General features: G+C 43.7%; 21 protein-coding genes and 1 long non-coding RNA gene across 30 annotated transcripts; 11 read left to right on the top strand and 11 right to left on the bottom strand.

The window, feature by feature from the left end:
* The first annotated feature begins 801 nt into the window (after nucleotides 1-801).
* On the top strand, nucleotides 802-1,750 carry LOC117141620. The gene is made up of 2 exons (XR_004459491.1): nucleotides 802-1,339; nucleotides 1,398-1,750. It is a non-coding gene; the product is annotated as an uncharacterized LOC117141620 (long non-coding RNA).
* A 12,974-nt stretch (nucleotides 1,751-14,724) lies between these two features.
* LOC117141583 lies at nucleotides 14,725-15,687 on the bottom strand. Its single transcript, XM_033305096.1, has 2 exons — nucleotides 15,148-15,687; nucleotides 14,725-15,076 (listed from the first exon to the last, which is right to left on the bottom strand). The coding sequence occupies exons 1-2, from the start codon at nucleotides 15,669-15,671 to the stop codon at nucleotides 14,911-14,913; spliced, it is 690 nt and encodes a 229-aa protein (XP_033160987.1). The 5' UTR covers nucleotides 15,672-15,687; the 3' UTR covers nucleotides 14,725-14,910.
* Nucleotides 15,688-16,805: 1,118 nt separating this feature from the next.
* LOC117139236 lies at nucleotides 16,806-17,697 on the bottom strand. The gene is made up of 2 exons (XM_033301442.1): nucleotides 17,025-17,697; nucleotides 16,806-16,962 (listed from the first exon to the last, which is right to left on the bottom strand). Exons 1-2 carry the CDS (start codon nucleotides 17,567-17,569, stop codon nucleotides 16,806-16,808), a joined length of 702 nt encoding a protein of 233 aa, XP_033157333.1. The 5' UTR covers nucleotides 17,570-17,697.
* A 15-nt stretch (nucleotides 17,698-17,712) lies between these two features.
* LOC117141582 lies at nucleotides 17,713-18,464 on the bottom strand. Its single transcript, XM_033305095.1, has 2 exons — nucleotides 17,962-18,464; nucleotides 17,713-17,897 (listed from the first exon to the last, which is right to left on the bottom strand). Exons 1-2 carry the CDS (start codon nucleotides 18,462-18,464, stop codon nucleotides 17,771-17,773), a joined length of 630 nt encoding a protein of 209 aa, XP_033160986.1. The 3' UTR covers nucleotides 17,713-17,770.
* Nucleotides 18,465-18,877: 413 nt separating this feature from the next.
* On the top strand, nucleotides 18,878-20,307 carry LOC117141888 (mucin-5AC). Its single transcript, XM_033305584.1, has 2 exons — nucleotides 18,878-19,315; nucleotides 19,720-20,307. Exons 1-2 carry the CDS (start codon nucleotides 18,887-18,889, stop codon nucleotides 20,305-20,307), a joined length of 1,017 nt encoding a protein of 338 aa, XP_033161475.1. The 5' UTR covers nucleotides 18,878-18,886.
* A 55-nt stretch (nucleotides 20,308-20,362) lies between these two features.
* LOC117141524 lies at nucleotides 20,363-21,374 on the bottom strand. Its single transcript, XM_033305015.1, has 4 exons — nucleotides 21,298-21,374; nucleotides 21,137-21,242; nucleotides 20,556-21,078; nucleotides 20,363-20,489 (listed from the first exon to the last, which is right to left on the bottom strand). The coding sequence occupies exons 1-4, from the start codon at nucleotides 21,337-21,339 to the stop codon at nucleotides 20,363-20,365; spliced, it is 798 nt and encodes a 265-aa protein (XP_033160906.1). The 5' UTR covers nucleotides 21,340-21,374.
* A 560-nt stretch (nucleotides 21,375-21,934) lies between these two features.
* On the top strand, nucleotides 21,935-22,543 carry LOC117140047. Its single transcript, XM_033302784.1, is given in 2 exon segments — nucleotides 21,935-21,979; nucleotides 21,982-22,543. Coding segments are annotated over 2 exon segments (498 nt in total). The 3' UTR covers nucleotides 22,435-22,543.
* On the bottom strand, nucleotides 22,508-23,591 carry LOC117140046 (cell wall integrity and stress response component 4). The gene is made up of 3 exons (XM_033302783.1): nucleotides 23,470-23,591; nucleotides 22,787-23,417; nucleotides 22,508-22,723 (listed from the first exon to the last, which is right to left on the bottom strand). Exons 1-3 carry the CDS (start codon nucleotides 23,585-23,587, stop codon nucleotides 22,582-22,584), a joined length of 891 nt encoding a protein of 296 aa, XP_033158674.1. The 5' UTR covers nucleotides 23,588-23,591; the 3' UTR covers nucleotides 22,508-22,581.
* Nucleotides 23,592-23,916: 325 nt separating this feature from the next.
* On the top strand, nucleotides 23,917-24,505 carry LOC117140888. The gene is made up of 2 exons (XM_033304040.1): nucleotides 23,917-23,960; nucleotides 24,022-24,505. Exons 1-2 carry the CDS (start codon nucleotides 23,931-23,933, stop codon nucleotides 24,451-24,453), a joined length of 462 nt encoding a protein of 153 aa, XP_033159931.1. The 5' UTR covers nucleotides 23,917-23,930; the 3' UTR covers nucleotides 24,454-24,505.
* A 1,041-nt stretch (nucleotides 24,506-25,546) lies between these two features.
* Nucleotides 25,547-27,604, top strand: LOC117138995. Its single transcript, XM_033301071.1, has 5 exons — nucleotides 25,547-25,745; nucleotides 25,829-25,981; nucleotides 26,035-26,298; nucleotides 26,503-27,024; nucleotides 27,107-27,604. The coding sequence occupies exons 1-5, from the start codon at nucleotides 25,598-25,600 to the stop codon at nucleotides 27,223-27,225; spliced, it is 1,206 nt and encodes a 401-aa protein (XP_033156962.1). The 5' UTR covers nucleotides 25,547-25,597; the 3' UTR covers nucleotides 27,226-27,604.
* A 74-nt stretch (nucleotides 27,605-27,678) lies between these two features.
* LOC117138994 (FH1/FH2 domain-containing protein 3) lies at nucleotides 27,679-66,079 on the bottom strand. Of its 8 annotated transcripts, XR_004459345.1 has the most exons (20): nucleotides 64,290-64,599; nucleotides 61,236-61,286; nucleotides 57,736-61,175; nucleotides 57,524-57,599; nucleotides 38,010-38,119; nucleotides 35,671-35,729; nucleotides 35,423-35,607; nucleotides 35,129-35,352; nucleotides 34,831-35,052; nucleotides 34,515-34,774; nucleotides 34,311-34,448; nucleotides 33,404-34,126; nucleotides 33,028-33,229; nucleotides 31,445-31,811; nucleotides 31,233-31,379; nucleotides 30,245-30,583; nucleotides 29,454-30,169; nucleotides 28,877-29,103; nucleotides 28,283-28,414; nucleotides 27,679-27,960 (listed from the first exon to the last, which is right to left on the bottom strand). XR_004459345.1 is itself a non-coding variant. In XM_033301066.1 (19 exons), the coding sequence occupies exons 1-19, from the start codon at nucleotides 66,062-66,064 to the stop codon at nucleotides 27,887-27,889; spliced, it is 7,581 nt and encodes a 2,526-aa protein (XP_033156957.1). In that variant the 5' UTR covers nucleotides 66,065-66,079; the 3' UTR covers nucleotides 27,679-27,886. The 8 variants fall into 8 exon arrangements, 6 of the variants coding, with proteins under 6 accessions (XP_033156957.1, XP_033156955.1, XP_033156959.1 ...); XM_033301066.1 differs by lacking the exons at nucleotides 28,283-28,414; nucleotides 64,290-64,599 and adding an exon at nucleotides 66,044-66,079; XM_033301064.1 differs by lacking the exon at nucleotides 28,283-28,414 and having other exon boundaries at nucleotides 64,290-64,598.
* On the top strand, nucleotides 32,195-32,612 carry LOC117138997 (acyl-CoA-binding protein). The gene is made up of 2 exons (XM_033301073.1): nucleotides 32,195-32,252; nucleotides 32,314-32,612. Exons 1-2 carry the CDS (start codon nucleotides 32,244-32,246, stop codon nucleotides 32,551-32,553), a joined length of 249 nt encoding a protein of 82 aa, XP_033156964.1. The 5' UTR covers nucleotides 32,195-32,243; the 3' UTR covers nucleotides 32,554-32,612.
* Nucleotides 66,080-70,766: 4,687 nt separating the features above from the next.
* On the top strand, nucleotides 70,767-71,515 carry LOC117138996. Its single transcript, XM_033301072.1, has 2 exons — nucleotides 70,767-70,893; nucleotides 70,951-71,515. The coding sequence occupies exon 2, from the start codon at nucleotides 70,970-70,972 to the stop codon at nucleotides 71,252-71,254; it is 285 nt and encodes a 94-aa protein (XP_033156963.1). The 5' UTR covers nucleotides 70,767-70,893; nucleotides 70,951-70,969; the 3' UTR covers nucleotides 71,255-71,515.
* A 3,691-nt stretch (nucleotides 71,516-75,206) lies between these two features.
* Nucleotides 75,207-87,464, top strand: LOC117140276 (paramyosin, short form). Of its 2 annotated transcripts, XM_033303104.1 has the most exons (9): nucleotides 75,207-75,560; nucleotides 76,197-76,253; nucleotides 78,123-78,209; nucleotides 78,274-78,440; nucleotides 80,103-80,974; nucleotides 81,052-81,179; nucleotides 81,250-81,362; nucleotides 85,596-86,211; nucleotides 86,291-87,464. In XM_033303104.1, the coding sequence occupies exons 1-9, from the start codon at nucleotides 75,438-75,440 to the stop codon at nucleotides 86,765-86,767; spliced, it is 2,640 nt and encodes an 879-aa protein (XP_033158995.1). In that variant the 5' UTR covers nucleotides 75,207-75,437; the 3' UTR covers nucleotides 86,768-87,464. The 2 variants fall into 2 exon arrangements, with proteins under 2 accessions (XP_033158995.1, XP_033158996.1); XM_033303105.1 differs by lacking the exons at nucleotides 75,207-75,560; nucleotides 76,197-76,253; nucleotides 78,123-78,209; ... (2 more) ...; nucleotides 81,052-81,179; nucleotides 81,250-81,362 and adding exons at nucleotides 81,644-81,715; nucleotides 81,785-81,892; nucleotides 82,383-83,445.
* A 291-nt stretch (nucleotides 87,465-87,755) lies between these two features.
* LOC117140277 (chorion protein S16) lies at nucleotides 87,756-88,419 on the bottom strand. Its single transcript, XM_033303106.1, has 2 exons — nucleotides 88,036-88,419; nucleotides 87,756-87,902 (listed from the first exon to the last, which is right to left on the bottom strand). The coding sequence occupies exons 1-2, from the start codon at nucleotides 88,364-88,366 to the stop codon at nucleotides 87,817-87,819; spliced, it is 417 nt and encodes a 138-aa protein (XP_033158997.1). The 5' UTR covers nucleotides 88,367-88,419; the 3' UTR covers nucleotides 87,756-87,816.
* Nucleotides 88,420-89,788: 1,369 nt separating this feature from the next.
* LOC117140325 (chorion protein S19) lies at nucleotides 89,789-90,582 on the bottom strand. The gene is made up of 2 exons (XM_033303175.1): nucleotides 90,476-90,582; nucleotides 89,789-90,386 (listed from the first exon to the last, which is right to left on the bottom strand). The coding sequence occupies exons 1-2, from the start codon at nucleotides 90,488-90,490 to the stop codon at nucleotides 89,880-89,882; spliced, it is 522 nt and encodes a 173-aa protein (XP_033159066.1). The 5' UTR covers nucleotides 90,491-90,582; the 3' UTR covers nucleotides 89,789-89,879.
* A 669-nt stretch (nucleotides 90,583-91,251) lies between these two features.
* On the bottom strand, nucleotides 91,252-91,878 carry LOC117140214 (chorion protein S15). The gene is made up of 2 exons (XM_033303003.1): nucleotides 91,773-91,878; nucleotides 91,252-91,701 (listed from the first exon to the last, which is right to left on the bottom strand). Exons 1-2 carry the CDS (start codon nucleotides 91,782-91,784, stop codon nucleotides 91,366-91,368), a joined length of 348 nt encoding a protein of 115 aa, XP_033158894.1. The 5' UTR covers nucleotides 91,785-91,878; the 3' UTR covers nucleotides 91,252-91,365.
* An 825-nt stretch (nucleotides 91,879-92,703) lies between these two features.
* On the bottom strand, nucleotides 92,704-93,575 carry LOC117139473 (chorion protein S18). The gene is made up of 2 exons (XM_033301791.1): nucleotides 93,473-93,575; nucleotides 92,704-93,296 (listed from the first exon to the last, which is right to left on the bottom strand). Exons 1-2 carry the CDS (start codon nucleotides 93,485-93,487, stop codon nucleotides 92,793-92,795), a joined length of 519 nt encoding a protein of 172 aa, XP_033157682.1. The 5' UTR covers nucleotides 93,488-93,575; the 3' UTR covers nucleotides 92,704-92,792.
* Nucleotides 93,576-94,188: 613 nt separating this feature from the next.
* On the bottom strand, nucleotides 94,189-98,741 carry LOC117139470 (erythroid differentiation-related factor 1). Its single transcript, XM_033301787.1, has 6 exons — nucleotides 98,721-98,741; nucleotides 96,197-98,669; nucleotides 95,891-96,140; nucleotides 95,519-95,830; nucleotides 95,264-95,457; nucleotides 94,189-95,200 (listed from the first exon to the last, which is right to left on the bottom strand). Exons 1-6 carry the CDS (start codon nucleotides 98,739-98,741, stop codon nucleotides 94,815-94,817), a joined length of 3,636 nt encoding a protein of 1,211 aa, XP_033157678.1. The 3' UTR covers nucleotides 94,189-94,814.
* Nucleotides 94,503-94,781, top strand: LOC117139474. The gene is made up of 2 exons (XM_033301792.1): nucleotides 94,503-94,583; nucleotides 94,646-94,781. The coding sequence occupies exons 1-2, from the start codon at nucleotides 94,563-94,565 to the stop codon at nucleotides 94,739-94,741; spliced, it is 117 nt and encodes a 38-aa protein (XP_033157683.1). The 5' UTR covers nucleotides 94,503-94,562; the 3' UTR covers nucleotides 94,742-94,781.
* Nucleotides 98,742-99,228: 487 nt separating the features above from the next.
* LOC117139472 (tail-anchored protein insertion receptor WRB) lies at nucleotides 99,229-100,073 on the top strand. Its single transcript, XM_033301790.1, has 2 exons — nucleotides 99,229-99,391; nucleotides 99,447-100,073. Exons 1-2 carry the CDS (start codon nucleotides 99,320-99,322, stop codon nucleotides 99,909-99,911), a joined length of 537 nt encoding a protein of 178 aa, XP_033157681.1. The 5' UTR covers nucleotides 99,229-99,319; the 3' UTR covers nucleotides 99,912-100,073.
* A 57-nt stretch (nucleotides 100,074-100,130) lies between these two features.
* Nucleotides 100,131-101,406, top strand: LOC117139471 (signal recognition particle receptor subunit beta). The gene is made up of 3 exons (XM_033301788.1): nucleotides 100,131-100,314; nucleotides 100,400-100,706; nucleotides 100,764-101,406. The coding sequence occupies exons 1-3, from the start codon at nucleotides 100,209-100,211 to the stop codon at nucleotides 101,083-101,085; spliced, it is 735 nt and encodes a 244-aa protein (XP_033157679.1). The 5' UTR covers nucleotides 100,131-100,208; the 3' UTR covers nucleotides 101,086-101,406.
* Nucleotides 101,407-111,456: the final 10,050 nt, after the last annotated feature.

Genomic DNA, 111,456 nt, shown 5'->3' with positions numbered 1-111,456 from the left:
CTGGAAAAGGTGAGGTCGAAAATTAAACACCACCACATCGTTTAGATAAAGTTATAAATTATAATGTACACTACGGAACGATCGATGAGAGCGAAGGTCCCAAAGAAACCGAAACCGAAACCAAAACCAAAACCCTTTTACTTCTCGCTCTCTCGCCTTATTTTCAGTTTTTTTCTCCTTATTTTTGTATCGCACAGGTAAACCGTAGGCATATATATTATATAGGTGTGTGGGTAAAGGTAGGACTGGAATTAAACGAATTTAGTCAAACGGCATCTATAAATTATGGTGCTTCTTTTTGGCGATCGGGAAAATATGAGCGCTTTGAGCTCGGCTCGTTGGCTTGTTGGCCCAACTCGAATTTCGTTTAAACGCTTGATTTAGTGCAGCAAAATATGGCCAAATGTTGGGCTATCTATGCAGTTGTATCCGCTTCTCTGTGTGTGTGTGTGTGCGCGCATTCCACAAGCGACAGCGTTTTACACTTGAAATCCTCCGGAGCGGGGCGAAAAGAGATGGATATATACCCATGGAGCGACCCGGCTTGCCTTTTATCCTGGCACAAACACGTTGGTGGCATTCGGTTGCTGGTGTGCGTGCCTGTGTGTGTGACTGGTCCAACAGGTTCCACGGAGATTCTTCTCCAGTACCGCTCCCTCTTGCCCGAAGACTGGCATGCAGCATTTCTCGTTCTCGGTCTCGTTTTGCACATTTTTGAATTTTATTTTAATTTCTTTTTATTATATTTTAGCTGCCAGGCTGCCCCTTTTCAGTGGGGGCCCCCTTTTCTGGTACTTCGCTTCGGGTTTCTTCTGCTTCGAGTTTGGAGTTTGTGTGCAACTTTGGGCTCGCTGGCTTTTCATTCACCAAAAACTGGTTCGACGTTTAAGTTCTTCACTTGGCTTAGACGGGGGTTTTCAAGGAAATTCTTCGATCCCACACCCCTCTCGTTCGCTGTGGAATGTGTGAAGTCATCGAGCTGGGGGCAGAGATTTGAATGCCAGCCTCGTCTTCTTACACTTTAAAAGACCTGGGCGGCACTTGCAGTAACAGGGTCTTGAAAATTCCATGCCCCCGCACACAGTCGCACATGCTGCGCGCACAGATACTCTCACTTACACAGAGACGCACGCACACACCTGCCGCCCCTCGAGGGCTGCTCGTTTTTCCATCGAATCTGAGAATCAGTCAAACGAAACAGACATCGATAGCACTTCATCATGTAACAATCATTGCAGGGGCCCTACACTGCGAGAAAAGTCACGCATGACCTTCGACACAGTCAACCTCAATCGCATTCCGATTTGTGGCAATTATTTTGGGAAATCAAAAATTATAAGTAACTCTGGTCGGGCCAAATCGAATTGTGTGCACCGTGTAATTGTATTTCATTGCAGGATATTGGATTTTTGTGCCTGATTTGCCACATTGTGATGCGTGAGCCAACCCCCTGCCGCCACCCACCACCAACCATCCCTCACATCCATCCCCTTGACCCTGGGCAAGGGTGCCAGCCCAGTTACTTGTGTCAAAAAGTTCTCCTGATGCTCGTTCGTCGGTTCAGCTCGCTCGTGTTTCCCCCTTGACCCTTCTGCCTGACAGCTACTTGTCAATGGCCGTGATGAGTGTGTGCCCCCTCGCCACCCACTATACCCCCCTTACACCGCCACCTGCAACCTTAAGCGTACACTGGAGAAACAGGATCCTAATGGTTAAAGATGCTTTTTAATAATATGTTAAACTATTTATATTTCTCATTAAGATATTGCGAGATCAGATAAATTATAAAGGTTTATAACATTTTCTTTACCACCACTAAGAGATGTAGAATGTTAAAAGGAAATGCCGATTTATTATGGGAGTTCCAATTAGAAGTATTTTTCTCAGTGCATAATCCTCTATGCAGGTGCTAGTAGCTCGGATGGAACAGCTTTGGGCCAGAGTCTGTCAGTGGCAGGGATATTTCCAGAGCAACTGGAACGGGCGCAGTGGATCTGCCTTTGGGGGGACCGGTGGATCCCCCTTTTTGGGGTGGGGTTGAAGCAGGCGAAGGTGCAAGGGGTGGCCGGCGAGCATCGAGAACGTGTCATTGACAGATTTCAACGAAATTGCGTATGAATGAAATCGATTTTTTTGTTGCCTTTGTTCTTGCTCTTGATGATTGGGTCTAGGTTGCGGATACCTCCAGTCCACGAGGATGATGATGATGATTGTTGTGATGATAGTAATGACAATGGCTTTGAGTGAAAGCACGGGTGTCAGTAATATAAGTCGGTCGTTGATGTCAGCATGGGTTAATAAGTGGAGTTTTTAACGAAAAAAAAGTGTTATTTTCACCCACTCAGACTTATAAATAGAACATTTACAGCCATTACATTTTAAGCACCCACACCCACTGGCGTCACGAAATGGAGAACATGCCGAGAACCTCAGACACTTTCCCACCGTTGGCCCACTCACTTTTTATGGTCCCCATCATATTTGTATTATCACTTTCGCATCTCGACCGGCGGCTGTGGAGTGGAGTGCAGTTCCCACTGCACTCAACGGACTCAGACTCCTTCTGACCGGGCCCATAAACTAGCCCTGGGCGGCCGATATCGCATCGGATGGACGGAACGACGATGACTGGCGGACGGACTGCACTTGGCAACAGTGCAACAGGGAGAACTCTGCCATATAAATAAATACAAGTATGTACAGATGCGGCACATATAAATGCGGGCACAGTGGTATTTATATTTGCCCTACCCATGGCGACTCAGTCAGTCGATGCATCGGTTGGTTGGCCAAAGCCGAACCCAATACCCATTCCAATCCTTGGGCCTTGGCCAAGGTAGAAATTAAGCGTCCCACCGCGAGTTTACACATCATCATCATTATAGTTGCCATTGCCTTTGAGATCGGGTCGCCTTGCTGCTGTTGCAGTTGCAGTCGTGCCTTACAGTAAGGCATCCCGAAGTGAGGCTCGCAACGTGTGCGAATGTGTTGCACAATAAATAAAAATATTTATACATGAAACCTTAAATAAAGCATGAGCGACAAAGATGCGAACCAAGTCATCGCTTTGCGGCCGTGCCTGTTGTATTATGTGGCACGGTGGATGGTTGATGGTGGATATTGGATGGTGGAGCGGCTCCCATCGGCCAAGTGGCAAAAATAATGTCGTGGCATCTGCATTTGTGCAGCCAACAACAACTGCAGGCAGCAGCCAGCAGCCAGCAGCTTTTGCCTACAAGAATCTTCAAATTGTTCTTGCCTTGCCCCAATACTACTGGGGTCCCCCCTTCTCTTCGCCGCTTCTTAAACTGTGCGGGAATTTTGGAGCAGTGAGAGAAAATATTTTTAAAAGCATAAAGCTATCAATAAAAATTTTTAATTCTTTTTTGACAAGTCATTTCTATATTGGTTTCAATACTATATTATATTTTTTATTCAATAATTACTTTTTCATTTATTTTTTATTTTCTTAGTCGAGCTTAGTAAATGGATAGGGTATCTCTGAATTCTCGCAATCAGCAAGGATTCCCCTTTTTGCATTTTTTACGTTGCCCTCCTGGACTTCTTTTTGTCTGGCCCGTTGTACTTCTGTGTTTTTTGTATTGACTGAGGCTGGCAGATGTAGATGACGATGATGTTGGGGGAGGGGGCTGTGGCAAGGGGATCGGGGGCTGTGCCTCGTCATCGTTGTCAGGCGTCGCAGCCCAGCATCAAGATCAAAGCGAAGCCAAGCAGGCCCACTAACTCCATCGGTCGAGGAGAGCCAACTGAGCGGTGGAGCTGACACTGAAGCTCGAAGTGCACAGAAAGAAAGTCTGGGATACTTCTTGTAGATAGTACTATGGGATAGTGACTTATGGCTAACAATATGACATGAATTTAAGGTTATTTTTAAGATCAAAAAGATGGTTTCTTCTTCATTTTCCTAACATAGCATTACTAGCTTTAGGCATCTAGTTCACATTGTTTCTCCCGGTGTATTGTTGAACGCTGAGCTCAATTCGAGGCTCAGAAGCTACTGCCGTGACTGCCTCCGTTGTGGTTTCTGCTGCTGCTGCTGCATAGTCAAAGTAAAATAAGAAATAAATCAGTAAATTGGATTGCTTTCTGCTTTTTGCCCGGCTCGCAGTTTGCAGTTCGCCATTCGCCGATTTCGCAATGCCAACTCGCAACTGCAGTTGAGCTTCCTTTGGTCGGGCTTGTTTTGTTTTTCTTTTCATTTTAACTTTTTCTCCTGGCTTTTTGTTGGTCCGACTGTGTGTGCGGGTATGCTGGAATTTCTATGCTTATCATCGGCTCGATCTCACCTGTTCAATTCATTATTTTCTATAAATAAACGACAGGCGTCCGGGCAATTTACATTGCTCCCCAGTTCGGCCGTAATTAAGTTGAGCAGACTGCGCTCGCATTCGCCTTACTTGTTTAATAACTCGGCGAAGGAAGGAAGCGCAGATCCTGGGCTTGGCTTTTTCGGGGGAAAGGTCAGCCGGCAATGGCAATCCATGAAATTCAATATGTATCCCGAGATCCGTGGCTCCCGTGGATGCTACTTCTGCTGCTGCGGTGGCCAATTTCGCGAATTCGTGCAACTTTTCTGCCTGCGCGTCTGCGCATGAAGAGCTCCCCCGAACCAACACACTGGCAAATGTACTGCGAGCATTTGTATCTGTATCTGTAAATGTATCTGTGTACATGTATCTGAGAGCCTGGGCGGCGGCCTCTTTGGCCTGGAATTTCTGTGGCTCGTTTTCTTTCATTTCGGTACCTAAACAGTTTTTTATTCCCCGTTCTTTTTTAAATACGAGTTTTGCGTTCTTCTTATGCGGCACCAGCGCTTCCTCAGCTCCTCCCCTTCCCTTCGCATCCTGCACAAATATGGGCCTATGATAACATTGTCTTCGGCGGAACGCGTGAAAGTTGCTGTGGCCCCAAAGGGTTTCAGCCAAAAAGTCCTCACTTTCCACTCAGCGAGTGTGTGTGTAGTAGCTCAAACATTATCCATGAGACACAAATCTTCAGCGGTTTTTATTTATGCCGTTTCGGGATCGTCTTTGCCATTGTCGTGTGTCGCAAGGATCTTATCGCGGATCCCATCGCCTTTGACTTTGCAGGAGTTTGGCCCGCTCAAAATTTGTTGAACCACATTATGTTGATGGAATATTTGTATACGCGATCGAAATCTTATCCTTCCAATGTGTTGCTGCTTAAGGTAATGGCTGGAATGTCATACAAATTTTAAAATTGCCTTATATCAGATTAAATAAATCTGCGCCTCACATTGTTTACCCCATGACAAAAGCATTGAAATGCTTAAAATATTTCCAAATTATTGCTAGTCATAAATTATTGGCACAAAGTGATCATCACATAATTCATATTATTTTTGCACAGATTTTTTTTTAAGCTGAATGTTTTTAATATCCTTAGTAAGAAAGCAAGTAATTGTCCTACTACCCTGAAAACTATGCATAACTTCAGATTAACTTTCGCTTAGAAAAACCGAAAATCCTTGAGAATTTGCAGTAAGTCCGTCGAAGCTGCCGAAAAAAGATACGAATAACTTTCAGCTGTAACTTTTCTGTAAAAAGTTTACGATCCCTTCGAAGAGACAGCCATAAATTCTCCGTCTGGAAAAAGCAGGAAACAAGTTTAATAGTTGCCATCGGTGGCAGCAAAAGGGGGCCTTAGAGCTTAACAAGATTTTTGCGTACTGAGGCTCCAGCTGGGGGAAGAGTTTCGAGCTCTGATGGCTAGATGGCTATTGAAGTTTGTCATGAAAAGATTGGCATGCGTGGCTGCGAAATGCGAAAAGTTTTCGGGGCCAGCCAACTGGCTAACGACCCTAGCCTGATTACGTATACGCCCCGTTGTTCTAGCCTTTTCATACTGCGGCGTGGGAATCCAACAGATTCGCGACACCAAGAAGCCAAAGTAAAATAAAGCGAGGCGAAACAAAGACGGCCAAATCGGACGCTGCTGAGTCTGGTGGATGGTGCATGAATCACCGCGCCTGCATCGCAGGAATCGTTGGATGAGGCTGGCAAACTGGTTCTGCTGGAATGCAGATAACTTCTTGCCCAGCTCCAGACTCCAACCAGAACAGCCCGGGCTGCTTCAAGTGCGGCAATTTCATGCCCGTCCGCATCGAAGCTCTGCATATTAAATATTTAAGGCAACGGCAACAGGCAGAGCCCAGAAACCAGAACCAAAACCCAAAGGCGAACACAGCCAAACCAAACCTAACCGAACTGAGCTGAACTGAAGAGTCCGCACTAATTTAGTGAAATTCGCACACTCAGCCAACGGCATGCATGCGGCAACCACAAATTTTAATTAACCGAAACAATGGCGGTGTTGTTACATCAAAGGCAACAACATAATCAGAACGCAAATGCCAAGCGGGGGATGCAACCGCAATCCTCTGGCGGTCCATCGAACACCAACTAAATGACCACGAAATTACAGATGCAGATGCAGATGCGGATGACGCTGTTCATCATCAGTGAAGGAATCAGATTTGGTGGGAGACTCAATTTCACATACGAAACGATATGACGTTAATATTTTAAGATCTTACCTTATAAGGAACTTGAACGAACTTAAGAACTACCCCCTATGATACTGTGTAATATTTCATGCTCTTTGATTTCGTCACTGAATGATTCATCCAAATAGATGACCTTGATCTGCTTTCGCTTCAGGACAACAAACGACGTACCTAGTAGAAAATGCATTACGCAGCTTCAATCGATATTTGGCACTGTCGCCCATTTTGCTGCTGCTGCCGCTGCCGCTGCGGGGCAAGGTCGTCTAAGCGGGCGCTAGATTTTGGGGTGGCGCAGCAGCCCGAAATCGGCGACCAAATGGCTGGCACACAACCTTGGTACTTTTTTCTGGCGCCAATTGCACTGCAAATGCAGCTGCGTCATTGTAAACGAGGAATCCCAAATGCTGGACATGACGTCAGTTGCCGGATTGAGTCAGCAACGGCGACAATCAACTGCCACAATCCCAATGGGAGACGCAGCAATCCGAGTGATAAATGATTGAGGCCAAGTGGAAAACATCGCACATACTTGGATACTTAATTTATGACATCGCAGATGAGTCGAGATACAAATTGCATTTAATTACCTCAGGTTATGCAAATCAAATGTTATTCATGGCTACCAACAATGATGTGCCAGACAGGTGATATTCTATTGCAAATTAATAAAGCCTATACATCTAATGTTTAGCAACGTAGCTTGGATTTTTACTTTTACAAATAAGGAAGCTCTTACAAAATTGTACAACTAACAAATATTGATAGAAGTACAGAAACTGTACAGAGGTGTGTCAACAAATACAATTAGTTTTTAGAGAACCAAATAAACAAATGAACTAAATTAATGTAGAAAGAGATTAACAAAATATGGATCCAAAAATCTATTGATTCAATCAAATTTGATTGCATAAAAAGCGACTATATTAATTACTGTTGAAGAACTGTTTGCTCGCTCTGGTCAGTGCAAATATTAACCTGCACCAGTATATTTATTACGTATGCCACCCCATAGCAATAATAGTCATTAAACGAGGCGCCACCGCCATCAGAAAAGGCGACTGTCGGTCGGTCGATTGCATGGAAAAGGGGGCGGCGATGGCAGATGCCATTTACATTGATTAAATATTTTGTCAGGCCAATAGGTATTTGACCGTTTTCTGATTGAGAGCTCGGCAAACAATTGCCGATCAAAAATTGGTGGGAAGCGAAACAAATTATATGTATTTGCGGTGCGGCGGCGTTTTAATTCAATTCGCGCTCATTGCATTGCAATTTTCACAGCAAATTGCAATTAGCGGCAATTTAAGCGCATTTCCTACGCACGCAGCATAAAATTAAATAGGAGTCCGCCGGATGGAGAGGTTACCGACTGGGTGACCGAGTAACTGACTGACCCACTGGCGTTTGGGGCGGAACTCCGAGGAGGCCAATTGCCCGCCCTCGAGAGCGTCTGAGTGTCCGGCTATTTGACTAATGAAAGTATCGCAGTGAACGGCGAAAGTAGCCCACTCTCTCAGGCCACTTAATGGCTCCATTTTCCCGAGGCAAGTGACCCACTCCACCGCCACTCACTCCGGCCACCGCCCACCACCCACTTGGCCAGCAGCCTCCTCCCAGGGCGGTTGTGCAATGCGATTGTGGGTCGACGGTTGCGGGACGGCGGTCAACTGCAATGCTGCAAGTTATTGCAATGTGGACACCAGTGAGCGCTGCCCACTCTCGGCTATTGCCACATGATTTATCAACTGAGTTCCACACGCGAATAGAACCTATATGTATATATACTGCTGAAAGTACACAGGGTAGTGTTATAAAAAACAGATATATTTCATATTATATTCATCTTGAACATAAAATACAGAAATTGAAAAATGGGTAATCTTAAAATGTAGCCATACAAAATATAACAGAACCGGTGAATTGATACTTAGATATTAGTAATATGTTTGCTTATGATATTTGATTTACACAGTCTTAAGGACTTATTTCTTTACTGGGCGTTTCGTTCCTATTATTTGTAATAAAATATTTTCAAGTAAATATATTACAAATTTAGCCTTTTGCTGGATGTGTTATTCTAACTACAGATTTTCTCTCTCTGCACGGCGATTTAGAAGTGACAAAAATGGTTATAAATGTGCCCACACGTTGCTGCCACAGATTTGGCGTTGTGTGGGCTCAGTCGAGAAAAAATCCAATAGATAAGACACATATATGTGTATCGGATAAGTGCCCGTTTCGATAGCAGCCGTCACAATGTTTGACTTTTATAAAATAATTTACTTACAATTTGCACATGTCAATCGGCAATTGGCTGCGACAATTGTCGTTTTGCCAGCGACAATTAGCGATGGCTGAGCATCCATCCATTTACTCACTTTGTTCCCACACCGCCCGGCTGATTTATGGATGGTCAGATGGATGGTCAGCCATCTGGGTTCCGCATTCTTCAAACGGGCTATCGTGCGTTATTAATGCCCAACTGGCAGTGGGCTTTGACTGGTTAGAAGGCCGCCAAGGAGGCGAATCTTCCAGATGGAGCACACAACTCCATCCACTGGATAAATTACAGTCATTTGCATGGGACATTGCAATCTATTTTAATTGACGATAGGAATTGATGTTTTGTGGGGAAAAAGGGGCATGTATTTACATATTAAAATTATCACAATTAAACTATTCACTTAATTTATTTAAAATCTGTTTTTCTAATTAACTGCTGCTCACCTGCGGTTTCATTTAAAATTTGCATATTCGATCTGATCCTAACTTAATTAATTGTTGCAGAAAAAATGTGAAAACAATTTGCCACTGCGAGTTGCAACGCGCCATAAATTTAAGTAGTTCTAAGTAACGGCGAGCTTTAAAAAGCGAACAAATCTGTGTATAAAAAGCAAAACAAATTGCCACCAAATGAATTTGCATCAAACAGCGCATTAAAGGCATAAAAAACTAATGGACTTGAATAATTAAGAGCTGACCTGCATTTGTCCGCTAATCACAGTCCGTTGCAAATGGCTGGGTGTCGAATAGTTGGACAGCACTCTTAATTTGGTCATTTGCTGACAATCAGCTGAAAAAAAAACAACGATATAGTTAATGGCTACACATTAGCACACGCACTTTAATGACATTATACAAGTGAGTTTGCAAATTAAGTTATTTTCTGCAAAACGCCTCAGTAGCTTTGATAGTGCAAGCTATCACACTTGCAGATAGATATTATATGTGCATAGATATTTATTTCAAATTTAAGCTACTTTTATTTAATTTAGCCAGTAGCAATAGCTTAAACTGTGCAAATAGTTCAATTAAATCGCTGACAATAACTTCCGCACTTTTAAAGCAGATTATGGCGTTGGAAAACCCCTTAATCGGAATAATATTTAACTGCATTATTTGCCTTTCCCTGACATCCTGCGCGGTTGCAGGATTTAAAATGGCGTGCATTTCCATTTCATTTCCAATATGAAAATCCATCTGTTAAACTCATTTCAATGAAGCGCACTTTTCGGGGGATTTACTTAAGTTTGCATTAACTATTTATGAATGTGTTTGCCAGTTCATAGTCGAAAGCCCACATGGTGGCAGCACTGACAGGTCAAAAAGATACGACTCTGTGGCAGTCTGTCATCCTGGCTGCTGACAGTTCCCCTTGCCACATAGCACATAGTTCACAGCTCACGGCATGTGACGCATTTGCCACTGCGCTTCATTATGCAGGTCTTCCTGCTCCTCCCAGCCCGGAATCCCTGGCTTGCCGTACACATATGCATCAGATCCTTCCTTCCTGCATGCCACCACATGCCTGCCATTCCGGCAGTCGTCCTTTGGAGCCAGTGATGGGCAGCTAGCATGCGGATATCGAAGGTAAATATCTCAAGATCTGGTTAGATGCATTTAATATACTGCAGTTTATAAAGTTTTCAAAAGGAAAACATACAAATGCGAAAAAAATATTAAAAGAATTCAAAACACATAATCAATATGTTAACACAGCACTACCAACTCAACTAGAAAAGGTTGGTATTAAATTATACATTTTTTCACATTTTACTACCAATTCATCATAATTCCAATTCATTTTCATATTTACCATTAACTGAAAGGGTGCTGTGCTGCTACCCTGTATTTTGAGTAAGCGTGGTACCTTTGCCACCTCTGTTTGCCACCTGGCAGCGCCCTTTCCTCCAGACCCCCCCAACATTGTTGTGGGTGGCAACAAACGCGGTGGGGCAGCTGCATTGACGCATTATATAATAATGCATGGGCGTTTGGGCCGTGGCCTCGTTGACCTCACCGCATGGCTGTGTCAAAATTGTTCGACAAGCTCGTGTACTTGAACTGTCAACCTATTTGTGTGTGTGCGTGAGTGGGGCTTTGGGGTCCCGACATGTTGTTGTTTTCGTGTTTACGTGTTCTGTTGCTCTTGTTTTCGGCGGGACAGGATTAACTATCGAGCGGTTTGGCGCACTTTTGCATATTTATAATTGCGAGTCACGTTTAGGGTCCAAGTTTGCTACGGTTTAAATGGTTCTATGAAGTTGAAACGAAATTTAAATGCTTTGCGTCCCTAACTGCGTGAGTGTGATGGAAAAAGGTATTTAATACTTTAAGACTTTGTTGCTTTTCATTATACCATCAACTACATGCCACGAATGTCTAAAATGTTTCACATTTTAAAGTAAATATTTAAGATTTCATTACTATGGCTTAGATATTCAAATGCTTAGCCAATATATATTTATAATCCAATAATCGTTCAAGGTTATTACTAAATATTCTTTTTTTAGCAACATCGAAAACTAATGCTGCTGTGTGCTTTCCGAAAACCAATTCCATTTCCATAGCTTCATCGCTATCAAAAGCTAAATAAACAAAACTATAGTTCGATGTATTTGGCAGTATGGCCAATTAACCCGAAATTAATGGATAAACAAACTAATGGGCAACCTGCCCATTGAAACCGAGAAACGAAATAAATTAATTGCAGTCGCCAGGGGCATCGCCGCAGGTGGGCGGTACTATCTGTCAATGGGGTGGTGCTTTCGGTGGTGCTTTGGGTGGTGCTGGCCTGGTGGTTCCGTGGTTCGGTGGTTGGAGTGATGCTGGGGCGCAGGCCCAACAGGCGCCATGCCGCAATTTCGGCCGACGATTCGAAACAACAGATGGAAATAGAACTTTAATTAAAAGCCGAGAGCCAGCTAGAAATAGCGCTGCAAGGGGAATATAAAATAAGCCAACATTCTAATAAGGAAAATAGTTACTCACACACACACACACTCACAGGCGTCCACAAGATGAACTGCATACTGAGAGAAAATAGTGGGACATTTATCACTATAGAAACAAAACTAGTACAAAATCATAAGAAACCCTTGTTACTAACTGGTGCAACAAATGTCTCATAAAACATTGAAGATGTTCTTCAAAAATGCATTTATATTCCTTTCAGCTAGCAATTTCTTGCAGTGCCTTCGCAGACACATGCACCAACAGGGTAAACAGCGGGTGCTCTCTGCTGTTTAAAGCCCATTTGCAGTTGGCCTTATTTCAGTGGGGATCTGGGCCCAAAGAGGCCATATCTGGCGCTTGAAGGCGTTCGGGGCAACCGCATTCAGATGCGATGATATGTCAGTCGGCGACTAAGCACGCTCCAGATGCCTCGAAGGCGGTTCGACGAGGCCTGTTTTCGCAGCTGGCTCGCTTCGCCGACTTGGCTGCATTAAAGCCGGCTTCACAACATGGTTAAAACTAATCGCGAGGAGCTCTGAAACGGGCTGCTTGACAAACACAAAGCCGGCGACAGGTGAAAGGACGCCTCGAGTGGCTGCCATTCAAGACTTTTGCACAAGCAGGGCCTTAAAGTTCGGCCCGGGTATTCATCAGTAGTTTCAGGGCCTCTGTCCCATACAATTTAATTAGTCTAGTAAGACTTCCTCGTTTTCTCATTCTATTAGGGGAAATAATTAATGAATTCATCTGGCCTAAGTGCAGTGCCATTATACTTATATTTATATACACCGTGGATAACTATGACGCGATGAGGATGATGACGACGTTGTCGGGTCTGTTGATTCTTGACGTTGATGAGTCGCAAGAACAACAGAAAGTTATCGCGCGGTTGAAAATTAGGGGGCTTGTTGGTGTGGCACATATGCCAACTGAACGTGAGTGCCATGATTACATAGCTGATGAAATATGCATTATCTGCTGGTTTTGGGACAAAAGTTTTCCGTGAAAATAAAAGTTGACAGCGAACTAAAAGCCCCCAGCACTCTGTATTTGCTCTGCTGAAAGAGGGAAAGTTTTAAGAAAATTCAGTCGCGGATGCAGTAAGGATTGTTAAATTCATTAATTAATTGAAGCAAATAATATCGTTTTGGTAGAAAACTAACATGGATTCTTAGAAAACAAACATGAATTAATAGCTATGTTAGTACAAAATAAGATTCTATATACTCAGAAACCAAATTTAAATTTTCTTTTGCATAGAACGATATAATACCTCACCCGTTTCAGGTCTAAAAATTCCACAGAAAAATATGGTTTCCCAAAGCTATTCATAATCTGTAGTCATCGCGGATTTTGCTTAAGTGATTCTATAATTTGCCTGGCTTCTTAACGTATCTATATTTCCCCTAGCGTCATAAATCTAAATAAAAACGTTTAGGAAGCAAAGAAAAATCCAACGCCTACAGCTAGATTATCACCCTGGCCAAAAATATAAAGCATTGTTGGAATATACCATAGATATGCGACTGGGCCTAAAAACAAGATATACCGATTATAAATATACAGATTTCACCAAGTATGCTGTTTGCTTTTCGATTTAATTGAACTCGGGGATTACCTTAGTGGACCGCAGAAATTTGCGGCCACCGTGTCCATGAAAGTGTGTGCAAGTCACCTCACCTCCGCATTTGGACCCGGAATTCCTGCACATCCCAACCCCCTTCAATCAATTGCACATTGTGCACGTAGCCGCAGGAGAAACTATGTGCGTGTTTTGGTTGAATTTTCGGCAGGGGGGAAATGGCGAGGTCGTAGCTGGGGCTTTGGGGCGTGTGAAATCGAAACCATTGAAACCGAAAACACTGAATGAAAACTTTGTGGCACAGCCTTGGGATCGAATTGAATTTTCGGTGGCATGCCACCAGGCCACAAACTTTTGCGACCCTTGTGGCCATGTAGCTGACCCACATCAACTCATAGGAGGAGTCGGGGAAAGAGAACCGAATGGAAAAAATCTGCGAGTGTCTGGCAAAGATTTTTTTATGGCATGTGCTTGGGAAAAAAGGGGAAAACTCGGGGATTACCTTAGTGGACCGCAGAAATTTGCGGCCACCGTGTCCATGAAAGTGTGTGCAAGTCACCTCACCTCCGCATTTGGACCCGGAATTCCTGCACATCCCAACCCCCTTCAATCAATTGCACATTGTGCACGTAGCCGCAGGAGAAACTATGTGCGTGTTTTGGTTGAATTTTCGGCAGGGGGGAAATGGCGAGGTCGTAGCTGGGGCTTTGGGGCGTGTGAAATCGAAACCATTGAAACCGAAAACACTGAATGAAAACTTTGTGGCACAGCCTTGGGATCGAATTGAATTTTCGGTGGCATGCCACCAGGCCACAAACTTTTGCGACCCTTGTGGCCATGTAGCTGACCCACATCAACTCATAGGAGGAGTCGGGGAAAGAGAACCGAATGGAAAAAATCTGCGAGTGTCTGGCAAAGATTTTTTTATGGCATGTGCTTGGGAAAAAAGGGGAAAAGCTCGGAAAACTTGTGAACGTTAAAGCTACTGGGCACACTTCATAATTGTATGCGAGTTCTCTCCAAACTTCTGCCTGCGAGGCCGGCAAAAGTTCCAAGGTGCAAGTGCCAACGTGGCGTATACGTCATAAAGGGCATAGACCACAATTTGGCCTGCCTGTGCCAGTGGCAGTGGATTGAATGTGAAGCATCTGTTGGGAGAAATACTCGCGCAAATTGAATGGCAGGGAAAATCGATTTAAGTTGCATTTTGTTCATTAAGCCACGTTCTGTTGATGAACTGCAAATTTAATGGGAATTTCGGAGGAATTTGTCGGCGTTTCTGAATTTCGATTTCATTAAATCACCAGTTTTGGCTTGGTGAACAATACTACTTCCCTTTCTTTCTTACAGTGTATATATATATTTATACATACAAGACAGGAAGATACATTTCTACCTTTAAAGTTTAAAGCCAGCAAGCTTATTAATTAAGGTCTGTTGGCAGCACAACATTTGCTTTTCTAATGCACTACCTTTATTTGATTAAGATACCCTTGCCTTGATAATTACCACAACAAAGATACCTCAGACCCTTAGAATCTTAACTCTACGGCAATAATCGGGCGTTGAGAGTCAAACAAGACACAGTATCCGAGCATCTGGCCTGCGTTTGGGTGGTGCAAAGTTTGGAGGTACTGTCGAAGTAGGTGAGTCCTGGACAGGTGTACACATTTCCATAGAAAATACCAGCAGCGGTGTAACAGTTCACATATCTGGAGGAATGGCAATCGATTAGTATTGGAAATTAAACTAGCCAATTTGGACTTTCATTAAGTGTACTCACTGCCTGCAGGTGGTTGAAGTAATTCTGCCATAAGGATATTTTCCGGCTGTTTGAATGGTTTGACAATACTCGGTGGCATTTTTGATGGCCGTGGTATCGCAGTCTGGCGTACCTGATCTAGAACAGGTTACTGCGTATGTGGCAGGACTGCCACAGATATTGGGGTTACCCACGTTGCATACACTATTAGTGCCACAGCTTCCGCCAATCGATGAACTGGGTGTAGAAGTACCTAGGCACAGCGCAAAGGTGTTCCGACTGGTGCAAGCAAAACGATTATCCGAGCTGCACTTATTGCATCCTGTACAACCAGCCGAAGATGCCACGGAGCTGCAAATGGGCGTGCTCTCCGTGCAGTAGTATCCGGTGGGGCAGGTGTAGAGGGTACCGATGGGTTCGCTGGCGGATGAGCAGAACTGGAACTCAGTTTCCGATATGCAGGACACGCCATTAGCGTTGCAGGTATTGCAGGCTGCTCGGCAGCCAAGGATGCAAAATCCCAGAACGATCAGTAGGCGCAGCATCTTTGAATGAAACTGAGGAAGTGGAAGCCCTGCAAACCAATTTATCTAGTGGGACTTATCTTATCCCAGTGCAGTTTGCTAATCTTCGTTTATAGATCTGTTTTAAGTGTGGTGCCTTCATTTTATTCACGTGATTTAAAAACAAATTATTTAAATAAAATACAAGTTAACATATAACAATATCGAAATGTTTCGAGAAATATTCTTATATATTTTGCTATGTCAGTTTTAAATATGTTTTCAGTTTCTAACAGGAGGTCACGTTTTTCTAAGTTTATTTGATTATATTATCAGTTAATGGTGCTCATTATCTTCGTAATAAAACTCTAACCTTTGCATTGAAACTTATTTACCTTAACGTGCCTGAACATCCGTTTGGATGGTGCACATTTCGGTGGTGCTGTTAAAGATTGTGGATCCTGGACAGGAGTACACATTTCCATAAAAACTGACACCGGAAAAATAGCAGAAGACGTATCTGAAATAGCTAAAATATCAAGCAAAATGTGTATTAATATTAGTTCTACTTACTGCTTGATGGATACAGAAGAATCCTGAACGTGGGGAAATCGTCCAGACCGTCTTAAGGTACGACAATATTCCGTAATACTTGCCCTTGTGGCTAATTGATAATCGGAAGTGCATTCATTGCAGCCATTGCATGCAGCCAGAGATGCATTTTTACTACAGACAATGGATTCGCCGGTGCAGTGAATTTATGATATTTATGGTAGGGCAGGAGTACACTTTTCCGCGGGACACGGATGCAGAGGAGCAGAACTGAAACTCTGTTTGTGAGAGACAGGACACTCTAGACTTCGTGGAACACGACGAATTGCAGAGAGCCTGACAACCGAGGACTCCTATGCCCAGAAAGACCAGTAAGCGCAGCATTTTTGAATGACACTGAGTTAACAGCGTTTAAGCAAACGAACTTGTTGAATTGCAATCTAATCTTGTCTAAGGGCTGTATCTATATTTATGTTTGTTTTGTAAACAAAATAAGAGAACACGCCTTAGTTGGGTGTTGCGACTATAAGAAATTATTTATTTATTGTTAGAAGCAATTGTTATCAACACTCCCCCAAATTGTTTAGACTATATAGTTACTATGATTGTGTATTTTAAGAACTTTTATAAGTTGGTAAGTGTCAAGCTGGTAATTCCACTAGTGCACCTGGCTGGCACTTCGGTGCCACAATACCTCGATGTGCTATTGAAGTACGTTTGTCCAGGACAATAGTAGAGGCCTCCTGCCCAGTTAGTTGCATTGAGAAAACAATATATGTACCTTATTATGAAATAAGCGGCTTAATTTTATATATACGAGATAATCGAACCCCTAATACTTACTGTCTGCAGGTTGTGTTGAGATCAATGCCATAGGGAAATCTTCCGTGCTGCTGGACGATGGAACAATAGGTGGTGGGTGTTGTTGCCGAGACATCCAGAGCAGTGCCACTACCATCACCTGGACAAGTGGCCTGTGATCCTGCCGCTGGACTACCACAAATATACGGATTATTGAAATCACAGACATAACTTAAGCCACAACTTCCGACGATCTGGGAAGGAGTCGATGTTCCCAGGCACAGGGCAAATGTCCTTGCGGTGAGGCAGGCAAAAGTGTTGCCACTATCGCAGGTGCCACAACCTATACAGGATCTTTGGGCCACGTCTGTATTGCACGTTACGTCATTTGCGGTGCAATAATAACCCGTGGGGCACGTGTAAACGGGACCAGCAGGTAATGCGCTGGCGGAGCAGAATTGAAAAGAGGTGTTCGATATACAAGCCACATTGCTCACGGAGGCACACACATTGCAATCGCCACGGATACCGAGAATACGGATCCCCACGAAAACTCCGAGTGCCAGCAAGATTAAACAGCGCAGCATCTTTACAATAAACTAGCGATATTGGTGTCAGCCAGTTGGCTTTATGCTCTTGCAGTTATCTTATCACTCGGAAAAACTAGAACTCCCAACAAAGAGTTATTATGGCCAGATTGTTAACGAATTAATAAAGTCAATTTAACCAATGATAAAAAGCAGTTTACAAATATATATTTATTACACGATTTCTTTTATAACAATGAACTAGGCACATGTTGCCGGTTTAGTCGCTACACAAGTAGAAGTGCTGGCACTGAAGAAGGGTTTACTTGAAGGACACTGCCAGGAATTTCCGGACCAGGTGGAGCCCTTGCGGAAACAGTGCACATATCTAAAAACGAAATTTATTAAAAATGAAGATGCACGCATATTAATATAGGTTATAAGCAACTCACTTAAGGCAACTTAAATCATTGGGATAAGGAAAGCGACCCGTGGAGCTCTTTTGGATACACAAATCATCTATTAAGGCGTAGTAGGAACACGAGGCACTTGTGCCGTTTGGTGAGGCCACACAAGGATTGCCAATTTGGGATAGACACACCTCTCCAGTCGAACAGGGATATTCGGTGCTTGCAATTTCATTCACAGCATTGCAAAGTGCAAAAGTTGTTGGACTAGTACAGGCGAATGGTATAATTCCATCACACTTTCTGCACTCATTGCAGGATGCAACAGCCTCGTTGGAAGTGCATTTCTCTGGCAATCCCGTACAAAATGTATTATTCGGACATGTATACACGGTACCTGTAGGAATAGCGTTTGCCGAGCAGTTTTGGTACTTATTTTTGGACACGCAGGCTACATTGCTCTCAGAGGAACAGATATTGCACTCGGCCTGGCTAAATTTCACTAGAGTGGCCAACAAAAATCCCAAAAAGAGCAGCTGCCGTTGCATTTTCAAGAGTAACTGCATGTATATCTAAACTGTACAAATTATATAGGTAACTTTCTTATCCAGAAAGCTATTTAAGATAAGAGTATTTGAGTAGTAAAAAAGCTAGTGATATCTATTTATCCTTGTCGCCTAACAGGTTTCATACATTTTCGGTTTTATAAATCGCAAATTACAATGTAAACATATAGCAAAAAAAGCACAATAAAATTTTGCCGATGCCAAAAAGTATGCTACCCTTTTTAGTCCGTCAAAGCAGCAAGAGTTTATCTAAATTGGAGCAGTAGCCAAGGTCCCGCCTGCCGAGGTCTTTGTGGATTAAGAGCAATCTGCATGCTCCAAAACATCTGCCAAAAAAGCGCTCTATTTAAGCCATATGCCTGCCAGCCACAGACATCAGTCGGAAAAAACAATTGCAACCCGAAATGTCGCCTAACCGTGTTTGCTTGCCGCTGCTGGTTTTCCTGCTCGGCTGCCTTGTGTCCTCGACTCGTGGCACCTGCAACGTCTGCAACGTCGTCAACAATCTGACCTGCTACTCCTCGACCCAGATGCAGCCCTGCCAGGTGGACGTCCTGTCCACGGCCACGCCCACCGATTGCCCCAGCGGCTATGTCTGCGTCAGCGGCTCGAGCGGTGTGCTCTGCCAGCCGGAGGACTCGGCATCCGACAGTCAGGCGGACTGCCAGGAGTGCAACAGGTGCGATGAGACCCAGACGTTCGCCTGCACCGGAACCCAGAGCTTCGCCCTCTGCCTGGGCACAGATACCGTCCAGGATTCGGTGGGCACCTGTGCCTCCGGTTATGTGTGCAACATCAACGACACCCAGATATGCGGTCTGCCAGCGGATGGGGTAAGTTTGCCTTTCTTCTTCTGGGTGGAAATGGGATGTTTGCCAAAGAAGAGGTGCTCCTCCAGGATGCTGAGATGACTCTAAAAGGAAATTAAGCTTTCAAGAAGCACTATTCATTAGGATGTGATACCAAGTGACTGGAGAAAATAAGCTCTTTGTATGCAATTTGTAGTGTTTCGTTAAAGCTTGAATTATTATAATTGATTTTGAGGAAACCAAGCGGTTTTGGGGAACGAATTAAGCTTATTTCTGAGAAAATTTACCAGTTGTGTCTTTCCTATTATGACTCTCGTTTAAATAACTTTTTCAAAATGTGCATTCAAGCAAAACGCTTTTAATTCCGTGACAGAATATTTTAATTTTTCCTGCCCCACAATAAATAATAAGTTTGCATAACTCTGCAGGTGATGCCAACCTGTTCGTATACCGATGACTCAACCACAACCACAGTGAGCAGCACCACCAGCTCCACCACAGCGGCACCACCGTCCACCAGCTCGGCATCCGCTTACTGTGCGGCGGTTCAGTCGCAGGGAAAATACGCGGTCGGATATAACGCGTATACGACCTGTCGCCAGTATATCTACTGCACTCTGGTTGGCGGAAGTTGGATTGGCCAGACCTACACTTGTCCGGGATCCATGTATTTCGACAGTGCCTCCGAGATGTGTGTATCCACCATGCCATCCACCTGTTCCACCACTGCAACCACGACTTCCACGACGACTGCGGCACCCACGACCAGTAATCCGGAGGCATATTGCCAGGCGATGCAGTCGGCGGGCTACTACCCGGTGGGTACGGATGCCAGCACCACGTGTCATCAGTACATCGACTGTTTTCTGAACGGAGGCACTTGGGGTGGCAATATGTACACATGTCCCGGTAGCCTCTACTACAATAGTGCCAGCAGAACCTGTGTCTCCACCTTACCGTCTACATGCTCCACCACAGTGGCCAGTTTGACCCTCAATGGAGTGGTTTTAGATTAAAAGAGGAATCTCTATGCAAAGAGTATTTGACGGTTTATTTATAATCAGCGGAACATTAAAGACAGTAGCCGGGATTTACGTAGACGCAACTCTGAGTTTGAGCAACAAACCAGGAATCCGTGGGACAGTTGTATTCCGCAGATTTGATAAGAACGCTCTTTTGAAAGTAGCAACTAATGTAGCTGTAAAGATAAGTGGTTAAATAAAATGAGTGATGTGGAAAGTTTTACGCATAATTGTGTACGCACCGCTGGCAATAGGGATCCGCAGGAATGACGGGAAAAAGACCAGTGGCATTTCTTTGGGCGCACATTTGGGCAGGAGTTAGAGGCGTCACTGTAGTGGGCGTCTCGGTGGTTACAGTCGAATCGGTGCTGCTTTCAGTAGTGCTCTCAGTGGTACCGCCAGTAGTTTCGGTGGTCACGGGCGCTGCAGTGGTGGTGTCCACCAGTTCGTCATTTATGTCACAGGTCAGCGTTTGACCCGCGACCTCAGGCACACAAATCGCAGTGCTGCTGGCATCACAAACCGTACCCGTGGGGCAGTAACCAAATTTCCCAGTGGGTCTAGTGGCTCCATAGCACATCTGAAAGATTCCACGACTCTGGCAGGCGAATAGATAATTCCGATTGGCATTGCATTGGCCACATTGAGAGGTATCCCCGCAACTTGGAGGCCGCTGGCTGCTCTTCTGAACACAAATCGCTGTGAGATTGGTGCAGTCGAATCCTTCTAGGCAATGGTATAGCTGATCCCGATGTGGAGTTCCATCTGAAAAATCACGATAGGTCAATAAAAACTTTTAAAATTTTTTTCTGCAATTTATTACCTCCAAAACACAAGTAAAAGGACGTGGAGTTTATGCAGGCCACTTGATTTGATTGACAGACATTGCAGTCGGATAGCGTTTGTGCCACCATAAAAGCCAAAACCACCTGTGAAATATTTTTATTCACTTTTCCTCTTGGTACACCACTAAAGCGTTATTACCATCACTAGTCCTTTCACTACATTTTCAATCCTTTGGGACATTTTTGGACTTCCGAAATGCTACTGCTCACTGTCAAGGTTCTGTTGGTACTAACAGTTGGCTTATGATAGCTACATGTCTAGTCTACTATGTTTATCTACTCTTTACTTTTCTCTGCTAATTGTTTTATTTGACTTGGCTTTCCACATGATTGCTGTTTCGTGGTGTATCATCCTATGATGGGAATGTTTCCAGAGATTCTGATTGATATGTGGGTGCGGACATGGAGCATAAGTCGAGAACATCTTTAATTACCAGACATCAGATAGGTGGAACGGATTGCGCGAAGAAAGTTTTTAGTAAGTGATGCCAATCCTCAGGTTAATGACTGCTCATAGTATTTAATTGATAATTAAATATTAAGAACGAAAGGTTTCTGAACTCTAGTATACTGTTGTCGAATCAGTTGCAACATTTGTTTGTTTTGCTGATATGTGATGTCATTGAGTGCATTTTCCTGGTACTTTATAATTAGCGTCGTATATTAGGACGTAAGACCCCACTAAGCAGATGCAATTGTTTGCACATTGCTCTTATTTAAAAACGCGCATGATAGCCATTGCAGTTAGTCTTTATAAAATATTCAAAGCCTGCAAAATGCAGTACACTCAACTCCTGAGAGTTTTGGTAACTTGGCTCTATAGTGCTCCATCGTGATCATATCCTATATGGCAGTCCTTGTTCTCGGGGACACGAAATGCAATGTGTGTCAGCCAAATAATGTCAAGTGCCTGAACGAGACCCACTTTAGTTTTTGCGCGGACGCCGTTCCGTCGGATCAGGTTATCCAGTGTCCCGACGGCCAGGTTTGCACCAGCCTCCTGAAGATCTGCTTTCCCAAGGGATCGACTGAAGCTTCCTGCACCCCAGATGCCGAAATATCGTGTCCTCCCTGCAGTGGATCAGGTCTATTCGTTTGTACCAGCCGCACCACCTTCCAAATGTGTGATGAAGGCAAGCTCATCGGCCAAGCAACGAAGTGCAAGGATAACACTTTCTGCTCCATGAAGTCGAATAAATTTTGTGTGGATCGGTGTGAAATAACAAAATCTGAAAGTGGATTTGAGTGCGACAGAGAGTCCCCCTTGGATGTATAAATATAAATCACCAAAATACTAAAATGTAGAAGGAAACTATTAACTATTGGCAGAGAAGAAATATTTCTATTCATTAAAGTTCCGTTTTTAATTTCGTTTACTAAATAAAATGGCGTACTATTTATTAAGGTAACATATTATATCGATTTAGACTAAATTAGTGCATCCGGCATAAGATGGTTTAACAGTACCACAGCTGAAGATATCAGCATCGAAATAGGGTTTCTGCACGGTGCAATTATAAAACAATCCTGTCCAGCTTCCACTCCTGAGAATACAGTAGATGTAGCTAGAAAAATCCAGGAAAATGATTATTGTCTTCAGAATAAATAAAAAAGGATGTGGCAATTACCTAGTGCACACTGTATCATTGGGTATGGGATAGCGACCCGTTGAGTTGATCTCTTGGCAATAGGTGTCTTCATTGAAGGCTGGAGTTGTTGCAGTACTTTGGGTAGTGCTTCCTGAATCAGTAACAGTCACGGTGCTGTCCGTTGGTGTGTCCGACGAAGTTACGGAAGAAGATCCAGTGGAGGTATCCCCAGTTGATCCTGTCGATGAATCAGTGGTGACTGTGGATGGGTCTGTGCTAGTCTCAGTGGGTGTGACAGGGGTTGTGACAGTGGGAGTCACTGATGTAGTGGTGGTTTCCACGTCGGGTTCCAAAACTCGATCACAAATATCTGAGTCGGAAGAGTCGCACCGGGAAACACAAGGACTTCCACTGACTGCATTTTTAACACTACATACAAAATCCTCTGCACAGTCGAAACTATTGGCGGAAACAACATCACCGTTGCAAACAGCAAATGTGGTCCTTGAAGTACAGGCAAAAGTTGCGGATTCTGAGCAAACACCGCAATTGGAGACATCACCACAGCCGCGTTCTATATTCGTGGCGTTGGGCATACAAATAATCCCGTAGGTTGTGCAAATGGGTTTCGATGCGGGGCAGGTGTAGTTGATAGTCTGGTCCCGGACACCTAAAAGCACGATCTATGAGGTGGAGGATCATTGAAAGTTCTTAAAACATACCATCGTAGCACAACTGGAACTCCGATTCACCGATGCAACTGTGCGCATCCACACACTGGCCACATGCGGCACTGACAATCGCCGGTGCCACAAGAGCACTCAGTAGCACGGTCAACATGAACGCTTTCATTTCAAAATTACGATTAAATCTGTAAGGAGCAACTGGCTAGCTTTATAAACCCCGGGCTGGGGCCATATCTCTGTGATGATCTCGGGGCCATAACATTTATCTTTCAATGCCGTGGAATGCCATAAAACTGCTCTTCCCAGTAGCGCAATCTTCGAGTAGCACGGGAGCGCTACGGGGCAAACAGTATCATATATTCTAAGATCTTTAGCATACCTAATCCATGGCATAAAACGCTGAAGCTATCTGCTGTTTTCTAGAGTCAGTTCATATAAAAGCCCAATAGCTGTCGGATATCACAGTTAGTCCGTTAGTCACAGTCAAAGTCAGCATAATGCAGCAATCCCAAATCCTAAGAAATCTAGTAAGAGAATGTGCAATTTATTTTGGGAAAAGGTTTCAACAATGTAACAATTAATTTTCAGTGCCTCATTGTGGTTGTAAGCTCGATGGCAGTTATGGTCCAAGGAGTGTGCAACAGTTGCCAAGCCAACAATGTGAAATGCCTGAATGAAACGCACTATAGCTTCTGCTCCGATAATGTGGCGCCCAATCAAGTCCTTCAGTGTCCAGATAACAAGGTCTGCACCGACCTGGCCATCATCTGCATGGACAGCAGTATAGTGGACAGCTCCTGCTCAGGCGATGCCGATGGATCCTGCCCGACCTGCGATGGAAACAGCATGTTTGTCTGCACCAGTCGCACCACCTTCCAGATGTGCGATGGCACCAACCTAACTGGCCAGGTCACCAAGTGCAAGGACAACAAGATATGCTCGATTAAATCGGGCAAATACTGCGTGGACCTCTGCGAAGTGGGTGATTCCGTCGAATGCGACAGAGACAGTCCGCTATAGAACTTCTGAATAAATTTTTAATGCCTTCACTACCTCATCTCCAAACTGTTAAATAAACTACGATTTTTGTAACTTAAGTTAAATGTTTGTTTCAATGATAAAAGAAGAAATTTGTAGATTACATAGAATTCCACGATTTGGTAAATGGTAAATAACAAATAGTAAGCTTGCCTTATTTGTAACAAAACTACGTATATCTGTACGAATCTGTTATTATTATTTTTGTTCCACTGAAATCAGGCGCAAAGCTTTACCTTTAATTCCGCTCTTTCATTATTTTCTAACTGCCATTTTTGTTATATAACTAATCAAATTTACTGTTAGTAGGAAAGTCATCAGTCGAAAAAGAAATTCTTCAGAATTCCAGCAATAAAACACTTTTTATCACTGTTAAGCTAAAAGCTTATCGTTGTTTTGGTCATCTCATGTTGTCAGGGCCAAAAGCATCGCAAATTCTATTGCGAAGGTCAGTTCTTTCGCCATAAAAAAGTGAAAACAAATTTTGAGGTATCTCTGTTTACTTTAAGTATATTTTAATTAAATTAAGCAATTTAATTGACATTGACCCAATTGCAAGAGTGCTGCGTAATCAAATTAGACATATGAGGCAATGACGTCAAAATGGTGCTAAGCTGTTACGTACCAAAACATTTTTTTTGATGACTGTGGTGATGCCGTAAACAAATTGTTCGGCACTTTCATGCTCCGATATTTGGCCTACGGGTGGTGTTGCTCCACATTTAATGGGCGCCCAAGGGTGTGGAAAACAAATTCGCAACAGGAAACAAACAGTGAAAAGCGAGAGCACAGAGATGGGACCACCTCCCATCGAAGCCATTCAAACCATCCAAAAGCAGCCAAAACATCCGAAAGGCCCCCCGGCACTTCGTTGATTGTGGCGCATCTAATTGTTGTGACGGTTGCGTTTTGTTATTGTAATTAATATTTAGCTAAACTCAGCTGCGTTTGGGCTTACTAAAACTAAAAAGCGAAAAGCGTTGAACAAATTGCGGTCATTAAACTTTTTGCCGCGCCGAGTGAAATAAATTGTCGCCCCCGCGGTGGCTGCCTTTCATAACAAAGTCACAAATCAACGCGAGCGGATCTGCCCAACAGCTACCGATCTCCCAGTGGATTATTCACCATGTTGCATCTGCAACTGACTCTGCTCTCCTGCCTCCTGGTCCTGGCCAACTGTAAAATGCAGAAACAAACTCCGACAAACAGTTGGCGCGATATGCTTTTCGGCAGCAAGTGGCTAACTCCTGCACCACGTTGGCGCGAATCCAAATGTGGGTCTTAAAGCTGGCTAAGCCTAGCAGTTAGTGTTAACAAAAGAGAAAAATTGAATTGAATTCTGTGTAACATCCACTAGTTTTGCCCATTTTCGCCCTGGTGCCCATCGGTCCTGGCAGCTGTTCAGCGCCTTCGGGCGAACAGGGAAATTGCATCCCCAGCAAGGATTGTGTGCTGCGGAACGGCATCCCGGCCGGTCCTTGTGGCGGCGGCTATGGCGTCTGCTGCATCTGTGAGTTTCCCACCCATGTGCCAGCAATCGCCTATTCTAATCCCTTCGTTCAGTTCTTCAGACGTGCGGCGGTGTCATACGCGAGAATTCCACTTACTTTGTGAATCCCAATCACCCGGATGTCTACGACGGCACCGGAAGTTGTCAGGTAACCGTGCAAAAACTGCATCCGGACATCTGTCAGCTGCGCTTGGATCTGGATATGTTCTCGATAGCTCCGCCAGAGGCAGCCAATCATCTGTGCAACCAGGATCAGTTGCTCATATCGGGCGGCAGTCCCACGCCCACCATTTGTGGCAGTTCAACGGGAGATCACAGTGAGTGTTTGTCATGTTTTTACAACAACATAAATCCCAGAGATTAACCACCGCAAACTTTCATCATTTACCGCTTAAATATGCTGAATTAGATGGTAAACCATCAAAACGAGTGTGTAAATATTTATTCTAATGCGCACACACTAAGATTAGCCCTGTAAACAAAACCATCTTCTCAATGCCAGCCACCTTCTGTTTTCGCAGTGTACATTGACGCGGGCCTTGGCCAGAGCAACCCGATTGTTTTGTCGGTGATCACCAGCGGAAGTTTTCCGCGTCTATGGCGCATCCGCGTCACCCAAATCCACTGTGGAAGCATCAGTCGAGCGGACCAAGGCTGTCTGCAGTACTACACGGCAATTAGTGGGCGTGTGCGCAGCTTTAATTACAACACGGTGGGTGGAAGACAACTCTCCAATCAGGACTACAGCATCTGCATCCGGAACGAGCGCAACTTTTGCGGTATTCAGTACAACGCATGTCCGGATCTGGAGAACAACAGATCCAGATCGTTCACACTCACCGGCAACTCCAACAATCCGGTGCCCACAATGGTGGGTGGTGGTGGTGGCATGCCACCAAACCTAAACGGTTGCACAAGCGATTGGCTACTGATTGGCTGCATTCGATCGGCGGACAGGATTCCTCCTCTGCCAGGATGCGAGGATCGCGTCTGTGGAGGCACTTTTAGTGCGGAAGCCGGAATGCTGGCCAAAACAGTGCAATGTACGTACAGACTTAGATCATTAAATCTAATCGTATCTTTAATATATTTTTTATAATATATATTTTCAATATATCCCCACAGCAAGCGTTCGTCCTTTCCGGCTTTATTTCCACACGGACGGAGTAGAAGCGCCCAATGATATAGACAACCGAGGATTTTGCCTTGATTATGTGCAGCAACCATGCACAAATGGTTTTTAGACAGCAGCCCACAAGTATGCAATACTCTTAACACGAAATCCACATGACGAATTCCACGCGAGTAAAATCGCTGGGAAATTATGCTTGGCGCTGCAAAAGTCGCAGGAAAAACGCACACATATTTCGTATGTAATAAATATGTTTTATTTATTGATTTTCGTAATTAAGTTAGACGTAACATTAAAATTTAAGTTAATTTAGAAAGCACAAATCGTGTCGTGTTTTGGTACAAATTTAGTGATGTCGTAGAGGATATCGAAATTTCATGTGATCCAAATTCTAACATTAAAATCGTTTTCAACTACTAATACAGGTTTATTGAATTACGTTTAATTAATAATACTTAGCAGAAGCAAAACAAAAATTATATAACAGAAAAACACGATGATAAACGCTTTTGTTTAAGGACATTTTCGTTGCAGCGTTGTTGCTCTTGTTGTTGCTGGTACTCATTGCTGCCGTGGCAAATAGAAAATAATAAAAACCAGTACTAACTATGCGCACGTTGTCGTATAAAAGGGTAATTTCTGGGTTCGCTTGCTCGCCTGAGATCGCCAATTTCAGTCTGTGCGCGTAGTGCCCGACTTGTGACGTCACTGGGGGATGGGATTATCTCGGATGTGATGCGGGTATCTACGATATACATATGTCTGTCCTAATCCTAATAGGTTTGTATCAAGGCAGCCACGTGCTGTTTCTCCTCCTCGGTAAGACCGTTTTTCAGCGTGCGACGTACTGCAAAATATATTAAATATTATAACAGAGACTTCGAAAGTGAAGTATATATGTATTTAGTTAGGCATAGGCAGTCATGCAATGTTATGTCTGAAGGGCATGCAGTTTAGTTGCCCGAATTTTAAAATATCCTTTTAATTGCATGCAAATTGAATATATATATATATAACTTTCAAGGCTTTTTAGAGTGATTTTTCCCATGCATAAAATCCGCATCTTTAACAAATGCCAAAGGTTCCAAAATAAAGCCAAAGGTAATGGTTTTTAACAAACATATCACAAGGAAAAATGTGTAAAACTAAACACAATTCAATTCACTAACCAAAAAAGGTAAAACCTAAAAAACAGTTGGCTGTTCTTTTGGCAACGGTTACGGATTCGGTTAACAGTAACGGTTTCTACGGCGATGGTGCTCTTTCAACTGTGAATCCTTCGCGCGTGCGGCTGCGCTTCACTTCGATAGTCAATATATCAGATTTGTTGTTGGGTTTGGATTTATTTTATTTGATTTTTTATTGGTTTGTTGGATTGGTGCGTTAATGGTAAAAGAACGAAATGGAAATAAATTAAAACCCAATATAGGCAACAGATTCGTAAGCTAGGCAAAACTAGGGAGACAAAAGCTGCGTAATCGGGAAAATATTGTAAATAAGTGGGGTAAACTGCAGGTACTTGTGTAAATTTGGAATTTTGTGTGGGAAATAAGTATTTGTATAACTATATATAGTAGTTTCTCTGTGGAATTCTTGATGGTGTAGTGTGTTTCTGGTTGAAAGTATCCAGCTAGAGGTTATAGACATAGCGCGCTGTGTGCGATTCGAAAAGATATAGACCAACACCTTTTCATTAAAACGTATTCTCTCTATCGGAGTTTTGGACGTGGATCTCAATCGTATTACTTGTGCGGTCAACTTACATGATTTGCGATCCGCGTGGCGCGTCCGTTTCCGTTCCCTCGGCGTTGTCCGTGTTCCTGGAGCCTTGGTGGCGGTCTTAACCAGAGATTCCAGTATCTCATCGTCGCCATCGGTGAACTGCTCCTCGCTTTGGCGGGTAATTGGTGAGCGGAGCTGTTCCGCTCGCCGCCTCCGCCAGGTGAGTGTGCCATCGGCCTGGTCGGCACTCGATGTGTCCAGAAGTTTTCTGGAATATTCAATAAATTAGTATAATTTATTTATAATGAACGAGTAACGAATATACTGTAGTACTACTTTACTATAATATAATATAGATACTCGAAATGAAATACGTTTACGATTCAGGTTAAAGAACTATACCCCCTTTCACGCGATAAGGAAACTACAATCTCCTAGCTGTAAATCAAGTGTTCATCAGAAAATTCAGGTCATACTAGCAGAGATAAGATTTCCCCGTGGTTTGATTTATCATATCAAATATGTTTGAAACAACAAAGTATATACTAAGTGTCATGTTAATATTATTAAACGTCTTCCGATAAGAATTGGTTAATTAATTGAGACTTATGAACTCACTTCAACTCGTCATCGGCCACGTCATCTTTGGTCTTGAACTTGGCCATATCGATGATCAGTTTGCCACGGGTCTTATTCCGCTCCCGGTGGTTGGCCTTCTTCTCCAGCTGCTGCTGCACCCGCTCCCGGGTGGTGCGGTATTCCAGGGCGAACTCGGAGAGTGTCCGGCAGAATTCGTTGGGACGCGATTCCGCCACACTGTGCTGCGGCATTCCCAGCCATAAAAGGAACTTCCGGTAGCGATTCATCACCCGTCGATGGACGATTTGCAGGATGATGATGCGCTCCGCACAATCGGCCAGGAAATCCACCAGCTTCTGCTTTAACGGTGGCGGACAGTCGTGTTTGGCAATTAGTTTCAGACGATCCCAGCATGCCTTGCACTCCGCCTCCAACTGATTGAGATTGTGAGCCAAGTCCGTGAAGTCCGCCTTGGAGGCTCGCGTAATGGGTCCGATCTCGGAGTACAGATCACTGGTATCACTGCTCGACTCCATGACCATGTGGCAGAGGTGGTGCAGCAGCGAGTGCTTGTGCACCGTGTCCTTCACTTCCGGAACCTTTGCCAGATACTCGATCTGGAATCCCTTGACAGGAGCTCCATTCAAAAAGATGCCCACAGACAGCAGAGTAGATAGGATGCTGCGGAAGGTGCGATTCTGACGCAGGATCTCAATGCCTTGCTTGAGGTCCATCAGCGGTTCCGCAATCTCTTTCTGTAGTTTAAAAAGATAATGGCCATGTTAGAATAGACATTATTATATTTTCTAATCTATAGCGTTATAACTTACCTCACTGTTGTCAAAGTCCAGACGGAAAGCCCACAATTTCAGGCGAGCTTCCAGCTCCGAAATGGAGGCCAGGGTCAACAGGAACTGCTCGGCGCTGCCCAGGGGCAACTCTGGGTTGGATAATTGGGCCTCCTGGATCTTGCCACGCTCCTCATCGGTGGGCAGCATATTGAGTAGCTTGTCGATTCCCTCCCGAGTGACCACAGTGGCATCCATCTTGAGGATGGCCGTCTTAATGGCCCTCGGAGGAGGCAGCTTGGTGATCGCAATGTTGATGGCATTGGAGCGCTTGTGATCAAGCACGATGATCTCTTTGCTCTTGTTCAGCTCTTGTTGTTTCTGCAAGGTCAGCGGGATATGGTTAATACCTTTCGATCAGGCTGCGATCGGTCAGAGATAAGAACACAGTGGTGCAAAGAGAAAACGAGAGTGTAGGGTGCAAAGTGCGGAATTGGAGTTGAGTTTCTGTGCTGTTCTGTACTGTTAGCAACTAGATCGTTTCTTTAAGTGTACGTGGGTGTGATAGTGTGTATAAGAAAAGTAATATTAACCAACACCAAAACACAAAACATAATGGGCAACAGATCGTGAGTTATGGTGCGACATATGTTTGTAGAGAGATAGAGAGACAAAAAGACAAACAAATTTAATAACGTTTTGATTGGCACTCACCTCCTAGAGACATTGGAAAACATTTGAATATTTGAGAAATATTTGCATTTTGGTTTGAGTTTAGCACAACATTTATGTAGATTTATCCGCAAACAGACCGTTCGACATTTAGGTATTAAGAATTATACAATATATCCATAAATAGAAGGGGAAAGAAGAATACAAAAATCATTCGCATTTTGTTAACGCAACACACACTTAAAGAAGAGCCTATGACTAATTTAATCACAATTATCGTAGATCCATTGAATTTCGAGAACCTTTGACCAATTGGGTGTTATGTGAGGAGAGGTGTTTTTGGTTAGAGCATACGAACCTTGGTCATCAAGTCTTTGGCCCGGGACTCAAAGAGATGTTCGAGCTTCTGGGTGTCCACGTTGGCATCGGGCAGCTCATCCCAAATGGTCTTGCCCACCACCTGCGGTATCATGTCCTCGCGCACTTCCTTCCAGAAGAGCTTGACCTTAGGGTTTATCAAAGGCAACAAGTAAGTTACCATTCTTTCTATCAAACAATGATGAAACTCACCGTTTTCTTATTCTTTTTGATGGTGTTATTGCCATTGACCAGTTCCCCATTTATGGAACCATTCAACGAGTTAACACTGTTGGTTAGACTGCCGCCATATCCGTACATGGGTGGAGGTGCCAGGCTGGGAGGCATCATGGGCGGTGGCGCAATGGCACCACCCAGCGGGGGAGGCGGCGGGGGTATACCTGCACCCAAACTTCGAGGGGCCAGCACATCCTTCTCGTCATCATCCCTCAGATCCGTAAAGTCCAGATCGCAAAGATTTAGGGGCCTTGTCATATTCCTAACCAGTTCCTCCCAGTGAAGTTCATTTTCCGACTTCTTGGGCTCAGACTTCTTTACATCCTGATCGACACTGGAAGATCTGTAAAGGAAAAAGTTTATGTCACCATAATTATAGCTTTTACCGTGTAAATAGGGGCCATAAATGATTAGTCTGATTAGTCTTATCTTCGATAGACTAACGCCTAGCAGACTTTGTATGTACATAAATGTGATAAGTAATCGAAAATCAATCAACGAGGGGGCGAGGCAAACTACTTTCTAGGGATTTGAGAAAGCCGATGACGATGTGTGATCAGGCTGGGCAAAAAACTGAACTCTTACGAAACTGATACATAAATCTAATCTATTAAATTTGCACAATGGACTCTCACATTATCGGCTTGCAGTGGTAACCGTTATCGATTTCTATATACAGATAAGCGTTGTTAACTAGAACCCCCGATTTTCGGTAGGTATAAAGACGGTGCACGGAGTGGGACAAGTCACATTTGTCAAGCATAACTCAAGCAATATGGCCGATGTAAGTTGAGGATCGTTAAGATCGGGACACAGAATTCTCTGACCACATTTGCCATTTACAGTTCAACGCTATCCTCGAGAAGACCAAGGCCTTCAGCAAGAAGCCCCCAACGGAGGTGTACCTGGAGTTCTACGGCCTGTACAAGCAGTTCCAGGAGGGCGACATCAACATTGAGAAGCCCGCCGATGCCGAGGGTGCTGCTAAGTACGATGCCTGGCTGAGCCGCAAGGGACTGTCCGTCGATGATGCCAAGGCCGCCTACGTCGCCCTGTACGAGAAGTACAACCCCATCTACGGATAAGCTACAGTTTATGGCCCACTCTGATACCAACCAATAAATCTTGACCATCTGTGAACTAAGTGATTGTCTATTTCGAGGGAGCTTCTACCAATTCTGTTTTATTGGTTCACAGATTATGAACCCAAGGTCCTAAAACACCTTATATCAGATAACCGGAAAGCACGACACCGCTTATCTTTAATGGCTTAGCCGGATTTCTTATCTTCAACTGGTGGCGCCATATATTCTCGTAAATCTTAGCTTGTAAAACATCTATCATTTTCTCTAATCTAAAGGGGTTAGTAGAGTGAAAATTTATTGAAAGTTAGTGGCAATCAATTGATTTTGATATGGAAGAGCTATAAAAAAGTTTCCTAAACTATCTTAAAAGCTTGATTCCCAGAAAGACAGTAAACGACTAACACCACTGGGTAACTTCGAAAGTATAGCTCTAAACTTTAGTGGGTTTTATCATAACACTTTTATTTTTCTTACCTGGATATCTCTCCCTTGCTCTTGCTCTTGGCCAGACCCTCTTTGGCTTTCGAAATCAGACCGGACATATCGCCGACGAGGGCGCGATTCGCGGAATCCTGAGTGGGACTCATTGGCAGGTTGCTCAGCTTCTGGGTGAGATCCTTGACCGTGTGGTCCCGCTTCAGCTGGAGGAGCAGCTGCTTGTCCTCGCTTTCCATATCTGTGATACATAACAATCGTAAGGTTAAGCCCATTCATCAAATCTTAGCCCTCAAAAGTATGCAGCGGCAGATGCGCAATGCAATGTGGATGTATTGGCGGCGCTCGCGAGTATGCAACACACAGGTGAGAGACAGGTGAATGGAATGGAGTTAAGGTTTAGGTTGAGACCCACCTGAAGGATCCACAGGATGCGGCAGCAGCTCTGGGTTAGTACTGGTTAGGGTTCGAGCTGGCGGGCTGTTGTAGATGGGGGCGTGCCACCAACCAGGTGGCGGTGGTGGCGGCGGTGGCGGTGGAGGAGGCGGTGGTGCTGCCGCAGCGGGTTTCTTGGCCGGACTCAATGGCTCCGGTTCCGGCAGGACATCACACTTAACCGGGGTGGAACTGAGGGGAGCGGGCGTGAAATCAAACCCAGAGGCATTTAGCGTTTTTTTGGGACTCAAAAGGACCTCCGGAGTTGGCTGAATGGGCTGATGGATCTGATGTTTCGGGGACTGACTGTAGTAGTTGTTCAGCCGGTTCGCTTCGTTCTCGTACTTCTTATAGGCACTATCGGTTTGCTGGATATTCTTCATAATACCATTGATCACAGTTGAATTGCGTTCCCGGAATAAGTTCTTCTTGGTCAGGAACTCGCTCTGATTGTTATTGCTCGCCTTGTCGAAGCTGTTGTTAATAATGGAGATGCTGTGGCTTCCAGTGAGCAGTTGCTTGCTAGGACTCATCACCAGCAGACTGTTGTTCGGCGTGTCATTGCAGCTTAGGTTGCTGATATTGTTGTTGCTAATGTTGGTAATGCCGCTGATGTTGTTGCACGGTGGCACCTCATGTTGCAAGGACTGAGGCGGACTGTCGCCGGTTTGAATGGTGGCGGGTATGGCGGTTACAATTTGGCCTGTTTTTGGCATGGTATGGTGTTTTTTGTTTGGTTGTGGTTAGCATGATCAGCGGGTGAACAGCGGGACAATAATACACACAGTGATTAGCGTTTCGGTGGGAGAGAGAATCACAAGTTAGTTAGTCGCTCAAGTCAAAAGCAGCTTGTGTAAACAAATTAGGATCTTAGATCAAGAACTTACCCAGTCCCTCCCTCTGCTCGAGAGCAGCAAAGATTCCATTGGCCGCCGCCTCCTGTTGCTCCTTCAGAAAGCTCTTGTGCCGCTCCGCCCGCTCTCGTCTTCTTCGAAGTCCTGGAGTCACGCCTGCACCATCACGAGCTGGAAGGGATTAAATGAGGTTAGTTATGCTAGCCACTGGAACGCCATTGTAATGCCATCTCATACGTTTCTTCTCATTAAAGAGACCGCCGCTAAATTCCGTTGAGTTGGTGGAGCCAGAACTATCCTCATCCACCGTAGCTTGTGTAGGTGTCATCCGGAGGACAGTGGTGGGCAGGACCTTTGTGAGTGATGCGGGACTATTATCTGTGCTATGGCGACGCGACTTGCGTCTTTCAGTCGTATTGGTTCCCGGACGATAGCGTTGCGTTTTTCGCATTGAGTTCTGCGGCAAACGCTGTCCATCCGACTCACCATCCTCAAATCTAAATAATAAAATTGTTACATACGGTATATTAATAGAATTACGTTTTTTACTCACTTGAGCACCGCCTCATACAGTTGCAACTGATCGAGCAGATCCAAATCAGTGCCCGGCTTGGACATATAACGCTGGATCACAGTCTCCATGCCCTGCTGCTCTAGAAGATCGCTTTCGTCGTAGAAGCTGTCCTGATCATTCAGACCCGCCAGGGTTTTGTTAATCAGCGAAGTGGCATAGATCACCAGCTCGGCATCAGCATTGTCATAGTCCTTAAGCAGTCTGAAAATGAAATAGATATATGCTTAATTTTTGCTCATCTCCAATCGGAGTATATATGTGAATCTGACTGGCTTACCTCATTATATTTGACCACGGCAGTGTTCCCTGGGAAGCGTCCACTGCGTGAATGGCACTGACCAGTACATAGCAGTTGGACTCGGCGTACTCCACGAAGACCAGCAACAACTTGAGGGCGGTCTTCACCACGGATCGGTAATTGGAGGCAATCAGCGAGTAGAGCCACTGCATCGTCGGCTCATGCTTCATCACGCCGTTCATTCCGTCCACATAGAGCATGACCTGCCGCCGCGTCCAATGACATAATTAGCCAATGTTCCCATCGGTGGATTGCCAAGTATGATAGACTCACCTGACCGAGGGCCCGCAGAATGTAATTCTGATAGTTTTGATCCGCACAATTGCCCACGCGCACCAAGCAATTGAGGCCGCCGAGGGCCACGAAGGCGTGCACCAGATCCTTATCCTCCTGGAACACCTGCTTCAGCGAGAAGAGAGCACGCCGCAGGTCACTGCCCTGTGCGGAGAGCAGTTTCTCTGCAAGATCAAAGCCAGTTGGTTACACGGGGCGTATGGGCAATAAGCAATTGATTCACTTACCAATTATGGCATGCACGCGCACATTTAACTGCGTTCGCACCACCAGCGAATTCTTGCGGCTGTGGATTGCAAATAGATTTATTATATTAGTTTGAATGTCGACTTTAAAAAATAAGTCTTAAGAATCTAATAATCTACGATACACCATCCATCTATTCTCTCCATTCCAGAAACTTGATTGTTACAGAGTAAAATGCAAGTTAATAAACGCCACACTATGAACCACTTTTCACCATGTGAAGTGCCAAAACACAAAGATTAGGGCGCACAATGGGGAGCTAGCACCTCGAGCCCCGACTCCTGCCCATGGAGTCGAAACCCGGTTCATTGACCAGTTAAGAACATTGATTACCCGCTGGTGCCCACGACGTCTCACCCCGGTCCCAGCTGGTCATAATAAAAGTAATAACAAACGACGCAGATAATTGAAAATGGACTATGGGGAAGCAGGCAGTCCGACGGACCGACACCGGGCTCATATACTCGTACTTCTCATATAGAATGCCATATAGACAAAGGTGAGTATCTGAGTGTCTGAGCCGCTGGTGTCCAAGTGTCCAAGACACACCTGTGTGTTTGTTGGTAACGCGTCTCTCCCTTTCTGCAGATTGACGGGCACCTTCCGCGGAATTTTGATGCGAATTGAAGCGCATGATTTGCATGCGAGCTCGCGCTGCCATGACTAATGCGATAAGCATGATTAGTGGCCATCGGACTGAGCCAAGTTCCCATTCTGGCCATGGCTAGAAGGAAAACACTCCACTGACTGTGGCGCCACACCACTCGCAAATAGAGTGGGGACGAGTTTGCGCCGCAAAGTGGCGGCAATTTGCGCAGACGCGGCGACATTTACGTTATAATTTCAAAGACTGCAGATACGGCTTAGATGGCTACTCCGCCCCACTGATGACTGATGATGATCATGGATGCGGATGCGGTGCAGAAGTGAAAGTCAGAAATAGACCAGAAAACCATCCATTCCCGAGCCGCAGTCGAGGGTTAAGCAACTCCAGAACATTGACTGTGAACCTGGTACGGATATGACCATCTATGTTGCCAACATATTTTTTAAGGCTAATGCTCTTGCTTTGACACTTGTGCCCCGCCGCGTACATCATTTTTCTTTGTGCCCCAAGTTTTGTGAGTTTTGTGGAGCTGCTCTAGCGCCTGTCTATGCCATGACATCACGATCCCCAGACTGGCCGCGAAAAATAAAGAAAAGCCAAGAAGTGAGTAAGGGAAACCCAGAATCGACTGAAAGATACCTCAAAAAGATTAATAATAAAATAATTGTCTACCAATTTTCTATAATCTACAAAATAATCTACCCAAACTGCATTTAGATCCTAATAACATCATTCGTTTGAGGGTTACTTAGATGTACTTGTGCATAAATAACATGCATGCCAGTTATGAAAAAAGAGCAAAAAAAATGTAAATATAACCACTGCAGAGCTGCGACAACGACAACTCAAAAGAGACGTGGCGAGCGCTTTTGTATTTTTTATTCATTTTGTTTGTCTCTGGGCTTCTTTTTCTGCGGCTGTGCGCGGATTAAATGCAAATTAACTGCAGAGTGCGGCAAGGCAACAAGTTGCACGTAGTAATGTCGTGGCATGCAAATGTCTTCAAACAATCCACTGAGTGCCGGTCAGAGCGACAGAGTGGCAGAGTGGCAGGCAACTAAGCAGGTAAACCAGCCAGGTAGGCAGATAGCCAACTCGGTTTCCTGTGCCACAGATAGCGACAGTTTTTTATGGCCCGGCCAAATAACTTTATTAGCGAGAGCGGAGATGGCGATTCCGATCGCGATGCCGATCGCTATTGCGGTCCAGGCGGTCCACATGGCGTATGTGTAATATGTTGCATTTCGGTGAAAGGCTGACAGTGCCACCCACGATCGGTTGCCCCAATAACCCAGAGGGGTTCGACTGGATCGAAGTTACCCAAAGTGGTTCGATTTAAGTCGGCCACTAGAGATCGCAAGGAGCTCTAAATCCAACTTGATTACATTTAATAATATTTAGATTTTCTCTAATGTTAAATATATATCAGATTTCATTCTTGTTTCCTTTTTAGCAGCATCCCATCGTTCCCGAAAAAAACAAAAATGAGTTTAAGGTAAAATGCAGCAGCGACTGCACCACCTAAAGTTGCAAAAGTGAAATCCCCTGACAAATGTTTGCGAGTGGGTGAAGTGCACCAGGTGTGCCCCTCATGTGGGCTGACAATTCTTTTCTGTCCAAGCTCATTAGCCATCGCTTTGAGCCAAATGTTGGTGTGGGGGGAAGGGGGATGGGACATTCCACCCAATATCGTTAGCTTAGCACCACACTCACCTGACGTTGACTCCCTCGATTTCCTCGGCCTGCTCGGCCAGCGATGACTCCAGATCCAAGTAGGCTCCGTAGTCGCCATCCTTGTACACCTGAATGGCTGCATCGTCGATCTGCAAGGGGAATGGGACAAAAAGAGAAGCTTAGTTTCGCCGACAATTATAATTAAAGTCTGGCTAAAAGTAAATGGCAACTCCGATCTCGCCACTACCGCACTACGCAGTAAAAGTTGTTTATGGTCTCGGCTCAAGCCAAAGAGAAAGAAGCTGATGGAGATGGCGATGTGGTTTGAGTTTGGCTTTGGGCCTCAGCTGTGGTTGGAGATGGAGGTTGATGCGCTGCTGCAGCGTAGAACGTTTTGAGACACGCAGAGAAATCATACTGCATATCTCATTTTTATTGAAATCAATTACTTGATATTTCTTAAAGCTGTTATATAAATATATAACAACAGTTTTGTGTTATAAGCAGAACACCAGTTTGAATTAAAGCAGAAAGCAATATCTAAACTTTAAGCTTAGCAATCACTTTCAACGTATTAAGCATAAAATTTGGATAGGTATGTCTATTTTTCTCAGTGTACAATGACGGACGCTACATTGAAAGTCCGCAGACGATTTCGTTTAGGCGCACATTGAGGACGCCAGTTGATTGGTGGCCAAGACCAAGATGACGCGTCGTCGCCGGCTGGTCACCTACTTTTCTCTGCTTTCGGTTTCCAGACATCAGACATCGGACTTGGGATTTCAGTTTTCCGTTTTCCAGCCGCTGATTGATCAAGCTCCTGCTGCGTGCGCTCAAATGCGCTGATTGACGGCGGTCGCAGATGTTTTATTGGCGCGTTGAAAGTAATTATTTCTGCATTTACAGAACAATTACCGGACAACATGGAATTATCTGTGTCGCAGTCGCTTACTTAATGTGTGGAAAAAAAATAAACAAAACGACGGGAAAATAAAGATGACAAATACTGTCCGTCATCCGGGTGCAAGATTACACATACGCCCCTTTGGACACGCCCTGGTCTAAGCAAAAAAAAAAGTAAGTTTGGTTTAGGGTTTGGTCAGTTTCTTTTGTTTGGCTTCTTGTCAGGACACACCCCCCAACAGAAAACGCTTCGCATGTCCTGAGGGATTTCTTGGAACAAAGAACATTTGCTAAATTAAAGTATTGACCGCATATTGGTCATTGACTTTTCCTGGAACTATTAAATAACTTTTCTATAAACACCTCAACTTCATCAGTTTTGTGATTAATTCATGATTGAATTTCATTGAGTAAACACGAGCCATGACGACAAACCCAATTCAAGATTTCCTAGGTAAATGACTCGCCGCCTCACCCACTTAAAATACAAAATATTTCTTAAAGTGCCAGGCTGTCTAGCGAGTCACGATTTCTTATCAAAAAGAGAGCTCTCGACTTCCCGAGCGAATTTTGCCTTCGGTCAAACTTCCGCATGTTGATTCAGCATTTAGGCAGGGAAAAACTTTCTAGACCAAGTTGGGCCGTCATTGTTTGCCCAAGCTGGAAATTCACATTCAAGTTATGTGTGCTTAGTCGGTATTTATAAACGCCACTTTATATAAGCCAGCGGGCAATTAAAATCAAAGCAAACATTGGCCAAAAACTAAATCCATTCCGGCTCGCTTTTATGATTTATTTATATTTCGCCTCGTCTTTTACACCCTTACATTCATTCAGTCATTCATTCACAACTCTATGCAAATTTTCTATCGGTGGCTTTTTTGATTATTTTCTTTGACTGAAGCATGACAAGATTTTTTAATCAAAGTGATTTTTGGATTTTTGGCAAACACATAAATGTGGCTATTGACACAGTTAAGGCGGCGAGCATAAAATTCGACGAGGAGAAAATGTAAAAGAGCTAAACAAAATCCAGCAGATATCGCATTTGGTTAGGCAAATATATAAATATTTTGAAACTATTGGCACGCGGTTAAATGTTGTTGAAAAAAGTTATTGATGGATATGACAAATTCCAAATTAATTTTCAATATTTTATCACATTTTCTACAACCATAAGGGGAGTTGAATTAAAGTGGAATTTTAATTGGAACTGGCGGTATAGACATGAGAAACGTATATATAATAATGATGGCAATTTATAATCAGTAATGACTGCATGATATATTTTTGATTATCTATGTCTGCCAAAGGTAATCAAAATAACTATTTAAAACCCGATAGTCGAGTAATATGTATCATACTATCCGGGGTCGCTAACAATATAAAAATAATACCACAAAGATCCATAAATGCCTGACCTTGTTTTTGTGTGCTGATTCAGGTGACTAACACTCTTGCTTTCACATCAATCAAAGTTGATTGACCCTCATCTGACCGCAAAATCTGATGGACGGCTCTGCTAATTGAACTTAAAAACTTCAAAGAGAAGTGGACGTCTTGTGCGAATTATTTTTGCAAATAGCCAGAGATGCGTAAGTGTCAACGTGGCTCAAATATTTGGCCGACGTGAGTAAACTATGCAATGGATAATGGAAAATTTCCTGGCTCATTCAAGCGGATAAGCTGACCTAACTAATTTGATTGACTTTGAATTTGAATATTGTCCGGTCGTGTGAATGACACATGTAAATGACGCAATGCCCTCAATACAACGATTAATATAATTAATTAAATTAGTTTTTTTGTGTAACAATTACTTGCTGAACCGCAAAAACATTTCAAATTGATTTCACTTCAGTCAGCCTTTTTAATACTTTTATCGGCCTTTGTTTGGCTTCACTTGATTGGTAGAACTCCCGATATGCCTATCTAATTCTACGAGAATAGAATATATGTACTTTTTTGTAGTGAGGTGACCGAAGCAAAGGTAAAGCTTAAAAATAATTGGCAAAAAGAATAACATTCAAATTGAAATCAAAACAAAGTGAAATAAGCTTATTTGTCTTAAGATGGTCGAGTGATTTATACCCTAAGCTCTAGTAATAAATTTCTAATAATTGGTTATTAAATATTGTATCAAAATGTTGAAAAGTTAACATTTTTAAACACCTTATTTAGTAATCAGATTCAAGGTTAGGCTTAAAATTTATTTTGGGTGACCTAACAATTAAAATACCCTGACCAGCAATAGCTTTTATTGGCCATCCAATGATTATTTATATTTTTAATATTGTTGGCTCTCAATCTGTTTGGCTCGCTGGCCTGATGTCTGATGTCATCGAAAACAGCGACGACGGCACTGGAGATTAGTGATCGGTGCGGCGAAAATTTATGAATCTATTGTAATGCGCTAAATTTAACAACTTGCAGGGGAGCAGCGAGCGAGCAAAGTTCTGTTCGCTGACTAATTGGACAAATGGCATTTACAGCTGCCACTGGTCCTCCTCCGGTTTTCCAGATCAGCAACTGCCTGCCACATAAATCTGGTACCGACGACAACATCCTGGGATGGGGAGCAGCAGCTAGAAGAACTTCCTTTTGCGATTTGCTCATTAGAATTTATTGCCGCCGCTTGTCAAGATTTACGTATCCTTGCGGCTCCACCGATTTCCAGCTACCCGACTCCCAACATCCAGCAGCATTCAGCATCCAACTTCCAACTGGATGACAGATGACAGGCAGGGAATGGGGCTATTCGAAGCTCCTTAGTGGCTTTTTTGCAAATTAGTCAAAGTCAGGCCCAAACAATGGCAGGCTTAGATAATTGCTGGCTAGCTAGCTGACTAGCCCGGCTTTCACAATGCACTCCAAGAAGTTGCAGTTCTTCGCTCCGACTTCCTATTAGTTGCCACAGATTGTGCGATAGCAATAAGTTAGCCCAGCCTTGAGGCAACTCCTCTTCCCCCAGTGGATCGTGTGGAGCCACATCCAAACCAAACCAAGCCAAACCAAACCAAGCCGAGCCAAGCCAAGCCCTCATCGAATCCAGAGCCTCCGGTTGCGAGGTGCATCTGCCATTGTCTTTTGGGTGGAATCTCCTGGAGGAGCGGGTTCATTGCCATGCAATGCATCATTTGTTCAAATCGCTTGCCACACAATAAAATATTGCAATGGTGCCATGGAAAAGAACATGCTAAACCCTTTGCTGTAGTTTCCTGGCAACTTTTCCCTTCATTATTGACCAATTACCACTTTTGCAAATTCTCGAAAAACTTTACGTCTATATGTTTTAGTTGTGGCTTTTCCAATTCAACGCTCACTCAGCTGGCCGCAAATAAAACTTATTCCGTTTCAATTGACTTATTTCCTTCCCTTCACCAAACCCATTCGACCAACGTTCAGTTTTTTGTGGGATTATGGCAAAAGTTTAATCTTTCAGCTTTCATGCGAAATTTTCTCAAATAAATCAATTGTGGATTCTGTTTACTTTTTCTGTGTTTTCAGCTCCAGGGCAATAATGGCTCATTCTGGCCCGTGTTGAACGAGTTATGATTCTTTCATTCGTTTATTTTATAGAAAATGTGGAAGCGATGTAGAACGTTAAATGCGTCTAAACACGCTATGCAAATATTTAAGTTTAGCCGCAAAAAACCGCCCGAAAATATGCGAAATTAAAATTTAACTTTTTGCCTTCATTTGGCTTACCAGTATAAAATAGATATTAAAAACGCTTAGAGCGATTTTAAGCATCAACAAGCCAAGTTAAAAAAAGGTTTAATTTCATATTATAATAAAATTCACAATCGATTTGGAGTGTTATATTATTTCGCAAAATTCCAAACAATATTATATTACCAAACATTTTAATCAAATACGAAGTAGAATATACTTTTCTGGCTAACTGTTTTAACTAATCAGCAGTTGTATCACTAGTTTGGCGATTGGCAAAAAAACTTGTCGTCATGGCACAAAAATACATTTTAATTTAGCAAAACCTTCAAAAACTATAATGAATAAAAAGAATACTTAATTCCGAATCTTGATCGCGATAATGCTGCTATCCACCTATTAATGTGTATAAATGTATCTCGTAAATGCGCAGTAAAAGAGTTAATGCCTTTTCATATTTGTATGCGTGTTGCTTGGCTAATTTTGCGCAACAAAAGATTTTTTCGGCCGAAAGATTTAGCCAGTGATAAGCTGGCAAGAGATAAGCCAAGCCAGTTAAGACCGAAAAAGAAAGAGGGCAAAATCTGTTGTGTTCTGTTTTGGCCAGACTAAGTAGAAACGTGGTGAAAAATATATTGTTTATAAGTAGGGAATATTCTAATGAAGACACATAACAACTTTGAAAAATTTTAACAAATAATAAAAAGCAAGTACTAAATGCAATCAATGGTGCCTAAAATGAATAAATTTTATAATAAAACATATGATGTAAGTCAAGCTCTTGAGCTCTTGGTCAAATAAAGAGGCACGAGATTGAATGACTTATAGACAACTAAATCATACTCCTTATTTCTGTCAGTGTAAATACGAAATATCTTACGCTTTGTGGTGCATTGAGCAGCCGCAGGATGGTGCCCAGCTGATTGGCCAGCGGCATGGTGGTGGCGAAGGCGTAGGTGGGCGCCCGCACCGGGATCGGGAAGGCGGTGCAGGCCGAGAGCGGATCGCTGTCCACCAGATACTGGACACGGAATGTGATCAGTTCGTCCGGCTCCATTTTCACAATCATTTTCGACGCGGCTTTCAATCACTTTTGCACATTTGTCTTACTTAATTCAGGAGTCTATTTACTTTTCGCGATTTTCTCTCTCTCACTCGCGCTCTATGATTTATTTACATTTTCACTCGAACACTTGAACACTGAAATGGATTTTTGGCATGAGATTTGTTTGCTTTAAGCCCGCTTGCAATTTGCCTTAATTTCGATTTTGATGGCTCTTTGGGCCAAGCAAATGCCAAGCCCCACATTGCGCTAAGCGCATGCGAATCGAAAATAATAAAAATTGTTGCATAATTGTACACACGCATGTTGCGCAATTTTATGCTAAATATTGCAAATTGTTGGCACGCCACGCCCACTCCGCCCCTCCTTCCTCTTGCCCATTTCCATGGCGATAGCTTATAGCGAGATATAGCATAATTGCTATGCCGAACCGGATCGCTCGCTTTTCTCTTCATTTGTGTAAATATTTGTCTTTGGCTTTCTGGTCGGACGACAGAAAACAAGCCTTGGCTCATAACGTCATGATGACGATGATGGCTGGCTGTTTGGCTTAACTGTTGTGTAACTTTCAATTCAATGTCAGTTCGGTAAGGTAGGAAAACGACGCCCAACATCATCAGCATGCAGGGCGCACTACCTCAAATCGAAATCAAATCAGGCCTGAAATATCAAGAAGGCGACTTCATTTTGGCCCGCTATGTCTATTTCCCCAAAGGTACCGCTAAATGTCAGACGTTTATGCAAATATGCAGGAGAGTCGGAGCTGCAGAGTGGCGTTTTTGTGGTCTGTGTTTATGGCCGAGGAGGGTTTGTTAACGAGGTTCTTGAGTGTCGGTCGGTAGCCAAAGTCAGTAGTTCTCCCCCCTCGCATAAGTGCTCATAACGTGACTCTAATGTACTCCGTTTGGCCCGCCGGTGCTGCTCTTGAAGTGGGACTTGGACTTGGATTTAAGCTTGGACTTGAAGACTCGGCTCAAACACTTGTCGCACACCGACATTGAACTCGCCGGAGGTCCAAAGACGGTTGAGAAATGGGTTGAAATAAGATGAGTTGGTAGCGCTTTAGAAAGTACTTTAATGAGTGCGCGGAAGAGAAAAACAATTAACGAACAATTAGTCGAATCAGTTTGCATAGTTTACTGCATAGTTTTTCAAACTCATTAGATAAAGCATTCTATTTAATAACATAGTTATTATTTAGCTACAGTCACATAATCTTGGACCCCCTAAGACATTACTCAATTCCATTTCCATCTTTTAGCTTTCTTTTGCCTGCTGGCCAATTAATAAATTCCACTACAACCATTTTTCACTTAACAGATTCTCGGTTGCTACCATTTGGCAATAACTTAGCTTAGCAATTTGTACTATACAACATGTAATTATTTTGTATTTTAGCAACTAACTCAACACATTTTTCACAGATGCCAAGAGTGGCGGCTTTTAAAAAGCCACAAAAAGCGCGCTTAATTGCAATAATTCATTGCGAAGCAACGGCGAATGGCAATACGAAATGAATTGAGAAAAAAAGAACAACAAAAATATAAAGCCATAAAAAGGCTAATAAAAGCGGTTAACAAAGGGAAAACAAAAGCCAAGAATATTGTGTAAACGTAAACAGCTGTTCCAAAGTCTGTTCCCAGCTCGAGTGCTCGATTCTACGGAATGTGAAATGAAATAAGTCGAGTCATTAAGCGTTGAACCGAGGTGTTTTCAGGTGGGCTTTAGGGTCGGGCCAAGGGTCCAAAAAAGGAAGTTAACAACAAAGAGTTAAGGTTTAATTGAAAGACCGGCGACTGGATGGAAGATGGACCTTGCCAGGCTTCCTTTTCGCAGCAGGCAGGTGTGCCAAAATACAGGAAAGAACCGGCAACAAAAAAAAGCGAAGAAACGAAGTTACCAAACTACCAACAAACAGCAAACCGGCAACAACTTGTTCTCAGCATGCGAAAGTCAAGTGGGCAGGCTGCCTTTTGGTTTCGGTTTCGGTTTCTGAAACTGAAAATGAAAATCAAGTTGGGGCCGCAAAAAGAAAAGATTTACTTTCACGCATACGAAACGTACGTACTCCTGTCGGCCAAAAAAGGGTTTCGGCCAAGTCAGAAAGTTAAGTGACCATCAGCGTAAATCGTTTATGTTGCTTGTCTATGGCTTCCTCATTGTCGGCGACGTGCAGAAATTTAACGAAATTAAATAAATATTATGGAAAAACTAAAAGACATTGTAAATGCTGGCTTGTTCGCTGGTTGGCTGGCAAGCAGCGGCATATTTAGTTACAAATTACGACAATGGCGCCGGACGGCCAGGCCAATGTTGGCCACATTAAAGTGTAAATAATTTATGCAAATGCTGCAGTCAGTCGAGCAATTTGGCAGCAGCGGCACCCCCAACAACAAAAGTCAGCTACAGTAACAACTGGCAGGTAATGAAACCCGCCCGCTGGCTCAAGGAAACTCTTTTTTTTTATAGCTGACGCTGCTGGTCTCCTCTTTTTGGGTTTTTTTCCATTTTCTTGGCTCAACTCGCCTTGACTTGCTTAAATGAACTTTCACTTTTTACTGCCTTGTGGTCTTTTACTCGCTGCACCCCCTTTGCACCCCTCGTTTTGCCTCCCCCAATGTGCAATCACCATGTTGCAATCGCTCGAGGAGCCGCCGCTTCTTCAGTTTTTATGCCATCAATTATGCAAATTTTCCTTACCACGATGGCTAATAACTTAACAATTTCCCAAAGACGCTTAATTGACAGCTACTGTGCAGTAGTCTTACCCACGGCAGTTCCCCTCCTGATCCACTAAATATGGCCAGATGATGATCACGATCATCCCATCGGAGCATTGACACTGATTTGGTTCAGGTTTTATAGGAAGTTCATTGAATTGGTCGTTAAATATCTATCTAATTCGCAAAGATTTCAGCAGGAAGTGAACATTTTAGAATTTCATTTAGATATTCTTAAGAAAGATGGCTAAGAAGATCAATTAGTTCTTTCTGTTACGTATACAGTCAATAGCCCTATTTCTTATCTTAAATAAGGCAACTTATATCTGAGCTATTAGTAAGTTAAACTTTTACATAACTACCATCTATAAAATATACTTTTGCACGTGACACTTGATCGATTTCAAGTTCACTCGAAGTCAAGCAATTTAATTTAGTGAGCATGTAACTTTAGTTGTTCAAACTTATCTAGTAGTGAACGGCGAAGTGAACAATCCAAACCACTGTACATACGTATCAGTTAAGCATTTGCGATACTTATCGCTTACTTAATAAAGACATAAACCCAGATAGGTTCAATGGGTCCGCAGAATGCGCAAAAAACGAGGAAACCAGCTGAAAAAGCTTCCCACTTTGGCTGTGGCTATGCCTCGCTGAGCAGCAAATATTTGGCCATACAAATTCAAGAAAATACAGGAGTATATAGATATATATATGTACGATCATGCGAGCATGGGCTTGTGGAAACAGTTCCACATTCCAAGGCGATTTGTCACGCTAGGAACTGAGTGCTGGAGAAAACGAATCCGAATGCGTTTTCCAAGACACACGAGTAAACAAATAATTTGAGCGTGGCTTCTGGGATGGGGGAATCGGTGGGGGTTCTCTACGGCAATCATCAGAAAAGTTGTTTGACCTCTTGACTGAATGACTGACTGACTGACTGACAGGCGGAGCGGCTAACAGACTGCAACACATAAAATTGTTAAGCGACTGCATTTAAAAATAATTTCAGCTGCCAATAAAAAGACACGGCAAACAACGATGATTGGCCCGGTTGCAGGGACTGAAACTGGGATTGGGCTTAAATGTGGAACTCAAGAGTCAAGCTTAACACTAGTCAGCAAGGAAAATGTATGTACATTGAACACTGACCTAACAGCACAATGCTAATTGTTTATTTTAAACTTTTTCTCCAGAAACGCTACCTTGAAGTCGCAATGTATTTGATTATTAATGAAAAATGTATTATAATTATTATTATCACACTTAAATATTCTTCATTCATTCAGAAAAATAAATTAAACTTTATGCCAATGATATTTCAATTTCTTATAGGCGAGTGTAATAGGCCGCCAAACAGATTAAGCCGCACAGAGACAGAAAATTGTGTCACGTTTGTGTTTGAAACGGTTAAATGTTTGAGGAAAACACTGGAGCACATTAGGAGGGACGAATAGAAAGAGCGACGGGCAGAAGATCCAAGATCGGGTTATACCCACTCCAAAACCCAATCCCCAACTCTGGGGATCGGTGGAAGACACACGTGCATACCTAGGCATAATGTGCGTGTGCGCTTGATTTATTGAATTCTTGGATTGGACACTGGCCAGAACCTTGGCTTATTTCGTATGCAGCGGATGCCATGCCGAAGCCAAAGTCCAGGAATGCCAACTCATTATGGAAGGTGGTTCTTCTTCACAGTTAATTATAACAATGCCAGCAAATCGCCTTTGGCCGCTTGTAATTGTCATAAGCCACGGAGAACGGAACGGAAATGGAGAGGCGACACTACTAAGACCAGGAAATCGCCGATGGCGTGTTCATCTGGAAAATTCCCAGCTTACCATATGGGCAGCCGTGCGATTCGTAAGTGTCAATATGTTAATTGCCACCGGCAGAGAGGTGGAAAAAAGCTGGGGGAATCTGCGGATTGGGGTCAAGTCAGAAGTGGTCTACTCTCGCGGCTCGAGTGTGCATGGAAAATGCATCGAAACAGTAGCCACTCGAGCAGAGGAAAGTGTTTTAAAGAAAATAAATAGAAGAAATTCAAATTATGCATGTATATTACACGAAGGCAGAAGATGAAAGTGTCAGAAGAAGATATATCGAATGAGGTCACATAAAATTATAGGATTGGAAATTACAGAATCATTTAGGAAAACATTCTCACTGCTCTGGACATAGTCAAACTAATTAACCAGATTATTCGAACCAAAGTAAATAAATTCGTCTGATGAAAGCAAGACATTTAACACTTTTCATGATATATATCTCGAAAGGGTCTAGTAAATCTTAAACTAGATCTTAACCTTAAGCGGGATCAGTGGCATCATAGAAATTAGCATTGAGCCTAATACAATGGTAAACTACAGATAACTGAAGAAGATAGAGGCCTCATTCCAACGAACGTAATGTGAGTTGTTTTATAATTTATGTGCCTCATTTGGTCAGATAAATGTTATGTGTTACGTGGGAAAGTCACTTTGAAATCGCTCTTACCCTAAATTACGCGCTATCAAAGGCATCTTTCGATCTACCTGAAAGGAATGCATCTCACACGTGAGTTTTCCCCGCAATCTGACATAAGAAATGACAGAATCTTCGTGTTGAACATTTTGTCATTTTGATAGATCACCCGGCACATTTCCCCAGATCGGCTCCCTTTACAGTCGGATGTGTCATATAACGATGTGGCCCGGTTCACAGGTCCAATTCCATTTTGCGGTTATTTTTGAAATGCAGGCGACATGAATTCTTACAAAATATCTGCAGACCGAAATACACACAATACTCTTAAGATATATTTATACAGATAGATCGTATATATATCTTTTATGTGGATTTTCATTTGCTCTACTAATTTGCTGGTCTGTGTGAGTGCGTGACTAATTTTTTGAGTGCAGCGAAACAACTTGGCCACGATTTTGATGCTTATGCAATGCAAATGACAACAAATGGCAACAACAATCATAATAACAATAAAGTTAAAATACTTTTTGGCCAAAAGGGAGAGATGCCAAGAAGAGAGAGACAGGCAGTGTAAATGGCCCAGTTTCCGAGACTTATGCTCCCAGCTGCGACAATTTTCTGGTTGAATTCAGGTCAAACACTTAAAACATTTCGATATTTATATGTTATTTTTATGTTGCGCATTTTCGGTTTTTTTTCGATTTATATTTGATTTAATACAAGCTAAAACTGATGCATTGGATTTCCGATTAAGAATTTAGGTTGGATTTCGTAAGACGGTCTAATAAATTTATCCCTATCAGATAGGTTTCGTGGAATTTAAAGCCCCAACGTAGCTTTGAACTTGCTAAGATCTATGCTATGACAAAACCAAAAGCCCCACTGAAACGTTAATCATACGCCCCGTGCGACGGATGTTTGCCCTGATGTTCTGCTCAGCTGATGATGAATGGAAAGTAAATAGCTGAAGTGGAAGCTGAAGCTGTGTGCCCAACGTGTTTAGTCATGGCTTATGCCCAATTTTCTTTATGAGCACTTTTCACTCAACAGCCCATCCCATTTGAATAACAATATTAAAGCGACAGCTCCGTCTTTTATTTGATTTTTTATAATTTCTCGGCCTAATGAGCGACGCCAAGCCGAGTCTCAGCCATCTCATCATTTTATAGTCTAATAAACAATGCGCTTTATCTTCGCATCATCTTCTTCTTCGTCTTCGGACGTGTTTTCACTTTAGCCATGATAAATTGCTTACACACAAATTTTTGTATTTGAACATACTCTTTTCGGTTTTTTTTTTCTTCATTTGCCGATTGCATCTGCCAAGACAGGCATACAAAAAAAAAAAAATTAAAGACGCAGAGCCTTGCATTTTCCAGCATAAATCACATTGACGACTCACGACGCAAGCATATGTATGTATATATAAATTTATCGAGAAAGAAGGAGTGAAAAATCAACAAAACCCCGTATTAATTTTATGCAGATTTTATGCAACCATCCCGTTTAAATGTTGCACACGCTTGATAAATTGACGATGGTTTTTGGCTATCTTCGGTTTCGGGGGAGTGCCCAAAACTTAGTTTGAGTGTTAAATTATGGGGTTTGTGGCGACGGGGCAAGGTCAAGTTGAGGTTGATTGATTCGAAATGCAATTTCAAATGCCCAGAAATGTGTAATGTAGAAATGTATAAAGAGACGAGATCCGCCTCCTTCAACTTACAACACAATCACAATCAAGGTCGTTATATTTCTCAATAACCCGATCGCGATGCTGTAATAAGTTTCTTATTTAAAGGCATTCTGCGGGACACAAAACCGCAAATTGTTTCGCCAACCTCAAGCCAAAGCAAATCAATTCAAGGCGAAGCGATCCCTTTTACAAAAGATCTCTGATCCAGAGGCAGAAAATCCGATTTAACATGAGCCCAGCTTGTTTCACTTAATTGCCGCCATAGACATTTCTCTTGCCATAAACTTTTTTATGACGGACAATCAAACCACTTTGCATTTTATGTACCCTTTTGGTGCCACACGGGTGCACCAACCGCGACCAACCATTGGATTTTATGGCGGCCATTCAAAGTCATTGAGAAGAGGTTTGAACTTGTGATAAAAATCACTGAAAATTTGTTGAGCTACGCTGATAAGCGCGCCCAAGGCAAGTTATCACTTCATTACAGCTAGGCAGTTCGTACGGGGGCGAAAACTATTTGAGTTGGGTCTTAAAATTAAAAGAAAGATCTGAGTGTTTGATTTACACTGAAATGTTTGTTTAGTGCAGTAGAAATGGACAGCTCAATTAATGGAAACGGGAAGGTTTAGAGGGTAAGCGTTAAATCAGATGGCTTTCCATTAATATTTACTATATAATATGTATATGAAAGAATATGTTGTTAAGACTTTATTAGTTACCAATATCAACAGAACAATTTGTGTTCTTGGGCAAAAGAAAATCAATAAATATTCTGCAGCCCTTGAGCCAAAAACAAACTGTCAGCCAAGTTTGACTGCAAACATTTCGTAGTGCAATATGTCAATGCTAGAGAACAGAAGCTTCAGAACTTATATTTTCGAAATCTATGTCAATGAAAGTGAGAAGAAAAACCGAGGCAGGGTGGCAAATAAATCAATAAAGTTTAGTGCCTCGGACCTTCGTGCTAATGGGTTATTTATTTTCCAGGCTGATGTGCATGTAACTGCGGAGGCCTGTGTGTTTAGCGAGTGCTTTTGGTGGCGTGTACTAAGCAACTGACCTCAATAGCATTCAGCATTTAGCAAGAGCCAAAGAAACCGACAGCCAGCCAACACTTTTTACCATTTTTAACCATTTTTCGGGGTGCGGTTGCAGCGCCAACACTTTCGTTGTTTGGCTTTAACGCTTTATCGGCCCAAACAACAACACACATCCATCACAAAGATATTCGTTTGTACAATGGTGGGGAAAAATGCAAAAAATAAAGGGTATTACTCACTAATGCGCATTGTCTGCAAACTTGATTGTTAGTTAATGAACCGAAAGATATTTTTACCTATTACAGATAACAGATGGAACTTTGTGGAGATTTTACATAAGCCAAAAAGTAAGCATTTCCCACGCAATTGAGCACTGGATGTCGGCCAAAGCCGATTACAGATCATATAGTATTTGCTGTTGGTCATTCGACTTAATTTGGCATTAAGTTGAGAATTATAATTAGCTGTCAGTTAAGGCGAATTAGATGCCCCCCAACACAAAACTATAGCGAAAAGCACACCTGAGCTCACCTTGACTTTGCATAGTCAGCCAGCGACTTCAACTCGGTAGCCAGATAAGCGCTAAAAGATAACGCATAAACTAAGCGAAAATGTTGAAAAAATAAACCCAAGAAATGGCAGCAAGGCAGTCAGCAGACAGTGAGATATATAGGAATGATGCCGGACTTTTCCTCCTGCTTAAGACGGTGTTTTTCACTCCATTTTTTTCTGGCTTTTGAAAGACTAAGTGCTGGATGGTGTTCGGTCTCTTCTTGCTGCCGCAGCACAATTAAAAAAATTGGATTAGCGAATGCAGCGCGAAGAAACAAAAAAAAAAAACAGCAGAGCAAAGAGTGAAAAGTCGCCGAAGATGGAGCTGAAAAACCCTGGCCAAAACTGAAGTGTCTCGGGCTTGGCACGTCAACAGGCGGTCGACGTCGGCGCTGGCAGATTACGCCGGCAGATAATTAAAATCGTAACTACGTTTACGACGTACAGGGCACAGTGGGTGCGTCAAGTGTGCCAACACAATTGGCACAAGCAAAAATTGGTTTAAATTTCGGTTTTTACCACAGTGCAGCTTAAATTGAATTAAATGTATTTCGGTATGGGCAGCTTATTGTTTTGGACAATTCGAATCTTAGCACTATTAATGAGAGAACAGTTAGCATAAGCACAATAGCTGAGTTAATCCGAAATTAAGTTCGTTCTAAATTCTCAAATTCCCATTGTGAATTTTCACACGTCTCTTTGCCAAATCAGTCCACTGAATTTCACAAGAGACTGTAACTTGCCATGCTTGTGTCTATAACTATATAGAAGCTCTTCTGTTGTACTTCGTACTTAGCGCACTAACCGCGTTGAAATGGGGTTTGCTCGCCCCCACCACTGCCTCGCCCCTTGCACAGCTGCTCTTTTATTTTAGCCTTTTTTGCACAGCAGATAGAACTAACTGAATTAACTTATTCCGTTTCGCCATAATAAATTCCACAGCATTCTTTATTTGCATATTCAAAAGTAAATAAATGCTAAGCAGCAGAAGAGCAGACTAAGAAGCAGAACTAGAGTATCTTTAGAGCTGGCTGGGTTAGATTTAGTTGAGTTGGTCATGTGCCTGATTGTTCAGAGGAATATACATATATACACGGTGTAATATAATGCAATCAAGTCTAATTGAGCGCCAGTCGAGGGCCTCGGTATTTGGAGCAGCACAATGAAGCTAATTTGCCGTCAATAATTTGTGGGTTACCAGGTGACAGATGGCAATGCATTTTACTAATGCCTAGTGCTTGTGAAGAGAGAGAAAGGAAGAAAGCACGATCATTTATCGCCTTTGGGGGCAATTTCCCCCGTAATGGTCGAAAATAAACAATATTTCCCAGCTCGTAATTTGGCAAAATCTTCACCGAAGATTTGCTTCCTGGCGGAAAACGAGCCAAAGCAGAAGAAAGAAGCCTGGGCCTCGACTTTTATCGAGATTTATTTGCACAATTCCGGTTTTGGGCTTTGCGCTTCCCTCTCTCTCTTTCACTCGTTCTCTGTCTCTTTTATTGTTGTATATTTCAATTTTTACTACCACTATTTGCTATAGGGCTCCCTCTGCTTCTTCTTTTGCTTTTTGTCCGCAGGGACAGATCCTCAATAGGTGTGAGTTGGTGTTGTCCTTATCGAATAGGCGAAAAGGAGTGCGAGACAGAGGGAGATGGAAACAATACTATACAGAGACGAGACAGCTGTTTCCCAAACTGAAGAACTTTTGACACTGAACCGACGACGTGAAGTGGCGCCCACAGTGGGACCTCAATTAAGACGAATCTTTCGGATTATGCTGTCCATTGACACTGACACAGTGACATGCCAAAAATCGATAGTCTTTAAGGCAAATTGCAATCATATGTGGGCTAGTTGGCTGCTTTGGGTATTCATTATTATTATTAACGATGTTTCCGCCTCTTCCACAATTCGTTTCGCACAATTATCGCCAGTTTCGTTTTCGTTGGCTTAATCACTGGGGATTTGCTTAGCATTTCCAATTACCAATTGTTGTAGCAACTAAAGGCAGTTTAAATATATTTTAAACGTTGCCCTCAACAACAACAAAAGCACACACACAGGGCAACGCGACGCGCGCAGCTGAGCGAAGTTTGGTTTTTGATTCCACGGTGGTTGTTTCACCCGCGACAAAATCGAAGCGACTGAACTTGAGCGCGTTCGCAAGGCAACTGAAAAGCCTGACAAAAAACGCGAGCGCCACAGCGGCGAAGGAGAAAGAAGAAGAATAAGACAGTGTAGCAAGAAGAAGGCAGCGCCAAAAGTGCAAGAAGAAGAGAGTGGGAGACCACGTAAGACAGAGAGAGAGGGAGAGAGACACCGCACTACGTAAGGCTAAATGGTCAGGTACGAAAACACCGGCGCACAGTGGGACAGCTCCAATTATGCATTCGCTTTAAACACCAATATTGGGGAGGCCTATGTAAGTTGCAGTTAATACTTTGGCCAACGTGGCGGATTAGTGATATTATTTTTACCTATAATGGCTACGTGTTTTGCTTCTATTTTAGTACATATTTAATTACAAAAAATTGCAATAGTTTTGCTGAATATTATAATTATATTTTTTTAATAGAAAAAAGTTTATATTTTTATATCAGCCGCTAAATAGATGAGTTTTAGCCCACTATGGATGTTGTCTTCAATATTTCGTTAGTTCCTTACGCATACGTAAGATCTTAAGACGTAAGATACTTGGGGCAGGTTATGAGCGTGGTGAGTTTTTCATGCTATTGGTAAGTTGGAGGCATGTGTGAGTGTGGTCAGGTAAGTGTCTGCAACATTGTTGGGGCTCGGTGTTTGTCTCTCTAATTGAACATGCACTACAACAAATTATCTTGATATAAAAGTGTGTATTTGATTCACATTATAAATAGATACATATTTTCTAATACAATTTATAAAAAAAGGGCTCAGAAAAAAGGTTATTTGATTTCCTAAATTTGATCACACACTTTTTGCTCAGTGTGCATTGCAAGTTGCAAGTGCTCCCATGCGAGGGCCTAAAAATAGCTCGACGGGCAGCGCGTGTGCCACAATTTGGCCTTATCGTTGATGGAGCGTTAGGCTATCATTAGCCGGACTTTATGCAGCTCTCCCGCTGCTCGATGGGCGCTGACTTTTCGCGGTGGGTGTGTGGCAGCAAGGTTGCGATTATGGGCAATGAATTTTGGGTGCAGGCAGCAGATTTACAAGTGCCATTGGGTGGAAATGAGAATGGGGGAGGTGGCCGGCTAATGGCTGCACATTCGATACGCTACTTAATTGCAAATCGATAGTGCCGAATACCAATGGTTATAGCATACCATTAAAGGAGTATATGGCTGAGCTAATTATTTATGGAAGTGTTTTGGTCTCATTAATGCCAATTACCCTTTTTTATATATGAGATAATTGCTGTACTCTAGTGATTACCTGAAACATGTTATTATGTTTAAAATAGCTTTATTTAACCAGAATAGTTATGGGAAGTCCCGCATTTCGCAAAAGTAAAACTACACCCTCTTTTATATTTCACACTGAGGTGTTCCCCAAATAAAATCCAAAACGTTAAACAAACGCTTCCATTATCAAACAGCGATTCAAGCTTAAAAGTGAGTAAGCCCCATGAAAACAGTAAAAAACAGTACAAGAACTGATAATATAGTTGTCCCAGCCCAAGAAAAGAAGCACAACAATTGCCTTGAGAAAAAACCAAGACAGCATCCGGAGATTGGGGATGGGCGCAGCTCCTCGTATGTAAACCTGAGTCATCCGCAGATTGTCGCAATGTTTTTCATGTGTTCATTAGTTTTTTTTTTTCGCAGCTGCGATAAATGAAACTAAATGTCTCGTATAATGTAATTTGGTTAATTTTTGTGTGTGCTTTTGTTTTCGTTTTCACGCATCAATGCCATTTGCTATTTTTGGTAGGCGACTCATTGGGGGTTCAAAAGGTGAGAACACAGATCTTTTCTAGGGAATCTCCGTTAGTATTTTTTATGGCGAGTTGAATGGACTTTCGATTTTTAATGCATGGCGACGTTTTTTATGGCCACATTTGGCAGCACAAAGTCAACAATTGCTTTCAGGTTTTCTGTACACACGGGGCGAAATGAATAAATAAATATTTGCAATCGAAATTTGCCACTCGCTTGACTATATTATATGTGTATATATTTACAGTTATCGCCCAGCCAAAGTCTTCCTTCCCCTCTCGATTTGGCTTTATGTTCATGTTAATTGCATTATGACCCATTTAGCCGAGAGTTGTTCTCGTTTCCCGGCCCTTGTTGGTGTTAATGTGCGTTCTTGTTTGTTGGCCATCAAACTGGAGCGCGATTCTGGATCTGCATCTGAATCCGACACTCAAATCCCGGGAAGGAAGCCCCCAAGCCGCCGACTGAATGTAATTAAGATAAAATTTGTATGCTCATGTTTTTTCTGCCTTTGCTGTTCCGCATTTTGTTCTGACATCGCTGCGCTTTGCAGAATTTGCATTTACACTCAGCTTTTTTGGTTACTAAGGGGTATTTGAAAGGTACCGCTTCTAGCTTAAACGGTTATGCCAATAGAGCTGGAGCTCATTACTTGAATATATTTTCTATACGTTTACCTCTGATAGATAGATAGATAAATGGACAACTTATCATATATAATGATATTATATGTATATTTAGATGGTAGTATGATCTTTAAATAGCTTTCAAATGATATGTGTTTTATTAACAGTGGGTATCAATAAGTCCACTACTTAGGGACATGGTTCTCATTGTTTTGTGATATTTCTTATTTTCAGAATACCAGAGAGTCCGCGATCCGCGTCTGAGTCACAGAACCCGACTGCTCGGCTGCCGCAGCCACTTAAGGGCTGTCACTCAAGACCGAATCTTGCCGGCGATGCCGGAGGTGATAACTGCACCACCGCCTTCAATTGGGTGTGGGGATTGGGTGCGCAACTCGAGTCGAGCCGCCCTACCTTGCCCTTTGTCATTCCAGGTATTAAAATCGAACGCCCAGCTGTGGGTAAGCGATACGGAGCGGTGAGTGTCAAAAGTTCTGCGATAAGTGAAAGGCATAGGGGCCTTATCTATATATCTGCCGATAACTGGGGTTCATGGGTGCTTAATTACTGTATATAGATGAAATATACATAGGTGTAGATTTCAGAGAAAGTTTGATAGGCAACTAAATAATCAATCAGTATAATAATCAAGGCTTGCAAATAAATATAAAAGATCAAAGAAAATGTTGGAAATGTTGTATTATGTTCCGTCGATCAAGTCGGGTATATACCCCACCAACTGAGGGGTATCTGTATAAATAAACTAAAAGTGTGGGCGGCAGTCGATGTATCGCAACAAGACGGGCAGGCTGCCAAAACGCTTGCAATCTGATTCGAAATTATGGGACAACGAGGGGGAGGTGGTTCGGTGGGTGGGTGTTTGGACACTTACCCTGCGCGGCGGCTTGTGTTGTTTTTGTTCGGGTGGCTCATAAAAGTTGCTGCCATTATCCAACCACTCGACATCGCTGCAAGATCAAAAATGAGCGATTAGCAACCACATGTTGAGCAAATTCACCACACAACAAACGAAAAGCTCTCTCCGAAAGCTTAATCGTCGGCATTGTTTTCCCGACTAAATACGAAATACAAAAACGAACTTACCGCTGCATTCTCTGGATAACCGGCAGCTGGGCGGTGCTGTCGTGGATTCGCACCTGATCAGGTGTTATCTCCTCGAGCAGGAACATGTTCTTGCCGGCTAGAGGAGTCAGCTCGGCCTCAGCAGGATTGGTGTTCCCATAGAAGAGCGGGCTGAGGGGGCGGCATGCCCCGCCCAGCAGCTCATCGATGTTCTGGTGCCGCGAAATAAAGAGCTTTTCGCCGGCTCGCCGTGTTTGGGGTGAAAAGCGCGGCTGCAGGGATGTCAGCGTGGGAGTGGGTGGTGGTGGTGGCTCCTGCAGTTGCGATCTTGGAATGTTGTCGTAGGGCGAGGGGCAGCGAACGGGACTGGCACATTGGCCCAGTGGAGGTGGTCGCTCGGAATGGGCGTCAAAGTTGAAGGAGTTGCTCAGCTCCTGGGATTCCAAAGTGGGTGGTGCCAGCCTCAGGTCCACTTCATCCCTAGACTCCTGCTGATTAATCACCACCAAAACTGGTTGCTCCTCATCATCGCTGCTAGCCTGAGCAGGGAGTTGGGTGGCTTCCGTCTCATCCTGTAACCACCAGGCCCGCTCTCCAGACTCCCAGTGTTTGATGATGCGCGGTGGCGGCGTGGGTGGCTTCACCGGTGGTGGTTCGCTCTCTTTTTCCTCTTGCGGTGGCTCCTCGGCTTCCTCCTGCCACCACGCTCTTTCGCCCGACTCAACACGTTGGACATTGAACATCTTTCTGGCTGGTCCGGATAGCCACCAAGGATTGGCGCCACCACTCTTCGGATTACTTCCATTCTTGGAAGCACTACTTTTGGAGCTCCTTTGGCTGCCATTCGATGGTAACCTTAGAGTCACCTCCACATGAGGCTCGCTATTGTTGTTGTTGTTCAGATCACCATTCTCTATGGGAGATTTTGCAGCCTCATCCTCGTCCTGCAGCCACCAGGCATCCTTTTCTGGCGTTATCCTACTCCTGGGCATTAGTTTCACCTGACTGCTAGAGTCCTGATCGTCCTGACTCCACCAGGTGCTTTTGCTCGGCTCTTGGAGATCATCATCCAGAGTATTGAGCGTCTCCTCCGCCAGTGTGTCATCATCGTCGCCATTCTCATCCTGGCGTAGCCACCAGGCCTGCTCCTCCCCAGAGTCAATGTGTCTAAGCCTGTAAGAGGGCATCTCTCCTCTATTATTTTGATCCAAAGCAGAAGCCGTGTTTATCTGTAAGCTGGTATCCTGCCACCAACTGGGATCGTCCTGCTCAGAGGTGGTCAAACTGGCAGTGGTGGTGTGACTTGTCTCCTGGGTGGTACTAGTGGTGCTGCTGGGTAATCTTGTAGCCGTTTCCGTCGTGGTTTCCCGCGGGCAACGTGTGCTCGAACTTGGGGAATTCGTTTTGGGTGATTGTTTCGATTCGCTCGACGGCGTCGTTCGCGGTTCGTTCGTTCGCAAATCTGTGGTCAGACTGATCCCAGAGATTTTCGAGATCTTTGAGGTTCCCGATACTGCCGAGATCACTGGCAACGAATGAGCCTCCGGTTCGCCCGAACTCTCGGAGCTTTCGAGGAAGATCGGTTCGTTATTTGCGTCTTGCTGACGGCTAGCGAAAAAATTCGATACCGCCGATAGCTTCTTCAGTCTTGTCTGCGTTGCTGGCACCACATCCACCACGGCTGGCGGTGATTCAGTGGTGCTATTTGTCTTGTTGGCGTTGGCGACCTTGCCAGCACCGCCCTCTTTGGTGGTGGTCTTCTTTTTAGCCTGCTTTTTTACGCTCTTGACCCGCTGCTCACTGTCCGATGCGGAGGCGGTGGCCGAAGATGAGTTGCCAGTGGTGGTTTCGCTGCAGGATTTGTGACTCTTTGGCTTCAGACTGCCTGGCACCTTGCCATTGCTCAATTTGCTCGATTTTTTTGAGGAACTACCGGAGGCTAGGCTTCCATCGGAACCGGCACTGGGTGACCTTTCAAGGCTACTGCCATTGGGTAGATCCTCGGACTCTCCCCCACTACTAGGAGTTCGAGACTTTCGTGGACGATCCGTGGGTCCCACATTAAGAGAGGATTTGCGGAAGTCTTTGTTGGGCCATTTAACCGCCGAGCTACCTGAACTGGAGCTGCAAGTCTTGGTGGGAGAATCCGCCTTGCTGGGAGGAGCAGGTGGCTTGTTTACTAGGTTTTCCACTGAAGATTGTCGGGAGTTCAATCGTATTGCCTTCGGTGGTGAAAGTTTGGACTTTGTGGATTTTGAAGAGCTCAATGAGCCATTTGTCCTGGGTGGAGACGCAGCTTCTGTGGACTTTGATGAGCACCCATTACTTCTGGGTGGAGATAGGGCTTCAGATGACTTCCCTGAACTCACATTTCCATTGGTTCTTGGAGGGGACAGCGCTTCTGAGGACTTGGCTGAGCTCACAGAGCCATTGGTCCTAGCTGGCGAAACAGTCTCTGGTATGGGCTGAATCTGTTTTCCCTCACCCACCGAACTGGACTTCGCCGATCCTGAACTATTCAACGGGCTGGCACTGTACCGCAGACTGCTGATCCTGTCTCTGTGTGGACTATAAGTAGAACTTATACTGCTGCCAGCACTGTAACGAAGATATCGGGTAGAATCATCTAATCTGTCCGACTGGATCTCCTGATCTGTTGTCTCACGCCTTTTGGTAGATCTTTGGATGGTCTTCTCTATTGTTTTGGCTGGATCAATGCGACGAGTGCGTTGCACGGTTGTGCTGCCCGGCAGAGTGGGCGAAGTGGCTCTAGTCACGACGGATATGGTGATGAAGGTTTCATTTGGTTCTTCATCGTTCTCTGGTTGTTCTTCCTGTTGCTTCGCAGGAGACTTATCTATTCCATTAGACGCCTCACTGGGTTTCTCCTCTATCTCCTGCTCCTTCTCCTTCTCCTTTTCCCGCTCCCTTTCTCTGCTGGCCTTGGCCCTGCTGGCAGTTCTGGCATGAAAATCACTGGTGGTCAAGTAAGATAAGGCACTTCCATTTCCCGAGATCCGAGAACCCGCTCCATAACGACTGCTGTAAGCGTTTCTGGTGGCCGAGGATGATGAACTGGAGGTGGTGGGTGTATTCCCTGCACGATATGTGCTTCCCAATTTACTTCTGGCACTGTCGATGACTGGACTCGGATCCCGAGACTTATTGCGATTAGTATGCTCTAAGGCCACTGGACTGGGATCTCGAGAGCGTCCATATTTCCCAAGGGAGCTGGTAGTATTACCCGTGTACCTCTTAACTGGACTACTTCGCTCACTAGGAGCGGCGTCTTTGGGCTCTGCCTTTGCATATCGACTAACATAGCTGCTGATTGGAGTTGTGGTGGCTGGTGGTGGTGGATCCCTTTTGAGGCGGTACGTTCCTCCAGAGAACGATGGTCTGTAGGAGCTCGGGGTGGCCAGTGAAGTGTAGCGCGAAGTGGAGTCTCCGGAGGTTCCATACTGTGGTTGAAAGCATAGTGTTAGACAATTAATTTGAAGGATTATTGAAAAAATACGCACCGTTGAGCTGCCAGGCTTATAGGAACTGCCCAAGCTCGTTTTCCAGGGTGTCTGAAAATGAATACAAAATTAAATTAAATTAATATATTTATTTACACATATGTAAAGTAAATAAAGCGTATGATAATGCAAATCTATATTTATTTAAAACAAAATAAAGCGGATGATCTTGCACATCTATTTTTATCTGGGACTAAAACTCGATCTTTCAGTGAATCTAACAAACAGTCAGTGAGTGATTTCTTTACAGCTCATTGTGATCTGGCAAGATGTGCATGCACTCATTCATTCAAAAGAAATTGAGACTGATGGTCAATCACATGGCTTTCATTGATTGGCGCTCTAAGAGTTCGAATGCAATTGACTCCAGCAAAATAAGACGAAAACAGAGTGGTGCCCCACATTCCACCCCCTCTGACTGCAGCCCCAGCTTTTCTCTCTATATCCTGGGGAAAATTTTCTCAATGAGCTGTGCACTCGACAATTATTCGCACGCATTTCATCATCGTCAGCCACAGAGGCACATCAGCAGCAACCTCAGCACATCGCCAACATTGAATGCCAAAGAATCCCATAGCCCATATAGCCCATATCCCCCAGTTTCCCCCAATGGACTATTTGTGGTTGGGAGAGTGGTGCCTCTTTGAACTCGCCCATTGCATTTTTCATCCGATTCGGTTTGGGATTTCTGCCGAGTCTATTTCATTTTCAATTAAATGGCGCTGTTGCACGCGCTTTTCAATTAATTTGGACGTGTAAACAGATTCATTTCGATTATTTCAACATCTGCCTTCTAATCTCGGCCGCAGCGCATTAGACGATTGCCCTCGTCCATCGAGACACGTTGAGTTCTCCTCGTATATAATGAAAATTGCGGGGGCCCCGACCACTTTGCCCTTTCCTAATTGAGGATGGCCGGGTGGTTCGTGGGGGCTGTGGGTTGGCGGGTTTTGTGCACTACATCTTTGAGGATTAGACACCCATTTACCAAAGCAAAATTGCAAAATTCGTGTTGCCAGTTTTCAGATTTTTGGCAAACTCAAACGGTTTGTGTTAATTATTGCAAATTATTTTTAATGACGAGTTCAAATGCTGTTGAACCCAATACTTTAAGTAAATGTGCTAAACTAAATACTAAATTATTGTGCATTCATTGAAGAAACTTAATCCAATCCCACTTATCTTAACCCTATATGAACTCCCATGACTGTAGTGGAATTCGCCCATGAAAATACTTTTCAGGAATTTCTCTATGTAAATAACTTAAAATAGGGCCCTTCCCAAGTGGCGCCCATCCCGGCAAATGACACCTATCCGGGAATAAAAAATAATATTATTACATTTCGAGGCGCCGCCCGCCCAATGTGAAGAATTGGCGAGCGAGCGAGAGGGAGTGAGGAAGAAAGAAAGACAGACAGTCTCGGCTAATTGTTTTCGCTCAGTGAAATGGAATGCCAAACACACAAATAGCCAACAATGTGCAAAACAAGCAAACGGAGACACTCAGCCGGAGGAGAAAAAGACTGGAGGATCGTGATGGTGTGGATGTAGATGGGCCTATGGATCTTCTCTGGAATGAGTTCGCCATGTGTACATTGTTCACCGCCGATTCCAGCAGAGTGCTGCACTTCTGACAGCATTATTATGCGGTCTCAATTAGGAGATTGCAGAATCTCGGAGTCTGCAGATCAGGAGCAGGATGCGCTATAATGCGCCTGTCTGTCAGTAGCCACAGCCCATTAAGCACGACCAGGAAAGCCATCCACTCACAGAGTATTTAGACTGTGACCCCAGATGATTCGAAGTGGCGACTGAATATTCGCTTGCCAGACAAATGATTTATTTTTAAATGCGTTTTCTAGTTTGCTCTGTGTCGAAGTGTCGAAAATACGTTTCTGGAAACTCAAATATGTGGAGATCGGCGCTAAAAAGGATAAGGAAATATTCAATCCCAGAGAGTTTGCAAATAAAATTTAGGGAAATAAAAAAACTAATAGTCAATCTAGATTTGAAAATTATTGTGATTATCTGCATCGCAAGTTTTAACAATTCGCAATAACCAATTCATGAGTTATAATCAATGCCGAGCTTATTCATTTTCGATATTTTCCGAATTTTTATTAACTTTTTTGATAATTACATATATGTAATAAATCTAAACGTATTTTAAATAACTTTGAACAACTAAATCGCACTTTTTTTTCGTAACAAATAATTATTCCCGTTTTCACTCCTAAACCAATTCTATATTTAAAGCCAAACAAGTTCTTATACAGAAGGGCTACCAATTCACGAAGATCAACAATTTTACCAAGTATTCAAAGACCTAACCAACTGCCAAATCGCTATCCTATCTGGGGCTAGTCTTTCTTTTTATCCTTGGCGCCGATTCCAAATGTGTTATCTACACTGATCATCATCTCGATCCGTTTCCGGATCTTCAGTCAAATCAGTAGTTGGCGGTGGATCCGTTCCCGTATCCGGATCGGACTTCGAAATCTCATCCGGATCAAGACTGCCCTTAAGTCCCAAATCTTGGGTCTCTGGCTCAAATGGATCCCAACACGGAGCCTTCGGTGGTTCATTTATAATCGAATCCCGCATGGCACGCATTCCCATCTCAAGGGCGCAGTCCATGGAATTCCTGTCCGGTGGTTCGCGGGTTAGAGGCCCATTGAAATGCACATAAATGTCTCCCTGGGCAGCCAAATCTAGTCCGTAGGTGGTTAGATCCTCACCAAAGACCAGCTGCGTGGCGCCCGGATTCGTGTGCGTAGCTCTCATGGCGGCCAGCAGGCCGATCATCCCAAATTGATCGGTCAGCATCGTGGCCGGAATATTAGTGAATTTCCCATCGTCTGTGCTACGTATTCCCGCGGCATTTGTGTTGGTTGTGGAGGAGGTAGATGCCTCCTCGGGCTCCTCCAACACCGATTCATAAGAAGGCTGACCAAAAATATCAGCAAACGTGGGCATCGACGGCTGGCGATCGTAGAGTTCCGGGAAGAGTTTGTAATCCGATTCGATTTCAGATTCTACGCTCGAAGTGCTTACGGTTTCCGGTGGCTCTTCGCTGGGCGGATCCGGCAAGGGCGGTGGACGTTGTGGCTCCACCTTTTCTGCACTGGGTGCAGTCTCCTGGTTCTTCTTTCTCAGCGCTATCGAGGGATTCACCTTGCAACGTGGACGTCGGCGCCGTGGCATTTTTTATCTTTTTATCAAAAAATGTCCTTGTCTTGTGTCTGTGTGCGAGTGTTGTGGGGGATTTGGATGGGTGAGTGTGCGTGGATAATCTCGGACTCAGATAGCTCGTTTCAGAAATCCTTATCTCGAAGCCTATTTGAGAAGCGCCTATCACCGCCTTCCCATGTGCTACACTACAACAAATTTTGATATGTTTTGATGAATAATTCAAATGAAAACTGATTGTGATCGAATTGTGCGACGAGTATATATATTCCTAATGAAATTAATAATCGATATATGGTTTAATAATTACCGATTTTGCTAATACATTATGAATATAAATGTAGTTATATGATAACATACTTGCTTCTTTGAATATAAAGTTAAAGACTTTAGTTATATTTGCCCCTTTTTTGTTTCTCCATTACCGTTCCCCTACTTTCTCGCTTCACAAACAAATTGCATGAGTATTCACACTTTGTTAATTAATTAGGTGGTGCGTGCTCTCACCGGAGAACTTTCAACTTTATGCTTGTCATAAATATTTACAACTTCCTCCTGGCCATAAAAATCCTACACAAAGTACCAACTCCAATGAGGAAAAAAGAGACAGAAATCATTTTGCTTTACTCCCAACATTTTTAGAAACATTCTAAATATAATTGGAGAAATGACTCGGGAGAAGATGAAGTGGTAGAAGTGCGTGGGATGGGGTGGAAACTTGTTGTTTGCCGCCCATAAATTGATCAGTTTATTAGATTCTGAGACCCGAAAAATATTTAATTGATTTATGCTCAATGAGTCAAAAGTCAGGCTAAAGTCATAAACTGGATGCCGGGGAACAAAAGGATATAATGAGTTGAACATAAAGGGGATTAGTAGAAAGCGATCAAAGTTGGGGAATGGCAACCGAAATGAAGTGGTTGTATTGAGATTATAGAAATAGTGCACATTTTATTCAAAATTTGTGAGTATCACATGATGTTGAACGGGTTAATAATATAAATAAATATGATGATAACGTCAATAAATAACACAAAATATTTACTTGGGAACTGTCAGTCATTGGTCAGTAGCAATAATGAATCTGCCATAAAATCTGTCAAATAACTCAAAATTAATTCCTTTGACAAGTGTGCGAATACGCAAGCACTAACATAAATCAAGTTAAATAGGTTTAAAATTCGGCACTTAACCTGCTTACCAAAGTAAATGCCATTTATTCATACATTGGTTTGCTATTCAAACACTAAACAATTCGTTCATTCAGAAGCCACACCTCGGCCATAATTTGTGCTATTTGTGTGGATAGGAAATTAGAACAATCAACTAGACGCAAATCCCAACCAAAAACCAGACAATGAGCAAATTTGTATCTAAATTGTTTATCAATGGATCTGGAGCCCACCACATCGAGAGCGAACATTCAGATACATTTTATCTCGAAATACTCGTGTGTGAGGTAAGGCAACAAATTAGAAATAAACAAAATCCGTGGATGCGAAGAATTGCAAAAAGGCACAGAGCGAAGATACACAGATCAAGATACACACTATATAGTACGAGTAGGTATTATGCAGATACAGATACGGATAGTTGGCGCTGCATTAACTAGTACTTACATAACTGCGGTAGGACGACATTACGTTGCTCTTGGCAAGCGATCCTCGATCGCAGGTCTGATCAAAATTCGGTCACAATATGTTTATCACCCTTTCAAAATTGGTGTATAATTTATTTTGGTATGGCCTGGGTTTGGTAATCCAATCTGGCAAGCACTCGCGCGAGATCGAAACGGAGGAACTCGAACCGCTGACGACAATTACGAAAACGTATCTGCCGGATGCCGCCTCTCAATTGCAATAGATGCAAAATAAATTAGATGCACTTACTGAAATCGCGCGCGTGCGACAAATTTCTACGACACTCTCTCTGCATTCCCCTATTTTATACCACTTTATTTTATTGTATTTATTTCTTTTCTGCTTGGTAAACTATTATTTCCTTTGCTTTTATTCGCGCTCGGCGATCACTCCGTGATCGGTATCGGGATCGGCCGTGTGCCACTTTACATAATCCACCGGCACGCACCGGGCAGGTTTGGGATATATACTGGCGGTGCCTATAGGGCATACGCGCAGATATAGCCTATAGCACCCCGATCTATTTGGGAATGCAGCCGGCGAATGCGACAGAATCGGACGCGAGGCTCGCGCTTTATTTATGCGTTGATATTTTTCTTATTTTTTCCTATTTTCCCATTTTCCATCGCCTGCGTTTTCCGTTTCACGACGACGGGAACGCATATCACTTTTGCTTTTATTTTCAATTTACTTTGGGAGCAGCACAACTTAAGCTGTTATTTATAAATTTAGCAACATTCACACACTCGCTGAAAGATTGTGTCGCATGCAAACGCGATTTTTGTTTTCAGTTCTCGATTTTTTGTTGGCCCACAGCGAATCCGGCCGAGATGAAAATCATGTGCGACTCGGCGCGTTGTCAAAGGAAAACTGTTTGGCCGCAGTGAAAATATTTTTGTGCCGAGATTTTCCCTCGCACCGAATTGCGTGAAAAGCTGAGTGGAGGAAAATCTCCGGCGCTCTCGCTTTGAGTATGCGTGTATTTTCGGCAAGCGAGAGATTCGATCGGAGATGAAGCTCTCGGAGATTCTGCCGACTTTGTAAATTGCAATCGAGAAAGAAATAAAAGTTTTTAACATACCCTGAAAGAGGGTATCATTATTATCATTATTCCCCAACATAGTTCCAACGACAGATCCTTTGTACGGACAATTCATATCCCTTCTCTCTTGAACGGACAAGCATTTTTTTGGGTCAAGCTAAGCGGACAAGTAAATATAACTAAAATATAACAAAACAACCCAATTTTGTCAATAGAACAAAACGAAAATTAACGAAATAATATGTACTTATAAAATTAACTTCTTGCCTAATTAATAGTCAGAGCATTTGAAATTGAGTTTTATAAGAGTTCGAAATACATTGTGCAATTTTTGGCCACAAAGAAAACCATAGTCATAACGAAGAGCATTAAAGGCTTCGTGTCGTCATTGATTCATCGTTTCTTATTCCCGTGTGTATCTGGTCCGCATATATATCTGACAGAAATCGGCCAACCGGCTATATGTGCCAGCTTCTCGATTTCAACTATCGCAATGTAAGGAAATGCGTAAAAATTCTTGTAATGCTAACAAAATGCAACTCTAAAATATTTTGCATCTATTTAGGCTGCTTCATTCCGTCGTAGCTATTTTGGTCTATTATAAGTAGAATAATTGTATTTAAATATTTTTGGCATCGGTGACTAATCGATGAGTGGGATCATAATCGAGGGCGGGGGGTATCCAGAAAGTGACACAAAAAGTATGTATGATGCAAACAATAATTGTCACCTACAGATACAGATGCGGTCTGTCATGTTCTCATGAATGAAAGACAGCGAAAGGCAGGCCAAAGATCTCGAGGGTCTACAACCTGAGGAGGTGTTCCCTTGGATTATTCTCTTTAGAATGAAAACCGAGAATGAAAATTACTCTCAACTTAACACATAAGATTTCCTCCGAGTTTTATTTAAGATCTTTTACGATCGAGCCTTTTAATTTCCCCCACCAAATAAGAAACATTTATATCTGTACTTTTCTTAAATCATACTTATTTACTTACCCTCTGCGCCGTGCATTCATTATTCGGTTAATTTGTGTATCAAAGATTGGCCGGGTAAACTATCACAGATATCATGCAGAAGACAACGACACATATCGCATATTTGTTCTGGTTTTAAAAATAAAAATCTGTGTGGCACTTTTGCAGTTGCCTCTGCTGCCGGCAGTCACCGGAAACGTGCGGCTAAAAAGATGACGTCTAAATACGAAACAAAACTGGCATTCGTTTCGGCTTTACTAAAGACATTTAAACTAAATATGCGCAAAATGCCAAATAGCAGCCGAGTGAAATAGAATGCTTGCGCCATAAATCAGACAAAGATGCTAAATTAATAGAGAAGAAAGGGCGTGGAGTGGAAATGCCAAAGCCAAAAGCATCGGCATCAATGGGCTAATAGCCCCCTGGCAAAGTGGCTCGACACTTTGACGAAAGACACGCAGGGGCGGCGTCTTAGTCTTAACCCAATCTGACCGACAGATACAAATAGCTTTCAGCGCTGCATTAAAAATTATAAAAGATCCACAACAGGCGTGCATTTCGCATGCTTTCCACAAATATTTTCCCAGTGCGTGCTGCCGCCGGAGACGCCAACGCAACCCAGAAAAAACGCTGCAAACGCTAAAAACTGAAAACTGAAAACCGAAATCCGAAAACTGAAAAGCTGAATGCAAACAAATCAAGAGGAACGAACGGTGGCGGTGGAAAACTAGAAACGGATTTTGGGCAGGCAATAAAAAGAAATACACCGACAGCCATAAAAGTCAGACCCGGCAATCCCCGGGAGCAACGGCGAGGTGCACCACGCAGTCGGTCAATCATGCTGGCCCATGCCAACCCCGTTTCCCAGTCGCTCATCTGCAGTGAGAGAAAAAAAACAACAATTATTTGGGTAAATAAGGTCAATTCCATTAACAATAATAGCCTTATTACCTTCAAAAGGATTTCCATCGAATAATCGATTGCAAAGTTTATCAATCTTATCATTTAAGTTATTTTAAGATTTTTTCTCAGTGCTTGCCCGGGGCTCCAACTTCATCCGCATCCCAGTGGCCAATCTTTGGGCCTTTCAATCATTTCGTACGATTTTCAAATTTGTAATTTACGAGTGTGTCTGCAGCCGCTTGGGGGCGTGCCTTTAGCGACATATTATGCAATAAAACGATGCACACGCTAGTTAATAAAACGAATAGAGTGCGATGTTGCCAGGGGGAGGAGCCCCAATTTGGGGAAACAGGAACGGGGATCAGGAATTGGGATGACGCTTCAAGTAGAAGCGATTTGTTTGTGTGCTCATAAAAACCATTTTCTGGGAGAAATATTATTTTCCCAGAAGAAAATTATATTGCGTAGAAGAAATGCATTGTTAAATTGAAGATGACAAATATGGAGCAAGGTTTACATGTATTTTATATCAAGATTTTAACTTCTTATTTCAAGCGTAAAACTGTTTTTATTTTATTATTTATTGTTATAAAAGAAACCGACATTTAATTTAATCTACTTTGAAAACTTATTTTCCGAAACACATTGCCTTATTGGAATTTCGACCTAACAGGCGGTTGTTTGCCCCGAAAGTTCATAAAAATATACACACACGTTTTCTTTTTGTTTCTCTATAAACAAAGTATAGCACATCAAACATATTTTGGCTTCTGGCTTTTTAGTTGCCATGTCACAGCTAAATACAATGAGCCCCAATTTGCAGTTAATAGCTTTTTGGTTCACGTTTTAGTTCATCTTTTTTTTATTTACATCTCATTTTCCGCTCGGCTGTAGATGGATGGCTATTGCCACATATTCGTCTCACATTTTTCCCATTTTCCAAGCAGCGATCTGCTCCGTTTTGGTGTGCTAATATTTAATTTAAATATTGTATTTTGCCGCCGCCTTTTGCTGTTGTTCTTAACCAACCTCACTGCGTGTTGCAATCTTCAAGCGGATTTGTTTGCTTTTTTCCGACAAATATGTGGCGATGTGTTGTTGTTTGGGCTGCTCTGCGGATTTGATCGCTGTTTCAAGGTTGCATTGCATGGAGCTGTTGCTAGAAGTGTGTGCCTGGGTCTCAAGTATTTCTTTTTGTTTCGTTCGCGGGAATATTACGTATACGCATTGCGTATACGCAGGGGCGGACACAAATGCCGTTGAGGTTTTACCCTTACCCTTCTTCTTTGACGGTCTCCTCTTAAGATCCGCCCCTGACTGCATAGATCTTAAACGGATGCAGCCTGTTGATTTTTGGGATATTTTTTATGGTAGTACTTAGAGGCAGCTTATTTCGGAAGCGCTGATAGCTATCTGAAGAGGTACGCTCCATTTGAAGTGGATTTTGATTCGATTTGGCAAGCACTGACAATTTTGCTTGGAATCATTGTAAAACCTAAATAAATAAATATATAATATATATAATATATATATATATATATATTTAAATAATAAAAATATATATATAAATAAATATTATATATATATATATAATATATAAAAAATAATATTCTGGTTAATTGAAACATACTGAAATACTAATACTTATTTGCCGCCAAAGATAAAAAGCTTTTTGAAATACCTTTTCGAAACTATGCGGTTCTAAACACTTTTGGCAAGAGTTGCCAGCACAAATAATTATCCGATTTCTATATATAAATCCACCACAGAGGAAGGCGAAAAATGCGACGAAAACAAAACGACAAGGTGGAATGCAAAGAACGGCCGTAAATGCGAAAATATCTCGAACGCTCTGCGGTAAATATTATTTTGTAAAATCAGGAAATCACGGAAAGTGCACTGAGGTATCAGCCATTAATAAGTGTTTTATAAGTGATGAAAAATTAAGTTGACTTCTGCAGTTCGCCGAAAAATAGAATAATGGTTCTGCTACTGGTGCACCTGAGGCGCCTCATTTTGCTGCTGACGGTCGTTTACCTGAGCGGAGCGGTATTCCGCCGCCTCCTCACAGAACGGCACCACGCCCACATCCTGCAGGGCAATGGTTACATGAGTTTCGGACGTCTTCGTGGTGGCGGTGGATCCAAGGAGCCGTATCACTTCCAGTGGTGGGCCTACATCTACACCTGTTATGCATACGCCGTGCTGGTGAACTACGTCAACATGCGCCGGCTGACCAACCTTATCGAATTTTTCTTGAATTAATGTTTTCGTTTATGACTTAGAATAATTTGAGCAATCGCGATTAAACAAAAATCGAATTCCCTACCCTTTTAAAGTTATGTTATAGCAAGCTTATTGTATTAATAGATCATTTTTGTAATTTATTATTTACTTCTTAATAATTGAATGTCTTAAATAAAAGTATATACAAAATGTCTACATTTACCATAGAGCTTGCACATGCGCCCTCTATGTGTTGAGTGCTAGATCATTTGCGACGAATGCGCCACCTATGTGTAAGCTTGATCCAGGTTTGTGTATTGGCTAAGAAAATTTTTAATTTCTTTTTTTATGGCTTCTATTTGATGTGAAACTGAAAAATATTAAACAAAATAAATAAAACAAATTAAATAATACTTCTATTATTAGCATGACCTACTCTAAATCTTGTTATACGTATACAAAATTACGGAAATATTAATATGCGCTCCCAATCATAATGAATACCGACAGCAAAAATTGCCGATGACACCTCTGCTAAGAATATTTACGTTAAACACAACAAATATTTAGCGCAAACCGCACACCAACATTTAAATTTAATTAGAAACGTCAAATTTAATTTTTTCACCGGCTACAATAATTAAATTTCGATTGCTTTTAGCATCACGAAATGCAAATATTTTTGATGATTAATCGCTTTGACAAAAACATGAAAATCCGATAGACGAATATAAAATACTCTTAAAAACTAAAAACATGTTTATTTTTCTAAAGCTTTTATTTAACATCGAAAATTTGTAATTTTTATATTTGACTTATAAAATCGTATTTAAAATTACCTCTTTATATTGCAGACATGGTGCATACAATGCTAATGAAACTCTGGCATAGAATAAATCTGTCAACAGCCCATTTCATTGGTAAGATCAACATGCAAGGGAAAGAGTAAATGTGTAGATACAAAAATATAGTCTTAAGTATTGGTAGTAGTAGGTTTATTTTGGCCGTCTATTTATAAATGCTGTGTCTATTATTAAACCGCTTACGTGCTTCCTGAAATGCTTGTTTATTACTCAAGCAGAAAACTGTTTTCTGTTTGATTATAGAATCCTAATACCTTATAGCGCAGGTATTATTTTTTGAGCACAACTCTTGAGCTAGATCGGCTCTGAATATTATAGAATATTTCACGCTTTCTTGCACCCACCAGCCCATATATCTTGCACAGCATCGCAACATCTTTGCCGTATTTTTCATCCGAATGAGTCAGATTGTGCGCCACGTCACAGCCCGATGTCGATGCTATGTGGCTAAATGGCCAACGGATAGTGGGTGCCACCGGGACATGCAAAATCCCAGATTTGTCAACGGCCCATATCCACCGACCATCTACAATGGCTATTGACGTTATGGGAGCGGCGTTTGTGAATCATCAGCCAGATGATTGCCACTTGTCAACGGAAAGCCGAAAATTCGCGAAAACTCAAGAACCGGGAAGCAAAGTGGTCGATTTTCCAGGGAACTGCAACGCATTAGAGCCCCTTTGTTGTTCGTTTCTGAATGCATTAGGGAGCTATTTATATATTTACACCACCCGATGGCTGGGGGTTTTCAGCGCCACCCACCTCGTTGGAGCCTCGGATGGCGCCCACTTGAGCTTATCTGGCAGCCACTCCACTCTGCTCCACTCCTGGGCAAAAAGAGGAGTATCTTGCAGAAAGTGGCCGCGCGTCAAGTAGGCACACACTCTATAAAGCTGAAGTCGATCTATATTTAGCTGCATAGCAGCGGGCACCGAGATGTGTGTGCATCTGTGAGTATCTGTGATCATAACAATTTTGACCTAATTTTGTATAGCTGGCACACGAAACATGAAAGAATTAGAAGACACCCAACGGCCGCTGAGTGATTTCTGTCTTGATGTGGAGGTAGGAAAGTGGGGAATGGGGATGGGATTGGGGTATGTGGATTGGGGAACCAGGAGATCCTGTCCCCATCACTGACCTCAGTGCAGCTGTAAAATGATGGGCAATGGGCCGGAAAACAGACACACCGACACCTGGCAAGCGGGCATCATCTACGCATAGAACTCAAATCTTGATGAGAATGGGATTCTTTGACTAAAGGTGTCGTTCTTGTCTGGCTTTGTGATATTTTTGGCTGACTTATTTATCGGCGAACGGCTTGCTACATATTCGCCAGGTTATTTTTAAATTATTACACATTCCAAAATGTGGCAAACACACAAAATGTTAAATATTATTCTACGGCTGCCTGGCGCGCACTTATATATACAGTTGGGTAGCGGCAACATTGTATATATGCATGCATAAAATAAATAAAGTTATGGCCAGCGAAGAGCCAAGTATCTACAAGATACGAAAGCGAACGGAGCAAGAAACTGCTCTAATATATAAGGATGGTTAGCCCATCTAGACCTCTGGATGTGTGTGTCAGTTGGCCTCAGGTGAAATGTGTGTGGAAAATGAACACGATTATGAGCAAGCCGAGAAAAAAGGCACAAATAACACGAAATTCGGTTGCTAAAAATAAGCGAAAATTCATTTTTAAGTATAGTCAGGCAAATGTGTGTTTGTGTGTGGAGCACAGGTGGAGGAGATCGCTCGAAGACGAACGAGAATTTTCACTCGAAAAGCTTCGGTTCCTTTGGAAAAGTGAGCCAAAAACCGCAGCACGAAGCGTGTTCGCAATGTAACAGAAATTATTTACACAATATGTATTTACTATGGGCACATGGAGAGACCCGTCAGTTGCCAAAAAGATATAATGCTGAGACAGTCATCTACGTGACCATTGAACAACAATTGTTAGATGACATCGCATTGTCTGAGGCTGAGCAGACTGCTGTCCGCACGGCCAAGGATTCACTCAAAATTGTATATTTTTGTTTATTTCGCACACTTTTTTCACTCTCTACGTCTATTTATTTATGCTGGCGAATAACACGTTTGGATGCCAAAAGTCAAGTATTTTTAGAAAACATTGCTGTAATCCTAATTGGCTGTTAGCGAATAATTTAGAAGGCATATCATAGAAAATTTTGACACTTTTATGATTTTTCTGCTTGTGTAAAAATGTTGTAACACCCCTGAGATCTGCATAGCATATATATTTGGGCTCGATATTTGGCTGGGGGTTTCATACTCTAACCTCTTTTCTTGTTAATAATAATATATTTTAAATCAATTCGAAATCAAATGATTCAAATATTTACATACATAGTCTCAAACGCTTAAATGTATTCAACATTCTAGATATCCTAATGTTCTAGAAACCGTAGCATAAGAATGTTTCCAAAAATCAAATCATTCTATTTAAGTTTGCTCCCAGAACTATATCTCAATCTTTATAGTCTAGGGACTACGTGCTGGAATACTGGTTTGGCACTAACTTCTAAATTATATCCGAGGCCCCTGAACCAAGAAAATGTGCCAATAAATATAAATTATGAACTTTATGATCTGCAGAAGATGCCAAATATTTCAACATGACTTATATGTACGTTCGAGAATTGGGAAAATTTATGTGTAGATACATTCTGGCCAGACGCTAGATACACAAAATGAAACGCACAAATGACACAGGCTAATTACAGGTAAGCAATAGAAAAGAAAAGACAAGAAAAGCAGGCGTACTTCGTGTTTTTGAGTTTATTTTCGTAGGGGGCAAGCTCTCAGGCAAACTAGCGTGAAAATGCGTTCACACAAGCTTCGGCCCAAGCGAAATGAAAAATCAAAGAATTTTCCACACAACTGAGCAATTAACACAACAACACGGCCGCGTGAAAAGTCACTCGAAAGTCCCACTCACATTCACATAGGTGTGGGGGCTTACAGATATATCTCACGGTATATCCCACTCGGATCCGATCGGCGGAGAGCCGATGGCGCCCGACGGCGCACGAAGGCGCCCGAAGGGAACCGAATAAATCGTTGAAATAGACGAATTCAGCTGGCAGGCCAAACCAATTCAACGAAATACTCTTTATTCGAACGACAACGGGATCTCTTGTTCAGTAGATCACCAGCCTTACTCCGACGTTTATTACGAATTTTCTCGGTGACTCGGTGACAACTACAAAACTGCGTGCGGTGCTGTAGAGATTTTCGCTTGAGAGGAACACACAAATCATAATACTAGATACGCGAACCGATCGCACATTAATTTATAGAACCAGAATCGAAAATCTGACCTAGCAAACATGTCGTCATCGCAGGCTGTCCGCTCCTCGAAATACTCCTACCGGGCCACGTCCACCGGACCCGGTGGCGCCGATGTGAACATCGAGTACATCCAGGACCTGAGCTCGCTCTCCCGCTTGGAGGTAAGGATCGTCCCGTTCCGTCTCATCTCGGAATCGAATTCGAATTCGAAATTGGAAGCGGACCGGTACCGGTTAAGAAATCGGCATCGCATTTGGAGCCCGTTTCACCAAATCCCCAAAGACGTTGGAATTCCGACCAGGGAATAGGAATACGAAATGCGTGTGCGCCAAATTTTCTTCAAAATCTACGAGAATTTCTCTCTCTTGTTTCGGTGTCTGTGTAGAGACTGAAAAAGAATCGGAATATAATCAAGAAAAAATACGAAAAACAAACTAAGAAACCCGAAAAATTCATCTACACTCTATATCAAATGCACATATATACCGTAGATATATATTCGTGTGTTAAGTTCTCGGCGCGTTCTTGTGTGTGGAAATATAGAAAATTCGGTGAAGCAAAATTCTAGATGTCTATATGTATCTAAACGTGTCTGTATATACATATGCATTGCTAAAAATTATGTAATGGCCACCTCTGGGCAATACATATACAAGAGAAAACATCGAAGAAAAATTTGTGAAGAAATCAATACTGTGCTGTAAAGTGCTTTTCAATGAAAGTTGCAATCAAATAATATGAAATAACGAGCCCATAAAAGATCACACTCAATAAATGTATCCACCATTTTCTTGCAGGACAAGATCCGTTTGCTCCAAGATGATCTTGAAGTTGAACGTGAGTTGCGTCAAAGGGTGAGTCATCTATTTTGGAAATATTCATAATTTTAAATATTTTTAAGTTCTTTTTGAACCGAGTATTCTTAAGGTATTATAATAGGTTTCTTTAGAATATTTTTTAACATTCTTAATTAATTGAGAGCGTCATGGGGCTTTTTTAGTCAATAAGATTATTTCCTGATGAAATCGGCGTGTGAGATATGACATATCCGAGGAAGTTAGAAAAGATCAGCCCGCATTCTCCGAGACCCAATGGAAATCAAAGCGCCAGGGAAAACCATTTTTACTTTTTTCACCTCGCAAATGTCACCCTAAAAACAGCAAAAATATGTGGAAAGCCAAAATAAAATCAAAATAGACCAAAGTAGCAGTAGCGATAGAACCGATAGAAAAGTCAGCAAACAAATGCAAATCTAAGAATAAACTACCCTTCGTAGAGTTTCGAAAGTGTGAAAGTAAATGATAATGATGTGCATTGAACTTCAATCGCTTTCGTTTTCTGGCTTTTCCTTCCTTGCGGAGCATTGATAAATGATTTTTCCCCTGACTTTGCAAAGACAGCGGCCGCCGCAAAGACAGCAAAGTCAGGAACAGCCAGAGAAAAGTGGGAAAATTCGCAGGCCGAAAGTGCACTTCATTCAGCGCAATCCGCTTGGGCATTACAAATTTAGAAAATGCGAAGAGCTCTTGCCGGAATGGAATGGGCTGGCCAGGAATGTTCTGAAAATTTTGTTAAAAAATCAAATTTAATTACTTTGTGCCTTATGGATTAGCACGCACTCGCAAACAGATACACCGCCCCCCAACACACACTCACAATATATGGAACAAAATGGCTAAAATTAGCGCACGACATTCAATACAGAGAAGCGAATGATTAACTTGAAAACAACCAAAATATGAGCAGAGAAGAAAAGAAAAAAAAGTAGCCAAAGAGCCATCATCATCACCATCTTCACGATCAGCGGCGGCAGAGAGGAAAATTCGCTCGCTCACTGCGGGAAAATCTTCGCTTTTTGTCTGTGGGCGTGTGTCTGTGGGAAAATTAAATAATTTTCATGCACATTAAAAGTCTTCACACCGCCTGGCATTCTTTCTACATATCCACATATGCATATATAGGCGGAAAAAACATGTATCTACAAGATACATATGGCGCAAATGGATTTACGGCCCAAACTTACGTGGCCTTTGTGGCAATCGGCAACTTTTTGTTATGCCAAATGAACGGACAAACACATGTTCGCCTAGGTATTATCATAAACATAAATGTAGAAACATATTCAGCGAGAGATTTAAAAGAGATTTATCAGACCAATGCGTTCTTTATTTAGGCTTGGGGCATTTTAGTTAGCTGAATTTTTTATGATTGCTTCGGACAGCTCCAAATACCAGAAATCCCACTGGCCGCATCTAGCACATAGCTTTCATAAAATAGCATTTAATTGCAATTCGCAAAATTGACCAAACGAGGTCGTCGACAAAGGCGAAAAGCAAATGTTTAGATTCCGAGGGAGCCAACAAAAAATGTTTCTGTTCAAGCGAAAAATGTTCGAATGCCTTTTTGGAAATGCAATCTAGGAAAGCGGTGTGCGGCCGCCCACAAAAGATATATACGCATATATAGGCGCATATATCGTGGATGCAATCGGACTATGGCTACACCTCTGCGTGGAAGATTTCTTGGCAAGTTGCCATTGTTATTTTAGGTGTTGCATGTGCATAATTATTTTTGACTGATTAATGTGATTTATAATTTTTATTATGGGCTGTTTGAGTAGCCACAGAGCATGGCTAGCGCAGGGTATTTATAGATCCTTTACATTATACCAAGTTCCTAATGGAATCTCGTCCTAATCTCTGCTTATATTCTTCAAATTTCAGATCGAGCGTGAGAAAGCCGATCTCAGCGTTCAGGTCATTCAGATGTCCGAGCGTCTCGAGGAGGCCGAGGGTGGTGCTGAACATCAAGTGAGTACCATGTGGTATATCGATATTGCAATCCAGCCATAACTGATGTATCTTTCAATCCCAGTTTGAAGCCAACCGCAAGCGCGACGCTGAGCTGCTGAAGCTTCGCAAGCTGCTTGAGGATGTTCATCTTGAGTCGGAGGAGACCACTTTGCTTTTGAAGAAAAAGCACAACGAAATTATCACGGATTTCCAGGAACAGGTTGAAATCCTAACGAAAAACAAGGCCAGGTAGGCATTCCAACAGGCTCTGGCCATCGCCACCGACGTCCCCATTTCCATTCCATTGACCCAGAAACCGTACCATATCCAAAACATAAACATTTCCATCCCGAGCTGTCATGCATCCGCAGAACATATTTATTTGCCCCCAATGATGATGATCAAGTGGCGTCAGCTGGCTCTTGCGGACATTTCAATGTCTCGAGATCTCGTGCAGTAACTAAACAATACAATGCCTAACCTTGCGCTGCCCCGCTGACCCAAAAAAAAAAAAACAGAGAAAATCGAAGCAGATCATAAACCATTCATCAAAATGCCATGACATGCGAAATGCAAAGCGAAAAAATCTGAAAACATAAACCTGCATGGCTTGCAAGTTCTATTGGCACAAATCGCGGCCGAAAGGCCAAACGTATGAGAAAAAATTCGAGAAACTTTCGGTTGCTGGCCGCCTCTCATATTTCCAAATCGATGCGAGCGATTTCCAAAAATAAATTCCCAGGAATTTTGAAATCGCAGCAATTCAAGGCTATCAAAAGATAACTAGTCAAGTTGATCAATATGCTTTCGAATAAATCAAAATCAACTGAGATCCTAAGTCTTAGTTTCCTTAAATCAAGTTCAAAGTTGAGTTCCCTTGCGTTCTTTAAGATTTCCACCTTTAAGATAGGTGCGCCCGAGTTTGCGCACTTCCGTTTGAAGACAAGGACGGAAGGTCGGAAGATCAAGCAGCCGTCCCACTCTATCGAAAAAGCTTCGGAAAGCTTTCGCACAGCGAAACTTTCTTCCATATGTTGTTATGCCCACCACCCATACCATATTTTCTTTCTGAGCGGAAATTTATTTATAGAAATTTTGAAATTTTCATCCACATTCTTGAGCAGAGAGGCTCTTTGTTGCTGTTGCCGTTCCGCTCCCACCGCCTCCCTGCATCGCTCCCTCTCGCTCGCACCAACGCTCCAACCCAAATATGTCTTTGATTGAATCATATAGAAAATGTGTTTATTGTTTTTGTTGCTGTCCCGCTCCGACCCATCGCGTATTATGGAAATCCGATACGTTTTTTGGCTGGCTTTTCAGCTTGTGGGTGGGAAAGGTCGGTTGCACCGATTCTAGCCCCCTGACAGGTGGAAAAGCTGGCAAATGCCACGGATTGCACACGGAAAATTCGATCGATAATCAAGGCGATATGTAATGGGATTTCTTTGATCGATCCAGAACAGACTGAACTAAATATATAACCACTACGATTATAAAAGATTACGATGGTATTAAATTCATATATGTATAAGATACATTTAGATACAATTTACATATAAGATACAATTTACCGAAATTATCGAATTGAATCACCCTGGTCGGAGTAATACATATCCTTTCTATTCGTCCCAGCTTATGCATATTTATTTTACAATCAATTATCATAGCTTGCTTCCAGGCAGACCCAACATGATCTTAACCCTTGGTCTGCTGAGCCTTCGACCACCGTTCGTGATCCATCGATAAACTTTCGAACGGTGGCCGAAGGCTCGCAGGTCCACTCAAGCTTGCTAGCGACTCACAGCCTGGCCGATCTCACAAACCATGACTAAGTATCGGGATTGTGATTTTAGACCCCCAAAACTAAAGTGGAGAACCCTCTTCTCCCTATTTTTAACCGAATGCTTGCAGAGCCGAGAAGGACAAGGCCAAATTCCAGACCGAAGTCTACGAGCTGCTCTCCCAGATCGAGTCCTACAACAAGGAGAAGATCGTGTCGGAGAAGCACATCTCCAAGCTGGAGGTCTCGATCACCGAGCTGAACGTGAAGATCGAGGAGCTCAACCGCACCGTGATCGACATTAGCTCCCACCGATCCCGCCTCTCGCAGGAGAACATTGAGCTGACCAAGGACGTCCAAGATCTGAAGGTCCAGCTGGACACGGTCTCGTTCTCCAAGAGCCAGGTCATTTCCCAGCTGGAGGACGCCCGCCGTCGCTTGGAGGACGAGGACCGTCGTCGCTCGCTGCTCGAATCCTCTCTGCATCAGGTTGAGATCGAATTGGACTCGGTTCGTAATCAACTCGAGGAGGAGTCCGAGGCCCGCATCGACTTGGAACGTCAGTTGGTCAAGGCCAATGCCGATGCCACCTCCTGGCAGAACAAGTGGAACTCCGAGGTGGCTGCCCGCGCCGAGGAGGTCGAGGAGATCCGTCGCAAGTACCAGGTCCGCATCACCGAGCTGGAGGAGCACATCGAGTCCCTCATCGTCAAGGTCAACAATCTGGAGAAGATGAAGACGCGCCTGGCCAGCGAGGTGGAGGTGCTCATCATCGATCTGGAGAAGTCCAACAACAGCTGCCGCGAGCTGACCAAGTCGGTCAACACCCTCGAGAAGCACAACGTTGAGCTGAAGAGCCGCCTGGACGAGACCATCATCCTGTACGAGACCAGCCAGCGCGACCTGAAGAACAAGCACGCCGACCTCGTCCGCACTGTCCACGAACTGGACAAGGTCAAGGACAACAACAACCAGCTGACCCGCGAGAACAAGAAACTGGGAGGTGCGTTACCATTCTAAAATCCATAATTTTATATTGTAGTTATCATGATATATTAATAACAACCTTTTATTAACCAGATGATCTTCATGAGGCCAAGGGTGCCATCAACGAACTGAACCGTCGTCTGCACGAATTGGAACTGGAGCTGCGTCGTCTGGAGAACGAGCGTGATGAGCTGACCGCTGCCTACAAGGAAGCCGAGGCTGTAAGTAATCAGAAGCACATATCACATTGTTAGTTATAATCCTAATAATTTATATAATAATATTTTATAGGGCCGCAAGGCTGAGGAGCAGCGCGGACAGCGCCTGGCCGCCGACTTCAACCAGTACCGTCACGACGCCGAGCGTCGTCTGGCCGAGAAGGATGAGGAGATCGAGGCCATTCGGTAAGTTACTGACCAGGGATTGGGAACTAGCGTAAACCCCTCTTTTGGAAGTAGCCTCACGCCACTGCCCCACGAGTGACAGCGAGAACAGACGAAGGTTGTCGCTTCCCCTGCCAAAGCGGAAGCCCCAAAAAAAATAAACACCCCTCAAGGCCCCAGGGGGGAAATTATTCGATTGATTTGCAATCGCTTTCGCAATTGCCAACACAATTGATAGTGAACTGACCCATTTAGCAATTAGCAATCAGTTCGAGTTCTTTAGTCGCACAAAAAGCAACGGCATTAGTTTTCTATTTAGGAAGCCAGGCAAAAGATCCTGATCCCACTGAAGGTTCACAGGCTCAGCTCAAGAAGTGGGTTATATCCATCTGGTTTTCAAAACCACACCGATTTTCTTAAAATCCGTATCTAATTTTCCGCAGAAAATTGCGCAGTTGCTGTGATTACACAATCGAAGTGGGTTCATAGTTGAAAATCGAAAGAACCCATTGAGAAAACTTTCGAGTTGAAGAGTGGCTCTCCAGCAAGTGGTAGGTTTTTGGATCAATCATCAATCGAGTTGGTGGTCAGTGTTGTTCTGTGATTGAAGTGAACAGATAAGTTAAGTGTGCATTATGATTGATCTTAATAGATGTCCTTGATTTTGTTAAATTTTTACACACGTTTCCGGTAATTAAATGCTATTGTGAAATCGATAGAAGTGTTCTATCTGAACTTGTACAAATCGAAAACTATTGATTTGGAATGTTCAAATAACTTTACAAAGATAAATACAATATATGCACTTTTGGACACATTCCCTAGTTCCTTTGAGTCTTCCATGGCTATTGCATAAAATGCCTTGCTATTATGACATTGTCTATGAGCACTTTGCCAAAATGAATCAATCATAGCCGCACATTGACTGCCAACAAATGATGATGATAATGATGATGGTGATGATGATTTTATTGTCGTCATTATACTCATACCTAGCCCGATGCCAACAGCTGAAAGAAACGAAATGCAATCTTTTTATAGATTTCGACAAATTTGAAAATTTATTTGCAAAGCAGCAGCAACTGCCACCGCTGCCAACCGAGGAGAACCCAAGAGACCCGAAGCTACAGAGGCGACAAGGCGACACACAGAGGCGGCGACAATTGTAGCTTTAATTAGAGTACTCTTAAGAAAACCCAATAGGCCATTAGACCATTAGACCATCGCAACCCCCTTGATAAATCCGACCCAACCAAAACTCCCCTTCCTAAACCATGGCCCTAGCCCTTAAACAAAGACCTTCCCGCTTCCGTCCGACGACGACGACGTATGAGGATAACTATGGGTACACCATGAACTTCTACCAGCCCATGCTGGACTATCTGGACGCCAAGGCCAAGGGTCTGGAGGTCAAGAAGCCGCACCTGCCGTGGGTTAGCGAAAGGGGCCTGAAGCAGTACCGTCCCTCGAATGCGGTGCGACAATATAACGCCGACGAGATCGTCCGATTGTCGCGCACCTGCGCCGCTCGTGCCGACGAGATATTGCTTAACTTTCGGGCCCAGAAACGCTCGCCGTTCAGTGTACAAAAGTTGGTCGACGCATCGCGAGTGACCAAGCACATTGAACCGGACACAGTTGTCGAAAGATCGCGCCAGCGCCGCCGCCGCCGTCAGGAGGAGCTCGAGGATCTGATCAAACGCGACACCCTGAAGATATTGCAGCGCATCCGTAAGATTGAATTGGATAACGAACTCGACAAGATGTCCGACGATTTCAAGCGCTCGATTCGCGGCAAATCCGCCAGTGCCATCGCCCAGGCGCTGCTCTCCGAATCGGAGAAGAACATCAAGACGGCCAAGAAGGAGGAGGAGGACTACATCGCCCAAACTTTAGTGCGCTCGAGTCGGGCAGTTTCGCGTGCCCGTTCGCGTTCCTCCTCCCCCCTCGATGGCCAGTATCGCGCCCATGCGCTCCACATCGAGCTCATGGACGACCGGCTGGTGGACAAGCTGGACCATCGCGTCTCCTCGTCGCTCCACAATGTGAAGCGCCAACTGTCGACCCTGAATCAGCGCACTGTGGAGTTCTACGCGGACAGCAGGTGTGGTATTGAGGATAAGTGCTGGATCTGTCGCAAGGTCCTGCGCACCCATCCCAAGCTCAAGGACTATAGCTATGTGTATTGGAAGCACTAGGTCGAGGTCGATGTCCCTAATCCCAATTCCCTGCCCAATTCCAGACCCTCCCTTCGCTCATAGCTTCATTCGATATCTTAGATTTCAAGCATAAGGTACTCAATCATTTTTGACGATCCGAAATGTATCTCAAATGTATACCAAAGGATATATTTGTGTTACTGCACACATCGAAGAGGGGAGAAAACATTTTAAAAATCAAATATATGATTTTTAGAGGCCTCCATTTTGCTTACTTTTCCATATACGAAACAGTTCTTTACAAATATTAAATGACATGGAGTGGTTCAATATATTTATCTCGAGATATTAAAAGATCCATCTTTAGAAAGCCACAAAAATGTGTTAATATCAAGTGGATCGAACTGAGTTTCGCTGTGTACTTCCCATCCGGGCAATTTGAATAAATGCGAACATTTTTGAATTGCAGCTCAATTTTTTGTCTGAGCATCCTAGAACCTCCTCCCCCGACCCGGCAATTTGGCATCTCTATTTGTCTGTTTGTCGTTCCTCGTCTGGCACAAAATGTATTTTTGTTTCAAGAGTTTTTGCGAATCGCGTTCTTGTTTTGTTCCTCTAGCATTGTGTCTGTTGTGCAGTCTTCTGAAAATTATTTATACAGAATTATGCGAGGCATATTTGACCACGGCTAATTGCAGAAAATCGCCAGCAATTTGGTCATTAATTAGAAACTTTGTGGGTGTTTCTATGCTTCATGTGTTGGGCATCTAAACAAACCTTCTAGTCTTTGTTTTAATTGAGTATATAATCAACACTCCTATCTGCAGAATATGTCAAGTTACTATAGTCCCTTAATGCCAAGTTAATCCAAATGCAAATCTATTCATCACTTTCCCCTGAAATAACCAGTTTTTAGCCCAGTCCTATCATATTTCGCACCCGCACCTCAGAAATTTCGAGGTTGTCAGTCCGATTTGCGCGTAGATGGTCCGACCAACTATTTCTTTGGGTTTGTCCTTCAAATCGAGATTTATTTTATTTTCAACTGAAAAGAAAACTGATGCGCATGACAGCAAAAACAAGAGGTGGCGGAAAAAAAAAAACAGAACAACATTAGACCCAGCAAATATTTTTGCGTAAACATTGAAAACAATGGCGGGGAAAAATTAAAATCTAAATGGGAATGCTTAAGCTTTCTACCTAAGACACTAGAAAGCCAAATACCTTGGCAAAACGACAGCAATGGGCACACACACATGATTTTCAGATTAAGTAACCAACACAGGGGCTCTTCTAAGAAAGCATAGTATTCGACTAAACAAGAATAATCATAGGAATTAGGAAATACTGACTGATGAGGGATAATAATATTGTTATATAACCAGGAAAGAGGAAATGATTCTGCAAATTAAGCATCATAAAGATACTCCTCCAAAATCAAAAATTGTTAGAAACTGGAAATCCATTAGCTATGTTTTCAATACTTTCTACTTTACCACATTGTAAAATGACCTATCGCCACTAAAATAGAATTCAGTAGTCATGTTCACTTATCACTAATTGCAACAGGTACACATCTTTGAATTAAATTAGAAAGTGAATCAGGTAGAGTATCAGAAGCGCAAACATTACTCAAATTTAGTTGGCATCGCTGCACCTTCGCCCAAGAATAGACGCATGATGCACTTACCCCAAAAACAAAAAACAAATGCATTTTAGGGGGAGAAGGAACTAGTCGGCAAATAGCTTGGCATGTAAGCCCCAACTATTTGTGACAAGTTCGATGTCTTTATCATGCGTAAAAATACACCGAAATTCGCGAATGCAGCGGCCAGCGAAACAATGAAACATTTCTGACAATGCCAGAGCACCTGAGTTGAGTGGTTGAGTGCTTGGTGGTTGAGTGCGCCCAACTGCTGAGTGGTGCGAAAAATGTAAAATTGTGGGTCAGGCATTGGGGCCAAAAATAGAGCCAGCAAAGCGAATCGACGGAGGGTCATTGTGTGGTAAACTGGGGCTACTTCTCGGTAATCAATTCAATTGATAAATGGTGTAAAAATGTGTCAAAGTTCTAATGAATGCATTCGATCCGTAGCAAGCAGACCTCGATCGAGATCGAGCAGCTCAATGCCCGCGTCATCGAGGCGGAGACCCGGCTGAAGACCGAGGTGACCCGCATCAAGAAGAAGCTGCAGATCCAGATCACCGAGCTGGAGATGTCGCTGGATGTGGCCAACAAGACCAACATCGATCTGCAGAAGGTGATCAAGAAGCAGTCGCTGCAGCTGACCGAACTGCAGGCCCACTACGAGGATGTCCAGCGCCAGTTGCAGGCCACCTTGGACCAGTATGCCGTTGCCCAGCGCCGTCTGGCCGGTCTGAATGGCGAGCTGGAGGAGGTGCGCTCGCACCTGGACAGCGCCAACCGTGCCAAGCGCACCGTGGAGCTGCAGTACGAGGAGGCTGCCTCCCGCATCAACGAACTGACCACCGCCAATGTCAGCCTCGTCTCCATCAAGTCCAAGCTGGAGCAGGAGCTCACCGTGGTCGCCTCCGACTACGAGGAGGTGTCCAAGGAGCTGCGCATCAGCGACGAGCGCTACCAGAAGGTCCAGGTGGAGCTCAAGCACGTCGTCGAGCAGGTACATGAGGAGCAGGAGCGCATCGTTAAGCTGGAGACCATCAAGAAGTCCTTGGAAGTCGAAGTCAAGGTGGGTGTTTGGGTTTTGGGATAAAATGTACTAAGTATCTGGTACTATATGAGTCCACGAACTTTGCTCTCTCCCCCAGAACTTGTCCATCCGCTTGGAGGAGGTCGAGCTGAACGCCGTCGCCGGCAGCAAGCGCATCATCAGCAAGCTGGAAGCCCGCATCCGCGATCTGGAGCTGGAGCTGGAGGAGGAGAAGCGCCGCCACGCCGAGACCATCAAGATTCTGCGCAAGAAGGAGCGCACCGTCAAGGAGGTGCTGGTGCAGTGCGAGGAGGACCAGAAGAACCTCATCCTGCTGCAGGATGCGCTGGACAAGTCCACTGCCAAGATCAACATCTACCGCCGCCAGCTGTCCGAGCAGGAGGGTGTCTCCCAACAGACCACCACCCGTGTGCGCCGCTTCCAGCGCGAGCTGGAGGCTGCCGAGGATCGTGCCGACACCGCCGAGTCCAGCCTGAACATCATCCGCGCCAAGCACCGCACATTCGTCACCACCTCGACGGTGCCCGGATCCCAGGTGTACATCCAGGAGACCACAAGGACGATCACCGAATAGAGCCCCGCGCTCCGCACCGAGATCATTTCATTATCAAACGCTAACCGAAGAACCGAACACAACCAATCCGAACCCATGAAGAAGACCATCTGGCGGAGGGCAGAGTTCAGAGTGCAGGACGAGAACGAGAATTGCGTGAGAAAGTTTTTATAATTTAAATTTTTTTGTCAACCCCCAAACGCCGCGGCAGCGATCAAGAACCCAGTGGACTTCGGCGGGGGCTCGTATAGGCTACACACTATAAATACATAACACTACACATCCTATCTATATAATAATAATACTATTTTGAAGTTCATGTAATTTAATTAAAATAATGAACCTGAAAACCTAAAAACAAAATAAAAACAAACCAACGAAAACTTGGCAGAGTTTTGCTAGCGTTAGAGATATGATATATACCACATACGATATATAATACTTGTACGTAGAGAGATGAGAGAGATCAACCGAGTTGGCTGAACAATAACGTTTGATGGAAATGGCGCCCATTTGAACGAAAAGCACTAAAACTTAATAACTTGAAATGGAAATGATAATCGTCACCGAAATCCCACTAAGCACGCCACCGCAGCATCGAGTTAACCGAGTTACAACCGCTTCTACTATTTGTTTTTAGTTCACTTAATGTTTAGTAGGTAAATTTCTGTGTGCTCGTAACGAATTTGAATTTTACATTAAATCAGCATCAACAAAACTGAGCAATTTTCACATTTTTTACTTTGTATCTTGCAATAAAAACGAAATTCTATTCATAATAATAACAATAAGAAATTGTAAGTGAAATTCGGTTTTACTAATGGGGGGGTCTTCAAGATTTCTGAATGGTGTAGCTGCGAACCTTAGTGAACTTAATCTATTGAAGTTTTCTTCTAAACAAACATTCTTTTCTTTTAAATCGCTTAACATGAACTAAGTTTCCGATTCGCAACCATATAATGATTCGCTCAAGTTTGGTTTCCCAGCCCAATAAATGAATTTCCATTGATTTATATTGCTTTAAGCTATCACTATTTATTAACACTTTTGGAGCTATACAATCCAAGCTCTTAGATGGCCACAGCAGCCAGTTTGGAATCGGTCTTCAGATACGCCGTCTGGCCGTAAGATCCGCCGTATTGGCTCTTCTTGAAGACTGAAAGGTAGAGAAGATACAAAAGAAAGTAAGTATGTGTGGCAAAGCGGTGCTATGGAGTCAATCCATAGTCATAGGATAAACATTATAATCCAGTTATGAAATCCATGTTGTAGCCTAGTTAGGAACCCACCTGGATCGACCTCAGCCACGAAGGAGCGTGGTGGCAGAGCAGCAGCGTATAGCTGGTCCAGAGGACCGTAGGGCTTGGCCAGAAGTGGGCGACCCTGCTCCCATCCGTAACGGTTGAGGGCATACCAGTCAGCACCGTCCAGCTTGGCGGCGGAGGCAGCTGCTCCGGCGGCGTTAGTCAGGGCGGAAGCCTGAGCCTCGGCGGTCTCAGCGGCCTTAACCACATCGCCGTAGCTGGCTCCGTATCCGGATCCGCCGTAGTGGGGGCGATTGGCCACAGCCAGGGCGACGCAGCAGGCCATCAGGCAGAGAAGGCGTAGGGTGGCGGACATTTTTTTTGGTGGTGGTGCGAGGAACGGACTGTTTCGAAAACTAATTAACCAGAGCGTGTGTCCAAATTGCTTTTATAGCAACACCATTTGAGCTGCTCCGCGATTTGTGAGCTCACCAGACGTGACCAAACCACCTCGATGACCAGTCACTTTCGGGGGGCCGCCACTGGCAGCATCTCCAGCCCCCTCCGTCCCCTCTGGCCCAGGGCGATAAGGCCACGGGATCGTCTCCAATTTCTATGCTCATTGAAATTGCGCGCCAAATTGCGGCACTGCCACAACCCCGGGAACCCCGAGAAGCTGCTCCATTGATAGCGACTTCCCCCTGCTCGGCACGCTCTGTTCGCTTCTGGTGTGTGCGGTATCGGGGCTTTGGCCGTACTCCACGGCGATCCGGCCCATGCACGCATCGGAAATCGGGCCAACTGGGGTTAAGCCACCGATCAATGAACACTAACCGGAACCAGCGAGGTACGAAAGCCTTTGGACGTCGGGCAAACCCTTGCTTTAAGGCTGAACTATGTTTTTAAAAAGTTTGTGGATCTTAAACTCAGTTCTATGAATTTATATCCCGCATGATAAAAAATTCTTTAAAAATTGCCAAAAATGTGCATAGCCATAAAGTGGATTTCATATTGTTGCCTTAAACAATTTATTATATTACGTCGATATTCTAAGTTATGTTTCAAATAGATTGACATTTAAGTAGTTCTTTTGATTAGAACTTCATTCTTATATTTATTTTAAAGTAATTTTACAAACTAACTAAGTACCAAATTTTAAACTGTGTTACTGAAAAACGTCGTAAGATAAGTTAGTAATAATATATAACTTTATTTATGTTTCGGCTTAATTTACTTTTAATAAAAATTAGATTTCTTCAAACATACAACACTTCTACACACGGTTTTAATTTCAACGACAAGTTCTCCCAAGAATTGTGCCGCACTCGAAGCCAGAATTCTTGCCGTGATTCACCGCTCGACTCGAATGTCAAGCGATGGCCAGCAGCATTGAAGCTCTTGGCCAAGAGTTTGGCCCCAAACAAGTCAGCAGATGCGATTGCTTACCAGCCAGAAAATATGAAAATATGAAAATGAGCGCTGCAATCGGCAAACTCGGCGAACTGTGGCGCTTTCTGGCCACAAGATTATTGACTGACTGACACAATAAATAATTGAATGTTTATGGTTTCTGCCACTTCGGTGAGTGATTTGCGAGCAAACCGGAGCAAGCAAATCCGGAGCACGTTTCCGCCGAGACACTCAAAGACATTCCCGGTGGCGACTGCAATCAAATGAACAATGCTCCACCCGCTCTGAACAGCTGCTGCAGCTGCATTTGAGCTCGAAGCCCCGAAAATTTGTTTTCTCATAGATATAAAGAGTAGCTAAAAGCCCCGAAAAATATATATTCCAAATATGATTATGATTTTTTCTTGTGGTTTATTATGTACACGATCAGGCTGAGATCAAGTATCCGGCAGGCTGGCTGGGGATAATCAAGTATGCGCCTAGTAGCCGCTGCTGCGGGGTGCAGAGTACTGGCTAACGTACTGGTTGCCATACTGGTTCTCCGGGACGTAGAGCTTGGCCACTGGAGCAGCGGGGCGGATGGGCAGGATCACCTTGCTGTACTCCGGGGGCGAGACGTAAGCCTTGTAGTTGTTCTGGCCGGGGTACAGGAGGGTGGCTCCAGCGGGCTGGACAGTCCAACGGGGTCCGTAGCCGGCACGACGGTAGTTGCCACCGTTGTAGCCACGTCGCTCACCACCATATCCACCGCTGACCTGGATGGGACGCAGGATCTCGGGGGCATAGCTGCCGCGGTATCCACCGGCGATGATCTCCACAGGGCGCTCATAACGCTGCTGACCCTCGGCTCCAGCAGCAGCTGCTGAGCTGGCGGCGGAGGCGGCGGAGCTATCCTGACCATAGGATCGCTGTCCGTAGCTCTGCTGGCCACCGTAGTTGGCGTAACAGCTGCCCACGATGCAGGCGCAGAAGATGACGGCCAGAGTCTGGAAAATTAGGAAAGCTTCCAGTTAGCACAAGTACGGAAAATGGAAGAGCAGCAGGGAATACGGAAGCGGTTCTCAGGGACACTTACAGCGAACTTGTTCATGGCTATGATGTATGGGTTTTGGCACAGTTGGCTGAATTAACATATTAAATGGCCAAGCACACTTCTTTATATAAGCAAATTTATTGTTGCACTCGAAACGTGATCTCGCCCAGAAATTTATCACGGCTCAAGAGCTGGCTTCGCCGTCTCTTCTCGGCCAGTTTGTTGGGGAACTTTCTGTGGATTTCTAGCTTTTCCTAGCCAGATATCGGGGCTCCACATTGAGCTCGTTTCGGCTCGAGCAGGTTGCTCACCGCAGCATCGTATCGCCTCCATTCGGCGGTCGACCTTCGTTGGGGGTGGCAGATGCAGATGCTCCAACTGAGGCCCAAAATCAATGGTGGTTTAATGATTGCTTATGAGGTGCGTGCGGGAACGCAACCGGGTTAATGGGATAACGAGCCAACAACTGGCCAAGGGGTATTGGATATGGATTTAATTATAATAATATATGTATATCCCTTTGTTTGATTATAAAACTTAAGAGGTTCATCTGAGACAAACTAATGGTTTCAAAGAATTGTGCAAATGGCTAAATTGTTACCATAGGTAACTAATTTCTGGAGTCACTGAACCTGTCTACTTTGTGGCTTGAAGTGCATAGTTATTCTATATAGTGAGATCTGCTGCAGTGAATATTCTAGCTGAACTACTTTGAAACCCATCTTGTGTCTGGAATAATAATAATGACCCACCGCTAAATCTTTACCCGAATGCGCTGAAAAGTATGTCACAATGCAAAACACACAATGCGGTTTTCTTTTCGGTATTTTCCATTGCGTTCAAGCTGCTTTTATTCACTGATTCTCAGAGTTTCGCCATGACAGCCACTCGAGGATTTGAGCAAGTTCAATTCACTGCCGATGAAGCGGGAATTAGTAGGCACGGTGTCCGTAGCCGTGTCCGATCTCGTGGCCGCGAGCGCCATCCAACTCGTACGAGGGAATGGCGTACTGTTTGTAGGTTCCGGGATTCACGGCAGCGGCGGAAGCAGCGGCGGCAGCAGCGGCACTTCCTCCATTACTTTCCGATCGCAGGCTGCGGGGATAGCTGTTGTAGCCACGGGAGGGTCCGTAGGCGGGCACCTCCTCGTAGACGACGCGCTGAACACCACCGTAGCCACCACCATAGACACCACCATAACCTCCACGGTTGCCGTACGCTGGGCTGGCGTTGATGTAGGCGAACAGGGCCAGGGTAACACAGGCGATCTGAAGGTGGAAAGGGGAAATACGGAGGATCAGATGGCTGCCACTCCTTCAAGGGGACTACCACAACTTACCAGGTACTTCATGGTGAGTGCTTAGTTTTGTTGGTTTGGGGTAATCAATCAAACTATGATTTACCGACCAGAAACGCTCGCTTTTATACGCAAATTTTAGCCTGGACATTTACGTGACCTATATACACTAATTGTTCTGTTTCAGCCCAGAAATGGCATTTCATAATTGCCCGGCTGGAATATACTCACATTTGATTTATGTACTGTCATTTACTTGTTGTCGGGCCATTATAAAATCGCTTGGTTACGCGATGTGCTATTCTACCGGGCTTTGGGTAGTGATAGCACTATGAACACGCGACTCTCTCAATTGGGACCCACGAACGCGTTTATTTTCGAATACACTCCAAAATTTGTTGAATTGAACTTCATTTTATCCACATTCTTGGGGGTAATGGTTTCCAGGTCGGTTGTGCCCGGGAACTTGGCTGGCCTAAAGGAGGATTCTTCTAGAACTGGTTACAGCCGGTTATCCTGGCAAAATATTTAGTCATCACATTAAAGTGACCACTAGTCACATAGAAAACTTAGAAATTAGAAAACTAAAGTTTTGGAAAGCATTACAATAATTCTTAAAATTTTACAAAATAATTTTAAGCAAAACTATAATCTATATAATCTCATTTTATGTAATAGGTTCTTTAATTTAATGGTTAGTTAAAAACGTTAAGGCTTTTTAGACCAAGTATAATTTTAACTTGGCCCCACAAATGACTTGAATTTTAGCTTTTCAGCTTCATTTGACATGACAATTTTTCTTTAGCACTTTAAGCAGCATTTTCATTTAACTACGAGACCAAGAAATTTTTGCTGGCTCAAAGTATCGCATGGCATTGCAATGAACCGCAAGTCTGTGCCAATTCAGCGAAGTTAGGCAGATCTCAACTCTTGGCCCGAAACTAAAAACCCAGCAAGAATAAGATACTCAAAATTTAAGTCTTGATGTTTTGGCTTTTATTATTATGACCTAGTTCCTTATTGGCAGGTAAGTTTTTGGTTCACTGTTCAACGTTTTGCCACTTAGTAGCTGGGCCTCTTGTAGCCCTTCTTTCCGGCGGCCACGGAGCTGGCAGCAGCGGCTGCGGAGCCTCCCTTCACCTTCTCGCTGTATCCGTACTCCTGGGGCACGTAGCTGGTGGGGGGATAGACGGGCTGGGCGTGGCGGGGAGCCTCCTTCCAGACTAGAGGAGCTCCAGCGCTGGGAGCGGCCAGGGCGAGCTTGGCGAGGGCAATGGCCTGGGCATCGACTGGTGGAGCACCGCCGTAGCCGGAACCGGAGTACTGAGATCCCACATTGGCACCGCTGTAGGCAGACGACACGGGCACAGGCACCGACTCGTAGGCACCGCCATATCCTCCACGGTTGCCGCCGTATCCACCGCCGTATGAGGGAACGATGGCCTTAACGGTCAGGGCAGGCTGCACCTGGTAGGCATAGCCACCGACTGGGGCACCACCGTATCCACCACGGGGACGTCCGTAGGCGTTGGCCGAAACGGCAGAGATGGCGCAGAGGCAGATGCACTAAGGGATTCAAGAAAAATTCAATTAATTTGGGTACAACTTGCATTAGGATCCAAGAAAAGATAGATCCCAACATATTATCCAATTATAATAATATAGATATATATTTCATTGAAAGGATCATACTGGACTCAGTTGAGGTGTCGATAGAAACAATATTAGAACTTAAGACTTACCATGAACTTCATCATTCTGAGGCTGAGTTGGTTAGTTGATCGATGCGAAGGTAACTAATGTCTCATTCTGGCGCAATGTTTTGTTTTTATACCAGATCCAGGCAGAGGCCCAACTCTTACGTGACGAATATGATGCAAGTTTCGGCTCTCCGGGTTCCCGGAGACGCAGTTCCAGGCCTCGCCTCTTTGTCCAGCAATCTTGAGACGCCGCCGGAGACGTGCAGCCAGGCCGAATCCGCACTGGCCAAAATGCTGGCTCTCAATTCGGGCCGGTCCAGATAGCAGGCGTCTGTGCTTACGCCATCGTCTACCGGAGACGAGACCCCATTACGTAAGATTCCGACCGCATGACTCTTCGTGCTCCGGATCCACATAGTTTCGATCAGTATTGCAGGTGCTTTGCCCCACGGTGCCGAGAGCTTGACACCGATTTTTCAGTGGCACAGTGAAGTCAAGGCAGTGGCCTGAAAATTCTGCTGCGTTGGTAGAATTTATATACAAAAGCAAAAAAAATTGAGATAAAATTACAATAAAATTATAAACACTTAACCGTTCCACTTTCCAAACTGCCGCACTAAGCTTTTTATAATATTCAATTGGCGCTACACAAATTGTGAATGGCTTATGGGCGGGCGCAAACGTTTAATAATGAATAATAAATTATTTAGATGTTGGCCAGGCTCAGGGTACCAGCATCCAGTAGCCAGAAGACGAGTGAAAACGATCTTTCTCCGTATGCATTTTCTCTTCAAGATTGCTTTATTGGGATTTTAACTAGTTGCTTTGCTCTTAGGAATTAAGTAAAAATATTATTATAAGACTGGGAACTGGAACTAGCCAACGACGACACGATAAATATTAAATAGTAACATTATTCGCAATGCAATGCAAATGTAAGTCGGCTGAAACCTCAAGCCAAGATTGACGGATCTGAACATCCATCGCAAGTCCGATATAGCTAGCTTGTTGAACAAGATATTTAGCGGAGGCTAATCTAGATAAACGACACGTTTGGGCCAGGGCCCTCAGACTTTATAAGAGCCGAGCTGCCGATGACCAGATCAGAAAACTGACTCCAAACGCTTACAAAATGAGTAGTCTGCGTTGCAAGGTGAGATGGGATGATTATGGTTTCATCGGGATGGACACATTAATGGTAATTTCAATCTGCAGATCCTACAGCTGGCTGTGCTGCTTGTGTTGGCTGCTTTGCAGATCGGAGCAGATCATTTGGAGAGCGATGAATGCGGCTGCGGGCGGCGGGGCTGAGATGTTACATCAATAAACAAGCGACGAGCAATGCATACAATTCGAACTGTTGTGGGTACTGGGGCAAAACCTATCAGAAGACACGTACAGCTGGTCGCGGGGCCAGCTGTGTTTCGCACATGGCCCGTAGCCGGGCGAGCAGCATGTGCAAATGCTTTAAGCAAGCTGTCGACGATTGCTGGGCCCCTAGGCCATGTTTCCCAGTCAAGGTTTCCATATACATGCGCTTGTACAGCTTTGACAACTGCTTGGGATCCTTGCCGGCCAGCGTGAGCTTCGTAAGCGTCTTCAGCGCATTCTGCAGGCGGCTCTCAAAGAGCGTCAAATGGCCGGCAAACTCGTCATCGGCCACTTGGCCACTGTTAGTATCGATGACGTGGGCAAATATGAGCTCACACTGTAAACAAATTTCCAAAGCCGCTTGCATTTGCTTGATCTTCTGTGCGGTGTGAGTGGAAACTGCCGGAAAATTGAAATAATTTATTTTCTAACTCTTCAAGACCTTAGAGATGATAAACTTACGTTCGGCCAGAAATTCATGAAGGGAAATCCGCTCTAGCTGCACCACCAACAGGTCTCCCACCTCCTTAAGGGTCTCTAGAATTTGGGTGGCCTTCTCGTAGTGATATTTACAGAGCTGTAGAGTAGATTTGGGCAGCTGAGAGAAATCACAACAGCCATGAGTACGCAGCTGCGAGTAGTGGAAGGAGGCAATTCTGGAAAAGTCAATAATTGTTTATTGCATTTGCTAATTGCAACTCATAGTCCTCGTCCTACCTTTTGTGTATTAAGCCCGATCGAAAACTGTATAGCACTTGGCGTGCACCAGGGTGTTCGACATCACAAAGTCGCAACGATTTCTGAAGCAATTCCAGCACTTCTTTGGAGGCGTCAACTAGGCTGGATTTGTCTGCTGCGCTGTGGTCCTGAAGTTGTTTAGCTAATGTAAAAGTGGCAGTGGATAATTCCCAATGGACGAGGTCCCATAGTTCGGGGTTTGCTTTACGAGTATCCAGACAATCTTTGGCCTTCTCGTAATAGCTGAATGCCTCGTTGTAGAAGGCTTTTTGGCTTTCTAAGGTTATAGCACTAAATGAAGATGATTCAGAATTATTTAAAACGAATCATGATTATTAATAAACTATTTACCTCTCATTGGGCATGATTAGGTGGGCGCGCAGGCGCATAAATCTACCAATATTGCAATATAGAAAGGCCAAATTGACATTATCTTTCACGGCAGTGAAGGCTTCTATTCCTCGACGTAGGCAATCATAAGAGTTGACTGTTAGTTTCACATACAACGGCTCGGAAGGATCTGCCGTTGGTCTGTCCTCGGTTTGGTCATTTTCAGCGTCTTTTGTGGACTCCTTCTTCTTCATTAACTCACTGTATTCCTCTGCAATTTATAATTTCCATTAGTATATTTATGATTTCAATGGTTGCGCTACCTACCTTGAGCCCAGTACATGTACTTAAGACCCAGCTCGTTCCGCACGTTTCCTAGTCGCCGAAGAAGTTCATTGCTTTCCGCTTTCTGGGCATGCTCCAATGCTTGTTCGTAGCACTTGCAGCTGTGCAGCATCACTTGTTCCACATTGTCGGAAGGCTCCAAGGAGGGCAGTTCCTCTTCTTCGCCTTCCAGCTCTTGAGCCAACTCGTCGCCGATAAAGTCCATTGAGGGATCCAACGCCCCAAACTGCTGGATGTACTCCTCAATGGATTCCCAGTTTTTCGAAATCTGGAAAAAGCAGTCACCCGCCCGGCCTAGCAAGCAACTGTACTGTGAAACTACATTGGCCATATACTTGTTGAGCACTTGTTGGCAACGACAGGCCAGCTCAATGGATCGCAAGGTAGATCCGTACCGGCGGGATTCATAATAGTGCTCGGCCAGGGTGGCAAATGTCAGGCAGGCCTTTTCTAACAGCAGAAGTTTTAAGTGGACGTTCCAGGAGCCAAAGTGTTGTGTGTTGAACTTGGCACTCATCTGCCGATTACTGGCATTGGCGGATTTGGACTTGGTAGTAGTGGTGAGTTCCTTGGATTTGCTGCGTTTGGCCTGCGTTTTGGGGTTTGGTTTCTTCACAACTTGTGCTGGCTGCTGGCTCACTTTAAGCTGCTCGTATGGTAAAGGAATCGCGCTGCAAGGCTTTGCCATATTCGGATTTTGCTCCTCATGCAGAATTCGGCGCTTCTCCTCTTGTTTGGCATTTGCCTCCGATTCCTTTAGTTTCTCCTCTTGACTTCCATTGAAATACTGCAGGCAGGATAGTCCAGCACTAATGTGCTCCAATGAAAAGCTACACCGCTCAGCAGTTGTAGCTATTAGAGGAGCCGGCTTGGACTTCTTGGCATGAGATTTAAAGTCTCTTAGGGCATCGCATATATGACGCACAGCCACGTTAGCTCTGCCACCGCTCTGCTCGCTACTTTGGTAGCTCTTCTCACTTGAGTAGTCTAGAAGATCATCTTCATAGTCCTCCTCGTCCTCCTCTTCATCGTCGTCATACAACGATTGATCATCTGAGTCCACTTCCTCAAACTTGGGCGACTTTGGATCGATGCCCGCCGGCACATGTAGATCCGAGAGTATATAGTGGGAAGAGCTCACGATTTGTGGGTATTGTTCCTTGGGCAGCAGCTTGATGCAGTTATCCAGTAGTGCACGTATATTGCCCGCTGCCTTAGGACTTATATGAGGCAGTGTGTTCTTCATGTTTCGAGCCACTGAATAAAGCAGCATTCCCACCGGAACGGTGAAGGGATTAACCTGTTGCTCGGGTGGATCTTCCTCCGACTTCTCAGATGCCTGATTTTGGCATAATGTAGTTAGATCGTACAACTTGACTACGTCATCGTTGCGCCCCTTAAAGAGCCAATAGGTGTGACCCGCCTTGGTGGCATTGGCCTTAAGAAAGGCTAGAATGTTCTGTGCGACGTTGCGAACCACTTGAGGCGAAAACTGCGAGTTCTCCAGGTACGGCAGGTCCTCGGTCTTGATGATCTCGTACTTTTGAACAATGCCATCCAGGTGATAGCACATCACTACCTCGGGCACATTACACATAAGATTGTCCAACCAGTAATCGATTCCGGTTAACACATTTATAGGCTGAGCCGCATCCCTTAAACGCAAGCTGATGCACGGCCTGTTGGGTCCTCCAAATATGGGCATATCTGTGCCGATAAGCATGCGTATATCCTCAAATGTCCAGACCACGTTTCTATTAAAGGCATGGCTCGACTTTGGGTCTGGAACGTTCTCCTCTATTTTCGGTTCTGGGAGAACTGGTCCCGTGATGGGCAATCCCTGTTTGCGGCTGGTTAGCTGTGTGGGTGTATTGGCCACATCGTAGTCCAGCTCATCACCAGTTTGCTTCAGGCTGTGATACAGGAACTTGGACAGCAAATTCTTTGTTTGCAGCGCCTCCCGGGACCGCTCCTTCAGGCAGTAATTGTGCTGTGTATCTCCATAGGTCAGGACGTGCTCCAGAATAAAGGATCTTAGCCACTTCCAGTCGTCATCCGCCTTTCGCAGCAGATACTTCTGGATGTCGAACTCATCCAGGAGCAATGTGTTGCCCACCTTGTGCACAACCATGCTGATGGCGCTCTTCGCGCTGTAAGGCAACTTGAGTAGCTGCTTGATATTCTCCGCGTCGCTGACCACATCCACCTCTCCCACGCAGTCAGGAAACATCTGGCCCAGTCGAAAACTGGCAAAGCCGGCACTTTGGTAGAGAGCCTGGTGTAATCCATGGCTGCTGTGCGACGTTGTCAGCCAGTTGAGAGGCGGAAGATTCAAGTTGGTGTTGCACTCTAGCCGCTTGAAGTGGGCGGGCACTGGCACGGGAGACAACTTAATCACCGCCTGGCTTTTCACGACGTCCAACTCATGTGGCCCAATACTCCTGCACGGTTCAATCTATCGAAAAACATGTGTTATTTATTTAAGCTTCATGGCGCACATTTTTACCTCTTCATTTCTATCTTCCATTATTGCGCTGGCTCATTGGTAACTCCCTGAAAATCCAATCCCGTGGAATATTCAAGAAACTTTCAAGCAGATGTGTTTTTGTTTTGCCGGCTCAGCTGAGAGCTTCCGCAGTTTTCCAACACCAGAGGGCCGGCGCTGCCAACTTAGTGCCAGCACAGCTACATGGGATTAGGTAGAGTTCAAACTTTTACAATCAAGGGGGTTTGAAATAAATTTTAAGACTAAATATATATGGCGTACAATAAACCTTATATTTAACTATTCAATATTTCTAATACACTTTTGCACTTTAGAAAATCGAAAATACTTAAAATTCTTTTTTCAACAAATGCTTCATTTACAATGAAATTTGTTTCAGTGGTAGCTCAAAATTTTAAGAAAATTTATCGAAAATTATGTGAAAATATAATACTTGTGGGAAACGATCCCCTCTCCTACGCCACTGACCAATTCAGCTGATGACTTTCTGGTGCTCGTTATACAACACTGGCATATTATTTTGTTTTCCATTCAGTAACACGATTAATCACAGACTGTCGTAAATTTTCCCGAATTGGATACAAATCTGACACAAAAGCATGACACTGTTCGCCCTCATCGCCCTGCTCAGTCTGCTGAACACAATCCTGCCAGATTTCATAAGGAACTACGTGAGTACCATCCGCAAGAGAAAATCCCGGTATAGAACCTTATCCTGACTTGCAGCTCAAAGTATCGCGATTGTGGGGCGTAAGGAACTCCACGGAAATTCGGCAGTTGCAGACAGAACTGAACGACGCCCGGGAGCAAGTGGAGGTGGTCAGCAATGCGGAGCATTCCGGAGAGTACGCCAGGACCATTAAAATTATGCGCGCCGAGCGTAAAGTATCAGAGGCGGAGGCGAAACTGAAATCTGCCCGGGGAATGGAGAACTTCATGCGGATGAGCATCGATACGGCCATGTTCTACGGATCTAAGGTGCTGCTCTCCGCAATAACCGTGTTTATCAGCATCCGGAATCGTGGAACGCCCGTCATGATCATCGATGAAGCGATCAGCCTGGCTCCGTTCACAGGTCTTCTTAGTTTTCCAACTGGCGTGGCCAATGCCATTTCTGTGCCCGCCTGGGCATTCTCCTGCAACCTGACATTTCGACTCATCTACGGCTTTGTGAAAAATCGTGGGGCGTGATTTCATCCGAGCGAAATCCCTCCATTTCATTTAGCACTTAGAAGGCGCTCGAAACTATGTACTTTGTTATGGTTTGCTAAGCTTCATCACGCATTGACTCTTGAATGTAAAGGCCCAATTTTATGTAAGCACCACATCAAATAAATGTATTTTCGGACAAGATTCAGTTTGAATCACGCGCCTTGGTCTAAGGGTGTTTTCCTACACTGCTCGTATACATAGTGTTGCGCTGCGTTCACTCTAGATGAGTGCGTGTCATTTTCCCCATCCAATTTGTTTGGTGTTTTGTTAGCCGAAATGGACAAACTAAATGAAAATGCTCGAGAGCGGAAGCAGATCAAGCTGGGCGAGATCGACACGGGCCCCATTTTAGTGGCCCTCCTGCTGGGCTTCATTGCAGTGGGTGAGTACGCCACGTGGAGTTCGCCTTTTGTCCCCGGGAGTCTCACCTGATGTCTGAAATCGCAATCACACGTTTTCTCTTTTAGCCATATTTGTGATCCTGCGAAAGCGTTCGTCTGGCCGCAAGGACTTTCTGCTCACTGGGCTCAGTGAATCCGGGAAAAGTGCCATCTTCATGCAGTTGATCCACGGCAAATTCCCGGCCACTTTTACTTCCATCAAGGAGAACGTTGGAGATTACCAGGCGGGCAGCGCGTCTACCAGGTTAGTGGATATACCAGGACATTATAGGGTGCGCGACAAGTGCTTGGAGCTATATAAACACCGTGCCAAGGGCATTGTCTTTGTGGTGGACTCGGTTACTGCCCACAAGGATATCCGGGATGTGGCAGAGTGAGTTTTCAAGTAATGTACAACCTAGATACGGTGCTAATCTCATTGGTTTTCCAGCTTTCTGTACACCATCCTATCAGACAGTGCCACACAACCCTGCTCTGTGCTAGTCCTTTGCAACAAGCAGGATCAAACCACCGCCAAGAGCGCCCAGGTCATTAAAAGCCTATTGGAGTCGGAACTGCATACAGTGCGCGACACCAGAAGTCGCAAACTTCAATCCGTGGGCGATGAGGATAGCAGCAAAACCATCACACTGGGCAAGCCAGGACGCGACTTCGAATTCTCACACATCGCACAGAATATCCAGTTCGCGGAGGCCTCCGCCAAGGACACTCAACTAAGCCCCCTCACCGATTGGCTCGCTCGGTTGCTGTGAATTGGGCACACAAGGCTCTCAGACTGATAAAAACTGGAGTCCTGAAGGAAAGAATGCGGAACACAAAACAACAGATTGATATTTATTTTAACGTTTAGCGCTCTCAATGTCGTATTTATTATGCTACGCCGATATACACCGCTGTTAGAGTATAAATCCGCGCATTGTTAAATATCCTCTTCTCCCGCCCTTTGCCTTCCACCTATTTCCCTGTTTAATTTTAGGTTATTGTGGAAATTTTTATACTTTTAGCATTAATTTGTCGGTAGATAAGTGTCATCTAAAGTCATCTATAAACCTTTTAAGAAGAAGAAAGCCGAATAAGATGAGTTTTAAAACGCAGATACTGAATGTAGAATCAGCAAAGGCTTCAAATAATAGCATGGTTGCTGGGGCCTTAAATTTATGTCGTATATGGTTTTCTTTACTTTTAAGAAATACCGCCAAAACTGAGTTTAGTTCATTGACTATCGATAGCACAGATATGTATGCTTACCTTTTTAGTTCAATTTTTAAACACAATTTTGTGATGGCGCCTATGTTTAAGCATGTAAAATCTTACGTAGCGGTCATGTAGACATGTCACAACCTTTTATTATTTTACAGCTTATCATAACTAGCTTTAAATGATTAAAAACTCAGAAAAACAATACATTTTAAAAAATTCTATATAAATTTCCTTTGATAACAATATGAGCGAGCCAAGCCTAATCAACCCTTAGCATCTACTTATCACAGCTTACATGTTATAAACAAAAATGGAAAAAGAGAGTATAAATATTTCTCTATTTGAGTAGGGATTCTATGAAAAAAGTTAGATTTTTAAATTTACGGCAACAATTTGCTTCCTTTTATTTCAACAGCTGTATCTAATTTGATTATCACAAGACCGAAATTCATGAAAAGGGAGCTTAGCCAGCTGGTGGAGCTTGTGCCTCTTTTTGGATCTCAACTAGCAGTTGGCAAAGCCATATTTTTGACCAACTGTCCCAGAAACGAGGATTATTGTTAGATCGCTGAGCAAACGTTTGGCGCATGCGCAAGCTTTCAAACCTTTTTCGCGATTTGAGACCTTTGGCGAACCAGCTAAAACAGCTGTCGATCGGGCTCGGGCCAGCCCAACGAGTCCATCAAAATCAATCCATCCATCCATCGATCGACCGACTGACCGACCGGCCCAAGATCAAAAAGCCGCCTCGAAAATCAATGAGCTCGCCTGCCCTCGGCTCCTCTGACTAGATAGAGTTTCTAGGCTGGCTAATTTCTAAGAATCGGGAGCTTTATGCCTTTAAGATTTGCCGAATTTCTTGGGGAAGTGAGCTGAGCGGATGTCCCTGCTCGCGATCCTCATCCAGATCCCCAGATCCTCGCCTGGCAGCTGCCGTCGGCGCTGGAAGTGGTTGTTAACCGGCCAGCTACGTTGGTGGCCACTCGCAGCGGATTGATGATGGACAAAGCTGCGAATTTCGGAGAAAAGTGCGATTAAAACAAAAAGCGGGCTCGAGCATTCTGAGTGTTCAATGGGCTCGCCCAATCTGCAGATTGTGACTGGGCTCTCGGGCGAAACACTGGATATTCCCTACTTCCTCGGGGGATTTTTCTTTGATGTGAAGAACGTACAAACCCGTACATAGTACGGGCTTCACAGAATTATTGTGAATGACCAAAGTGAGATATGTAAATCATTGACGAGGCATTTACAAATGCAAATATAATGTTGCTTAACTTTCGTCTTGGCCAAATAAGATATGTTTGATGGTAATATGATATGATCAAATATTTCTTTTAGTCAGAGATCTAACAAGATATATTCATATTTCTATTTAAAGAACTGCTTTCAGACTCCTTCACTTCCTGTCCAGACCCCTTGATCCCAAAAATCCGACTCTGATTCGGTGTCATGTGCATTGAAGCACGTGCTACGCCCGAAAAAAAGGGCAGAAGGCGCAAAAAGCGTACGAGAAATGCAAAGTGCAGCCAGAGCCAGACTTTTTACAGCTGTAGACGGGCTTCAGGGAGTCGGAGTGGAAGTTGGAGGCGGAGGTAGCCATATGTTGCAGACACGCTTTAGCCAAGCGGAAGGAGTGCCCCCCGGATCCTCGATCCAAATGCCGGGGCGTACACAGTAGCTGCAAATTATTCACGACTGATTAGGCTGGAAAACGCAACAGGCAAGTCGAAAAAATACATACGATATCCTCGAACAGATCCAGTTACCAGAAATTCAGAAATCTCTTTTCCTTTTTTTTATTTTTTGGGCCAGAGGTGAAGCAGAATTCACTGGAAGGCAGACAGACATTTTTGAGGTTAGACGGGGGGGAATATATTGAATTACGATCGCATCCCCAACCGTTAGTTGACCAAGAAATAAGAGATAAAAAACCAAATATATAAAGTTGAACTTGACTGGGCAATAAATCTGCGATTTTTAGAAAGTCCCTATGCGATTTATGGGCGGGCACACGCCTCCCCCTTCCGGCACACCCCGATGTTTTAATAAGCCCGCTTGCAATTACGAATATAAAGTGGGGTGGACGGGGTCCATAGGGCACACCTATATGGATATGGGTATACTCGTACGTATCTCACGCAGATGCAGCAGGCGCCCATTAAATTTTTATGTACACAGGCGCGACGTTTTGTGGGTTTTCACGGGCGGCCAGAATGGAAAAGTGAGGAAAGTGAGTGCGAAGCGGTCGCTTGCCGAGCGTACATATGCAATTTATTTTAACACATCGTTAAAGCTCAAAAAATAAATCTTGACGCGCCGGACACTGCAATTATCACCTCTGCATAATCAGTACTGCCGGACCAGCGGACAACTGGACAGGTGGACAAGTGGACAGGCGGCCGAGTCAACGAGGTGAGCACATCGAACAAGGAGAGCAACGCATGCCCCCGGGTGGGGCAGCTCCTCCGACAGCTGGTTGCAGCACAGCCCGGAAAGCTTTCATTTTTTCGGTAACAGGAGCGGCGTCTTCAAACTGAGAAAAAATATGTACGATAAGTTGGTTAGATAATGCAAGTTGGACCCAATCCATATATGGATATGGCTTATCATAATATAGGTTGTACACATCATGATCATGCAAAGATAACCAATGGCAACTCCTTAAATATAATTATTAACAAATATTAAGCACAATATTATAATATTTTGTTTCAAATAATCTAACTAGAAGATCGGAATCCAAAGAGACTTACGGATATGTTATATACATTATCCAAGCTAGGTTTGTCTATGGTGGCTTCATTTTGTATGGTTACGGATAGCTTCAAAATGTTTTATGCGGTATTTTCTCGCTGTGTGGTGCATCCGCCCAGCCCACGCGGCCCAACGCCTTGGCAGCAGCATAATGGCAGCCCATTTAGCACCTTGTTGACGCGGCATCTAATTAAATGGTGCGAGACAAGAGGACCAGCCCATCTTCGGATTCGGGTTCGGTTTGCCGGCTCAGTGCGGATGGAATGGTATGGGATGCGATGGGTTGGGTTTGCTTTGGGTTCCCTTTCAGCTAATATTGAGTGCAATTTCCATGTAATGCCAAATTGTTGCGCCTTGTTGTTTGGGCTATCACGATGCTGCGAATGCTGCGGATGCTGCTGACGATTATGATGATGATGATGGTGATAATGGCGGACACTTGACGCCCGGAGTTGGCCGTCATCACGGGGAATTGGCTGTGGGCAATCGCTTTCAACAACTGCAACACTTTCTCATCGCACCACAGAGGCATTGATGATTATTTTTGATTTCTGTGCATACAACTCTTGATTAATTATAATGCCCACCGATCTGAAAAGGGGGACCCACCAGCGGCAGCTGCGAAATCAGCCCGGCAAATTGGAGCTTTTGGCGTGCCATAAACGTTTTTACTTCTTCTCATGTCACGACGCCTGGGCTCATGGATAATTATGGGTTTACTCGCCCATTCCCCGGGCTTCAAACTCCAGATTCCAGATCCCAGATTCAGTTTCGGTTTCAGGTTCAGGTTCATGTTCGTATGGATTCAGTGCGTGCAGCCAGTAGCCGTTGGAATCTGTGGGGCAAATTGTTTGCATTGCCCCCGTACATATCCATTGGATCCATAAGCCTGGGATCCAACTCCAGGGCTCTTCGTGTCAATTGCACATCACGCGCTGTTTCATTAAGTTTATTTTTAAAGGAAATTATTTTTAAACGCAATAATTTGTTGCGCCGGCGTTTGAGGGGCTACCAAAATGAATGTGGTTAAGGGAATTTCTGGACTGCCCCCCATACTTTATTCGCGATGGGGGACTGTCCGGCGTGGTAAATTTAGACATTTCAAGGTTGGTATTATCTGCCATGAAAAAGAAAGTTGGCTCTGCAGCTGGATAATTACGGCCCATTGGCAGGGAACAAGAATTCCTCGAGGGTTCCAAGCCACAGTGGAGTAATTGATTTTTGTTCTATATAACCAAATAATGTATAAAGAGGGGTTTCTTAAAATTTGAATTGTAAATCAAGGAAGTTAGTCCTGATTGAATTAATATTGAATAAATAAGGCTGCTGTATTTATATAACTATATTTTAAGCAAGCCCAGTATATCATTGTTTATAACAGTTCCATCCATTTTACTTACACTCTTGCCTCAACATCATCGAAAGTGTCCAACAGCATTCTACCAGTCGGGTTTTGGCCATAAACAAGTGCGGCCTCCGTCATCTAAATGCAAATGTGCAACAAATTCACTTAAACGCGAAGGACAGACTCGGAAAGGAGGTGGTGGGGTGATTGTGGGGAATCAAAGCAGCGTTTGTGGCATGGACTCAGCGTTGCGGCACGCCACTGCCATCAAAGTAAGTATTTTGCCTTTGGCAAATTAATCACTGTAACAGGGCCAAAAGGGGGGCGGCCAAGACGAGGTTACGTTCAGCTGTCCGAAGCGCCGCCTAAAATATACATAATAGATGGATGGCCAGAGGCGGTGGTGACAAGGGATCTAAATAATAGGCATATTATCAACAGTGTCACAGTAATTACAAGGGAAAATATTCTATGTTGCATACTTTTAGACACCTTTGTGATTGGTTTATGAACTATAGTACTCCATACCTATGTATGATTGAACAAGTATGTGCATACTGATGAATAATCCAAATAAAGTGTAGAAGATAACTTAAGTTTTGATGATCAAGAAAATAAACTTCGTGTTTATTAAATAGTATTTTTGAATCTAGCACTTGTGGTTATATCTATATTATTTTTAAGCCCCACTTAGAACCCCCCAATCAATCCGTTCAATCTTTCCACACCTCTGTGCCCAGTTCTTCGCTTGTGTTTGTGCAGCGGTCACACTTTTGGTTTTCTATAATTTGAGTTTTGAAACGAGGCTTGGTAGCTCGATCTATAAGCCCTACCTGCGGCCCCTTTTCGGCTGCTCCGCCAGTCGAAAAAAATAAAAAAAAAAACATGCGCGGTCAGTCGTGTGCGGCGTAAGGCAACCAAATGTATCGAAATGCAACCGACCGATATAATTGCGTTTTTTCGTGAATGTATACAGCGTATACCATATACAGTGGTGTATTCACTGGAATACTCGTATCGCACACTCGAGTGTATTCACATCGACTCACTCACATGGTTGGCCGAGCGACACGCGCAGCGGCCTTTTCATATGTAAAGCACATGATTTTCCAATTGGAAAATTAGTCGTGTGTGCCGGGTGGTTCCAGGGGGTGTTGCGGATAGCGGATGGGGGGTAGCTGGCTTCAGGGATGTCGAGTGGGAGGAGGGGGGTGCTGGTGATCCACCATTCGGTAGCGCACGCGTGGGCAAGGCAGCCAGCCCAGCATAAAGGAGGCCGGCTAGCGAGGCGCAACCGAAAACCAAGCCATGGAAACGGGCTTAATGCCTCAGTAATTATAGACAGGCATTCGCCGAAATTGACTAAGCCCGCCAAAAAAAAAAGAAGTCCGTTGGCGTCCAGGCCCCAAGAGTCCCGATTTCAGCTGCTGACCCCCAAAAAGGACCACACACAAGCAGAGAGTTCTAGGCTCGGGCTAATCGCCTGCTGGAGCTGGCTAATTGGGGGCTGTGGTTTGCTTTTATGTTGCCCAGGTCCTTCGGCCATTCGCATGATTAATGCCAGCGCAACGACGTGTGAGTTCCTCATCCATACACTGAAAAAAAAGTACTGAATAAATTAATCACATTTTTTGGTAATTTTGTAGACAGTCTGAATGGTATTACAATTTACTTTTGTAGTTTCGCGCATTAACGAGCAATATATGATAACAATTAACCAACAAAAGGAATATAAACAATTTTTGTAATATTTTTTATTAAAATAAAACTTAAAAATTCATAAAATGTAGATATTTTACTTATAGTAATAGAACACTGCAAAATATTTTCTTGCAGTGCATACGCGACTTCAAACATAAAACTGAAAGCGAAACTCATGCCCACCCAGGTGGTCGCCGTAACTTAGGGGAATGGAGTACAGAGCAGGTCGCACGCCAGATACAGCTACGCAAGCGCAGATACAGATACAGATACAGATGCGCTTACAGATACGGATACCGCGCACGATTGATGGACTTCACACGTTGGTCGAGAGCGAGCGAGATGATGGCTATCTTGGCTCACACATTATCAGCGGACATCGCATCGCTGTGTGGGTCGCTCATCAGTCAAATTGGCCATTCCATTCCATTCCATTACCACCGGCCAGACATTGTCCACGACGATCTTTTGAAAAAGGGCCAAAATAACGAAGCAAACGTCACGAGGTTGTGCAAGAGATCTAAATTACCATCAGGGCTGGGAAGATTCAAGCGATTGAGACATTTGGCTTAAGGGACTGTAGATAAGAATCTTTAAGCTATTACGTATCCAGGTTATTCGCTTAAGGTGGTAAAAATTTTAAAAAAATCAATATGAATATTATATAATTGTGAAATGAATTATAAGTATTCACACTTCATTACCATAAAGAAAATTACTTTCATTTTTACCAAGTCTGCTTTTAAAATAGCTTTGTTTACCAAGCAGTTAAGCAATTAAATGAAATGGAATCTCAGTATCCATAATAAAATACGATGATTATTTTAAAATGAAATATTTAATGGTAAAGCAATTTATTTTAATTTTATTTGGCAGTGTATGATCGTAGCAATTAAGTTGGTTTTGCGTGTGAATTTAGACCAACATTTGATAGATATTTGGATGGTGAATAACATTAATGCTAGACGTGGTTCATGATCATTAAATGTATATTGCGTGTAAATTAAAATCAATAAATGATAGATATTTTAAAAGAGTTAAGTACAAGCCATCCCTGGCATTTGAACAAATTGTGTGGAAGTCATCAACAGCATTTAGCATTCGGCATTCCGGCATCCGCAATTGGCGTCCTGCCGATTTCCGTTTGTTTCGGCTTGAGTGCAACGTGACACTAATTAAGTTCTGCGGTTTGTGTCCATATCCCCCAGTATCATCCAATCCAAGGCCCTTTCCTTTAACACAGAGAGAGAATGCCGAGGAATACGAAAATTCGAGTGGCATGCGCGTGATTTGTTTGTTTCGCATCGCCGGGATGCTTTTGCAAGTTTGCCGACTCGACGAATGCATTTTTGTTTTCGGCTGCCTTTTTGGTGGCATATTTGTTCGGTTAATATGTAAAAATCTGCGGACTTTGCATCTGTTTCGAGTTTTTTAGGGCCTTTGTTTGCCATTTGCCGCCACGGCATATTCACTCGATTGCAACTGGGTGCTGTGAACGCCAAGTCTGACAGACCTTAATTCCTTTTTACGGTCATTTTAATATCCATCAAATCGGATCGCTGCCTCGCTAGCAGCCTCTATACGCTGGCTGCCTTTCCGCTTCTGACTCCGATTGGCCCCCCTCCAAAGTGTACCCCCGGTTTTTCACGGTGCAGCATTTCGCACACTCACTCACTCACACTCACTACAATGCTGTCGATTTTCCATTCTGCCGATTTGTATGTTTGTTTGATGCGTGTTTTGCCGCTGTCAGTGGAGCGTTAATAGTGGCACGATGTATGTACTTAACTTGTACTTTCGGCACTGAAAGCGAACTCAACCGCCGGCCACGGCTTACGTAAGACCCCGCGATCTGGATATGGTGATAGAGATGGAGTTGTACCTAGAGCTGGAGTTCCTAATGATATGGATCTTGGCTGCTACACGATCTGACTGACTTGGCACGCCTAAGTAGCATGAAGCCTCCGACGAGAGCGCACTCTATCATCAATCATTCAACCTTTGGAAGCTTCTTTTCGGTGAGAAGTCAAGGCAATTTATGCAATTTGTAAGCTGTAATTTATTTAAAAGCCTGCAGTTTGAGCAACCTTAGAAAAGAGGTAGCTCAGAATATTATAATATCTCAAAAATCATCTTCAAATGAAATTATTGGTTGAAAATATCGGGAACTATTAAGTTAGACCTACAAACGATCGCTTTCGTTTCCTTTCTCTGTTGAGTGACCCCCAAAAAGTATGCTATAATTTTTGATATGTTGCATTAACTTTAAGCATTTTTTGGACAACATGTGGCCCCATACCTGACATTTCTATCTATTCAACATAAATACTTGAGTCCATATAGATTGATATTTCATTGCGAACAGCTCTTGCGTGCCAATTTTATTATTAATTGCATTTTAAAAGTGTGAAGACCTGAGATCGTTGGCTTCTTGGCCAGTGGCTAGTTTTTAGACCCCATCCCATGGCATCTCGGCGTTATGCTCATGATAGTCATACCGTAATAAAAAACAAAATTCCTCAGCCAAGTAAGCCTCGTTTATTTACCGCATTTAACACGAGCTCCGAGTGCCGGGGAGTTGTTTTGCTTTTGGCCACGTTTGACTGCCGGCGAGTTCGAGTGCCGAAATGGCAGCCAAGCGTGAAGGACGTACGCGCCACAAATTTGGTGGCCCAAAGCCGCAAATGGCCCAAATCGGTACAAATGGTAAGCTTGTGCGTCTATATCGTGTGGTCAATGACTATTTTGGTTTTAAGGTCTTCAGCTTACTTGAAGTATGACCGTCGAATATTAATTCCCTGTCAAAATCTACTTAATTTTATTAAGCTGCTAAGTGTGATGCGTCTCTTATTGATTGGTTAGATCGTTATTTGAATTATTATAACTTATTGAACTCTTCAGGCTTTGGAATTTTTACGCTTGCCAATGGGTTCTTACTTACCACCAACGATACTCCACCGAAACCCCAACAATGTTGCGGCATTCCCAGCCGTTGCAACGTTGGTCATTCCCACACAGCAGAAATATTCCACAGCCAAAATGCAGAATCCGAAACGGCGGCGGATGATAATGAATGGGGCGAAGCCAAGCGAGAAACCAACAGAAATTAGCTACGACTTGTGAAAATCGCTACAAATGCACTTGCGGTTTGGCATTTACGAGCTTGGCTTGGGCTTCAAAGGGCCAGATTCCGGATTCCAGCAGCCCTCTTCGACCAGAAACCCCTGCACTGGATCCCCGAGCGTGTGTCCAAAGATATTTCGCAACATTTCTGTCGGGGATCCGGGCGATATGACCACGTCTGGCTGCCATGTGCAAATGCAAAATGTATGCAAATGAATGGAAAAACCGCCTCAAAGCAAAATCGCCGACAAACCGCGCGGATGACGAGATGACGCCGTCGCCAAAAAGCAAAAAAAAAAAAAAAACACAATAAATACAAACATATAACCGAAAAAAACGAAGAAAATGCCAGTAACAACAAAAACAAACAAAAAAAAAAAAGGAAATGAAAAGAGCTCACTGCAAAAAAGCGATGCGCATGCGTAACGAACAACTTTATAAAGTCTGGCGGGATCTTCCTTCGGCTTTTTGGCGATGCTGCGGCGTAAGCGGCTTGTTAGCTGATTAGTTTTGGCTGCCGCCGCCTCTAACAACTACTATACATTCCACATAACGCCGACCGTCAGATATCCCCACGAAGTCACAATCGCAGACCCTGCCTTTTGGCATTAATTAATAACATCCGGCGCCGCAATCGAATCAGGCCGAGATTAAGGGCAACCTTTGAAGCACCGAAGTCTGAATGCCCTCAAAAACAAATTTTGTTTATTAAATTGCATCAAGACTATTAATAACAATATACGGGGAATAAATTAGCCTTAATCATGCATTGACTATTTGTTTACCAGGCTGTTCCAAAAGATTTCACAAATTTCGTAATTTACTCACCGTTAATCTGGAGTACGTGAGCACTTTAATGTTCCGCTATTATCATTAAACGTAAAAAAACAAACACTTAATGCTTAAATGCGTCAAAGAGCTTCATCATAACTTAGGTGTATAAATTTACCCTGTTAACTTTACGATACTCCACTCAGATTCAGATTAGATTTTGCAA

This window comes from Drosophila mauritiana, chromosome 3L, assembly GCF_004382145.1.
Source record: "Drosophila mauritiana strain mau12 chromosome 3L, ASM438214v1, whole genome shotgun sequence".
Classification (NCBI taxonomy): Eukaryota; Metazoa; Arthropoda; class Insecta; order Diptera; family Drosophilidae; genus Drosophila; species Drosophila mauritiana.
This window is presented reverse-complemented; position numbering and strand designations above follow the sequence as displayed.

Excerpts from the sequence above, each read along its gene's own strand:
- LOC117139470 (XM_033301787.1), bottom strand. The coding sequence starts at position 98,741 with ATGGAAGATAGAAATGAAGAG. Across the intron at positions 98,670-98,720 it reads TGGAAGATAGAAATGAAGAG|ATTGAACCGTGCAGGAGTAT; the intron begins GTAAAAATGTGC and ends GTTTTTCGATAG. Across the intron at positions 96,141-96,196 it reads GTACATGTACTGGGCTCAAG|AGGAATACAGTGAGTTAATG; the intron begins GTAGGTAGCGCA and ends TATAAATTGCAG.
- LOC117138994 (XM_033301064.1), bottom strand. The coding sequence starts at position 64,439 with ATGCCACGGCGCCGACGTCCACGTTGCAAGGTGAATCCCTCGATAGCG. Across the intron at positions 35,608-35,670 it reads GCGCGTGCATGCCATAATTG|AGAAACTGCTCTCCGCACAG; the intron begins GTAAGTGAATCA and ends TTGATCTTGCAG. Across the intron at positions 35,353-35,422 it reads TTCTGCGGGCCCTCGGTCAG|GTCATGCTCTATGTGGACGG; the intron begins GTGAGTCTATCA and ends ACGCGGCGGCAG.
- LOC117141582 (XM_033305095.1), bottom strand. The coding sequence starts at position 18,464 with ATGCAACGGCAGCTGCTCTTTTTGGGATTTTTGTTGGCCACTCTAGTG. Across the intron at positions 17,898-17,961 it reads AATGATTTAAGTTGCCTTAA|ATATGTGCACTGTTTCCGCA; the intron begins GTGAGTTGCTTA and ends TTTCGTTTTTAG.
- LOC117139474 (XM_033301792.1), top strand. The coding sequence starts at position 94,563 with ATGAGTAGTCTGCGTTGCAAG. Across the intron at positions 94,584-94,645 it reads TGAGTAGTCTGCGTTGCAAG|ATCCTACAGCTGGCTGTGCT; the intron begins GTGAGATGGGAT and ends TTCAATCTGCAG.
- LOC117138996 (XM_033301072.1), top strand. The coding sequence starts at position 70,970 with ATGGTTCTGCTACTGGTGCACCTGAGGCGCCTCATTTTGCTGCTGACG.
- LOC117140046 (XM_033302783.1), bottom strand. The coding sequence starts at position 23,587 with ATGTTGACCGTGCTACTGAGTGCTCTTGTGGCACCGGCGATTGTCAGT. Across the intron at positions 23,418-23,469 it reads GTTCCAGTTGTGCTACGATG|GTGTCCGGGACCAGACTATC; the intron begins GTATGTTTTAAG and ends TCGTGCTTTTAG. Across the intron at positions 22,724-22,786 it reads AATGATACAGTGTGCACTAG|CTACATCTACTGTATTCTCA; the intron begins GTAATTGCCACA and ends GGATTTTTCTAG.
- LOC117139472 (XM_033301790.1), top strand. The coding sequence starts at position 99,320 with ATGACACTGTTCGCCCTCATCGCCCTGCTCAGTCTGCTGAACACAATC. Across the intron at positions 99,392-99,446 it reads CAGATTTCATAAGGAACTAC|CTCAAAGTATCGCGATTGTG; the intron begins GTGAGTACCATC and ends CCTGACTTGCAG.
- LOC117141524 (XM_033305015.1), bottom strand. The coding sequence starts at position 21,339 with ATGTCCCAAAGGATTGAAAATGTAGTGAAAGGACTAGTGATG. Across the intron at positions 21,079-21,136 it reads CTTTTACTTGTGTTTTGGAG|ATGGAACTCCACATCGGGAT; the intron begins GTAATAAATTGC and ends GTGATTTTTCAG. Across the intron at positions 20,490-20,555 it reads GCGGATCCCTATTGCCAGCG|CTACATTAGTTGCTACTTTC; the intron begins GTGCGTACACAA and ends TTATCTTTACAG.
- LOC117138995 (XM_033301071.1), top strand. The coding sequence starts at position 25,598 with ATGTTGCATCTGCAACTGACTCTGCTCTCCTGCCTCCTGGTCCTGGCC. Across the intron at positions 25,746-25,828 it reads ACGTTGGCGCGAATCCAAAT|TTTTGCCCATTTTCGCCCTG; the intron begins GTGGGTCTTAAA and ends AACATCCACTAG. Across the intron at positions 26,299-26,502 it reads CAGTTCAACGGGAGATCACA|TGTACATTGACGCGGGCCTT; the intron begins GTGAGTGTTTGT and ends CTGTTTTCGCAG.
- LOC117141888 (XM_033305584.1), top strand. The coding sequence starts at position 18,887 with ATGTCGCCTAACCGTGTTTGCTTGCCGCTGCTGGTTTTCCTGCTCGGC. Across the intron at positions 19,316-19,719 it reads GCGGTCTGCCAGCGGATGGG|GTGATGCCAACCTGTTCGTA; the intron begins GTAAGTTTGCCT and ends ATAACTCTGCAG.
- LOC117141583 (XM_033305096.1), bottom strand. The coding sequence starts at position 15,671 with ATGCTGCGCCTACTGATCGTTCTGGGATTTTGCATCCTTGGCTGCCGA. Across the intron at positions 15,077-15,147 it reads ACTTCAACCACCTGCAGGCA|ATATGTGAACTGTTACACCG; the intron begins GTGAGTACACTT and ends CCATTCCTCCAG.
- LOC117140276 (XM_033303104.1), top strand. The coding sequence starts at position 75,438 with ATGTCGTCATCGCAGGCTGTCCGCTCCTCGAAATACTCCTACCGGGCC. Across the intron at positions 78,210-78,273 it reads AGGGTGGTGCTGAACATCAA|TTTGAAGCCAACCGCAAGCG; the intron begins GTGAGTACCATG and ends TTTCAATCCCAG. Across the intron at positions 80,975-81,051 it reads CGAGAACAAGAAACTGGGAG|ATGATCTTCATGAGGCCAAG; the intron begins GTGCGTTACCAT and ends TTTATTAACCAG.
- LOC117140277 (XM_033303106.1), bottom strand. The coding sequence starts at position 88,366 with ATGTCCGCCACCCTACGCCTTCTCTGCCTGATGGCCTGCTGCGTCGCC. Across the intron at positions 87,903-88,035 it reads CGTGGCTGAGGTCGATCCAG|TCTTCAAGAAGAGCCAATAC; the intron begins GTGGGTTCCTAA and ends TCTACCTTTCAG.
- LOC117139471 (XM_033301788.1), top strand. The coding sequence starts at position 100,209 with ATGGACAAACTAAATGAAAATGCTCGAGAGCGGAAGCAGATCAAGCTG. Across the intron at positions 100,315-100,399 it reads GCTGGGCTTCATTGCAGTGG|CCATATTTGTGATCCTGCGA; the intron begins GTGAGTACGCCA and ends TTTCTCTTTTAG. Across the intron at positions 100,707-100,763 it reads GATATCCGGGATGTGGCAGA|CTTTCTGTACACCATCCTAT; the intron begins GTGAGTTTTCAA and ends TTGGTTTTCCAG.
- LOC117140888 (XM_033304040.1), top strand. The coding sequence starts at position 23,931 with ATGCAGCAATCCCAAATCCTAAGAAATCTA. Across the intron at positions 23,961-24,021 it reads CCCAAATCCTAAGAAATCTA|TGCCTCATTGTGGTTGTAAG; the intron begins GTAAGAGAATGT and ends ATTAATTTTCAG.
- LOC117139236 (XM_033301442.1), bottom strand. The coding sequence starts at position 17,569 with ATGCTGCGCTGTTTAATCTTGCTGGCACTCGGAGTTTTCGTGGGGATC. Across the intron at positions 16,963-17,024 it reads CTCAACACAACCTGCAGACA|GTACATATATTGTTTTCTCA; the intron begins GTAAGTATTAGG and ends TTTCATAATAAG.